Below are 144179 nucleotides of genomic sequence, written 5' to 3'. Positions count from 1 at the left end.
TATATAGGAATAAGCTTCCGTCCTTTCTTAGCCAAAGTTACGAATTAGTTAAGCAATTATTTGTCCATACATTGAGCCAGTTTGCTCTGGTAAGAAGTGAACCGTTCTCCAATAAGGGCTGACTGCATTGATCGGCACAGATGTTAATTTAACGGCAATTTCTGGGGAATACAGCGGAGGTGGCAAGATTTTCCAATTCAGTTCAACTAAATATTTCTGGACCGATTTAGCAACGTGTACTCTGGCGTTGTCATGCAGAAAAATCAGTTTGTCATGTCTACCGTCCCATTTCGGCCGTTATTCTTTGAGAGCTCGATTCAAATGCATTAGCAGCAGTCGGTAACAATCGCCAGAACGCCAGTGATGGTTTCAGATGGTTTAAGGAGTTCATAATAGATGACACCCTTCTGATCCCAACAGATGCACAACATAGCCTTTGAAGAGTGAATATTTTTTTCGTTGCCGATGGACCTGGTTCACTAAGTAGGCTGTAACATTTACGACGCTTAGGGTTATCATAATAGATTAATTTTTCATCGTTAGTGACGACGCGATGCAGAAACCCTTTTCTTTTCTGCCGTTCGAGAAGCATCTCACACGTTACCAAACGTCTCCTTCAATTGATGTGGCACCCAGTTACCTGCTTTCTGAACCATTCCCATCGTGTGCAAACGTTTACCGGCGTGTTATCTGTCAACATTCAATAAGATGAAACTCTTTAGATATATCATCTAGGGTTCGACATGCCTTATCATCCAACAACTGTTGTAGTTTATTATCTTCGAATTTTTTCGGTGCCACTTCGAAGCGTCGAAACCACTCTTTACAAGTTATATTTGATGGAGTGTGATCACCGTAAATGTTGATCAATATACGACACGTTTTAGCTGCACCTTTCTTTAAAAGGTAATAATGATGCATGACTTCCCGCAAATGTTGTTTCTTGGGTTGAACGTAAACATTTTTGACGTCAGATAAAAAGGGATCTTTAGGCTTCAAACGAATTTCAACTACAGCGAGTGAGACCTCATATACACACCTTCAAATCAACAAAATATTACTAGAGCTAACACAAAAATAGTATCAGCAGTGAAACCTCTTTTACGAGGGCGGAAACTTATACCCATACCCAATATTAATTTAAATATTTCATCTTATTGATTATACAAAAGTTTTATTTCGATCTTTCAGTTTGTTCTTAGCTTACAAGTCTTTTGAAGTTGGCGTGTGAGAAAATATCGTGGAAGGCTTATAAGGCTTAGAAATTAAAAAAAAAAATAGGTAAAGTGTTAAAGGTATTTCCGCTGAATGACATTGCAACAATCATTAACAATGCAACAAAAAATGGATGAAAAAAATTTTGCAGAGTTTTCCGAAAATCACTGCTGAGATGGTATAAAATTAATGCAGGATCATAGGAATAAGTGTATTTTATTGTAATATAGAGAAATTATATTGATTAAAAAACAACAGTAGGGAAAATCTACTACACCATTTTTAAAAGTTTCGTCATGCCCCGATGCCATGTTTAATAAAAACATTAGTTCACGACCAAGCAAAGCAGTGCATGGGAAATACATACAGATCTTATTATGTTGCAGAAGTCACCGCTGATCCTATAGGTAGCATCAGGTCTTTCACTAAAATATAATTGTATAGAATAGTTCAACGACTGTTCAGACTATGTCGGCTACTCAGAGTAATAATGAGCCTCGTGTGCAAGAAGGGCACGTAGGGTTAAGGAAGCGTCTTCAATTCTATCGCCAAACTTACAACGCCTTCAAATGTGATCCATCTTTAGCTTAATGATTTGCACATAAATGTGCAAAGTGCTATTCATTTTAATTACCTGTGACTTAAATTGTGCTAAATAAATACAAGATGTATACAGATTTCAGGACAACTTGAGAGTAAAACTACAATAATTAGTTCTTACTTTGAACAAAATTTAATTAATTGTAAAAAAAAAAAAATTTATTGTATATCTACATATCAAACAATTCAAAAAAATTTCCTTAGGTGCAATAATCTTTTCGATCAGAGTCTGTAAACGATTGCATGCCCGAATCAAATGCTCCTTATGTTGTTATGAGAATGTTGTCGACAATGCCCCATACGTAGTAATCCAGAGGATTAAGGTCAGGGGCCACAAGTTAAGTTAAGCGGCCATAAGTTCAGTGTTTTGTGGTCATGGAATTTTTCAACCATCCAATGTTGTGTCGCTATCGCTTTGTGTGAAGGAGCAGAGTCTTGCTGAAAGATGTGTGGGATGCCACCGCATACACTATTAATCCAGGGTTCCACTACTGTAGCACCTCGATATATGCAGCAGAATTTGGTAGAAATCCTGCGGACGTATGACACGTCCCTTGCACATACATATAGCGACGATAACTGCATGTCTCTTCGATTCTTGTGTTATTCTTGCCTTATTGAAAAAAAGCAAAAATAAAAATAATCGTTTCGGAAAGTCATAGCCGCTTATATGCATGCCCTACACTATCGTATGTATCTTGTATTATGTATGCGCCTTTTTCGGGTTTTTGTAAGCGGGTTTTTTTGGAAGCATTAAAATCCCGTGACTGAAGCCGTGGTGTGGGACTTAAACCCACTTCAATCCACACCCTTTCTCCTTCTTCTGGGAAGTGTGAACAATAAGGATCGTCTTCGATTTTAAACCTGTGCAGGTAATCTTTGAACCATCGATGACCAGTAAGAAGCTGCTTTGTATTGTGATCAACTTCTCCGTGTTTTTTGTTTAACCACGTCACATTCTCGTAAAAGTTTGAAAGTACAGCGAGCCCTCTCGGATTGTACCCATCGCCGTTGCCATGCAGCATTTGTTTTTGCTCTTTCTTCCTGTTTTTGTGCACTCGATGGCCTATGCGCACTGTCGCTATACAACTGCCTGCGGGCAAGGTTAATACCAAGTCAATCTATTGCCTAGTTTCTAACACATAATTCTATATCCATAAGGCAAAAAAAGGCGCCAATACAAAAAATCTTTAAAAATATTTTCTGTGTAAGAATCGTGAGATAAATTCGTTTGTCTGTGAAGTACGCTCCATTCGATGAAAGAGATTTTTTGTCAAGTAACAGCGTAGACCTGCAACCGTTTATCATTTCATATCTGTCACAAAAAGAATCAAAAATATTACATTTATGTGGTGAGTAAATGCAAGCCAAAGGGTTAAAGCTTTTTTTTTAATTTTGGTGACCACTTTTTTTTTAATTTACCCAAATTTAATACCCAAAAATTTCTAACACAAATTAAAAAGCATATTTTATTCTAAAAAATAAAAGAAATTTCAAATATTATTATAAAATAAAAATAAAAAACTCAATACCAACTCAACATTGAATAAATCTCAAAATTATAAATTTTTTTAAAATTGTTTCAGTTCTCTTTTCTTTTTATACTCAAGCCTCCATATAAATATGTTTTTAGAAGAATTGACAAAAATGTCCAAACTACTTGGAACGCTTGACATGAAATCGCTTATATGATTATTCTGCAGATATGCCCCATTCGCCTTTATAACCTTCTCCAATTTTTTTACCATATTCTACCATATGGCATCTGCAAAAGAAAAAAATATTTTTCCGGGACCCAAAAAAACTTAGCTGAGATAATTTCAGCCTTTTCTTCTTCACGTTATCTAACATTTATCGCTTTCGATTCACAACTTCTCTGCTCGCTAGAGAATTCTGTTGCTCGCCAAGCGAAAAATTTGTGTGTGTGCCGACATCAGTTTAGCGATGTTCAAGCGACTTTGTTTATAGTGGCTTATCTCACACGTCATTACTAATAGTACCTAGTTACATTTTTTAATAGATTTTGCATACATTAGGCGCAATGCTCTGAAAATTATAGGAATTACATAACAGTTTTCATGCTTTTAGGTGTGATGCTTTGAAAAGAGTCAGCTTGTCACGTTTTCCCTTAAATTGTAGTCCATTTTTGCCATTGATTGACTTCATTCCTTTATAAGCGGCTTTGTGGCCCATAAATTAACATATTGAAGTATTCGATTAGCTTTCATAGGATTTTCGATGCTGACGTTTTCTACAAACCCACTCCAAAATCTAGCCGAGACAGTTCGCTCTTCAAAACAGCTTGTCCTTCTATGGTTCCTTAAGAGATATTCGATGGTGAGTTTACATATTTCTCGTAAAAATTCTACAAATTATTCTCTTTTATACTTTACGAGCCAGTTGGGGATTGTAGGCATGTATGTTAAATGAATGAAAACACTATCAAATAATGATAGTCCCTTTAAATCTGAGAAGATGCCAACATACTATTTTGTTCTGTAGACTGAAACTGTACAAATCTAAAGCTTAATGCGATATTTTTTTTGAAAATATCATAACAATCCATTAGTTTATATAAGTGATTCCGTAACCCTTAAGCAAATACTTGCCTATTTTAATTGCTTGTTAACGTATTTTTCTTTAATTTTTACAGACTGAGGCAGAATACGATAAGGAACAGCTGCGAAGTAAGCTCGTTTTACGAACTTTGTTCATTACATTTGCCTGATGGAATTTTCATTTGTATTATTTTTTCACGGACAGTTATGCGCAACGCTTTCAAGGCGTTCGATCATGATGAGCGAGGCTATATTGAGTACAACGATGTGCAAACCATACTGGAGATACTCGGGCAAAAGTTGGATGATAAAGCGATCAAAGCGCTAATCAAGGAGGTCGATAAATCGAATTCTGGAAAGTTAGATTTTACACAGTTCTGCAAATTGGCCTCGCGCTTTGTTGAGGTCGAGGATGATGCACCCGCATTGGTTAGCGAATTGAAGGAAGCGTTCCGCGTCTACGATAAAGAGGGTAAAGGTTATCTGACGGTACAAGTACTTCGTGACATTCTACGTGAATTGGATGATAAATTATCGGCCAGCGACTTGGACATGATCATCGAGGAAATTGATGCGGACGGCTCAGGAACTGTTGATTTCGATGGTGAGTTGAAGCGTGATTTAATAAACTTAGTTGTTTATTTCTCTAAACCACTTTTTATTCGATTTCATTGCAGAGTTCATGCAAGTGATGACAGGTAAAAACTTTTACGATTTGACACTTAATCGCCGTTTTGTGTTCGCATCCGATGCCATACCCCACCATTGCTGGACACCTGCATGCAAAGCTCGCATTTGTCCCACTCGTCGCTTGCGTCTACACCGTCGAATCGAATGGCATTTCGAGCGTTTGTTCGAGCAAATGTGGCGTCCATTGGACGTATGGCATAGACCACTTATCTCGTTTGCATGCCCCACTGCTGCTTGTTCGGCTGCTCCCACCACGGAGCCCTCCTCTTCCTCATCCCAGCCAATGGATGATAATAAGCATAAAACAAACAAACTAGAAACTAAAGTGAATGTTCAAAATAAAACAACAACTCTCATCAACAACAGACACACAAAATTCACCCAAACAACCAGCATTCAAGAAACCGAAACATATCCAACCAGACCCGTTAGCTGTTCAGGCTGTTATCATTCCTCATTTCGTCCACGCTTCCCCAAATGGGTGCCTATCTTCACTTTGTATCGGGAATTATTGCAGAATCCCTTTCGCCGACGTGCCCGTCTCATGATTGCCCATAATTGAATGACTTGCCAATGATTTGCTTTACCTACTGTAGCGGCCTTCCTCGCTTTCTTTTTATGTTAGACTAAAATGTGTTCATTTTCGAGTTTTGCTAATTGTTGCTCGTTTTCCGCATTCCTCACCGTTTTCACTGTCATTTCTATTAAGTAATAGTATGAAATGTTGATTAAATAAAATCATGTTATTTCTTCTAATCTATAGGTTAAGCTACGAGTCTAGTTATTGAAGTACAAAACGTCGTGTCACCGTTGTGTTGCAGCAATGAAGGAAATTTTCGTATTCTAATTAATTTATCACTAATTTTTTTGTTAATGCTTAATTTGTTGTTGGATTTGAGTTGAACACTTTTGCCCTCATCATTGAAATAAAACAAAAAAAAAAAAAAGAAATAAATGCTACCGTGATAAAATAATTGTTTTTCTTAAGGATTCCAAAATGAACCAGCGATCGCTAGCTGTTTACCTTGAAACCTTCTCTTTCAAATGCAGTAGGTCTCGCTTCTCTTGCTTCGCTGTAAAAATTTTTGGTATAAAGAAAAAGGTTTAAAGCAAAGTACAAAGTAATATAGAGCGCGACCGCCGTTCGAATCGTTGCGCATGAAACACTAAATGATAGACAAAGTCTTTTCTAACAGTAGTCGTCCCTCGGTAGGCATTTACAAACCTCCGAGTGTATTTTGGCCATGAAAAAGTTCATCATAAAAAACTATCTGCTGTTTCGGGCTGGCTTAAAACTGTAAGTCCCTCCATTTGTGGAACAACATCCAGGCGCACACCACAAATGGGAGGAAGAGCTCAGCTAAATACCCAATAAAGGGTGTAAGTGCCAATAGATGTTGTTGTAAAATTTGACTTGCAATTAGAAAAAACCGCAACTCATATAATATTAAACTGAATGGTTATTGTGGCAAGATGATTCAGAAGACTTTGAAGATCAAACAATTCTGGGTTGCCTTATCAATTGGCAACTGGATGAAATATCAAAAACAAACAAAAAATGTATCAACTGGTTTGATCTGTCACTCTCATTGGGTTCCAGAAATTCAAACCATTATTCAACATTATCGTCGGCACGTGAAATAATCAAGAAAAACGATCAGAATTTTAGAAGTATCATACAAGCCTTGGATTATTCGCCAAGGGAATGTGCCGGCTCATTTTGTATTGTTTGTCGATGGGTCTCGAAGAGGGCCAATTATTGGATCTTTATGTCTCTGCCTTAAAGGCAGAAAAAAACATGCTCTGACAGACGTGCAGCTGGCGGAAGAGGACGTCCAGCAAAGTTTGAAGCAATGAAAGATTTGGACGGAACATTGTAGTGATAGAGCAGGGATGTATCGTGACTCAACTTTTCTATCGAATAGAAAATAAAAACTTAATTTTTGAAGCACATTTTTTAAATTTTAATTTGATATAATATTTTTCTTCCCACAAAATAGAGGAAGTAAAATATTATATCAAATATTAACCACATTTGAAGCCAGAATACAAATAAAATTACAGTTTTTTATTGAATATTTTAATGTGATGGAACTTCAAATATACGATCAACTGGTCGACTTTCACTAGTTTTTGCTTTTAATATTAAGTGTGCCCTTTTGCAGATTGTTTTCCAGCATACCTTTTGTTTGGCACTGACTCTACGTTTTTAATGTTTCCACGAAAATATTTTGCTAAGCATACTGAGAAGGTTGCCATGGTATGCTTAAATCAGAATAAAATTTTGTGTGGCGGAAGTTGCGCATCTGACCTCTACCAAGCCCAAGTGTTCAGAAAATTCTGGTGACCAATCAAGAACTTTGTTGTCTACGGTTGTTTCGAAACTAAGTTTTTTTCATGGCAGAAATACACTGGTAATTTTTGCATTGTATTTTGGGACAGTGTCCGATACACTCTTTCCCCATTGGTTTATACTTCCTTGGAGAATGGTAACATATTGATTTGCTCGCATAAGCCCTTGCATTTTCACACATTTTCCAACCCCTTGCATAGGCGTACATGACCAAGTCATCAAATCAGTTTTGGTCACAATTTTAACTCTCACTTCACAGAGAAAATTATAATCTTTACAGGCGATTCAAGAAGAGATATAGAAATAGTATCTGTCTCTTCACCAAAAGTTCGTAGTAAGAGCAACTTACAAACTACCGAGCTTCATTTTCTCTCATTTTGTAAGGTAGATATTCTCTCCCGAAAGTTAGGTTGCGCCTTGAACTAACTCAAGAATATCTAAAAATCTAACTTAAGGTCACTGTAGCAGTGGCTATAAAGATAATGCTCAAAAAAAAAAAAAAAATATGTATATATATACATATAAATGAGTAAAAAATTTGCAACTCTGACGCAGCATATTTTTCAATGTGTTTCCAGCCATTTTAGAATGTGAACGAGAAGCCTTTTCTGAACGATTCATAAGTTATACGCAACCCGAGCAACCTAACATTTTTGACGTGCGAAGATTCATGCAATGTTGATTGTGTGTACCCAAGCTCAATTATCGACACTTTCAGGAAAAGACTTGCAAAGCAAGGTTTGTTGAGAAGGTCATTCATACTATTGTCCATTAGTCGACGTTAGAAGTCATAGAAAATCGGATTTTTGAAAATTTTCATGATTTCATTTTATTTTTTGACCATAGAACTTCAAGCACCTAAACAACACAAATACATAGTACATATTTGTATGACAAAACAAAAAGACTAAATTCAATGGCGTGCTATTGGCTCCAGTTTCAGAGATACCGTTAGTTGAAAATGGGCCTCGGAGCACTAAAAGCTCATTTAGAAACAACCTTAGATCATATGGTAGAGGAATTCCGTCTTGATGGTTTCCCTAAATTACAGATATTATATTGGAAGGCAATCCTATGCAAGATTTTAGCAAATTAATTTTCAAAATTTGGGAGTTCTGTTCGAATCTACAGAACTTGGAATGAACTATTTTTATACAATGCAAACTTAAAACTAACTACAAAATCTTATTATTTATATTTAACTGTAAATGGAATGCAATGTAACTGAAATTAAAATAAACTTCGAGAAAAATATAGGGATAGTCAGAAACATGCAAGACGAAGATGAATAGTAGAAATTAGGGAGATAGAGTTTAGTCACAGCCACATTCATTATATAGTACTAAATTAATCGTGTATTACCCCTTTGTAGTTACTCCTACCGATCACTTCCTTGATAGATTCAGGAATTGAATTCCTCACAGAATTAATGAGGAACAATCTTGATGAAGGCAAGCAGGAATATTTGGGTGCAATTAGAGTTTAATGCCTATTTCATCAATCTTAACCTTAACTTAATCACTAAAGGGCAATGCATACGACTTGACCGCATTTAGGGTAAGACAATTATCATGGGCCAACTGTGCAATTGCATTTTGTTAATTTTAGAATACAAAGGCAAACTTAATTTTAAAACCAAATCCTTAACAAGACCAACTCTATTGGACAAATATAATTGAATACCATCAGCATAAGCATGGACATTGACATACTGACAAACAGAGAATATATCATGCACAAAAAGATTAAACAAAAGGCAGCCTTGCGGCACATCAGCCTAAGCTCAACAATATATGACATAAACTTTACAGAACTAGCAGAAAATCCGAAAAAGTGCTTAAGCTTTTTGCAACAAAGATCATTTTCCGAATCAAATGCCTTAGAGAAATCTAGAGTTCAAAGAAATTGCATCCTGCTTTGCCAAGCTGCATCCTTATGCCATCAAGTAAACTATAACCGCTTTGCATTCCTTATATTTTTTTTTTAATTTTCAATTTTATTGCAATTTGTTTTAAATTTAAGCAATAAGCCATTTTTATAACTTAAGCTAATATGACGATCTTGAAGAGCGCGAGATAGGTGAAGTCCAAGTTCATCTACAGAATTTGCTCTCCATATGCTCTAGAAATAACATACTCAAGCATGAAGTAAGGGCCGTGACATTTTATTATTATTATTTGTTTCTTTTTTTCGTTTTTGTTTATATGGTTTGAAGAATGTTTATGGCCCTGGCAAGTGCGTTGAGGTGGCTCGACAAAGGACTGCTGGAGTAAATCGAGACTGCAGTGATTAATCGCAGTGTTTTCGCCTGAAACCTCTCTATGATGCCAATGTTCGTTTTCGTTCGTTTTCGCTCCCCATAGTTGGATGCCGTAAGTCAAATGGGCTTAATTACGGCTTTGTACAGAAGAAGTTTGTTTTCTAGAGACAGCACTGAGTTTCTTCCCACAAGCCATTGCAGAGAGGTGAGTTTAAGACCGAGCTGTTTGCGTTTGGTCATTATGCGTTTTTGCCACGTTAGGTATTTGCCCAGGTGCATACCCAAATATTTATTATAATGGCGGTTACTTTATTTCTTGTATTCTTATATTGTTATGAAGCATAGTCAGTGTTGGCTCTTCTCCATTTTGTGTACATAAAGCTAAACGAACTTTTTATTGTATCACGGACAAGAGCCATTCATATGCATGAAGATTTTACTTGCTTTCTATTTTAAACCTTACGATGAAAATCAGTTTCTAAATGAGCTCTCAGTAGCCTCAAGGGTAGATACACTTATGAAAACTAGAGCTAATCGCATAAACTTAATTAAGAAGGCCTAAATTTAGTGAGATTGCATAACAAATTCCTTAACCAAATTTTGAGCCTATACAGTGTTATTACAACAAATACCAGAATTTACGATGACAATGTAAGTTTTGACATATTCACACTCTTACTGCCACATTTCAGAACTTAACACTTCTTTTTAATTCTGAGGCAAGAGTAAAAAACAGGTTAAATTTTTTGGCCAAACACTTTTTTATTTTTATTTTCCAATAGAATCGTGCCAAACTCCAATACCCAGCAGAAGTGTTCCAGAGGTAAAAGTGAGAGTTTTAGTTTATATAGGAGTTGCTTCTTTTCTTATTATTTCTATCTAAGAGACGAAAATTACTTCCGAAATGGCATGCAAAGTTTTAAGGGAAATTGAGTAAACGAAATATGTTAAAATAGGACATTAAGTTTTTGGGCGTGATATATCTGTATGTTTCTATGTATGTACGTATGTATGTTTGCATAAATAACTCAAATTTTCCATATAATTAATTTACTAAAAAATTCTATGCATTAACCGATAATGTGAATGAACACGGCATACAAAAACACAAATACTTAAATGCATACAACCGCGATTTTCAAAATTCAATTAAAATTGTGACCAGTTCAAACAATGTCATTGAATATTGTTCATTAGCCAATGGATTTAGCGATTAGCGTAAAAAGTTCACCAATCGACCGACATTGCATTCAATTGTCGCGCATATGTACATATATATGTATGTATATATATATATATTATCGTGCATATATATTTTGTAAAGGGTTTTCTAATAAGAGGTGTTATTTTGATATTCAAAGAAAAAAGATATTTTTTAATATAAATGATCGAATGTTTATTTCATTATAAAGAGGAAGGTATGCCGTTAATAGCGGAAATTAACATCAGGCAAATGACCACCACGACCACGCTTACAGGACAATATACTTTTCATGAAATTTTCCACAACCGAATTGCAAAATGATTGCCCTATGTCCTCGATAGCCTCACGAGTTCCATCTTTGAGCTCTTGAATCAACTCAGAGCTGTTGGCGTAGACCTTCTTTTTCACGTGGCCTCAAAGAAAAAAAGTCACAAGGTGTTAAATCACAAGATCTCGGTGGCCAATTGTGATCACTTCTTCGAGAGATAACACGGCCCGGAAACTTTTCCCGTAAAAGATCAATGGTTTCGTTGCTTGTGTGGCACGTAGCGCCGTCTTGTTGAAAATAAACGTTGTCCAGGGCAATACCATCCAATTTCGGCCATAAAAAATCGTTAATAATCTCTCGATAACGCAATCTTATTCAAAATAGCACCTGTTATTGGAAAACCCTTTACTAAGCATAGTATTTGTACGCCTTACTTATAGTTCTTAGCACCACTATTTAATATCTGCAGCAGGACAAAAAATGTGAATGTGAAAAAATAAATTAAAAAATAAATGAAAGCAACAACAATTGCAGAAATAGATATTGTTTTTTTTTTGTTTGGTTTAATTTTGTACACATAGGTAAAAACATTTGTATGTGTTAGTGTTTGATGTGTACTTGTGCAGCAAGACACGCGCTACATGTGCAGGTAATTAAAAATCTATTTTATCTGAATGGAACCAAATTTGTATTTAATTGTAAGAGTACCTTTGGTACATATTCAAAGGGTAGTTCATTAAGGGTGATTCCTTGCATTTATTTATTTCTCAATAAAGCAAGTGCTTTAGGTGGTGTAACTACTTTGGAGTAATCTGTTCCCAAGTAATGCTGAACGTTTTTATTTATTTTTACAAGCCACTATAAAACTTGCGAATGCATTCTGTGCTACTTCTGATTTGTACAATTAATTCAATTATACATATATAATCAGCGGCCGTCGATTAATAAAATTATGTAGAGAAAAAGCGTAAATTGTGGTTTTTCTGACGTCATTGTCGTCATAGCTGCTCGAGAGGAGTAAACTTGTGCGAGAGCCAGCAAGTTCTAGTCTTAATTCTTCGAAGAAAAATATATGTTTTCCATATATTTTTTCAACAATGAATATTCCTAAAATTAAAAATCTCGCGGTATATTTGTTTAATAGTATTTTTATTTCTTATTATACTGTACAGAGATAAGCCCCGAAAAAAATTTTTAAGTTCCAAAGAAAAAAAAAAACAACTATTAAATGCTAAAAAATAGATTTGTGGACTTTAAATGTTAAAATATCGTTGCTAAATTAACATATAACATATATAAACACACCACTACTTTTTTATAAAAATATCGTTCATACTATAAAATTATATTATATGTAGTATGAAATACAAAACATAGCAAAGTTTCTAAGTTTGTACAAAACTCTCCAAAATGTATTCAAAACTTTCAGCTGTTTAGCCAAAATATTTTTTAGATATAAAGTTGTATAGCCCAGTAAATTTTAGTTGAATTTAAGTAATTTTTATTTCTTGGGTGACTAGGCTTTTTCTTACATATAAGAAAAATCGAGCATGACTTTGTATGGAAGAAAATGTGAGACACCTCAGCGAAAAAAAAATGTAAAAAATCAACGTATTTTGCAGTCACTTGTAACTTGCACTTGAACCTGTACTAAAACTCAATGGGCTATAAAACTGCCCTAAAATTCTAAAACTTGTGGTGTAAAAGTTGAAATTTATAATGGAATTTTGAAAAATTTTGTTCAAAGTTAAAAACTTTGCGTTACCTGAGTATGCGTTTTGTTTTAGTACGAACTACATTTTCATAAATAAAAAAGAGTGGAGTGTTTATAATTTTTAAAAGGAGTGAATACCACATGGGCTGAGAAGTCCCGGGCCTAACAAAGAAAACACGTTTTTTTTTGTTCAAAATTATTCATCAACATAATTTTCATCAAGAACAAGGTAACCATTCCAGCGGTGCTGTAACATTTCAATACCATTTGCATAAAACGATTTATCTTTTGCCTCAAAATAGGGCTTAGTGTCAGCGATAACATTTTCATACAGCCGAAATTTATTACCGGCAGGCTTTTTTATAGGTCTGCGAACAGCTAGTAGTCGCTGTGAGCCAAATCTGGCGCTTATGGTGGACGTGGGAGCAATTCGGAGTTTAATTCATGTAGTTTTGCCATTGTTCTGATTGACTTGTGACTTTTTTAATGTTTTCTGGTGTTACCGCCTCATTTGGACGTCCATTGCCTTGTTCCTCATCGCTGTCTCTACGACCTCGTTTGAAGCTGGCAAACCATTGTTTTATTGTTTTGTTATTTGTTGTTTCTGATAGAGCGGAGTCTTCATAACCCTTTTCAAGCCATTGCTTTGCTTGAACGGGTTTATGTCCCATCAAAAACCAGTGTAAAATGAAAGCACGAAATTATTTTTGATCCATTCTTTTGAAAACAATGAAAGTGGCGTCACTCTTAGTAAATTAACTAACGAACTAATGAATAGAATATCATGGAATTCAATGGCTGTCTTTTTAGGGTTAGTACTAATTGAAACAGAGGTAAATGCAAAAAAATTAGTGTCATCTATGTCTTAGGCCCGGGACTTTTCAGTCCGTGTGTTATAAGGTTACCCACAGAATTCGAAAGCTGAAATTTTTTTTACCTCAGAATATTCCTTGACCGCCTCCGATCCACATGTGGCCTGATTGATCCTTTCGCGAGGAAGCTACCTGTCCCTTTCTGGCTCATCCGCCTCCCAGTTTTCAAGTACATCGACCAATTTCTGGTACACCTTCATTGAGCAAAAGGTCCTGATTGCCGATTGGCTTTAGTAATGAGACGTATTTATGCGCCAATATCTAGGAGCAGTTTGTGTATTGACTCGGAGCACTTTATTTTTTTCTTGTTCACCGCTACACCAAATTTCTTTGCCTTCTGCTCCAATCCGCGGAAAGTCGTACAGATGTGTCTAGTCGTGCGGCTAATATTACACCGTGCTATAAATTTGAACTATTTTCGTTGCAACTTTTCGCTGTTTACAAAACTTTTCCGGCTAGATTGTCTGTTACAAGCTACGACTAGTATCCATCGAACAGTACTGATATTACATTTGATTAAAAGTCTTATAGTCTCATTTTTGTTTGGACTATTGGCACTATTCTCAGCAGATATTACACTGCCTAGGCAGGTAAAATCTTGAATTGTTTAATTTCTTTGACATGAAGCAAAAATTCATTTTTATTGATTTCGTCGATTTTAAGGCCAAATTTATCCGACTTGGCGCGCAGAGCGTCGAGGTTTGTCGGAGTGCTTTACTGATAATAAGCAAATGTCATCCACACAAGCGAGATCTTCTAGATGTTTGGTGAAGTTTCAGTAGATGCCTCTTCTCTTATCAACTACGGGATTTTAAGGATGTCATCAATAACAAAAAGAAAGAGGATCGGCGAAAGTAAACATTCTTGTCGAACATGTACGCTGGTTGTGATGCTGTGTGAGAGCTCGCCATTCTGGAGTACTCTGCACTTGAAATCCGCATATTGGGATATGTTGATCAAAGCTGTCAACTTCTCAGGAATATCTGTAGATCTGAGCGTCTCCTAAATGCTTCCGATGTGTACGCGTCAAACGTCGTGCTATAATCAACGAAAACAAGTTGAAGGGTCGACGCCCATTCGTTCATTAGCTCAACTATGATGCGTAGGGTGTTAATCTGGTCAGTACACCAACGGCTTGGACGAAAAATAGTTTGCTGCTTTCTCAGAGTACCAGTTTAGTATTAAGTATTTAGTATTTAATGATCCAGCATATACAACAGCAGCACCTGTTGGGCTTTGACGTAGTCAACATGGGTAGTATCAGAGAACTTTTAACGGAGTTATTTTCAAGAAACCCTCAAAAGTTCTCTGGCAACACGGACTAGTGGTGAATAAAATAACACCAACTGTTCCGCTCTGCATTCACTTTGCACTACTTTGGAAGTATCTAGTAACTTTATTAAAACCGCCCTATTTTTTAAAGCAGGAATCTTATTTGAACTCGTGGTCGGCATTGGCCCAATTTTATACAAACCCTCAACATTCCACGGCATTGTTCTGCACTTGCATACCTATTATAAGACCCATTACATATGTATGGCATGCATGGAGTAGGTAATGCAGTGCAACTTCATATATGACCGCTCGTGTGCATAAATGAATATAATAGCATACCTTTTACATGACTTGCAATTTTCATTGCTTTCTTTGAGGTTTTCGCTTTATTCAAATGCTCGAATATATTTTATTTAGATACAATATGGTTTTGTGGTGCACAGTGGGTATGTAAATATGCAACAAATGTGTTACATCTACACACATACATACCAACAATGTACATGTACATGCACATAGTCATTCTCATTCACACATCCATTAGACCCCAATCATTTAGCTAAATCAAATAACTTTGCTTTTATTTTGGTACGAAGAACGGCCTTGAAATGGCTACAAAATACCAACGGAGCGTAAAATTTTCATTATCTACTATTACAGTGTTTGTGATATACTGAAATAACGGTTGTTCGATTTTTTATCGCCTATTGACTTGTTTCACCAATTTATTATTTAACCGTAGACCCATTTTGTTTCCATTTCTTGTGCGTAACCAGACACTTGGGCGATTGTTGTTACAGTAATTAAATGTATCTGCAACATGTCGCAATATGTTGATTCATTAATGATGTTGTTCTAACTCATACACAGGTCATAGGGTATTAAATTTTAAAGACACATTGAAATGACAAGCTCAAGTGACGGCTACTGTTGCTCACAGTAGCATTAACCCACGTCTGTCTAAGTCAATGAAGCTAAATCTATATAATTCTTTAGCCGATGTAATATTTTATATTGCGCTTTTCAATAACAATCATAATAATATCTGTTATTTACGCTCTTTTACTCTTTTTTTACCCAAACTGTTACAGGTCTGTAAACATTTGCAGGTACAAATATTCTGGTCGTTAGCACATACTTGAATATCTGAGCGTTTCCGACAAATTATACTAATTTATTTAGTTACTGATTTTAGTGACCGCAATTTTATAACGCTTCCGAACGGTAGATGGTTTTTATGTGAAGCTTTTTTATGACAGAAACGAATTCGATTAGTTGTCGAAGATTACGGGTATTAGAAAAAAATGTCTGTGGTTTGATTTTTGTATGACTGGCTATTGTTTCTAGGATATAGTTTCGTTTTTATCTTGAGACGACAACACATCTGAGCACATTTTGTGTAGGATACAATATAATTCAGGCCTTGACCGAATACAGTTTGAAACACTTACACTCCTGAATGATCCAACCCTTTAGAGTTGGGAATTTATCTACCATGGACATTTTAATATTCAGTAGGGTGGTATTTTCCATAACCTGTGTTCAGAACCTATTGCTGCCATACAAAATATCTTATTTACTCAATGAAGTTGTTTGTCTTCAAAACAGAATAGTGCTTGCAAACTCTAGTATGTAGATCTTAGATCAACAAAATGGTGCGGAAGCGCTAGTTGGATTCTGGAAGAATCACCACTTTAACCAAGATCTTAGATCGAAGCAAGACGAGCAGGTTGTACTATGTAGATACGACTTGTATCCTATTAATGGGTTGCTCATGTTGAGAAACACAGAATATTGCGTACATACAAATGAATAGTTACCATGTTACTGTCCAATGGATTGATTAACGTTTGATATATCGCCGGTTAAATAAGTCAATCGGGAAGAAAACATCAACTATGAGGAAAATTAAGTATAACTGGTGTTTACACCTATTTGTGGTATGCTTCTTGATGTTTTCACACAAATGGAGGGACCTTTAGTTTTATGTCAGTTTCGGATGGCAGATGGTTTTTGTGTTTTGAGGAAGTTTTTTATGGCAGAAATGCACTCGGAGGCTTGCCATTGACTTTAGAGTGGCGACGGCTATAAAAAACATTTTGGTGTTTCGTGCTCCCAGCAGGTTTCAAACCCAGGCACTGCCCAATGGTAGTATAGCACCAATCCATTCGGCTACACCAGCCGCCGTCTTTCCACTATTAATGCCTTAATAAGCGCAGAAAATTATGAACGACTCTCCTTTATTTATGGGACCCTTACCCAGAAAAACACGGATTTATAAAATACATCGAATCCAACTTTTATGGCGGCCGATTAAGGCGAACTTCACAGACATTGTTGAAAATCCAAAAAACTTATTCTGAAAGCTGAACATTTGGAAAATAAATAAATGGTTAGTGTATCATCTGTGTCTATTTTCAACAGCGTAGGTCAGCGCAAAAGTAACAACAGATCGCGGAATATTAAGTCAGTTTTTGAATCTGTGTAGCAACGACAAAAATGAATTTATGAGCCAGACTACTGAACTGGAGATGGAACTTGGGTTAATATTCTATAAAATTGAATCGAAACAAAAGTGCAGCCCTTCGTAAAATGTTAAAGGTCTTACAATCGACTGGAAATGTGATGACTATTGGTTTTTGGAATACAGAAGGCAACACGTCGTATTAGAAAATAAAAAAATATACTCCGAACAAATGATAAACTTTAAAAAGAAGTAAAATGTTTCATCAACATAAATAAAAGGAAATGAAATCAAGTTGCGTTTCCTTTGTCTAGCTACTTTCTCTTTAGCAGAAATTTTGTAATTTTAGATTGAAATATTTTTACAAAAATGAAAATAAGAACCTGGAAAGAGAATGTACTGATGACGATGAGGTGAAGCAGCTAATTCTATCTCTTTTATAGATATTGATAATAAGAATTTTATGAATAAACTATTTGAGAAGTGTAAGCGAAGAAAAGAGGGCATAGTAGTTTAGAAGAGATCATGTCGAAGAGGAAAAAATGGTCTCATATTTCATTTCAAAATTCACTCCCCCTTATTTCTTCACATCATTTATTAAATTCATTAAATTTAATTATTCATAAAAAAATTTAAAAACTTAGTTGCCTTACCTGACCTACCCAAGTTTCAAACTCTGTGGAAACTAAAAAAAAAAAAAAAATAAAAAACGTGTTCATCAAATTTCACTTTTTGTAACCAGATTTTATACAAAATCTTGTGAGATTTTTAACATATTGAAATTTTCGTGTAGTGTAGCGCAAGTTTCAAGTGACTCAAAAATTCCATTAACTTTTGACAACTACAGGTATAGTTTTGTGGCGGTCTTATGATTTTCTCCTGTTAACGAATACTCGACATTTTCTATGTATTGGGTTGGGGAATAAGTTCGTAGCGTTTTTTTCGAAGACTTTTATTTAAACAAAAACAATAATTATATCAATAAGTTAATCAGTTATGCCGTTCCGTCAAAAATCGCCTGGACTGGTTGTTGAGCCAGTTTTTAAGAACCGTTATTGCTTATCGAAGCTTCTTGTTGACCGTGACATTCTTTCGAGCACTTCCCAGTGCACAATGCCCGTCCAGTTCCACCAAACACATAAAGGGTTTTCCAATAACAGTTGTTACAGGTGAGTGGATTGCGCTATTGAGAGTTAATTAACGATTTTTTATTGCCGGAATTGGAAGGTACTGATCTAGACAACGTTTATTTTCAACAAGACGGCACTACGTGCCACACAAGCAGCGAACCCATTCATCTTTTACGGGAAAAGTTTCCCGACTGTGTTACCTCTCAAAGAGGTGATCACAATTGGTCACCGAGATCTTATGATTTAACACTTGTGACGTTTTTCTTTGGGGCCACGTGATAAAGAAGATCTTCCCCAACAGCTCTGTCTTGATTCAAGACCTCAAAGAGGGAATTCGTGAGGCTATCGAGGACATAGGGCAGCAAATTTGCAATTCGGTTATGGAAAATTTCTTGAAAAGGATATTGTCCTGTAAGCGTGGTCGTGGTGGTCATTTGCCTGACGTTATTTTCCCCTATTAACGGCATACCTTCCTGTTTATAATGAAATAAACATCCGATCATTTATATTAAAAAATGGCATATTTCTTTGAATATCAAAATAACACCTCTTATTAAAAAACCCTTTATCATGATCTTCTTTGCCTGAAGATCCGGCTTGACTCTTGGCTGTGGCCTCGCCGATGACACCTTCTCCATACACGTCGCAAATGTCTTCGTTTGCTTCAGCAGCTTTTTGATCTCGATGAACAGCGAAGAAGAGCAGGTGTCGAAAATGTTGATTTTTGCCTTCTGGATATTCCATTTACAAGCCACAAAACTAATAAAAAGTAATATAACTCAAAAATACAATTAACATAGTTTTGTAAAGTAGAAAGAATTTTATCGAATGAATGCTCACCCTTTGCCAAACAGCAAACAAATCGTTGTAAAGTAAAAGAAAATATAAAAACGCTGCGAACTCATTCCCCATCCCAATAGAAGAAACCACCAAACACCGTCTGCAAAAAAAAAAAAATGGCAAAAATCAACGCGATTACTTGAATACTTATTCGAAACTTGCACTTCACTTTACAAAAATTTCAGTGGGTTAGAAATCTTCATACCTGAAAGGTTTCTACAAAATCTCATTCCAAATATTTCTTTAGTAACGATTTTAGCAACTTTATAATAATGTTGTACATTCAATTTATGTCATACGAGTATGCATATTATAATGATTTTTCTCTACAAAAGGAAGTCTCCAAATTTTTGTGTACTCTCAAATCCGGAAATAATTTTTAGGAATTCTTTTTTGGACCAAATGGCACACTTAGAACTGGAATGTCAGCCAGTAGCGGGTTAAGAGTGAACTACGTTATGTTGATTTTAGATTTCTGATTTTACAACTTCTGCTCACAAAGTATTCCGAAGTGTTGCTTCTCACAACAAATACCCGCTGAGTTTATTCATTTTTGCACTCGTAAAGTTGCGCTTTTATGTTAAAATAATTGTAGTTTTCTCACAATATATTTATACCCCGTTATTACTATTTCCATTTTATGGGATGTGTGTACGTTGTGCCCCCAACTGTGATAACAATTATCTTTAATTCAATAATATTGTGAAGGAAAAAGATATCAAATCGAGTTGTGGATTAACTAGTGTTTAACTGGTGAAAGTAAATTATTCTAGAAAAAATACTAAAATCGGCTTCTAGACTAATAAAAAAGCAGCACCTACTTAAAAAAATTCAGTTCACGCCTTTTTAAGAAGTTGATAAAGGAAAACGTGTGGGTTGTAAAATTCTGTCTTAGGTTTTGAAAATGGTTACGCTATTATATACTTGTATTGATTTAAGATTCTAAGCGTGGAAGTAGTTCAATTATGAGGCCACTCGATCATACACTTGGTGATGTACGAAATGTGTTAAAAAAATAAAGCGAATTTTCAAATTTCGCGAGCTACGTACATTCGACTTTCGATTATTTTTTCTTTTATGTTGGTTAGTTCGTCTCGAACATATGTTCACGAGGCATAAATAAGACAAGTGTTTTGTGCGTTCGGTGATTTTCTGCCATCGACACTTGGCTCTCCTGGGCTCTTCCATTGGAACGATTGGGTTTTGGTTTCGATGTCATAACCACATACCCATGATTCGTCACCAGTTATGACCCCTTTAAGCAAATCTGGATCATTCTTGACGCCATTCAACAATACCTGAGCGATGCGCATGCAATTTTGGTTTTGGTCAAAATTCGGCAATTTTGGAACGAACTTCGCCGGCACACGCTTCATGCCCAAAATTTTCGAAAAGATTGCCTGGCGTGAGCCAACCGATGTGCCGATATCCTTAAAAACTTCTCTAATTGTGATTCGACGATTCTCCATAACAATTTTCTTCATTTCCTCAAAATTTTCATTGGTTGCTGATGTGCTGCGGCGTCCTGCACGAGCGTCGTCATTCACATTTTCTCAACCTTCTGTGAAAAGCTTATACTCGTATCACTTGTAAACATATTTTTGACTCAGAGTACTCTCAGAGTACAACTCAAAGTACTTAATTCCATTTTTTACACAAAATTTGTTGCAACTTCTTTGATCCATTTTTTTCGAATCTTGGGAGGTCTGAAAGAAAACGTTTTAAGTTCTTCACTACGCAAATTTTTTACTTAATACAGACAATCACTCGCTGTAATGAAAGATTCATTTCCTAAAGTTAAACTTAAACATAGAATTCATGTCCTTCATTTACGGGGTTGGAGATCTAATCGGTCTTTGAACAAAAACCAATGCTTTAAGATGACCCTCTCAATATGGAGACCCCATGATCCGCTTTCTATAAGAAAAATAGGAATATGCCTTGTATTTGCTTACTAATGTACTTGGCGACGCCTCGACCAATTTTTAAACAGACGCAGTAACGGGTAATATTCTAGCGCTTCGCTAGAGCAATGTTTTGCACTGATTTTCCCGACTTGTGTGTGTATGGGAATCTCTATTAACGAAAAAAAAAACTATTAGAAGATAATCCTTATTTGTTTTGTTTTGTCGGGACAACTAGCAAGTACAGCACTCAGACACAATTAAGTCCATTGTATTGCACTCGGATTCCCTTTTAATTTTGTTTTTAAATCTACCCGTCCTCCGAAGAAATCCGAGTAGATCTTGTGGTGCCAAGGAGTGAAGGTGGTCGCTTCTTAACACATTAATGCCAAAGACCTCAAACTTGATTCGAGCGAAGGGGAGGGCAGGCGCACAGAAAGTGATCCGCCGTCTCCTCCTCCTCTTCTCAAGCTGGTGCTTCGTCCACAGAAAGTGGCCCGTCATCAGTCTAACCAGCTGTCTACAGTCCCTTCTGCTTAATGACAGTAGGATTTGCGACATTTGAGAGAATTGTTGGATCGAAGTCCATGCCTTCTCTATTTTCCAATGCCGGACAGGGGTCGTACCAGTACCTATTGTGTTTCACCCTGCAGATGGCCTTCAAGGCCCTTCTTTGGATGAAAGCATCAAGGGATGGTAGACCAACCAGTGCATTGTAGTCTTCATAAGGTCATCCTGACTCCCACGAGAGAGAGAGTCTGCTCATCTAGACCACTGATACATAGGTGATTATAAGTCTTATCATAGTCGTGTAGATCCATAGGATCTTGCTGGAAGAAAGACCCCGCGTTTTCCCAAAGACACCTTTGCACTTCTTTGATTAGCTGGATTGTGACTCCTATTAGCTTAGGCAGAAGGAGTCCATCAAGCTTCCTCCTTCTGGTAAAGAGGACAATACCAGGATTGGTGGGGAATATAATCTTAGGATGGATACTTTTCAAAAAATAAAAATAAAAAACCCAAAAATTTTGAACAAAGAAATTTATTTTAAAATATTTTGAAAAAAAAAAAGAATTTAATTAAGATATATTATTTAAAATTTTAATTTGATAATATTTAATTCTATATCAAAATTTTGAACACTGAATAAATCTCGAAATAATTTTTTTTTTCAATTTGTTCAGCTACTTCTTATTATATTCAAGTTTACAAAGAAACCAATTTGTAGAAGAATTGGCCACAATGCCCAAAATACTTCCATCGCTTGGCATACCACACTGATCAAAAAGTTCCCGGAATATATTCAAAAAATTCAAAATACAAGTTTATTCCTCAAAAGTGATTATACCGTCTTCAAATTACTCTCTTTAACTGCATCGCACATATGCCAGTGTTTGATCCTGTTTTTGAAAAATTTCTGAAACTTTATTTGCAGGCTCTTCGATTTTTCCATTACTTCCTTTCGACTGTTAAAACGCATTCCCCGTAGTGACTTTCAGAAAAAATTGCATAGAGCCATATCACGTGAATTCGATGGCTGTTAGATAGTAATCGTTTCGTTCTTGGTTAAAAATCCACGGATTATGATGGTACTGTGCGACGGTGCGTTATCACAGTGCAAAATCGACGAGTTGTTTTTCCACAAATCCTTTCTTTTTTGGCGCATTCCTTCATTAACAATCTGACCTTCTGGCAAAAATTCGTTATGTACAATACCGTTGTAATCCATAAAAACCGTGAGCATCACTTTCTTCTTTGACAGAAAATGATGTGGTGTTTTTGGCTTTGGTTCATTGGGAGCTCTCTACTCACTCGCCTGATGTCTGAATTGCGTGCCATACTCATAAACCCACGTCCCTTCTCCCATAATGATGTGTCGTATTCATCATTGGAAATCATGTTATTGGCGATATCAACGCGGTCCCTTTTTTGCATGAAATTCAGGTCCTTTGGGACCAACTTTGCAGCAACACGGCGGAAAGCAAAATCTTTAACTACAATCTCCTGAACGGATCCATAAGCATTGTTCAAGTCTTCAGCCAGCTCTCTAATGGCTTATAAGGCGTTATTGATGAACTTTTTTTTTCACTTTATAGATGTTTTCATCAGTTTCCGTTGTCGACGACATGCTGCTACGACGCCATCCTCGATGGACTCCAGATCTCTTCTGTAGCGTCCATGCCACTCGTAAACGGTTGTTTTCTTTAGAGTATTATTACCGAAATAATTTCTCAATATTTCTAAAGATTTCGCACTATTAAATTCATTTTTAATTCAAAATTTAATGGTGATAAAATTTCGGTAAGAGGGTTAATCACAGATGCGGCAACCTAACAAAAAACAAAAACTGAGCTCAAATGAGTTAACGGAGAGCTTCACCTGGCATTTATTCCGCAAACTTTTTCATCAAGGTACAATAAAGTACAAGTTAGCGCAAAACTAATCAGCCTAACGGAAGGCTTATAATGTTTAGAAAGGACGTCACACGTCATTCATATTTCACACTTGTGAACTAGCCAGCTGCAGTATATAAACGGACTAGCAATGGAGCGCGTAAAGGTGAAAATAAATATTTAATTTTTGTTTTTATTTCTTAAAAATTTATTCAAAAATATAATTGAATGATAAATTTTGCACCACCGTGTATATAAGCTTCAATTTGTTTGTATGTGTTCAGACTGGACTGAAAGTCAGTAGTTGGTTTCAATGATAAAACCAAAAAATTCGGTCAAAATAGCGCAAAAAAAAAACAGCTGAGTTATTTTTGTGGAAAGAAATTCTATGAATTAGTTTCAGAAAGACAAAGCGCTTAACTTCTTACTTCTTCTCACAGTCTTTTCTGCAGTCTCTGATTATTTTTTATACGTTGAGATTTTCTATTACTAACGTAGAAACTTCTACTTTAAATTAAGTAATTTTCTCTGCAACTTTATTAGTTCTTGTCTATCGCAATTCAGTTAATGCAACTTCTTTGTGGAATCTTCGGAATTGCAAAAATTATCTAATTATCTATGGTAACTAGGAAATCTGGGAAATAGAGTTATTTCATAAAATCAATGCTGACTACATTTGCCCTTAAGTACTGTCACATAAACGGACTCACTAAGCAAAGGAGCAACGAATTGTTGCAAACAAAAAAACGAAGAACAACAGCAAATTTCAAAATATAACCAAATAAAAAAAGTATTCCCATTACCGCTCGCTGACCTCCAGCAGATTTGCCCGCGCCTAAAATCCAATCAGCGCCCATCACCATGATTTTGCAAGCGCCTGACCTAAGTGAGCCAATAAATGAATGAGTGACTGATTTGATCGAATGGAGAAGCGTGGAATAGGCAAGTTTACTCACAGTGGATTTCGGCAGCGAACAACGGACAGGGAACTCGTGCTGGCCGCAGGCATCTTCCAGCAAATGAATGTGGAACATGGACGTTGCCGTGCGATTCTTGTGGTTTATTTATGTAGTTGACCATGCGAGGGAGTAAGCAACTAAATCAGTTAGCAAGTCAACGAATTTTGTGAAACGAGTTCATTAGCAAATTGCCCGCGACCCATAAACGACCGTTAAACCATGAATATCAAGAGCTATAAAATTTTTAATAATTTACAAAAAGCAAAAAAAAAAAATGGTTTTAATGAAGACCAAAATGTTAGCAAATAACTGTAAATTTGAAATAATGTTAAAAAGCTAAAGAAAAAATTGAAAAAAACTCTTTGCCAAACTTGCTTTGCATGCGCTTCTTGCAACAAGCATCCCAGTAGAGTATCTCAGAAGTACTCTTTTGCGAATATAGAAATACTCCGAATACTACTATGTGTAAGTATGCTATTTTGTATACTCCCTTTTACATTGGAGATAGTGAAAAGTTTTTCCTATCATATCATAAAAGAAAAATGTGGGAGTAGGCAAAAATTATTATTATTATTATTATTTATAGGAGATATATACAATATAGCCCTAACTTAATTAGCACACTGGCTACTAGGGCCTTCAGTGCTTTGACAAAAATATAAATAAATGATAGAAATAGAAAATTAATTTTCTTGGTTTAAAATTTTTAGGGGAAAATTTTTGTTTCAACTTTTATGAAAATCACTATCCCTAAGATTTCTCTCCCATTTTTTTTTTAATAGCTGAGACTAGGAGAAAAGAAATTTAATAATTTTGAAACTTATTCAATGCTAAAAATTTGGTAGGTAAATATTTGAATATAAGTCGAGCAGGAATGGACTCCCATTATAAAACTTCCTAGGATTTTTTTACAAAAACTTGAAAAGGCGATACTCGATTGGTGCTAGGGCTGGCTCATACAGTTGATGTGAGGTCTGACGTTATCATACTGGAACACAAAACTCTTCATATTCTCCAATTATGGCTGCTGCTAATCAATTGTCTGCTCCAATCTGTTCATTTGTTGTGGGTAGATGACTAAGTCTTAGTTGATGATTCGGTTTCAATATCACCAAACACACAACTAAATCTTCCTGGCCGTTAATCAGAGCCTAACGATCACTTGAGATGGCGCAATGCAATTTGACCCCGATCTTCGATGTTTTTCAATAGTTGATAGTATTTTCAAAAATGGGTCGACTTCGATACGTTTCAGTAAAGAATAGTCGATGCAAATTCTCCACGAACTCCAAGATTTTATTGACATTTTCGTCATTTGGCTTCCGTACGACATCACCGGCGTTCATATTACCAGAAGGAAATAATTAGAACTGCCACTATGCTACTGCAATCGATATTTTATTGGGTCTATAATCACTGAAGGATGAATACTGGAGAATGTATTGATTTAACGTTTTTTTCAGCATTCAGTTTTCCCAACATGGATATTCAATTTTTATTTTATTTTATCAACATCCCCATTTTTGGATGCTTGCGTCTTGATGCTTTTCCACATTTATACTCCGCACCCGAACGGCATATGTTTTTTTTTTTTTTTGAAGAGCGTTTTCATGGCAGAAATTCACTCGGAGGTTTGTCATTGTCTGCCGCGGGGCGACCACTAGTAAAAAAACGTTTTCTATCAATTGGTGTTTCGTGCCCGGGGTTTCGAACCTGTTTAGATACGCACTAACCCATCCGGCTGGGGTGGGCGCCAAAAGTTACTCCTATTAAAACACAATTAATATGGCGTCTCAAGTTTGGAAAATAAAAAATAGTTATTAGTAAAGTTGGAATCCAAAAACAAAAAAAAAAATCGAAACCATTCTACATTTTTACTGTAATAAGAATTTGCACTTTTTGAAAAATTTATTTGTTCAAATTTTTTTAGTACTAATACCTTAAGTAGCCGTATAGTATAATATATTTTGCTGCAATGAATACAACCCAAAACCATGTGTCGATAAATAGTCAGACCAATGTACTTACCCAATTAGTTAGTCGTTTATCACACTGCATATGGCGTAGAACAAACAGAAAATCACCCTTTTATTTTCCACAGAATATAATACACCTATATCTTAATTTTGGTAAGATTTAGCTTATTAGTTTTATATTCGATCGGGGACGCAGCAGCAGAATTCTGTCTGCTCATTTTACACCCATTCAAACACTCGTCCAATCATTCGTTGTTTAGACGGCAGCGAAGCAACATGAGTGTAGGCTGTTTGATTTTTTTTTTCGTAAAGAAAATGCTGTCATTACCCCTGTTACGTCAACCAATCAGCTGATTATTTCACGTCCGCTGACGGCTAACGGTCTGATCTTGGATATACCTCTAAAAGTTATTTCCCCATGATCATCGTTGATAATCCTACCTAGCAGCTTAGGGTATTTTACTATGGTGTGTACAAAAGAGCAGAGTATATTGAGGTGAGTCCTCAACACCAAGCTTTTTCTCCATCTCAATTCCCCAATGAATAACCACGGAGTGTAAAAATCAAGAGGCCTCAGCATATGAACTAAAGTCATGTCAAAAGTACACTTTTTTCGCTTTGGCAAAATTCACGTCTCTACTGGGAATGTATACAAATACATACATATTTACAATCGCATGCGACAATTCATAGTAGTAAAAAAACAGTAAAGTTGGTAAAATAAAATCAAAATTTTAGTGAGTTACTCATTCGTTGCCCTCCTGCAACGGATCGTTTGCTTGTGATAGCAGCATTTGCGCAAATTTGCGTTAAATACTTACTTACCAAAAACAATTACAGGCCATAAAAGCGCAAACTCAACTGGCAATTCACATAGAATCTGGTCAACAATCTGAACAGTCCTGTGGCATTTTTTTAATTTATTACTGCTTTGCATACACTTTTTTCTCTCCCCAGAATTTTGCATAAAGTCGTGATTGTTACAAATTTGGGTGTTCCACTGCCACGATTTATATGCCATTTGTTGACGTCTATCGCACATTGCAGTTTTTGGTAATTCTTTTTTTATACATTTTTTTTTCTTTATAGTAATGGAGTTCATTTCTGGTGTTTGTGTGAATTTATAGATTTTAGACATTTTTTTATGTAGTCACAGGTAATACATACAAAGAAAAAATAATCGAAATTTGCTTAACAGTTTCACTAAGCCTTCCTATATTAATGGACAGCAATCTACATATTGCTCTACAATACCTACCACAAACATATATGTGTATGTATGTATGCATATGGCTATATGGCTATATGGCTATATGGCAATATGTGGCCTTTTGTTGCTTTGTGGGCGTGTATACCTATACAGACTGGGAGTGAATGTGATAAAAATACACAACTGGCTAATGCGCACCACATTCGAAAGTATCCGGTAATATGACAATGAGCACAAAAGATTTAAGAGTAGATTTCCATACATACATACATACCTACATACGGTACAATAATGAAATTTTATGATGATGATAAAAGCAAATTATAATTTGACTTTAAAAACTCCAGTTACTATATAGCGAGGTCAGCTTACTTGCACAGTAATATGATACTAAGCATAGGTGAGAAAATATATTTTGATTTTTCGCATATTAGGGCAGATTCAAATAATATGTTTTAATGTTACTAAATACTCAAAGAGAGGGATTAGCTTAGACTAGGTTATATGGTTGCCTATGAGTGAGCTGAGCCGAAGATATATCAAATTCGACATATGTGTTGCTATTGCAAGGGGAAAGGGAGAATAAAAAGCAAAAGGGAAAATGGTGAATGGAGGGGTGAGGGTTGAAGACATAATAAACCATTATTCTACTCTGAGAGAGTTTGACAGAATCAATTGGCTGACAACACTGGAGATGTGTATCGAAAAAAAACTGGGATTCTGTTGGTGTTAAAGGGAAAAAATAATAAAACGTATGTCACCTCGTTGCCATCTGACCAACGTGTGATTGGACTAATGTGTGAATAAGTATTTGCACGCGTGTGTGAATATGTGTGCAATTATCTTACAAATTTCGATTGGCGATAAGATTGTGTTAGTGATATACCAACAAAAATTAACACAACCTCCCCTTATATTGCCTCGTTGCTATTTGAACTACGACTGACTGAACGAGTGTGTGAATACATGTGAAATTATTGTGCAGAATTCGGCTGCCGCATCGTGTGTGTCGTGGCAGCCGAATTTTCTCTCATAATTTTCTTTTTCTCCATAGTAAATAACAAACCTTGTAAATTTATCATCCTTAAGTTATGACCACTTACGGTTGCTGGGCTTAGGTGGGCAATATTTAAACTTGCTATATCCGCAGAGTGAAAAAGTGAAAGCCAAGATCCTTTATTCTTAAACCCGTGAGAGCAAGACAGCTGAGGAGAAGGTGCTGAGATGATTTGTTACCACCTCATCATCCGAAAGAGGGAATTAGAGATTTAAGTAAACTAGAGAATCACTACACACCAGTGTGGAACCACTGTTAGAAAGCATTTTTTTAGATAAAACAAATTTGATTTCTGTAAATTTAAAATAAAAGTGCAATCTTTAGAACTCTTCTTTTTTGTCATACGCCTGCATATTAAACGAAAAATCCAAAATCAAACTCAAAAGTGAAAAACATTTGTTAAAACTATAAATGGCTAAAAACTTGAAATGATTGTGAAGAATTGCACAAAGAGTGGGCAGCAAGCAGCACTCAAAAGCGGAAGCCGCTGCCAGCAACAGCACCTTGAAACGCCAACGCGCAACTGGTAGCCGACAGTCAGAAATCAAAAAATCAATTTACAGCATGCAACGTGCAACATAAGTATATATTATATTTAATATTTGTAAATATGTATGAATGCATATACGCATATACAGTAACGGATAAAGTGAACAATATTCACATTGGATTATGCTGAGACCTCTGATCGCAAAATGTTAAATCGAGCTGCCAGATATTATGTATAGTATTTGGACGAGCCCTTGGATACGAGGCTACGAGACATAAGCTGACACCAAACTGAGGTACTACGCCAGACGAAGTCCTTTTTTTGGGGGGTACAATCGATAGAGATTCAAGCAACTCTTAACTGTTCTTAAGGACAAACTGAGAATGATCACGGGTATTCTCATAGGTCACTGCAAATTGCATGGCTATGTGCATAGACTTGGGATATGATCCACTGACCCCAAACACATCGAATGTGATCGTATAGACAGAAGGAGGATTAGACTTCTCAGCCGGAAGAAATTCACATATGCTCAGCCCAACCCAGTTCCATTTTAGTTTTATTAAGAGGGCTGGGTTTAAATTAAATTGTGTGATGAGTACAGAGCTCATTGGATACAAAAAACTACGAAAGATGGTAAAAATTATTATAGCCCGTCCTCAAGCTGATATCGCTCTTTGTCTCAGCTTTAGTACATACATATGTATGTACAATATAAAACAAAAAATAGCGACATTCACAAAAGTCCGTATATAAATTAAGAAAAATAATGCGAAAAATGCTCATTATCATCTGAAGTCTCATACGCGTATATACCGCAAATTATTCGGTAATAGAGAGGGATCTTTAAAACTTCTCGCTGCTTCACTAATGATAGTCTTACACTTCCTTTTCTAAAATCTAAAAATTTCGACGAGGAAGACCGAGCTGTAATGCACGGACTGAAACTAACCTGAGAATTTTAGAGGCCATTTGCGACCGACTGCTCTCTCTCACACACAACCGCCATGTTAACGAAAATGTAAAGCAGTAACAAAGTTCTCAAATCGCAAACCGGCAGCACTTGAAGCAAAGACAGCAGCGACGTTATTGCCAGCATAGGGTGCCATAATCCGCACAAGTTAGCTTGTCGAGGTCAAACAGGATACAGTGGGCGAAGTTAAAAAGTGTTTCTGGAAGTTTACCTTTTCGTAATCGCGACGTTGTCGGGACAAAGGCGACAGTTCTTCTCCCTTCCCATGCTTTATCTGGGAGCAGCGAGTAAACAGTGAACTTTTCCAAGTGTAGAGGAACAACTCTTCCTTTTGGGTATAGTCATACTAAAATATTTTGAAGACCTCCAATTTAACTGGTTAAGTATAACCTACAAATCATTAGAGTCGTTGACGGGTTATTTCGGTCGTAAGATCACCTACTATTAATTACATGAATTGCTTTCCAAGCTCCATATTGAGTAGCCTTGTTTTGCTAAATTCTATATACGCGCATAGTAAAAGCTTTCGGAGGCAGGCATTCATGATTCCACTAGCTCTGTCTGAATATAAGAAATGGTCGCGTATACAGGATCCTCGCAAACAGATCTTTTACTGTATATGAAAGCCTTGGGACCAGATAGAGAATCCTCTTTAAGCAAAGAAAACTTAAAAATATCAAGTAATTGAAGTTAACCCTTTCAGGCACAATTTTGTTTTTAATGAACAATTTTCTTTAGACATTGATTCTTAAAGCTCTTAGGGCCGCTGTGATTTTGAATTATTTTAAAACATTTGGGCAAAGCTGTAAATTTAGGGTTACATATATTAGTTTTTGTTATATTATAAAAAAAGCAGTGGGGGTTCCTAATTTTGCACCAGGGTGTACGAGTATATGAGAAGAAACCGTAGGGGTACACATCAATTGATTAGGCCAAGTAAAATTGTGTCTAGAAAAATGCTAAGCATTACACATTTTAAGTATTTTTTTATGTTTTTTGCACGCTACTGTATTATGTGTATATGTAAGTACTTGCAAATATGTACGTAAGAAAAACTAATGTAAAGCAATGCAGCTGTCACGCGCTTACTCGATCACATCAAAAATGCTTGGCGTAGCTTACATACATACACCACATGCACACATCTAAACACGCATCCATATACACATAGTTATGTGCGCTTACGAAGGCTGCTTAATTAGGCATAGTTGGATGTTTTCAACAGGTTGCGTACCTCTTTTGGGTGTTGACGCTTTTAACTAAGACGCTTTTCATTTCCGTCGATTTATTTTTCGTTTTCCAATTGTTCACATCGCAAAAGAATCGCATGCATTCCAATTGAAATTCACTACAAATTATGCCTATTTAGAGCTAACAACTATGTTGAGGCACAAGCAGACGTTGAGTTATTCATTGCCTTTGGGGGTTTATGTACCTATTTCATATTTTCCATTTTTTTCATCACCCAGATTCGGGGGAAATTTTTCTTGGATTATTTTTATGGCTCATTGTGGCGTTTGTGAAAATATTCAGGGAGAATGTTAGCGTCTGCACGCTTATAGTTATATTAATGAAAAATATCTAATATCTATCTAATTGACCCTATTGAAATACATTATTAAAAAAATCGTAGTTTTATGAAATACTCGTAATAACCAAATAAGGAGAGTAAGAAATGAAAGTCGAAAATGTATAGATTTTCCGAAATTATTGATTGCCAATTAATATTAGCTGAAATGGGAGCAATTTGCTGATGTAAAATGTAAACATGAAATATTACACTTTTAGGAAGGCAATGAAGTGGTGAATTATATTAATGCCAGTTTAATAAATAGCATAGGCCGCTTGTGGTCGCTCCAGGTCAGTTACAAACTATTAAGCTATGCCAGTTTGGTTACGAGACTGTTGGCAAGGCTGTTGTACTATGTAGCTATAATTTTCATTGATGAGTCTAGAAAATCCGAAAGCCGGAAATTTTACAAGTACTCTGCCAGTATTGCTCATTACACTGAAGGTCAATCGAGAGGATTTAAAGGTTAGACGGACCAATAGGGTGGGGATTCATTGCCTATCTGCTAACTTTCCAGATTTTTCCAGTTTGCCAATTTATTGGCCAGTTTGCTGCTTTGAATGCCTCGGTACCCAGAACGGTAGCAGGGCCTTGGCCTCGATGAGGGGTCACTAGAACAGGTTGGGAAAAGCCTCACTTCACTTTTGATTGCGTCCGAATTCCTCTATATACTTGTAAGGCTCATCTGGGTACTTGGTTAAACAAACTTTTCAGGAAATTGCGAGGCGGATGATTAGAAAGGGAACCAATGAGGTAGTTTCCTCGCACATTGAGAGGATTGGAATCCCGTTGACTACCTGCGGTATGCTCCTGGAGAGGTGGGCTTCGCATCAACTCAGCGGGCGCTGGGTAAGTACATAACTTGCAAGGTCACGAAATCTTCCTGCCCACGAGTGGATCAGAAGCCCTCGAGGAATCTCCTGAGAATAACAAAATCTCAGCTCTTGAATTTTGTGGGTGCATTGACCGCGAGGCATACATACTGTGAGAGTCGGCATCACTTCGAATACCCTTGGCGGTGAATGAATGATGAGGGGGAATCGTCTCAGCACCTTCTCCTCAGCTGCCTTGTTTTCGCGGGGTTAAGATTGAAGTACATATTTTAGTTCTCACCTCTCTGCTACGCTTGCTGATATAGCAGGTCTTGATATTAAAAACTTGATAAATATCAGCAGTACGAAGTAGCCAACACTACTACAACTCTGTCACCCTTCGGTCGTCATCAACAAACATGCATCCACAATCCACATCCTGCTCCTTATTCCCCTCCTTATTCTTATCTCCTTTACAATGGTATCACAAAGGATGCATTTTTGATATTTTCCCAGTTTGACTCGCTCTTTGGGTAACAACTGCTCTTTGAGAGCTATCAATAGAATCGAGCGTGCGCACAAAATTCGTATGAAGTATGTCCTACCAAACATTTGGGCAATATCGCTATTCTTTCGGATAGCCAAGCTGCAATCCAAGTACTGGATTCGGTTACAACCACCTCTAAACTGGTGGAATTAAGTAGGAATAGCCTTACCACCTTGAGTGAAAACCATAACGGAACGCCTGGAGACTAACACCAGTTATAACTGGCTTTTTGTCTGTCGGAGAACAAGCAGCCAAAATGGGCTTGTGAGGGATGCCCACATACTGTCATAGTTGTAAACAACCGCAGAAAAAGGAAACATTCTTCCACTTCCTCTATGAATCCCCTGACCCATGGAAGGACAGAATGTTGATCCTGGGCAAACCGCTGTTCGAAAGTTTCGAATGACTGTCTGACTTAAATGTCAACAACCTAATAAGGTTCATAAACCGCACAGACTGGATACAGTCTTGCTGTAAATAACTGTTAAACAAGTTGGTGGCATGGATGTGGCAACAAAATGGTGCGGAAGCGCTAGTTGGGTTCTGGATGAATCATCACTTTAACCTACTAACCCACCATACCCTACGGCCTCTGAACTACATTGATCCCATACCATTATATTCTGTTCGCCTCATGCTTATAAGCCTGAAGTCCTTAGAAATGCCTAATAAATAAGAAAAAAGCATGTTGATGCTCGGTGCTTGATGTTGTTCTATACATCCATAGAGATATACTTATATCCAGTTTAATATTGACTCCGGAAGATACAAGTTTACCATGGCCTGTCAAGTGGCGACTACTATTAGAACAAATTTGTTCCATAATTTAATATGTAATGGCTGTAATAGGTTTCGAACCTGGATCTTACCGAAATCCCTGGCATCATCTACTCTGCTTCTGGGTAGTAAAGCTAAATTGTGTAAATCGGAAGCTTCTTGCAACTCCGAGCTACGGAATGTGGCACTCCACAAAGTTTTCTTCATCGTGTACAGAGACAATTTTCCATCTTTCTGGTAGATCTCATATACCTTCGCGGTAAAACTGTTCCTCTTTTGAGGCTATCCACGGATCAAGCTATTTTTTGATGCCTTCATATGAATAGAACTGCTGGTCAGCTAGACCATGTGCCATCGATTGGAACAGGTGATAATCGGACGGCGCAATATCTGAAGAATATGGCGGGTGGGGTAGGATTTCCCATTTCAGTGTTTCCAGGTAGGTTTCAACGCGTTTAGCAACGTGAGGCGGAGCCCTGTCATGCTGTAGAATCACTTTTTCATGCCTATCCGGGTATTGCGGCCGCTTCTCGTGCAGTGCTCGGCTCAATCGCATCAATTGAAGTTGATACTGATCCCCAGTGTTGGTTTCGCTTGGTTTCATCAATTCATAATAGGTAACACCAACTTGGTCCCACCAAATACATAGCATAACCTTGGCAGCGTGAATATTTGACCGGGGCGACGACGTAGAAGCATGACAGGGCAGTCCCCATGACTTTCTTTTCTTTGGATTGCAGTAATGAATCGATTTTTCATCACCCGTCACGATGCGATGAAGCAAACTCTTCCTTTTTTGCCGTTGGAGCAGTTGTTCACAGGCGAAAAAAGACGTTCAACATCCCTTGGTTTTAACTCATAAGGAACCCAAGTCCCCTGTTTCTAAATTTGGTGGGTAACTCTTTTTGCATTTGACACGAATCCTCATTGAGCAATGCCTCCAAATCAGCATCTTCGAAGGTTTTTGGCCTTCCTTCACGCGGACTGTCGTCAACATTAAAATCGCCGTCTTTGAAGCGACGAAACCAATCTCGGCACGTTGTTTCACTTAAAGCCACATCACCATAAACTGTTTGTAGCCTTTGCATTTTCTCTATAAAAGTATATTTTTTTTTGTATACAGAGAAAATGCAAAATATCAATCCAGCAAGGAATAATAGGTATTATAAAAAATCAACGCAGTTTTATAGCAAGTTTTAACTTTCACTTTATTATACAAAATTTGTATGTGCTATAAAATCACGTAGCGGCTGTCGAAGCCGAATGAATTGCTGCGGGACTACCATTCCAAGTGTCCCGGGCTCGAATCCGAGTACTTTTCTAACATAAAAAAACTCCTTACAAAAACCATTTGCTGTTTGGTTCGTTTGCATTTGTTCAAAACTATAGGTCTCTCCATTTGAGAAATATTATACCATCAATATGTGTACCACAAATAGGAGACGGCCCGTTTTTGATAAAAATGTTGATGTACATTTTTTGAATTTTTATAAATCTTTTACAAAGTTGGAAACTTGGATTATTGTGGTCTCTGTTATAGAATCAGCAATATTTTTATAAAAGAATAATTTAAATAAAAAAATATCGAAAAGGCCAGTCACATATCCTAGGGCTCAGATATCGTATTCCTTTTACTGTTTATCATAAAGAAATAATACATCGCCCAATCGGCGGCTTAGTGTCACTTCAATGTAACGGTCAAGTACAACTATACTTACATATGTAAATATAAGTATATGTATACTACACACCAATGCATTTAACACAAATTATGCAAATTAAAATATTAACTTATGCTGAAATAAAAACAAATTATTTTTACACAAATTTAACTAATTTTGACAGCACTTAATATTTTGATTTACGAGTGATTTTTGGTGTGAGCGTAATTATGCGCACCAGAGCGCACTTAAACAAATTATTGGCTGCATTGACAAACAGAAATATATCTCTGCAAGCTGAATTTAAGGTTTTAATTAGAAAAAGAATGCAAATGCATATGCAAATGCAGAGCCATGAAAGCGCCTCTGAAGTGTGGCTAAAAAGTGCAAACGTATTAGAATAATTTGCATTAGAGTGGCCGTAAAAAATTTTAAATGTCGCGTGATGGTTAATAAAAAGATTTAAGTAAATTTAGAATGCAATACCATAAATTGCATATTATTATTTGCCATTAATTCATTTTTCATACTCGTTAACATTTTACTGGTTAACCATTCGATCGTGATTTCGCTTTCTTGATTCGACTAAAATCTCGCGTAAAGATCAACAAATATCGAAAACATGCAATTTTTAACTGCGTTTGCAGAAATTAATTGAAAACAAAAACACGTAAAATATTTTTTTTTTAATTTTTTTAGTTACTTATACAGGGTGATTCAATACGATCGCAGATTTTCTTTTATACATAAAACCCCAAGAAATTTTTCGTAATGATTTGATTCTTATTTCGATATGTTTTTTAGTCTATGACATTTCTGTTTGCAAATTGGGTGAAGAAAAATAGCTGAAAGCCTATAATTAAAGACTAGGGCGAAGAAGAAGAAGTGTAAGAAAAAATGTATGCATGAAACACAATATCCGTTAAGTGCCCAGCGCATTTCCTCTGGCAACGCAGCATTAGCATAACAAAATTTTACATGCTTCCTCCGAACTTTGTTCGCAATAGGGCCGTTGTTGCATGCGACGTGTGGCAAGTGGCACCGTCCTGTTAAAACTACATATTTTCAGAGACTATGTCATTTAATTCAGGTCATAAAAAGGCCATGTCAGGATGATCATTTTTGAAGAAGTACGGTTCGTTGACACCGTCAGCTCGAAAACCGCAACAAACAGAAACCAACTGCATCCAAATGTTGCATATCCATTTAAGTGAAAATGTGATTCATCGCTTCGGGTGAAAATATCGCACAATGCGCGAAGTGCATTTCTAGCAGAACGACCATTTTCATAAAAAATTTGGATCACTTTTGCGGGCTAAACTGTCTGATTGAGTTTTTCAAAGCCTGTAGTACAAACTGTCTGAAAAATAAAACTTACATATCCCAAAAATAATTGCTATCAATCAATAATTGTCTTGAATCATCCTATAAATGCAAATTTGTTAATTTATATCAATGCTAAGAATGTGGCAAGAGACGTCAACAAAAAGTAAATAATTTATGAAATATGCATCAAGATAAGTTGCCGTACAATATTATTTATGTGCTTTAGCTGAGATCTATTAACGGCCCGCACTACCTAGGTGGGGAAATCTACATCTTATGTATTCACAATTCATAATTAATTCATCTATAGCCAGATTCCTGAGTTGGGATTATCGATATTTTGTCTATCAGAGAATTCGATTGCCCTTGAAATGACCAGCCATATTTCAAATTTTCAAATTCGAGTTATTCGGTATCCTCAGAGAAGCTACGAGCACATCTAGGCTCATTGGGCTGAGAATAAGTTCGTAGTGTTTTTAAATTTTCTTTTATTTTACAACGATTTGTTTGCTGTTTGGCAAAGGGTAAGTATTCATTCGATATAACTCTTTCTGCTTTACAAAACTATGTTAATTGTATTTTTGAGTTATTTAATTTTTTACTAATTTTAAGGTTTAGAAATAAAATACTCAGGAGGCAAAATCCAACATTTTTGACTCTCTTCTTTGCTTTTCATCAAGGTCAAAAAGCTGCCGAAGCAGCCCAAGACAATTGCGACGTGTAGGTGCGACGAGAAGGTGTCACAAGCGAGTCTACAGGACGAAAATGTGTAGGCTTGCAAAGTTCAGGAATGAAGACTTTGATGTCGATGACACGTCCCGCAGCGGAAGGCCTTCTGAAACGGTCGCCAAACCAGTCGTGAATTGGCAGAAGAAAATGAACTGTGATCATAAAACGATTCTCCATTACCTCATTCAATGGGATTTTTCCAAAAATTGGGAGCCTGAGTGCCTCACGAGCTCAACGAAAAAAGCAAAAAAAGTAGCCTTAAAATTGTTTCTCAGCATTTCGTCCGTCATCGAGCGCACCGGTTATAAGCAGCGGATATACATCAATATGAAGCAATGAAAGGAGTCGGGAGCTCAGGAGAGTCACGCCGAATCTCCATCCAAAGAAGATTATTATATGTGTTTGGTGGGGCTGGGAGGCCATAGTCCACTGGGAAATGCTCGGCCAACAAGGATCTCTACATTGCCAAGCCACTTCGCGTGAATGAGACTATGCGGCTAAAAAGATCTGATCGACATGGTCAAACCCTACTTTTTCACGAAAACGCCAGTTAGTTCGGCGTTACTGCAATGATTCGGAATTATATCCGGCCAGGGATTGTCACTTCATCAGAATTTAACATAAATTTTCGAAAATATTATATGCTGTTACAATAATAGGAAAAACGAGAAAGAGCTTCTGATCTAAACTCTGTTCTTACTTCGGGAGATGAAGCATAGATTGATGAATATGAAATTGAACTGGTTCGAGAACCTTCATCATCTAAGATTCATAAGCAATAGCAGTGATATTTTTGATCAAAGGAGTCGATACAGTTTCCCTGAGACGTTCGGTCAAATTCTTAATTCTCCGCGGTTCAAGACGACTATGAAAACAAACAAAATTTTTTATTCTGATAGTTTTGGGTGTTTTGTTTCGAAAATATCGAACATTTGCTAAATGGAGACAAGAAAACAAAATTTTCAAATATTAACGCGATTTTTGGGACACAACCAACTTGCAATTAATGAAATTTATATGGGTTTGTCAAAAGAACTAACCATATTTTTATAAAAAAATTATTAAAATTAATTAAGAAACAAATAAAGTGTCAAAACTTGTTAATAAGTCCCAGTGCTATAGTTACTTAACGCAGTGTATTACTTTATTCTTAAAATTTGAAACTTTGAGCTATTTTAATTTAATGTAATTTGCTTATTATTTTATATAATATATATATAAATAATATGAAAAACATTTATCACCAATATATTTAAAAATACTAAAAAATAATAATATGTTACATAAAAATAGTAAAGCAATATATTATCATAGGCGATACAATACTTACAACTTCAACGATGAAAATTTAGCTTATAACATTGATCAATTTATAGCCAAATAAATTATAGAAGTTTAATATACGTTATCTCCTTTTTAAGCCCCTTTTTGGGCGAATATAAATAAGTTTTAAAATTATGCCAAAGACATTCCAAATAATAATGATAACCTATTGTATAATCAAAAGAAAAATAAGTTTTAAACTCCTAGATAAATACAAATGTATGTTAGGATAATGCTAAATAATCTAATTTTATCATAACTTTGTAAACTCTTATGTTAAAATGATTTTGGGCAATAAATGAAATGAAATAAAATGTAATTTGCTTTATAAAAAATAAAAAAAAACTTACAATTAGTCCAAACTTTACAATATGTAGCGCTTCTATTATTATGAACGCAGGTGTAAGTGTACATGTAATAGTGCCGCACAATAATTCAAAACAAATAATGCCCGAGGGAGGTGTGCAAGAAAAATGGCAAAGAAAGGTGCGATAAGTGGAAGGAATGCAAGGAAAAAGTGCACTTAGTGAAGACATGAAATGACTTGCCGCTCAATTATCATTTCGAGTAATGTGCATGGATGCTATTACGTGCATACATATACATTCCTATGCCTATGCGGTTGCGGTTGTTGTTGCATTGTTGCGATGAATTGTGGCAACAAATTGGCATCACAAATGACAAACATTTGCCCTCATCTTTTATGCCTCTAACCAGCCGTGTAGAGTAATATGAGTACTAACTACAGATGTGCATACATACATACTTTACATACATATGCAGGTACGAACGTTAATACCAAATTGATGACTTCCTACATCGCACCAAAGGCTTCGTACAATTGCTGACATAAGAGTTTGGACTCGCGAAACTATGCAGTGAAAACTTACACGTTTTATATTTTTTACTTAGTAGAGAAGTAACTTATTAATAAATGTAATGGAATATATGTATGTACATGCTTATATGCAATTATTTTTATTTATTATTATATTTACAAAATTATTACTACAAAATAATAAATTATAATAAAAGCTCCAAAAACATATTTCTTCAAAATTTCAAGATTAGTGAATAAATTGAGATTTCCGATAACAATGCCCAACAATGGTAACTCAATACGAAGACATTAATAGTCCAAATGGTTACCGAAGCTTAAAATGAATTTAATTTGTTGAAAATATTATGTATTAAACGAGGAATTTTTTTGTATTTTTTTACGAGGAGGAAGCATCGAAAGCCTAACTCCGTCAGTGACATTAACTTTAAGGGGCTTTAACCCGAACTAAACCTCCTACCGGCAAAGTACTACCGTTAAGTATTTCGTCGGGATGCGGTTTGTGCACTAGGCTTAACGGCCGTTACTGTTCTGATGCAATCAGCCAAAAGTAGCATCTGCTTGATATTATTCACTCTTCAGGTCTTTTGAGGAGAGAGCCACCCCTGTCGTATAGAGGTAAGTTTCTATGTTTGGTCTCGTCGGTTTGCCTGTACTTTCGCTTCTACGCTTTCTTGCCGTTCGCGTCTTTGTCTTGCCTGCTTATTGTTCCGAAGTTACTGCATTACTTCGGCAGACGCATGCTATACGCTTCTCCATGCGTCGTTTCTTTTCAGCACTAAATTCTCGGGCGTGGCGTTACAGCTGAGTTTATCTTCTAGTGTTTTCCTAAGCCTTCTGAAACGACGACATACGAATATGTTCTGTATCTTCGCTGATACCTGGCTTGCAATGCTCGCAATATGGGGTATCTTTACGCCCACTGCGATGAAGGTATTCTTTAAAACATCCATGACCATTAGGGATTTGGGTATGGTAGTAATCGCCCTCCTCCTGGTTTCTTCCAAGCTGTTCTCTCGCTCTAGGGATGAGGCGGCGGGTCCACCTGCCTTTTGTTGAACTATCCCACCGTGTCTGCCACTGGTGTACGCTGCGCGGTTTTACCATTTTTAAGTGTTCATTAGGATCGCATTGCTTTTTGTTTTTAGCTTGTCTTTAGCTGTATACATCTCATACTAGGTTAAATGGCCGACAGCGTTCTGAAGGTAGACCAGACTCACAAACGGCACGTGGAATTTATGCTGCGCGCATATGTAGCGCGTTTAAGTGCACCACATCAAACTGTCGTGCCATAGAGGAGCATTCACCTTACCACTCCTACCAGGGCCTGTCTTGTGCGTTGCTTTGGTCCGCCGATATTTGCCCTTACTCTGGCCAGTGATACCATTGCCATCGCAGCTTTAGCGTACTCCAAGTAGTAACGGGAGCAAAGTCGATGATCTACCAGTATGCCTAAGTACTTCACATATGGTTTGGACTCAATAATGTTGTTGCCAACTCTAAGCTGCACCTTTTCTACCCTCTTACGGATGAGTACTGTCTCTGTCTTATGGGTAGGCAGTATAAAATTTTTCGCGCCAAGCCATTCTTGAGTCGCTGGTATAGCATGCTGCGCTATGTTAATTACCTCCGTGAACGTTTTTGCGGCCACAACTATTGATACATCGTCAGCAAAACCGATAAGGAATTCCCCTTGTTTACTTTGAACCACAAAATGACATCGTACATGATATTCCACAGTAGTGGCCCCTTATGGCACACCAACTGTAACTTTGAAGCCGAAGTATCGCTGTCGTAATGCAAAACTCTATCGGATAAATAGCTAGAGATATTCTCTATGATTAAATATTTAGCACAGATATATTGCGAACACCTATACTTATGAGCATTAGGACGGATCGATTTAAATGGAATGCAACTTTGAGACCTTCTGAAGATACCCTCTTTGTCCATTATTAGCGTTTATTCGGTTTGAGACTACCAGTGTTTAGTCAGTGCTATCAATTAAAATTAGAATGACTTTTCGATCATGTTTTTTAGAGTGCGAACGTCAGTATCGGGTTTTGGTGAGTATCTGGTATTTAATAAAATGCTTCCGTTATTGTCATAGTTAATCAAGGGTGCAAAAATATATTCGATTGCAGCCGAGTACCTTCCTAGCTCCCCCATAGTTTTGCTATTGGTTTGAGGTTTGGAGACTGCGGTTGCCAGTCTTGAACTTTGATTAGCTCTTCTGGAAACCAAGGCTTCCTTAAGCTTACTCGTCCTTATAAACCATTTTTGAGAACCGTATTTCATTTAGTTCTTGTCTGACCATTTTTCTTCGATTCGTATAGCAAGACGACACAATCTTAACCACCATCAGAAAGGACGCGTCCAAAAAGTTCAAAAACACGTTTTCGAATAATTTTCGAAAATGTTTCTTTGAAAAGAATGACATCATCTTCATCATCATCATTTAGCGATACATCATTAACCCTGGTTTATAATATTTATTTGTGGTGGATAATTGTGTAAGCTTGCGCGAATCGAATGGCATTTTCATCACAATGATTAAATCTGTTCGCAGGCGAGTATGAAATCACGTGAAAACTGAAAAATTTAAAGAGCAAACATAACGGCACTTAACACTTTGTTGACCGATCATGAGCTAACTCATGCACTTGTATTGGTTATTTCAATTAAAAATTAAAGGGGTTTTTAATAAGAGGTGTTAAATGCAATTTTTTAATATAAATGATTGGATGTTTATTTCATTATAAAGAGTAAGGTATGCCGTTAATAGTGGAAAATAACATCAGGCAAATGACCACCACGACCACGCTTACAGGACAATATCCTTTTCAAGAAATTTTCCATAACTGAATTGCAAATTGGCTGCTCTATGTCCTCGATAGCCTCACGAGTTCCATCTTTGAGGTCTTGAATCGACCCTGGGCTGTTGGCGTAGACCTTCTCTTTCAGGTGGCCTCAAAGAAAAAAGTCACAAGGTGTTAAATCACAAGATCTCGGTGGCGAATTGTGATCACTTCTTCGAGAGATAACACAGTCCGAGAACTTTTTGTGTAAAAGATGACTGGTTTCGTTGCTTGTTTGGCACATAGCTCCATCTTATTGAAAATAAACGTTGTCAAGATCAATACCATCCAATCCCGGCCATAAAAAATCGTTAATCATCTCTCGATAGCACAATCCATTCACCTGTAACACCTGGTATTGGAAAGCCCAGATATGTCCAAAATTTCAGTTCAATTCATTATGTATAAATAAATTTATATTGCTTCACTTCCACATTGAATTACGAAATAATAGCCGGTGACATGATGTAGATTCAGCGTAAAATTGCCGGTCAACAATGTGTTAATGGCGGTGCATTTTTCGCAGCAGCATATTTATTACGGCGGTACGCGTAGCATTTTAAAAATAATGTGTACATTCGATCACACTTTGAGCAACTGTATGCAATAGGGTGGTTGGCAAATATGCGAAAATTATAATCCCCATCTTTAACTTTTTTATTAAAACTGTAAGTTAAAAGTAACAAATTGGGCCATTTATGGGCCTTTCGAGTGAACGATCACACTGATGGCTTTTGGGTAATCACTGATCTCCGCTGAAATTTTCTGACAAATATTTTCGTAGAATGCTTAAGTACTCAGATTTACTACTTCAACTTACTTTTTGAAATTAAAAAAAAAAATGGGTAAAATGAGGCCATATAAATCGAAGCTGAAAGTTAAAATGTTCTAAAAAACAGATTATCATGAAATTTTATCATAGAATTAATATATATATCAAAAAGCGGTTTAAACCATGGACTGAAAAGACCCGAGTCTAACACATAGATGCCACTAGTTTTATTGCATTCACCCCTTTTTCAGTTAGTACTAACCTTGAGAAGACAGCTGTTAAAATTTCGTGATATTATATTAATTAGTTCGTAAGTTAATTTGCTAAGAGTGACGCTACTTTTATTATTTTCAAATCAAAAAGAATTTCGTGCTTTAATTTTAACCTGCTTCTTGATGGGCAGAATACTGTTCAAGCGAAGCAATCGCTTGAAAGGTGTTACGAGAACACCGGCTCCATCAGAAGCAACAATAAAGCAATATTTTGCTGACTTCAGACGTGCTCGTAGAGGCACCGATGATGCGCATTGGACGTCCAAATGAGGATCTAATACCAGAAAACATCAGAAAAATCCACAAAACAGTTTTGAATGATCGAAAAGTGAAGTGTCATGAGTCAGCTTACATTATGAAGATATCAAAAGAACGTGTTGGCTATATATTGCATAAGCAGTTTACTATAAGAAACCTCTGTTGAAAGCGGGTGCCGCGTTTGCCCACTGTTGATTATCATCAACACAATCCACCGTGTAACAAGTCAATCAGAATAATAGCAAAACTTATTCGTATTCGCCAGATTTGGATCTCAGTGATATGCACTATTCTTGATAGAAATTACGTTGATGAATGAACCTAATAGTACGGGATCCGGCTGCAGATTTGGTGTAGTCATCGAGTACATGCTGAAATCCACATTTTTACCCACATTTATGATTAGGAGAATAAAAATTCACCAAGTTGCCAGTAGAAATGTGGCCGAAAGTATTTTTAATTAAATTATTGTTAATTGATTTTGCGGGAAAAATTTCATTAACCAAGTTTTAAGATAAAATATCGTTCGGTTTACTGCAATAGGTGTAAAGACTTAAAAAAACCGTAGTTGCCGTTGCGCGCTTGGCCGCACCTCTTCGCAGCCAGGTATAAACAGGTATGATTTCGATATATTTATACATCCATAACGTATATTGATCTGTTATAGATCAAAATATAGCTAATTTTTTTCTCATTATTATGATATATGGCAACCTAATTAAATCTGGCCGCAAGTTAGGGTTGCCAGCAGTTAAAGATGGGAAAAATTGAAGGTTGAGTGAGAGGAAGCTAGCGCGTAACATCACTAGTCTAACAAGGATAGCGACATTTTAAGGCTATTGCGCATGCGTCAGATGTTGGTGTTCTCAACTAAGCAGCTGCGACATTTTTATCCTAACCTACAAACCACGTTGTTTTGGAGTTCGTAATATATAACGTCTCATATATTTCCTGTTTATTCCCTTTGTGTGTCTAAAACTATCAAATAAATTAATCTAAATTAAATTTGATAAAGATGAAGTCGTGTATTCTGTGCAAAGAAAAAGGCAATGTACTGGATTTTGAAGATGCCTCATTCAAAAAGTGCTTACAAATGTTATTGTTTCGTCATAAGAAAAACTATAAGTATCACGACACTTTATTAACAATTGAATCTACCGAGGATTTTGGATGTCATACAGAGTGCCCTAAAAAAATACAGTTTTAAAACAAAAATATAAAGAAGAATTTGAAAATTTTTGCAAAACACTTACAGTAAGTAAAATTTCCATTTAATACAAAAAAATACAGGTTATAGTTATAATATAAATTATACAGTGCTAATTTCGAAGTATTTGTCGTTAAAAACTATTATTCTTATTTTCTTATTGTTTCGGAAATACATTGTAACGCTATACCATCTACTAATGCCGTAAATATTACATTTCTCGGACAGGTAGAATTTTTGAGGTACTTGGATTTTCTTGAATCTTTCTACAAGCCAACAATAGAATTATTCACAATTCTTATATGGAGAAATAAATACTATTACTTACTTTTACCTTCAAAAAAAAAATATCAAACTGTCTATGTTTGAAAAATTAAAAAAAAAATAAAGATTGCACGCATTTATATTCTTTTAGATTGACGCGATATTTTAATTTATTTATTTTCGAAAACACAAAAAATATTAAAAAATTATTGCATCATAGATTATATTTTATCAGTAATACTAATTTTTTAAAATACAACGCAAATAATACTAATAATAGCGTTAAAAAAATTAAAAATGTGGATGTGTGGATGTGTGTATGGGTCAACCTCTTTTCTAATTTTTTTTACATAGTAACCTTGGCTTTACTTTTGATCAATATTAATTTTTTGTTGTATTTATAAAATTTGTAGTTTTGAAAGAATGATTATTCTTTTGGAGTATTTATTTCTTTGGTCGATCTTGCTATTGTTTGAACTGGTGATTGAGAACACCAGCATCTGACGCATGCGCAATAGCCTTAAAATGTCGCTATCCTTGTTAGACTAGTGATGTTACGCGCTAGCTTCCTCTCACTCAACCTTCAATTTTTCCCATCTTTAACTGCTGGCAACCCTAACTTGCGGCCAGATTTAATTAGGTTGCCATATATCATAATAATGAGAAAAAAATTAGCTATATTTTGATCTATAACAGATCAATATACGTTATGGATGTATAAATATATCGAAATCATACCTGTTTATACCTGGCTGCGGAGAGGTGCGGCCAAGCGCGCAACGGCAACTACGGTTTTTTTAAGTCTTTACACCTATTGCAGTAAACCGAACGATATTTTATCTCAAAACTTGGTTAATGAAATTTTTCCCGCAAAATCAATTAACAATAATTTAATTAAAAATACTTTCGGCCACATTTCTACTGGCAACTTGGTGAATTTTTATTCTCCTAATCATAAATGTGGGTAAAAATGTGGATTTCAGCATGTACTCGATGACTACACCAAATCTGCAGCCGGATCTTAGACTATAATTTAGAATTAAAAAAAATGGGATTTCGTTGTTAGGGCCGACACTTTTCAGCCCATGTGTTATAAGACCAACATTTGGAAACGTTACTAAGTGAGACGTTAGATTAGTGAGACGTACTAGATTATAACTTTGCTCTGCAAAAATGATGGGTATGGGAATACGTTTTCATGTCGCTGCTGATACTATTTTTGTGTTCGCTCTAGTAATAAATTGGTGATTTTAAAGTGTACATATGAGGTCTGGATCGCAGTAGTTGACGTGCGTTTGAAGCGTAAAAATCCTTTTTTATCTGACGTGAAAAATATCTACGTTCGTCATGAAAAAAACAGCATTTACTTCGTTATTACCTTTTAAAGAAAAGTGCAGCTGAAACGGGTCATATATTAATCAATATTTATGGTAATCACACTCCATCAAATACAACTTGTAAAGAGTGGTTTCGACGCTTCCAAAGTGACAATTTGGACGTGAGTGATGAACATCGCGAAGGAGCACCAAAAAAAATACTCAACTGCAACAATTATTGGTTCAACACGCAAGTCGAACCCTTGATTATATCTCTAAAGAGTTGCATATTGACAGATCAACCGTCAATTGAAGGAGAGGGATATCGAGAGACGTTTGGTGACGTGTGAGATGCTTCTTGAGCGGCAGAAAAGAAAAGGTTTTCTCCATCGCATCATCACTGGCGATGAAAAGCGGAGCTATTATGATAACCATAAGAGTCGAAAATGTTGGAGTCTGCCAGGTACAACCAGGTCCATCGACAGCGCAAAAGATATTCACTCTTCAAAGGTTATGTTGTGCATCTGGTGGGATCAGAAGGGTGTCATCTATTATGAACTCATTAAACCATCTGAAGCCGTCACTGGAGATCTGGCGATCGTTACCGACTGCAGCTAATGCGTTTGAATCGAAGTCCCAAAGAAAAGCGGCTGGAATGGGACGGTAGACATGACAACCTGATTTTGCTGCATGACAATCCCAAGCCACACGTTGCTAAATCGGGTCAGAAATATTTAGAGGGACTGAATTGGGAAATCTTGCCCCACTCGCCGTATTTCCCAGACATTGCACCTTCGGACTGCCATCTGTTCGCATCAATGCAGACAGTCCTTATTAGGAGAGAGCAGTTCACGTCTTACGAGAGTATCGCAAAATGGCTCAATGAATGGATCAAGTCAAAAGAACTCGAAGTTTTCTTCTGAGGAATCCGTATGCTGCGTGAAAGATGGAGTACAGGGTTTGATTGAAAAGTAATGAACCTTCCCGCGCGGAGTGTCTGCCAAGCGATCAACCGAATCGGCTGGTGGGGGAAAATTATCGTTGGACCTTCCCCATCCACTAGAAACCGGTCCCAGTTCTCTGGCAACAGCGGTGCAGTCAATATCGCTCCGCGCGTGAAAGCTGTTTTAAAAGTGCGTTAGGATTTTGCAGTGGCGAAAATGCAGCGATCGTTGGAGCTACGTTACTCGATCAAATTTTGTGTAAAGCTAAACAAAACGAGTACCGAAACCATTGGGCTACTCAAGGAGGCTTACGGGGACCAATCTCTGTCCAGTGCCCAGGTAAAACGGTGGCACAAGTCGTTCAAGGAAGGCCGGAAGGACGTCGAAGACGAAGAGCGATCTGGAAGGCCTTCAACGACGCAAACAGACGAAGACCTCTGCATTGGCCAAGATGGGGGTTCTGGTGCTTCGCCACCTTCCCTACAGCCCAGACCTGTCCCCTCCGGACTTCTTCTTGTTCCTGCGCCTGAAAAGAAAGCTGAAGAGGAGGCGTTTCGACTCCATCGAGGCGATCCAAAAAACTGTGACAGCCGAATTGAATGCGATTCCAGGGGATGAGTTTAAAAAATGTTTCCTGCAGTGGAAGGACCGCTACCAGTGGTGTATTGACGCTCAAGGGTCCTATTTTAAAGAATATTAATAGGTCTATGAATAAGTTCGTGCGGTTTTTTTCGAAATTTGAATTTCGGATCATTCCCATGGCTTTTAAACGTTTGGAAATGGTTGATTGATTAACTCCCAAAGTTTTTGCAACCTCTTCTTGCGTTTGAGCCGGATCTTGATCGAGCAATTCCTCCAATTCGGTATCCATGAACTTTGGCGGCGCGGCCAAAATCACCACTTTTAAAGCGTGCAAACCACTTCTGGCACGTTCGCTCAGCTAGAGCATGCTCACCATAAACTTCCACCAAGATACGATGACTTTCGGCTGCTTTTTTCTTCATATTAAAGAATTCCCCGCAAAAACACATTATTTGGCACGAAATTCGACATTTTCAAGTGTGGTAAAAATATTGTTGTTTACGCTTCAAATAAAAAACTTATACTGACGTTTGTGCCTTACGACAGTAGCTCTCCAATGAATGTTTGGAAATGTGGATCGATGGAATAATAATCAAGTTACGCCATCTGTTGTAAAAACGCACGAACTTATCCATAGACCGTTGTAAAGGGTTTTTCAATAAGGGCGGATAGATGTTGAAATGGAATAAAATGGCGTTTGCTGTGTCCGTCGTTTGCTAGCGCCGTCCTGCTGGAACCACATGTCGTTTAGGTCCATATGGTTCCATATGGGCCATAAGAAATTGGAAGGGCAACCACGTCTACCGAAAAATGGACGCAATACGCGCAACGTTTGCGTTAATGAACACTCATTTTGATAATAAAATTTTATCATTTGAACGTGCTGTTCAATCGTGTAACTTGCCATTATGATTTGGCATAAACAACTGAATAATAAACAAAAGATTTGACAGATGTCACCAAAACAAAATGGCTGCCACAGGGCGCCAAAATCGACCCGCGCCAATTGAAAAACTCTATATAAGCCAAAAGGTTTAATAAAACTGCTTAAAAAAAATAAGGTTCATTACTTTTCAATCAAGCCCTGTAAAGTTGAAGTTTCCAATGCCACATACTTCACATAATAGCATGTATTATGGAATTGTTTAAATAATTCGTAACTTTGGCTAAGAAAAGATGGAAACTTATACCCATACCCAATAGTTTTAGAATTAAATAGTCGCTTTTTTTGTTACACACCTAAAAGTCTAAGTTTGTTGTACGATGTTGTTAAGATTACAGGTCATCGCAATAAATATTCAGTATTTCGACTTTTTTTTGAACCACCTTAGCATACATATCCAAGTATGATTCCATACTCCTACTATTATCTCAGTTTTTATTGTACCGCTCTTATCGAGTTTAGCTTGAAGGTTTCTCACCCACAGCTGCAACACTATTTTCCACAATGCCAAGTTGAAAGTTGTAGTTTTTCTTATAATCAGAAACAAAAAAGTCAACAAAACAGCCTGCAACAACTTTATTTATATACCAGCAATTGTCGAAAATTATATGTTGCAAATGACTGGGCAAGTAAGTATTAAGCAGTGCAACATTTGTGGCATATGACCATTTATTCCGAAACTAAAAATATTCATGTGTATTTATACATACATACATATATAGAAGACATACAAACATTTTCTCGTACATGCCAATGTTTATTTAGTCGTATGGCCGCATTTATCTTTTTCCAAACAATATAAATTAACTATTTATAAAAAACAAAAGCGGGAAACGAAATCGCGCATAAATCAAAAAGAATGCTCTAAATGGTAAATGCAGCACAGCTAAGGTGGCTATGCAACGGATAGGAACAGTTGAAGCAGCTGTGGTAACAACAGCAGCCTTCTGCTGCAACATGTTGCAACTAACTATACAATTAGTTCACGTTTCTTTTCGTATGATAAATGCGCGTGGAATTGGTGGCATGTATATTTCTGATATTGTCGTTGTTGTTGTTGGTTTTTAATGCTGTTTTTGTGCGCGCTGCTATATTTAGTCAAGTCAAGTGAAGTCAGCTCCGCCATGTCCTTCTCCGCTTCCGCGCGTCACGCACCTCATAGTTCAATTTTTGCACAACTTTGCTATTCTCACATTTTATTTTAGTTTTATATTTCTATACTCGCATATACATACATATATAACTCTTGTTTAATTTCTTAATTTGCGCACAACACCGATTGACGTAATGAATAGTTGCTGCCATTTTCGTTGAAGTGTTGTTGATTTTCCTTTTGTTCTTGCTCACTTCAGTTGCTTTTGTTGTTGTACCTGTTGACTACTTCAACAAACTTGGCACATTGTTGGCTTCAAGAACTTTTATTAATTTATCTGCTCGATTAAAAGAGACAAATATCCAAATGGAAATACGTACAGAGGCAAACGAAATTTTTTTTGTTTTAATTTATTTATTTGTGGTTTTTCGATTTATTGTTGAAATTTAACCCTCCCGCATAGTTAAGAAAAACTTACACATATTTTTAAAGTATTCGAATTAAAAATGTCGATAATTAAAAGAAAAAAAGCCAAATTTTTTAACCTTCTGTTGAGCACCCGCAGACCTTTTTTCGACTTTGGACATGAATTTAACATATTTCTACAGCTAACGACTTGAACCTCCAGGTAGCTTCCTAAAATGTAGTTTTCTATCGATTTATGGATATAACCTCCTTCGAAAAGGACGAAAAAAACGATTTAAAAAGTTACACCTTCGGTTGGGCACCCGGGTCTGGCCAGACCTCTATGTAGTTACATACATTTGTATGGGAATACTATATGTAGTAAATGCGCTTGCATTTCATATTTTAGCGTAAATTTCATTTTGATGAACTTTTTTCCTTCAACCTTCTTCGAAATAAGAACAAAGAACATAACAAAAAATCATTTTTTTTTCATAAACCAAAATATTATTTTTGGTTCTATGTTGAGGGAACATTGCAATTTAACATACCCCACCGTGCTCGACATTGTTTTTTTGGATTTCTAGTAAAGCACAAAGATGATAAATTCCGAAAAAAATTTTGAGAGTCACTTCGTCTGCCCCCACTTACTGGAATTGGCAGCAGAATTGTGCCCGCTCACTTTATAAGTATTCTTGCGGTCTTTCAATAAGACGTGTCTCAGTCAGCAACGAAGTAACATGAGCAAAGGCTGCATTGATTTTTCCTTATACATAACAGCAACACAGTCTCAGTTGTGTCGTAAACAAATGGCTGTTATGACCCATGAGACGTCGGCCAATCAGCTGATTCTTTCAAATTCGCTGATAGCCCGTTAACGGTCTGACCTTGACCATACCTCAGTAAATATTTTCACCATAATTCTGAAGGCTCTGATTTGAGTCTACTATCGAGTATGTAAACTTATACTTGTTGTTGAAGTGGTTGAGTATTTCCACTGAAATAATCCGAATTAGTGACCAGCACCATTTTACTACCACTGTCCTCGTGTGATGTCCACCACTGTCTCTCGATGTCTTTTATTTTGTTTTGTTTTCCAAGTCAGACCCATTTAGTGAGGTCCAAGAGAGATCTCATTAATTTGCTGTAAGAAGGGCTTACCGAAGGAGCGGTGTCATACCCTAGCTAACCCTGGACATTCACAAAAGTAGTGAAAAAGACTTTCTTTCAGCACTTCCGCTTGACAGCTTCTGCAAATGGGATTGAAGGAGAGGTTGAGTCTAACTGCATGATCTCCTACTTTTCAATGACCTGTAATGGTTGCAGTGATGCATCAGATGTTTGGCCGAGAACATCCTAACAAGTGATTCGTCCTTTGGATTTTTTACGACGGCCATGTGTTTTTTGTTGTAATACATGTAGTTAATTGCTTCCATCTTCTTTCGGCTAAAGCGTGATAGTGTGAAGCAATGGATGCTTTTATTGTGTTGAGTGGGGTGGAGACTGCCAACGCTGGGAACCCATATCAGAGTACTTGTACTTGTACTTTTATTGCTTTTCACACTATAAAAAGCATACCACAACGTTTTCTCGAAATTCTTATTAAAAATAGTGGAATTGGGATGAAAAGCTTGTGGAATATAGCTAATTTTTGTATAAAATTTGTTTGACAATGAACTATACCTTTATAAAAAAATATTGAATATTAAAAAAAAAATTATCAAAATTAGTGAAAATGTTGATGTGCTATCGTAGACCACCAAAGGTAGGCCAAGTTAAGTAGAAAAAACCGCCTATTGCGAATTTTGAATTGACTTTCAAAATCTTGACTTACAGCCGAAAAACCATTTTTTTATAGACCTACATATATTTCCCCGCAACTTTATATTTATTTCAGAAATCTAAAATTCAACTGCTTTGTATTAAGAATCTTCGGCTATGACAGAAAAGCTAATGGGCGCAATGGCCAAAGGCAGACCGATGAACCGATGGATAGATCAATTGCTTTGGAGGAGCAATCTGAAGGAAACTTAGAACACAGGGCCTCAACAAATATATTTAATTTGTTTAAAGACAGAAATTTAAATTATCTGTTAGTATGCTTCAGCGCAGAGCTTCTGCTTTAACCTGGCGTCTAAAAGTGTTGGCTGGTCTCCCGTGCCTACGGCTCGCAACTCTTGTAATATACTCCAGGGGTTTACGCAAGGTATGACCGATCCAATGCAATTTGCGATGCCGTACTTCGAGCTGGATAGGTATTTGTTTAGTTGCAGCCCAAAGGTCAGTGTTGCTTATGACGTTGGGCCAGAATATTCGCATGATATTGCGAAAACAACGTGTGAAGAAGAATTGCAACACTTGCTGGACATTAGCAGTCTACTGATTTAAGGTGGCGTCAAAAATCCTTAACTTCAACCTGTGTTGATCGCCAAACTTAATCCAGCATACCAAAGGCGGCAAGTCCCTTTACTATGAGATTGTGTCTGTCTATTGCTGACCCGCCATTTTTTGTAATGATACTGCCAATTTAACAGAACTTGTCTACATCACCTAGGGGAGTGCCGGGAATATAAATAGCTTGCGTTTCGGTAGTGCTAATGCACCGTTATGATTATGATTAGTGCTGATGCACCATTATGATTATGATCAGCCCCATCTGTGTTGCAAAATGACTAACCGAACGTATCTTCACTGATATATGCGAGTGTTTGTGCGTCATCAAACAGATATCGCCCGGAATAGCACCGGTTATAACACACATACCAGCCTGGCACCGGTTTCACACCTCAGCTAGCACACGAATACAAGTCTTTTATGACCCTCTGAACAGAATTATAGCGGACAGCGTGTAACGCGTTGACGGGTACTCGATGTCAATATTAGAACACATTTAATAGAATGTGCGGTGGGGACAGATTTCTTGCCGTCGGTTATAATAACGAGGCAAAATAATTAGGTTTAGGTTTAGGTTTAAGTTTATTTTTATTTTTTCCACCCAAGGGTTGCTTTTCTGATCACTTGATGACAGTTTGTTTGTTTACAAGCAACAGCAGGCAAATAATAATATTTATGCGATTTGCACAAGAAAACCCGCAAAATATCAATAATTTAGAAGTAAGTCGTTTTTTTGTAACAATGAACTTCGACGGGTTGCTTGACAAATTTAGCAAACGGAAAGAGTTCACTACAAAATAAAATTTTATTGTAATCACAGAAGTCAGCTGAAAACCGTCCCGTCGCAATTGCGATTAAACGACCGACCGAATTTTCCGACGAAAATGAAACAGCTGTTCTTCTTCTGCCTCCTTCTGTTTCAGAGGCTCTCCTTAAGATGCCTTTTCGAAATCGAAGAAGCAGAGGTAGTGAGGAGTGCAGCACTCAACCGCCTACTCCACAATCACTCTTAGGTTGTCAATGTGATTGCCGTATGAGCAGCTCGGGCTAACTGGTTTATTGCTTAGCCCCTGCATCAACGAATTGAAAAGTTTTTGTTGAATTATATGGTCTATGATTTGATTAGCCATACTTAACAGCGTTATAACTTTCAAGTTTTAGAACTCTGATAGAATGTCTTTTTTCGAGAAAAGAGTACAAGACTTCTTTCTTTTAACTCAGATGCCATGTTTCCGCACTATATAATAATGAAGTAATATAAAAACACGTCTTCTTCTGTCAAAGAACTTTATTTAACTTCCGCTTTTACAAAGAATCTTCTTAGCTTAAAGCTTAACTAATATTTTACATTTAATGAGATTGGGAGAAAGTAAAACTAGCAATGAATGTAGGAATGCATGTTGTGTGTATGTTGAGTGCGTGAGTAAGAGTGTGGGTGTAGAGCAGGGGTGGGCAAATACTTTAAAGCGCGGGCCAAAATGAAATTTTCAAAATGTCTCCCGGGCCGGAGGACTATACCGCATATGCTTTGCACAAGCGGATGTTTTGGATGGAGTTTTTTCCCTGCCAATTTTTTTTTGACAAAAACACTAAGTATCATTTCAATTTGAATAAAATATGTCACGTAATTTTTAAAGAAATATTTTTATAAATAAATGCCTATTAGATAAACCAGTCAATGAAACATTTTATTTTGTTACTTATTTATGTCTTAATGATACAAATTATTTTATATTGAAACATAGTTATTACAATTTAACATTTATATTGCATTTCGTAAATATAATAGTAAATAGAATTCAAAAAAGAAAAGAAAAACATCAAACGGTAAAATAAATATTTAAAGTTAATGCGAAACGTGAAATCTCGAATGTTCATCTGACATTATTTCTTCAAAATTGGGTTCCAAATCACTTGCAGCAATCCTTAATACCGAGTGTAGATTTTCGTCAGTAATTTGTGATCGATATTTATTTTTCGTGGAAACCATTAAAGAAAAAGTTATTTCACAAATATATATCGAACCAAATAAAACAAGGTATTTTTGAACATAGTTCAAAAAATGTTTGAAATGTTCATCATTCAAAGCGCCATAGAAAGCACTCAATTCGTTTGAGTGAAAATTTTCTTTTAGTAAAATATTTGATTGTAAGTCAATTAGTTGTAGTTGAATTTCAACAGGGGCTTCTTGCACATCGAAATTGAAAGGTTGGCTAATTAATGATAAAGGTTTTTCAATAGCTTTGAAATCTTGAAATCTTCTTTGGAATTCAGAATGCAGGTCTTGTGTTATTGTACTATATTTATAAAAATCTGTATTTTTCAATGATTCTCGCCGTGCTTGCAATGAGGGGAAATGATTTAATAATTTATTATTAAAGTTTTCAGCAAATAAACTTAGTTTTGTCATAAATGCTTTGACGTTTGAGTGCATATTGAAAGCGAATTGTTTTTTCCCTTGTAGATTTATATTTAGTTCATTCAAATATTTTACGATATCTACTAAAAATGAGAAATCGTTTAGCCAAGCTCTATTTTGCAATTCAGGAAAATCATGTAGTTTTTCTTTTATCGACAAGAAGGATACTATTTCATCAAGCAAATATTGAAATCTGTCCAAAACTTTACCAATGCTAAGCCATCTCACTTCAGTGTAATAAGGAATTTCATAGAAGTCACTTTCGTACGCACACTAATAATGCTGATGTCAACAAAATCTCATAAAAGAGTTTAAAAAAATTTATGTGCGGAATTTTTCAACGGGCCGAATAAAATTAGCAAGAGGGCCGGATCCGGCCCGCGGGCCGGCTTTTGCCCACCCCTGGTGTAGAGTGTGAGAAAGTATGTTGTTGGTTTACATAAGAGTTAGCATAAGTAATTAAATATAAGAGTAAGATTAAGTTAGAATTAAGAGTAGGTATAATATAGGAATAGGGTGATCATGTAACTAAGTATAGTAGTATGTAACATTATAATATAACTATATCAATTGTTTTACCCGCGTTGTGTTCCCAGGCAGTGATGATTGTGAAGTTAATATCAAACCAATATCGAAATGGATTTCCCATCAAATTTTCTAGTCAGTTCTGTCTCTTTTATTTATTTAGTTTTTATTTATTTTCCACGCCTCTCATATTTTCACGAAAAGTTAGCCATTTGCATTTTAGACAATGTTGCAGCGCACATCCATACATATTAGCGCACCTGAAAACAAAACTTTGGATTTTCAGATTTCATTGCTAAGCACTGACCCGGAACATGGCCGACCAAGGCATAGCCCTAACTACCGGCCTCCAGCTACGGTCGACGGAAGCTCTTGCGCTAAATATGTAGTAGCACCAGTTGGTCAGCGTAGGTGGTGCATGCAACTTTACAATTTTACTCTTCGCTTTTGACATTGCTGCTGTCTGCTGCACGGGTGCAGCAATGCATTAAATTGTGCTATTGCACTTTTACTTTAACGCTCCAAATCGCCTGCACTTGCGCGGGATGGGAATACATACATATGCACATAAATAATTTACATTTGGACGCTTTCGGTTGAACTGTCTTTTGCGGCACTAAGGCGTTATTGATATACGAGTACTAGCATGTAAGTGCGAGTACAACGAGGTAAAGCGGCAAGTGTTGGCTGCAACAGTTACAGCATTCATACTTGCACGTATGTACACCTGTGTGCACAATAAGAGCAGCGCGATGCATTGCAATGGTTTGACTAATTATCTATTTTTTATTTAAATTTTTGACTAATTTAATAAAAATACAGTTCACAATATAAAATGATATGCCACAAATTTTCCAAGAAATTAAAAAAAAATTAAAACTTTCCAACAAAATTTCAAACTTTGTAGTCATAACGTTGAGAAAAATTCTAGGTATGCAGTTATGTAGTTCATTCAATTTTGATATAATGAAGTGCAAGTTTCAAATGGCTCAAAAGTCGGGTTGATTTTGAATATTTTTTTATTGACAGTGTTATACATTTATTTATTTATTTATTTAATTCAATTAATAGTCTAAAAAATACAGTATTTCTTACAGACTATGAAAACAGATTAATGCTAAATCATTAATCAAAGTAAAATTAAACTTATAAATAACTAGCTTCAATTGTAATGAGTAAAAGAAAAAGATAAAATTTCTTATAACTTAAAGAGGAGGATTATTCATTTTAGTAAGACAAGAAATACAAAGTTTCTTACAGACTACATAGAACTGAGAGTATTTATATATATATAGAAGTAATTAACAAATAAAAGCTTAGGAAACTAAATTAACAAAATATACTTGATAATTATTTAGAATTCTTACGAAGGAAGAAATTTTTTAATTGGGTATTAAATACATGTTTCGCCCTGGAAAAGTCTAGATCCAAAAGGGAGGCGAGATAGTTAATGTCAGACAGCGTTCTAACAAGAGGCGCTTTGGAACTATATAATGTCCTCCTAACGCCAACATGAAAAATTTTTACACGGCGAAAGTTCCTGCAAGGAACATTAAAATGTATTCTTTCTAGAAGAAACGGGCAGTCAATTAGTCCATTAACGAGATCGAAGATAAAAGAAACTACCTGAAACGTACCTCTGTCACTTAATGGACAGAGACTAATCAAACGACAGCGTGAGATGTATGACGGTTTGGGGTCTGAGAAATTGAGTGAATGTAGCGCGAAACGCACAAAAATTTTTGAACCCTCTCCACTCGATTTATATGAACTGCATGATAAGGTCTCCAAATAAAAGAGGCATAATCTAATTTGGACCGCACAAACGCAGAGTATAAAACCTTAAGAGTATATGGATCAGTGAGGTGCGATGAGTGACGTCTAACAAATGCGAGCATAGCAAGAGAATTGGAAACGGCATAATTTAGGTGCGTGATAAAATTAAGCTTTGAATCAAAGAAAACCCCTAAATCTTTTATCACATCAGACGAAGCAAGATATGTATAATTAATATGATAAGAGGTGTTGAGGGGGGTTTGAAGCTTAGAAAATGTGATTTTATGACATTTTTCAATATTAAGAAATAGACGATTAATAAGGCACCAGGAAAATAAATTATTCAACTTAGACTGTAGGGCGGCTGAATCACTAGAATTTCTTAAAGTGCAAGCATTCGTTATAAATTTTGTTCCATATAACGAATGCTTGTACTTTTCTTAAATCCAGAAATTCAAAATACCGCCAGCAAACGATAAAAAAATTGCCAAAAATTTAGTGTAGGTATTCTAAAAATGCATACTCCAAATTTTCTAAAAATTGCATTAAAAAATTTTGAAAATTTTATGAGTATTTGCTAACATTTTTAACAATTTATGGAAGTTTTGAAACTTCGAGTTATTTGTTCTTTATTGTATTGTAGTTTTAGCTATATTTTAGAACCGAAATAAACGAATATATAAAAGAGATTAAATAAATAATCAAAACTCTGCAATATGTCGCGCTGCTATTATTGTCACACGGGTGTATATATGTGTGTATGTGTAGAAACATGATTGCACTGCTTGAACGCATTTAGTTTGGTACAGCAGCGGCCACAGCAGCTGAAATTATTCACACATGACAACCATATAACAATAACAACAACAAAAGCAGGCGCAGTACATAGCAATTTCACTTGTTGGTTCACTATCCTTTCTGCTTGCCACAAAATTACCATCGCCATGAACACCGTGTTCATGGTTGAATGTGTGCCGCTACGCTGCAATTGTGTGTCGAATTTGCCATTTTTTGCGGTTAATAACAATGCTTGTCTTGTTCGTCGCGAAAGTATTAGGCGCCGCTACCACAGTGGCATGGGTATGTGGTATGTGGCATGTGGCTAGGAAATGTTAGGCGGTGGTGCTCTGCACACAAATATCATAACGTACTTTGTGTATATACATTTGTACTCAAATAAATATGTTTGTACATTTACTTAAATTTGTCTGCATTTGCTCTGGCAATTTGAATGTTTGCGCTGCCGCTTTAATCTTTTGCAGGTTTTACAGTATTTTTTTTTCTTTTGTAAACTTTGCATACTTTGTATGTAATTTCTACCTTGTCGCGCGCCAGGTTTTACATCATAATTGCACCTGATTGCGCACTGCATCGATTACACTTCAATTACTACATACGTACACACATACATGCATGTTTATGCAGATGCTTTTCGCCGTCAGTCTTTCACTCCTGGCCTTTCTTTTGCATTGATTTGAGTATAGCGGTTTTGAGGTTTTACCGACTTCCTATATGTGAAGACAGCTGGAGTTGATTGAAAATCAATAAACACTTAATAAATCGGCACTCAGAAGTAGGCGTGGAAAATCTGGCACAACATTTTAAATCTCTCGTTCTATAGAAATACACAGCTTTTAACGGTAATGATCTTCTACGAGGGTAGGTCATATGTTCCTTCCAAGTGGTATTGCATTCCAAACTAATGTACAGCCCGCGCCAAATGATGGAGTATCAATATTTTGACCACATTTAATTATTATTTCTCTTTTGTTTTTTGAGTGTTTATTATTTTATGTAGTTTGAAACTATAGTTTATTGTCTAACGAAAATCATATAAATCCAATTTTCAGGATTAATATAAAATAAGAAAAAAGATGAAAGATGCTACTTTAAATAGCATAGAGTCACTTAATGTGCAAGCCGCGATTTATATATGGATAAGGCAGCTATTAGCTAGCAGAAAGGTAAGAGCGGAGTGGAACGATGCGAGCGTCACCAAATATGCATGCAGAGGCACTCCGCAAGGTGGGGTTCTCTCGCCGCTATTATGGTTGCTTGTAGCAAATGAACTGCTCAAGAAATTTGACGGAGGGGCACCAAAACTAGTGGCATATGCAGATGACATAACTATAGTAGTTACGAGAAAGTACCTGGACACCATCAGTAATGTGATGAATAACACACTAAAACCGATACACCAACTCTAAAAAATAATATTCACAATCAGAAATATTAGGTGGGGAAATATATATACGTATATTACGTAGCCTTAGAAGGGATAACGTTATAGGATTCAGTCTTTTGGATCCATTTATTCTTAAATACCCCGGAACAACTATGATAAAAAATAAAGTATAATACGTGAACATGACTATTCAAATTTGAATTACTAATTGGCGGCGACCGTAGCCGAAAGGGTTGTTGAGTGACGAGTTCGAAACTCCGGAAGCGAAGTGAAATAAATTTATGATTTAGGAGTAATATTTGATTCCACTTTTCAGTTTCTTGGTCATTTGAATTTTGTCATCGCCAAATCGTATTCTATACTTGTTTTCCTTCGGAGTTTTGCTTCTGATTTTACGGATCTTTGGACTTTAAAGTCACTATTTACCTCGCTCGTAAGGTCTAAGCTGAGGTATACCCACTTTATTTGATGATATCAGTGACATTGATCTCTGGACGTGAACGTTTTACACTTAGATCTTTAAACTTCGCCATTACTTTAGAAGCGCCATTCTTCGGAGCAATGATTTATTCTTCCTATTGTAGGTTGGAACTGTTTTTGGCTTGTATGCACCTTTGATGAGGACATTAAGTGAGTTCAACACTAAATTTTTTAAGTAGTTGCAAAACTATTGTATTTCTAGGTTTACTAAATAAATAAATAAAATAAGACTAAAATTAAGGTGATAACGCTGGTAACTAGTGGCATTTTATCACTTTTGGAATTTTAACTATTTATATTAGTTAGTAAAAAAGATTAAGTTTCGCCATGCCTTTATCCAGCTCTTCTTGAGATGGGAGAATTTTTTTTTGACAAGTCGAGAATAATTTATACCTTTCGAAAAGGTCAATCAATTTAGCTGAAATTCTGATAAGGTGACTTCTACCACCATTGAAGAAGTTATAATTTCAAATGCTACAATGCCTACAGTATAATGCCTATGTGGTATGTCCGCGAATTTTAGAGGCTTTATATTTCACAAGGGTGAAGAACGAATTATTCAAACCATATTTTTTTTTAATTTTTCTAAATATAACCAAATAACAATATCGAGCATGGGTTATGCCAACAAATTATACTAATTAGTTTAAGTGCAAGTTTCAAATAGCTCAAAAATTTATGAATGTTTTTTTGCTGACGATGTTTAGAAAAAAGGACGGAAGAAATACGCAAGACCAGCAAAAAAAATATATACATATATAAAAAATTAGCTCGATTTTCAGCGGCTTGGGACTTGCACTTTATTATACCAATATTCAATGGACTATAAAATTGCATACTCGGAATTTATCTAAAAACTCCCTTAAAAAGTGTGATAGGTAGGTAGGTGAAATAGCACTTCCCCGAGTAGCACGAAAGCGCCGTTTTGATATCATTGTGAGGCCTCCAACAAGCAGGCGGCCGCCGTAGCCGAATAGAATGGTGCGCGACTACCTCGGCGAAATATCAAAATAAAGAAAAAGGGTTTTCTAATTGCGGGCTCTCCTCGGCAGACAATGGAAAGTACTCGAGTGTATTTCTGGCATGAAAAAGCTCCTCATAAACAAAATATCTGCCGTTCGGAGTCGGATTAAAATTGTAGGGCCATCCATTTGTGGAACAGCATCACGACTCACGCCACAAATAGGAGGAGGAACTCGGCCAAACACGCAAAAAGGGTGTACGTGCCAATTATTTATGTATATACTTGTATAGAATAGGCAGATATCTACAGCCAGCAGTGCTGTTGATGTAATGGAGAAGATTGATTGAATTTAAGTTGGCGCACTGCCCCTGGCTTTTGAAAAAGTGTTGTATTTTTGTGAAAGTTTATTTAATACATTTTTTTGTTTGTTCGCACAAATAAGCCATAGTTATTTCACGCACTGTATGTACTTGGATGTTCAACAAAGTTCAAGAATAATAATCATGAACAAATATATTTTCAAGCTAAAGCAGGTGTGGAAAATATTTACCTGAACAGAGGGCGGTGCGCTGGAGCGAGCCTAACAATTGTTTAAGTTTTTTTTTTTTTTTTTTTTCCAAATAACAATATTATACAACGCTTATTTTATATTATATATTGTAATGGTAATGTATAATAAATTTTTAAATTCGAATTTTTTTTTTAATTTTAAAAAATGCGGAAGCAGTCTCGTGCATTTTATGTGACTCATTTACTTATTTTTGATTGATGTGCATTTTCTGTTGCATTCCCCTTCTACGAGTGTCCGTACGTGCATTTATATTGCAACTAAAGCTGATGGCTATTGGCAGTTTTATCAGTAGTGTTGTTGCTGCTTGTCGACTGCTAAGCTCATTTTTGTTGCACACTTTACTCTCTCCAAACAAATAAATTAAATTTATGTGTTTTTCGTGAAATTTATAACCCTAGTTTGGCGAGCGAATTGGCGTTCGGTGGCACGTTCCTACGTACGTTCGTACATATGTTAACGCAACATTGTTCTGCTAAATTCCTGTAAATTTTTGAATGATGTGTATGCCCATTTTGATTTGTGAAGGTATTTCACGTACCAGCCTCCCGGAAGTGTTTAGTTTTGGTACGCTTTAATTTTATTTTTATGAACGAGACGTTATCAATAAAACGGTCCGCGGATGACATATGGCAAAAATAAATTTTTTGTTTTTGGTAGGACTGTTATAAGCTTACATGGCAAATTTCAGCGTGATATGTCACATAGTTTGCTTTCTGTGCTACTGAAAACAAGTCAAGCTCGAGTGTGTTCTTCGAATTTAACGATGGAGATTCAAGTTGAACAAAGAATTTGTTTGAAATTTTGTTATTCCAACAAAATTTCGGTTTCAGACTCCTTAAAAATATTGCAAACAACCTATGGGGACTCTGCTTTATCGCGTGCACATGTTTTCCAGTGGTACAAATCGTTCAAAGAGGGCCGTACATCGGTTGAAAACTTGCCTCGTGAACGTCGTCCAGCAACATCAGTAAACGACGAAAACATCGGAAAAGTAAAGGAAATTGTGCTTGAAAATCGCACAAATCACAAAATCGGTTAACGCTGAATATTATTTAGACGTTTTAAAGCGTTTGCGCGAGAACATTCGTCTTAAAAGGAAGGAATTGTGGGACAACAAGTCATGGTTCTTGCATCACGATAATGCACCAGCTCATACATCACGTCTTGTTCGCGATTATTTGAACAAAAATAATGTTAATATCGTTCCGCAAGCTCCGTATTCGCCTGATATGGCTCCATGTGACTTTGTCCTGTTTCCCAAGCTCAAGTTGCCGCTCCGTGGAAAACATTTTGAGACAATTGAAGTCATAAAAGAGAATTCGAAGAACACACTCGAGCTTGACTTGTTTACAGTAGCACAGAAAACAAACTATGTGACATATCACGCTGAAATTTGCCATGTAAGCTTATGACAGTCCTACCAAAAACAAACAAATTTATTTTTGCCATGCGTCATCCGCGGACCGTTTTATTGATAACGTCTCGTTCATATTTGGGCAGAAGCTATGTATAATAAATTAGTGATTCCAATTTTTTTTCGTCACACGAAAGTTTATAAGGCAAACCGTTCTTTTATTTGTGTATACTTTTTTCATATGCAATTTAATTATATTTTAATGATATCTACAACCTCTGTTTTAAACAAAAATTCAATTTAATATTTTTTTCTAACCAGCTTGTAGTGCTGAGATATCATTTTTTAGGTAGTGGTGTATTGATATTCCTAATATTTATTACTCTCTTGCACTTGGTGGGTTAAATACCTATTGTTGTGAAATTATAAAACCTCGAGACCTTAAAAACAGGTTTTGTTTATTTGAATGCAAACAAAAACATAGCAGCACATATTATAATGATATCGTTATCTTCAAGAGCGATGAGAGCATGAATGAAAAGAACATCATAACTCAAAAATCGTGTTCTAGTTAATCTACTTCAATTAAGCAGAAATATTATATATGTTGAAAAATTTCTTAGTAGGAAACAAAACATTGATTTATAGTTTGAACCGGGTTCGAATTCTCTGCAGCAGAAGAAAGCGCTTTTGAGCTTTTTGGTGATTTTTTGCACTTGCATATTTTTAAGATAAGCCATTCTTGTAGCAAAGAGCGTTAGGTGTACCCACATAAATTAAAAATCATAGGCGGCGAATTTTGTTATTTTAAAGGGAGGTTGTTTTTATTTTGATTAAAAACTTTTAGAACTTTTGAAAATTTAATTTTTTTGAGGCAAACCGTTCCGGTGTGTGTTGTGACGGTTTAAATTTTTGTTCTTGAATAAGTCAAATTCGTTTTTGCTTCTCAAAAAAATGGAAACGGCACAGCCAGTCAATTTGAAGAAGAGGTTTATACTAGAAGCTTATAAAAGTAGTCAAATTTTAAGTAGCACCGCCAGTGCCTTGCACCAATGTATGCCATCATTATGGGTCACTCAGTAATAAGCTGGCTGTGTTCAAGAAGTAAGGTGGCTTTTCAAATTTTGTGGGCAACATACATTCGATTTCCGATTGCATGATGTTTTGTTGTGTTGGTACAATGTTCTGAATATTTTTGTACAATTTCAAGTATATGACAAATTTAGTTTGATTTTGACATATAGACTCATTTTGGTGTGCTCGATGCTTTCATGCTGTCGGAAAAAATTCATCAACAAATCGAATTTTTTTAGCCAAAAATTATGCCTATGAAGGCATGAAAGTGGGACCCACTTCTAGAAATAAAGCCCGCATCGTATGGAGATCTCAGACCATAACAAGCGCTTTTTGGTCAGAGGCGGTTCGAGGATTGAAAAAAGCGTTATCAGAAGTGGATCATATCGGTTGCTATATATCAGGTGATTAATAAGTGGATATATTTTTCGAAAAAATATATATTTACTTTACTTCTTAAAAACACCTCATATTTTATGGACTTGAAGCAAAATGAAATTTCGAAATATGTATCTCGACCCTCTTAATTGGAAGATTTTTACCAAAAATATACAGCCTGCGATAAGTCAAAGAGTACTTTTTTTAATACCCATTATTTTTGTATAAAAACATTTCGCGCATTTGTTATAAGAGAAAATGTGCAATACATTCTAAGAATTAAATTATAAAAAATGAAATGAAATTTTTAAGCAACTTCACATTTCACTTCAATTTCATTACTAAAATGTAATAAGCTTTTAAGCGGCATAAAAAATCTTTCCAGAAATCATATTTATTTTTATTATATTTATATTATATAAATTATGTGATGAAAAATTTTGTGGAATTTTTTTAATGTTTTTTTTTTATAAAATGGTGAGCTTGTATTTATATGTGTCTTGTTAGACAATGAGTTATACTTTTATAGAAAGCATTTTTAAACAATATTGAAAAAAAGAAACAAAAAAAAGGAAAGAAAGAGAAACTTTTTCATAACAAAAAACAGAAAAAGTCGTCAAAACTGGTGAAAATGTTAATGTGCTATTGTTTTGTTGTGCAGTAGTTATTTTTTCATGTAAAAGATAGCACTAAGTTCGCGTTCCACTTGAAATGACTGTCAAAATACATACAAATTTCTCTTCTTTTTCTTAATTGGCGCGATAACCGCTTACGTAATTTTGGCCGAGTTTAACAAAGCGCGCCATTAGTTTCTTTCTCGTGCTAACCGGCGCCAATTGGACACACCAAGTGAAGCCAAGTCCTTCTCCACCTGATCTTTCCAACGCAGAGGAGGTCTTCCTCTTCCTCTACTACCACCAGCTGGTACCGCATCGAATACTTTCAAAGCCGGAGCGCTTGTATCCATTCGAACGACATGACCCATTCAATGTAGTCGCTGCATCTTTATTCGCTGCGCTATGTCTATGTCTTCGTAAAGCTCATACAGCTCATCGTTCCATCGCCTGCGATATTCGCCTTTGCCAACGTGCAAAGGTCCAAAAATCTTACACCGAACAAATTTCATTGCTGTGAAATATGCATGAAATTTCGTGGGTATCTCACGGCAAAGTTGTTCTTAGTTCACGCCGTGAAAACACCGCGTAACATGCCATCAACATTTTTATACACCAATTTAAAATGCTTATGCCCTTTAAAATTTAACGAAAACTTACAGTTCGTTTGCGAGTGAACTGCTTGAGTTCGAATATTCCGAAATATTTTGGCGAAACGTCATCGCAAAGAGAGTAAGTAAATCTTCTATATATTTTTTTCTATACGTATGTATTATTTATATGTTTGAGAATTAATTTTTGTAAAACACTTTTATTACAAACATTACCAACTGTGTCTGGGCCTTGCTCATAAATTTGATGTTTCTTCTCATTTGACAATCAATGTTGCTAGTAACATTTCACTTTAAGTCGAATGCATGTTGCTGGCGAAATTGCATGGATGTGAAGTTAGTACTAGACATAAGTAACATACATATGTTTCGAATATCAAATAAAACGAGCTTAAAATTAGCTAAATTGAATCTTAACTGGGAGTTTTGAAGTATTTCGACGGTTAAGTCAATTGAAGAGTAGTAGTTTTCATAGCTAATATCAGCAAATTTCTCAACCCAAGAATGAAAATCTCATCAAATGCCATATATCTATTCCAAAGCTTAGCGTGTGAGGTAAAGTTAAAAAAAAAATACATCACTATATTCCATTGCATTCCTTGCATCATTCGCAAGTATGCCGGTTTCGTCTTCCGCAGCCATTTCAACCTACCGTAACACAACCTATTGGTCCGTTCTCTTGATTGTCGATGTGGATGTAGGATTTTTTCCGAGTTTTCGTAAGTACTGTTTTACATTTACATTTACATATGTACACACCATATACTTCGAGTGGCACATCAAAGATCTCGCAGAAGTCAACCCATGAGCTTTCAATGTTTTTTTTTAATTACAATATAATTAAAAAAATTCACCTATTTGAACTTTATTATTAAATAATTACGAATTTTATTATTTTGAAATAGTTTTGAAAAGAAGTTACCGAAATGTGGTTTTAAACCCCGAAGCTAACCCACTTTGATGACACCACTGCACTGATAAATTTGCACGCCCCAAATCAACTCAAAACATTGTTGCATTTCAATAAAAACTGCATCGTCTACGTTGACATCGTGCATTAGTCCCGTGAAATTCGCATGGATGAATTGTTGATATCCTACAATTTATATATTTAGTTAAATTTGGTTGCTCCAAGCGCGAACACATAAGATAATAGTACTGTGATAAGAGATTTTGTTGCATCTGTGACTACTTGTATTTACATATTATTTACGAGAATTTTGGTTTACATATCAACTGCAAACCGAACTTTACTTGCCAGCCAACTTGAAAATGTTATCAATTCGAAGTGCACGCAATGCCGGAGTCGTACGAGTAATAGCGTCAAGGTGCATTAACGTACGCAAACAACAACATCAAGTACCACGAATGCAAGTTGCGTTACAATCGACTGTTGTCAATGTCAAGGTGAATTATTGGTTTTTTTTTTGTGTTTTACTGACAATGGTTATACGAGCGTAGCTCAATAGGACTTTAGAAAACCCAATAAATGACGCTCATTGCAACGTAAATGGTTACTAGATATTTAATAAATGATAAAATGTTTGGTTTAATTTATTAATTTTTATTATCGATGATACAAATGTGGTGATCAAATATTTATACCTATTTTAAAGATCTGAAATCGAAAGAGATCAAAGCTGAGTTGCATGAAGTTTGTGGCATATCTGTGGCCCGTTTTTGAAACTTTTATCGATCAAGTTCTCGGTTGGAATAGTCACTGTCACTTGTTAAGTTTTTGTAAAAAAATTAGTCGAATTGATCAAAAACCGTGGCAGTCAATTGACGCAGTCCATTCCATTCCAGTACGAATAATCGATCGAAAGGGTTTTTGTAACAAAGAAAACTAAATTTTATCGCTCATTACTCTCAGTGGACTTTGAAGTGGTGTCAATGCACATTTGGTTTGTCGTATACTATACACACAGTGTGTCAAGAAAATGTTTGGACATATGAAGATAATTGATAAGATGGATTTGGAGAGCCTTTCAAAAGGATTCCATTAACTTGCATCCAAGGAAAGAAAAAAAATATAAAATCAAAACGAATGTATCTCTTAGCTGTCAAGAAAGTGTTTTTACGCATCATTTGCGGCATCGTTCGCTAAGGTAATGTGATTTACCGTTATCTCTCTGAGTTTTTACATACGCATTAGTCACCAATCAGTCATAAAATGATGGTAAGAGTGCTTTGTTGATCAATGCCTTGTTGATGCCTGGGCAACGGACATCGTTTGAGCTATCGGTCAGTCTACTATAATTATTCAATAGGAAAAAGTATGCAACAGCTATCAGAAACATTTTATTAAACCTGGCAAGTTATTTATAACATAATAAATCGTGCATAAAATGAAAATAGGCTGGAGTCAAAACCTGCAAGTGGAAGGTTGCGGAAAATATCTGCGGACGAATGTATTTTGTTGAGAAAAGCAGCGCAAACCCTCAGATTTCGATGAGAGTGGGGCCGAATTTTGTATGAAACAGTCCGACGAGTTTCACAAAAGTACAATTATACCTCACGAGTTGCTCGAAAGAAACTTTTGTCCTCTCTACAGCTTATTGAAAAGCGGTTATCTTTTGCTAGAATGCACCTATGTACCTAGTTCAACCAGATAGCTACTGCAATGATGTGATATTCTGCGATGAGACTAAAATCATGCTGTATTACAACCCCGGACCCAATAGGGTGTAGAGGCAGCCATTAAAAGCAGTGGGAATGAAGAATATTATTTATACCAATAGTGAAATTTGGCAAACTTTCAGTCATGGTATGAGGAAGAGGATGGATGATTTGATGTTTCATTGTTTACAACAAACCTCAATTTAAATTCTACCAGGATAATGATCCAGAACATACACTACTTACTTTTATATTGCAGTAAAATATTGGACACACTAGCTCAAGGCCCAAATATTAATCCAATATAAAATGTGTGGACATATTTAAAAAAACGGCCAAAAAACAAAAACACTCAAAAGCCAAGCAGAGCGGAAAGGCCTTATTTGCGAATGGCACAAGGTACTTCAGGACTATAACGTTTAAGAATTTATAACTTCCATTTCTACTATTCGCTTATAAATTATTTGAGTTAGTCAAAAAAAAAAGAAAAAAATTAAAACAGACCATGAAAGATGCATATTTTTTTAAGCTATTTGCTTGAATTTAAGTGGACATAAAATGGACATACAATTAATTAATTAAATTTTATATGTGAATTAAAAATATGTAAAATAATTAAATACTGGAATTCTGAATAAAGACATTAGCAACGGCTGCAACACATAGATGTTCCAACAACCATACTTTAGAGCCATTGGCAGTGTACTCATTTAGCAAATGGGACTTTAATGAGCTGCTTTCCCAAACGCAAATGTCGGGCATACTTTGATGTATTTAGCACAACACAAAATGACTGCACATTTTTGCAGATGTATAGATAGTTATTTTTCAATATTAAAATTTCTGTATACACATTTTGGTTTTCAGGCTTACTCTTCTCAATGTTGCCACAAAAAATTGTTGATTCAATTTTAAGTATTCTATGTCCATTTCTCTCACTAAACGACACTTTTTCTCGAGCAATTTTGTCGATTTCTTACAGAAAGGGGTTACTGCTCTTACGCATGCAACTCTTTGCAATTAGGTAAGTGAGTTTTTGCGAAAGATGAACATCATTCGAGGTGTGTTAGAGAAATAAGAAAAGGAAATTAAATAACAAAGATTTGTAAACAATATGGAAAATTAGGCTAAGTTAATGTAAACAGAAACGGTAGTACAAAGTAAAAGTCGTTTATAAACAAAAAAACTAAAACGAAAACCTCAACGCAACAGGTATTAGTGCAGCCTTCCCCAATCTAGAGAAAGAAGTGAGTCGAGTACGTCAGCTATATTGGCAGTTATAAATTTGGAAAGGTAGACGACTTCATCGGGAACCAACGTCAATACAATAGCGAAGTCAGCTTTGAAGCCCAACGGAGAATCTCACTTGCCAAAAAGTACTACATTCGACTGAGTAGACAATTAAACAGTCTAGTCGAAAAAACCTCATTCTGTAGTTCTCGTCATCTCTATCATGCGGGTCCATTTGTAGGCGCAGCTGTATGAACGATAACAACACCTAACGCGACGGCGAGAGAAAAATTCCGGGGCTCGGCGAATATCTTAGGCGATAGAGCATTGAGCTGCATGACATAAGAGTTAAGACATAATACAGCGAATAAAGATTCAGCGCCTACGCTGGTTAGGTCATGTCGTACGAAGGGCTACAAACGCTCCAGCACTGAATGTATTCAATGTGATGCTGAAGGGTAGTGGCAGAGGAAAAGTAAATACTCCACTGCGTTGAAACGATCAATTAGAGAAGGTACTTGGCATTTCTAATTGGTATCGGTTAGCACAATTGTCTAAAAGGAAAGTACTGGCGCGCTTTGTTGAGCTCGGCCAAAACCGCTTAGACGGATATTGCGCCAGTAAAGAAGAATAAGAAGAAGAATAGGGATTATCAAATTCACTTAGAGAAAACTCAGTAGCTGATAACGGAATACTTAAGTGTCTGTATTCTCTCAAAAGCTATAGAGTACAGTTTTAAATTTTGCATGAAAAATTGGACGTCAGATAAATTTGGTTACAAAGCCACTCAACTTTTATGAACAAAATGGTGAAAGGTATTGAAAATTTAGCGAGTGACAGTGAATCTCTTGATGCGTCTCAAAAGGAGTAGTTTTCTGGTGTACATCATAAATAACAACAGACAGGGATGTATACACTTATACCTAGAGTTTCTTTAGTTATTTTCGAGTCAGAATCGAAAAAGATCAAAAATGTTGCCTTTTCTACATTTGTCCAACTTTAGAGATTATTTATTGCTGATTTCTTTAATAGTTACTATGAATTTAAGAAAAAGTTTAAAGTTTAAATACCTCCCCTTAATTACTAAGGCATTCACCATGTTCACCAATTGTTAAGAATAAAAAGAGGTATTGAGGGCTTTCCGATATCCCTTTTTTACGTTGAAAATAAGTGTATAGGCCTAAACAAATTTAATGAACTATTTTCCTTTATTTTTCTTATATTTTTCCGTATTAACTGACCTCAGTACTTGAACGTATTTTGGTCTATTATTTTTTAACTAATTTTAATTTAAATTTTTTGTTTTACGTTTACTTTTCAATAGACTCACAATATAGACAGCAAATCATTTGTGGATTCTTTGGATGCTGAATGGCAACAGGCGCTACCCTACAAAACCATACCAGGCCTCACCAAATACCAAATGGTGCGTGGCTTTATGAAAGGCGGTAAGTTTAGAATTTAATAACTTTTGTTCTTCTCATAACGAACTCTGTGATGCTTTTCATTTTTTAGGCGACTTTGTTGATATGTCGCTGAATGATTTGCTCCTAAAATGTCGCGAACGTTTCGGTGACATTTTTCGCATGGCTGGCGTTTTTGGACAGCCAACCACAGTAGTACTTTTTAATTTAACCGATTTTCAAAAAATATTTCGCACTGAGGGTGTTTGGCCTATACGACCCGGCGGCGAAGTGGTGGAACATTATCGTCTTGAGCGAAAGGACGGATTTTTTAGTACAATGCTTGGCCTAACCGGACAGTAAGTTAAATACGGATAATGAACGAAATCGTTGATATATAAATCATTACGCTTTTTAAATTGTTTCTCACTTGGATAGCGGCGAAGAATGGGGCAAATTCCGACATGCTGTGAATCCCGTTTTAATGCAACCGAAAAATGCTAAGCTCTACTTGAAACCCATGCAAAAGGTTAGCTTGGAATTTATACAGAGGTAATTACAAAATATCTGCACACGGGATTTGATTGAGAAAAATATGTCCGTACTTAACATATTATTAGGTTTAAGTTTCTCTTGAGGCTCGTTTGGGCTAAAAAAAAAATCCTATAAATCTAAAATTGTACAAGGTGTGGAAATATAGGGATCAAATGGAAGGCTACATTGCATATAAAACGAAGAATGACAAGACAACAACTTAAAGGAAATTTTTCATGGGTTTTCTATAGAATAACTACGAAAAAATTAATGTTTCATTTGATATGCTTATTTCTGTACCTTAGGACTTTTTTGTGACACCACTATCTTTATTCAAACTTTAAGGTACCTTAAATTCGTAACGTTTTACAAAAAAACTAAAAACTTAATTTTGCAGCATATGAACTGTAACCTGAAACCCAGCCTTACATATACTTGAAAAAGAATTGTAGTTTTTACTCCGACCTAATCGTAGTGAGTAAGTATGTATGTTTATTCTTCCACAGAATTCGTGACATACGTGATCCGCAAACCCTAGAGGTGCCAGACAACTTTGTGAAGGACATCAATCGACTCGCCTTCGAGTCAGTCGCAGTGGTGGCTCTGGATCATGAATTTGGTTTGATTCGCAAGAATCCCGACTCAAAAGAAGCCGCAATGCTCTTCGATAATTTAAACGCTTTTATGAAATCATTCTACGATTTAGGTGTGAAACCATCACTTTACAAATACATAAAAACACCCACATATCGACGCTTCGAAAAATCGATGGACTCAATATTCGATATAACAAGTAGATTTGTCAATGATGCTTTAGTACGCTTGGAACAGAATCCTTCAAAAGAGGGAGAAGAACGCAGTGTGTTGGAGAAGCTTCTGAAAATTGATCGCAAAATTGCTATCATAATGGCAATGGATATGCTAATGGCTGGTGTGGATACGGTAAGTCATAGTTGTGCCAACAATTATAGTACAGAAGCTCATTCTTCTCAATTTTACAAATTCTCACAGACATCTTCCGTACTAGCAGCCGTCTTTTTGTGCATTGCTAAGAATCCAGAGAAACAGCAAAAGTTACGTGAAGAGCTTTTGAATGTGCTGCCGCACAAGGATGACCACTTCACCATAGAGAACATGAAAAACTTGCCTTATCTTCGAGCCTGCATCAAGGAGGCGTTACGTATCTACCCACTTGCTTTTGGTAATATACGTGAAACCGGCTCTGACTTGGTATTGGGTGGTTATCAAGTGCCAAAGGGTACACGTGTTTTTATGCCTTCCAATATGCTATTAAATGAAGAACAGTTTTTTCCACGAGCGCAGAAATTTTTACCCGAACGTTGGTTACGCCATCCGGATGAATCGACGACGACCGAAAGCGAAAAATTAGTTGCTGATAATTTGAACAAATTTATTTATTTGCCATTTGGTTTCGGACCACGTAGTTGTGTGGGCAAGCGAATTGTGGAACTGGAGTTGGAAATGTCATTAGGCAATGTGGTGCGACACTTCCAAATCGAATTCAATCACCCATCGGATAAGCCTTTTGTAAACCATTTTCTTAGTACGCCACGCATTCCAATGAAATTTAAGTTTATTGATTTGAATTATTGAGAGATTTACTTGTATGTATAAGATTATGTGTATGTAGTGAACTGATTGAATGTTATTAGATGCACAACTAAGTTTTCGCTATTTTTTTTAAGAAAATACAACCTTATTCTGAAAAAATGGTTACAAGTGAATCATTGAAAGTATTGCCCATCGCTGGCTAGTACTTTTTCCCATCTTTCTGGTAGATCTCATATACCGTCGCGGTAAAACTGTTCATCTTTTGCATCCACGCATCAAGCCATTTTTAGATGTCTTCATATGAATCGAACTGCTGGTCAGCTAGGATTGGAACAGGTGATAATCGGACGGCGCAATATCTGGAGAATATAGCGGGTGGGGTAGAATTTCCCATTTCAGTGTTTACAGGTAGGTTTTAACGGGTTTGGCAACGTGAGACCGAGCGTTGTCTTGCTGTAGAATCACTTTTCCATGCCTCTCCGCGTATTGCGGGCGCTTCTCTCGCAGTGCTCGGCTCCATCGCATCAATTGAAGGCGATACGTTTACAGTGAGGTAAAAAATTTATCTCGCCCAAAAGTTGACGGGCGCTTGCTTTTTGGTCTTCTTCTTCTTCTTGATTGGCGCGATAACCGTTAGAACAATAGAAAAGTAAGTCACTTTGTCATTGAAACTCACAGATCGCAAAAAAAAACAAAAATCAGCTTTTCTCCTGCTGTCAGCAAATTTGGACGCGCCACGGTTTTATGTGGTTTTCCAGCAGTTTGACGTTAGCTGGAACTCCCTAAGTACTTTTCCGAGACCCATTCACACCAGTTCCTTCTTTACTTTACTTCAGGTCGTTAACCGTTTATATCAACTCATGTAGGATATTTTGTGTGGTTACATTCCACGTAATTCAAGAAAGTTATAAAAAAATGTCTAGCCTTCTTTTAGAGGTCGGATGCAAAAGGAATATACATAGGTAATATTAAATTAAAAAATAAATAAAATTAATGATTTTTATTCACTTTTTCATATTGATTTTGAAGATCATACGCAATTCAAAATACAGGTATTATTATTTCAAAGAAAAGAAAAAAAAGGAAATCTACCCAGCATTGAACTCAGTTCTGTTTACAGATGACCAATAACAACAATTTTATTATATTACTTAGCAAGAAATTTTATCAAATATACATACATACATATATACAAATATATATAATACTGCATGCACTCGTATACTTACATACGTATGTATATATGAGGTGATTTGATATGCAGACCAAAATATAAAAACACAGCTCAATACGACTGCACTTTTTGATTGGAACAGCTAAATAAAAAAGGCGTGTGTTCATTACATGGAGAAAATGCGCAACACCGTCAAAAAATCAACGGAATCTTTTAGCAACACCAAGTTCTCATTTTATTGATTTTGTTTTGCAATAAATGAATATTATACACAAATAATGAACGCCCGAAAAAAATAATCAAAAAAATTCACAATTGTCAAAATTGGTCCTCATGCTGATCTGCTACCCATTATCGCGCGGGGTATGTACATACTATATACTCATAGTATGTACATCTTTTGAAATAAAAAAAAATGTTATTGGCTTATGCAACAAACAGAGTCACCCGATATATTTGCACACAAAAAAGCTAATTGCGTTTAAACTGTTGTCAGGGGAGGCGAACAAACCAGTTTCCAAGGGGGTTGATGTACTAAAATTTTGGCCCTTCTATCGTTTGGGCCACCTGCGAGTGGCATTACGTTTATTATTGCGACAGTGTTGAGATCAAATAATAGACAAATTTGCCACAATGCAAGCAAAAGCGAAATGTTTAGTTCTTGAGTGGATTTATTTATTTTATTTATTTATTTAATTTAACTCAAACACACAACCATGGGTTATTTTTATAAAGATTTACCTTAAGAATAGCTTACATATTTAAATCCTAGACTACAAAAAATCTTCTTTATATAAAAAATGAATGTTTGTCTGTCCTCGATGAACTCAATAACTACTGGACCGATTATTATAAAAATAGGTATATACCCATGTATATGTATTTTTTCACGAAGAAGGTTTGTAGAATATGCTCATTGCTGCCACTTGACACCAGGTGGCGCTGCAGAGTAGCAACTTCGAAATAAACAAAATCAATAAAATGGTTTAGAATGAATTGAATATTTGTGTACTGATTTTTCTTTAAACTTATTTTTCTTAAATTTAGTTTAGTTGTTGGCGTTGCAACGCGCGCCGGGTACAGCTGGTTAAAAATAAAATTTAGATAAAAAATGAAATTACAGTTAGTAGTAAAAAAGTTGAAACTGTAGAAGGTATTAAAGAAAAAACGAAACATAATATAGTAGTAGTAAAGGTAAGGATTGAAGGGAGTTAATGAATTAGAAATTATTTGCCGCCGTAAAAAATCGCGCAAACCAACTAGATTTTTTTATTAAAACAAAAACGGCTTTTGAGGAATATTTTCGCCTTAAATTTGAAAAATGTAAGATAAAAACTTCAAAATGCGTCTGAGCTTAGTCTGTGCTCTGTTTCGTTGCTTCCACCTGCTGATTCTATTCTAACTTTAAGTCTTTCTATTGGAAATTTTGTGCCTCCACAGAATTCTATTTGACACGTGCGCTGTGCCTTTGCTGAAGTTTGAGCTAAGGGGTCTCCAGTTACTAAGTCGGTTTGCTAGGAGATCAAAATGGGCCTAGGTTTCTTTAGATAGGTTGAAAATGGGGTGGATTCAGTTTATTTGATGAAATTTTTAAGGTAGAGGGATATATTTATTGGATTGTGGTGTTTTAAGTAAATAAAGAATACATAAAATTTGTATTTAGTGGGTAATTTTTTTGATCGATAAAGGATTGATTTTTATAAATACAGTAGGTTCTGTTTTTATGCGGCTTTTTTTTATGCGATTTTGAAATAGTGCGGTTTTTTTTTTAATTACAAAATGCATGTCGACCTATCGGGAATTGTACATATAAACAAGATTCTTGATCAGACGTGTACATTTCCTCAAGTGACGAAAGTGATTTTACGCCAAATCCTAAACGAACGCGCAACATGCGGGAATGGTCTGATTCTATTTCTGACGATGTAAATTTATTTTTCGATTCTGACGTTTCTTAAATAAAGATATCATTTTCAAAAATACGATATTTTGTTTATGCGATTTTATTTAATTATTTCAGATTCATGCGGTCTATGGAACGTATCTATTTATAATATGGGACTAGTGCCCTTTTTTATGCGATTTTATTACATTATTTCAGATTTATGCGGTTTTAGCACTTTTGAAACGTATCCATAGTTTTACTATACAACTAGTAGCTTTTTTTATGCTGTTTTTTTTATGCTGTTTCTTGCGGAACGTATCTACCGCATAAAAACAGAACCTACTGTATAACCAAAAACCAATATCCAGCATATGTTATGCCAACAAATTATACTAATTAGTTTAAGTGCAAGTTTCAAATAGCTCAAAAATTGATGCATTTTTTTTGATGACGATGTTTAGAAAAAAGGACGGTAAAAATGCGCAAGATCAGCAAAAAAAAAATATATATATCAAAAATTAGCACGATTTTCAGCAGCTTGGGACTTGCATTTATTACACCAATATTCAATGGACTACAAAACTGCATACTCGGAATTTTTCTACAAACTTCCTTAAAAAGTGTGATAGGTGGGTAGGTAAAATATTTGAAGTACCACTCTAGCATTTCCCAAGTAGCACGAAAGTGTCGTTTTGATATCATTGTAAGGCCTTCAATAGGTCGTCGTAGCCAAATGGATTGGTGCGTGACTACCATTCGGAATTTAAAGAGAACGTAGACTCGAATCTCGGTGAAACACCAAAATCAAGAAAAAGTTTTTTCTAATAGCGGTCGTCCCTCGACAGGCAATGGCAAACCTCCGAGAGTATTTTTGCCATGAGTAAGCTCCTCAAAAACAAAATATCTGCCGTTTGGAGTCGGCTTAAAACTGTAGGGTCCTCCATTTGTGGAACAACATCAAGACTCACGCCACAAATAGGAGGAGGAGCTCGACCAAACACCCAGAAAGGGTGTACGCCAATATGTATTAGTGGAGCGTCTGGAGCGTTAAAAACACTAAAACCTAGGATGTCTTAGGGACTAGATGAAATTAAATTATCTTTGCGAAAATGTGTTGTGAATAACATAAATAATAATCTCTACCTATTTAAAAGTTGTGTATTTGATTTTTAAATAACAAAAATTTATGATTGTAACAACTTATGTGCTATAATGCAAATAACATTGTAGAATTTATTTGTTTTGTAACAGAAGTGCAAGCAACTGAAAAAATAAATAGATTATGGATAATTAAATGTTAAAAAAAAAATATTATGCAAACTATTTGTTTATTTAAATAATTAGCATACAAAAAGAATAAAAAGTTCTTTTCTGTTATTATAGCATAAAAGTAAAATCGAATTAATTATTAAAAACAAAAAAATTATGACTATTTAAAAGAAAAAAATTAATTAACAAAAAAATTTGTCTATTGAAAAATTTAAATTTGTTCAAATATCATCTTCAATTTCACTGATGTTAATCATAGTCGTTACATTTAGACAGCTGTCGTCGTTGCACTGTAGGCATGCTACACTGCAGTATAATCCACTTTTTCGGCATCCGCATGCAGCTCCACATCCTTTTTTGCAATTGCAAAATAACATTTTTAATAAATTTTCCGGAGCAGGTAATTGATTGGTAAATATTGGATGATAGGTATTATTGGAATAGTTCCATCCCCAATTTTCGATGATTAAATCATTCCCTAACCACATCTGGATTTGAAGGTAAGCCCGTTTTAAGTGTTCAAATGCTGCATCCGATTTGGGAGGTAACGAAGATAAAAGAACACTTGTGTCTTTGACAGTTGCTTTGATGAAAGAATTGAACCTGAATGTATTCAAATCTGTCATTTTTGCCGAAGCACCATACAGTCCCAAAATACATGTAATACCAGCTTGAAATATATTATTTGCATCTTCATGTACATTTTTAAATACTGCTGCTTAGTCATGTAGATCATTCCGCTTCTCAAAATTTTTGATAAACTTAATTCTCCCTTTATTGTAAAACGCAGAAGTAGTATCACAGCCCGTGAAAGCATGTAAAAATAGAACATGTTCTTTACATGCTGGTAGAGATTTTTCTAAACTTTTCGATGAAAATATTTGTTGGTTAACTTTGTAAATTCCAATCCCCCATACGAACGGCAGCAATGAAGTCTTTCAATATTGTTACCATTCGAAAATACGTAATCCATAGCTTTGATGTTTTATTTTTATTTTCAAGCTCAACTAACTTATCTTCAAAAATTCTACTCAGCATTTGAAATCCTTGGTTTTCTGTAATTTCATTGTAATTGAACATTTCAAAAATCATCGATATTTCTTCGTCATTCAATACATTTAAAAAATCCGCATTATTCTTCTTCAGATCTTCAAAATTTAATTGTGATAAAGCTTGCTGCAATAAGGTATGAGCACGTACTGCTCTAGCATAGGCACATCCTGACATTATGTGATCAAACGTATTTTCTGCATAAATGGTAGAAAGAACTTCTTTTATGAAACTTGCGTCAGAAATATGCGAGGTTTTCAAGTTGCTCCGATAACTAAACACTTTTGCAAAATTTTGGAAGTTTTAAATAAAATCACAAAATTTTCACTATAACGTATTCACAACATTCACTCAACACGTGTCACTTATAACTGAACTAGGCAGAACAAATTTATAGTACGCCGCAGCTGCCGTTCCCCTCTTCAAGTTTGACTACCTGCTCAAGGTCTCTTCGACCCTTCAAATAAAATGGAACTTTAGGAAGATGTTTGTCTTTATCTATTTAAGTAAAATTTAAAGTAGAACTAATAAAAAATTATTTCAAACTAAATATTATGCTCCCATATATATGAATTTTTCATATTTTTTTTTTTAAACAATGAAAAAATTAATTGCACAATATAATATTGGTAGAAGTTACAATTTAGAGCATACAAAAGAAAATCCTGTTGGTTACATGGCAATTCATTCAGTCCCTATGAGATCCGAGGTCAAAACCCCCGGGCGGTCCACTATATAGAACAGGCAGATATCTACAGCCAGTCAGTGCTGTTGATGTAATGGAGAAGATTGATTGAATTTAAGTTGGTGCACTGCCCCTGGCTGTCGAAAAAGAAGTGTTGTATTTTTGTGAAAGTTTATTTAATTAATTTTTTTGTTTGCTCGCACAAATAAGCCATAGTTATTAAGCTCACTGTATGTACTTGGATGTTTAACAAAGTTCAAGAATAATAATTATAAACAAATATATTTTCAAGCTAAAGCAGGTGTCGAAAATATTTACCTGAATAGAGGGAGGTGAGCCTAACAATTGTTTCTTGTTTTTTTTGTTTCAAATAACAAAATTATACAACCCTTACTTTATATAATTTAATGTAATTTAAATGTATAATAAATTTTTAAAATATTTATTTCTTGTTCGTATTTTCTTTTAAAATGTAAAAAATCCGGAAGCAGTCTCGTGCATTTTATGTGTCTCATTTACTTATTTTTGATTGATGGGCCTTTTCTGTTGCATTCCCCTTCTACGAGTGTCCGTACGTCCATTTATATTGCAACTAAAGCTGATGGCTATTGGCAGTTTTATCAGTAGTGTTGTTGCTGCTTGTCGACTGCTAAGCTGATTTTTGTTGCACACTTTACTCTCTCCAAACAAATAAATTAAATTTATGTGTTTTTTGTGAAATTTATAACCCTAGTTTGGCGAACGAATTGGCATTCGGTGGCACGTTCCTACGTACGTTCGTACATAAGTATGATAACGCAACATTGTTCTGCTAAATTCCTGTAAATTTTTGAATGATTCGCATGCCAATTTTGATTTGTGAAGGTATTTCACGTACCAGCCTCCCCGAAGTGTTTAATTTTATTTTTATGTATGTATATGTAAAAACATGATACGATACACAACGTAAGCAATAAAATTTTTACTTTCCACATTTTTATCGATATATTTTTCACGGAAGTCATATAGCGAGAAACCCCCATTAAGGGGCCAATTTTTGTATCGTTCATGAATTAAAATGTACGCATATTAAGTAATATCGAAATATTTAGAAGCCTATTTAGAGAAGTTCCATTACAAGCATTTCTGACGTAAAAGAACTTTTGATTTCGATTTTCATATGAATATTTTTACTTTATTTGCTTTTGTATTTAAAAAAAAGTTATAAATACATTTCACTTACAAATTCTATATAAAAATTTTCCACCTTGAATAAATCTCAATTATTTTCAGTTTACTTCTTTTTATACTCAAGCCCATAAATAAATCAATTTTCATTTACGAAAAAGGCAAAAATACTTGGTAGGTAGCCGCTCACACACACACTTATATGCTTTATACATACGAGTACATATACTCGTATAGTTAGAGCAAGCATCATCGATATTTTCCATTAACTTTCACTGAATACGTACAGCAATATTTGGTGTACATAACTCGAAAAGTTAATGCAATACCGCTATGAAAAGTAGAGAAATTACTGAGCATAGTCTTAACAATTATTAAGAAAACAAAGGTCTAAGTCTGTGCGTGTTTATGAAAGATGACCAAAAAATTATTTAATAGAATTTTTTAGCAAAAAATTAAAATATTTCATAAGCATATTTTATCCTGAAAACTGAAAAAGAACAATTAAAAATTTATTTCACTTAAAGAATTTTCAACATATTAATGTTGAATATTTTATTAATATTGAAAATATATTAATTTTAATATATTTCTTATAATACCCAAGCCTGCAAATACTAAACTACTTTTCCCAAAAATTTAAGGTAAGGTCCAAAATACTTGGACTACTTAACATGAAATCGCTCATGTTTAGGAAGGACGTATCGTACTATCGCGACCTAAGGCACTTAGCGATGACTCGTCGACTCGTTACTCACAGTTATTGTTAGTATGAAAAACACACCCTTTAAGTTAACAGGCGTGGGACTGTTTCTGTAAGACAACACACATCGCTAGAGTTACGAAAGATGCTTTAAAAGCTAAAAAATATCCAAATATAGGACAAATATCCCATCCCATAGACTAAACCGGCTTCCTAGTGCCTTTTTTTCTTTTTAAAGTAAAAAAATTAAGGTGGCCGTAGAAAAACTTTCTGAAGATAAACTTATGTAAAATTGTTTCAGTTGCATAAAGGCGGTATATAAACAATGTGAAAAGTGTGTTGAACTTGCGTGGGATTACATTAAAAATAGAAATAATAAAGCCATACTTTTCACTCATTAAATGCCTTAGGCTGCGAACTTATCAGCCGTATCTCGCATAATGCTCTTCTCATGTAGTGCGACACTTTTGCGCTTCGTATCATACAAAGAAATGAAATTTTAGAAACGAATAAAATGAAATGAAAATATTCTCCGTTTCTCTTTGTTGACTTCCATTGTAATCACTCTGTTACTCACAACTGAATGGGACAAACAAAAAACAGCAAACGATTTTTTTAGTGTGGAATGTTGATAAAGAGTAAATAAAAAAAAAAAAAAAAATAATTGGCGCGTACACTTCTGTTAGGTGTTTGGCCGAGCTCCTCCTCCTATTTGTGGTGTGCGTCTTGATGTTGTTCCACAAATGGAGGGACCTACAGTTTCAAGCCGACTCCGAACGGCAGATATTTTTATGAGGAGCTTTTTCATGGCAGAAATACACTCGGAGGTTTGCCATTGCCTGCCGAGGGGCGACCGCTATTAGAAAAATGTTTTTTTTTATTAATTTTGCTTTCACCGAGATTCGAACCAACGACCTCTCTGTGAATTCCGAATGGTAATCACGCACCAACCCATTCGGCTACGGCGGCCGCTGATAAAGAGTATAAACTTTAAATTGCTTGATTGATACCGCAAAAATAATGGATTTCTTTTTCCTCAACCTAATATGTATAATAAATTAGTGATTCCAATTTGGTTTTGTCACACGAAAGTTTGCCTCATATGGCCTTTTTTATTTGGTACAGTTTTTGTGTACATTTTTTTAATATGCAATTTAATTATATTTTAATGACAAATATCTACAATCTCTGCTTTAAACAAAAATACAATTTTTTACTTCTAAGCAGTTTCTGGGATTGAGATATAATTTTTCCATATTAATATTCCTAAAATTTATTACTCTCTTGCACTTGGTGGATTAAATACATGTTTGTGTCAAATTATAAAATCTTGAGCGCTTAAAAACAGGTTTTGTTTCCTATATAATTCCCAATATAATAATATTGTTATATTCAATAGCGGCGAGAGCTTGAATGAAGAGAACATCATAACTAAGTAATCGTGCTTTAATTAATCTATTTCAATTAAGCAGAAATATTATATATGTTGAAAAATTTCTTAGTAGGAAACTAAACATTGATGTATAGTTTAAACCGGGTTCGTCTTCTCTACAGCATAAGAAAGCGCTTTTGAGCGTTTTTGGTGATTTTTTGCACTTGCATGTTTTTAAGATAAGCCATTCTTGTAGCAAAGAGCGTTAGGTGTGTCCACATAAATTAAGAAACATAGGCGGAGAAATATTTTATTTTAAAGGAAGGATGAAAGTGATCTGTTTTATTTAGCATAAAAACTAGTAAAATATTTGGGAATTTAATTTGTGTGCGACAAACCGTTCCGATGTGTGTTGTGACGGTTGAAATTTTTGTTGTTGAATAGCTCAAAATTGCTTTTGCTTTTCAAACAAAAAAATGGAAACTAACAGTCAATTTAAAGGACAGGTTTATACTAGAAACTTATAGATGTAGTCAAATTTGTAGTAACACCACCAGTACGTTGTACCAATGTGTGTCATCATTATGGGTCATTCAGTAATATACGAGGAGTGTTACAGAAGAAAGGTGGCTTTTAGTACATAAGAGTATGTACACACCATATGGTTCGAATAATATATTACCAAATAATTAAATTAATTCACCAATTTAACCTTTATTATTATACTAGCTTTACCCCGCGGCCCCGCTCGCGTAGTAGTTTTGAGGGATTTAGGCTATGTATGTATATAAAAGAATTACAAAACAATAATTTCATAGAAAATAATTTTTTATTAATAACACCAATCAGAAAAATATCAAGCAAAATTATTTTTATTAATTTTCTATCTTTTTGAACTTTGCATTTGGGTCATAGTTGAACAGCTTATGCGGATTATGAAGTCGAGAGTGTGCTATAAATAGTGGGAAATAGGAAAAACTAAGATTTTTTAGATTAAATTTAAGCAAATATTCGATTATTAGTGACGAATGAGAGTGGTAACGCGGCCTGGGGGCTGTGGGAAGGGAGTTCCATCATAAAAACATGCCTATAACCTTCATTGGGTGAAAATACGAATGTATAAAAATGTTTACGTCATTTGGTGTTGTCGTTTCGTAGTGATGCGCGGACAACGTACACACATTCACCTTTATAGTAACGATAATAGGTATATAATAGGTTGGGTCGATTTGTTGGGAGACAAAAAATCGCCCATTGCTCTGTGAAAATCATATTCTAGGTATCAAAATAAGAAACTTTGCCGAAGGAACCATACCTCTAAAACGAATTCTGATGTCCCCCAATTTGGGTCGAACTTTTTAGTTTCTTTTCTATAACTCACTTAAATTAATTTTTCCATTTACATATGTTCTGACTAAATAAATTTCTTAAGAGAAAAAATAGATATTATTATAAATAAATAAAAATAAAGAAAAAACATAGCCATTTAGCTGATTTTTTCATGTAAAGGCCAAAAATGGTGATATTTTTAAATTGGGGGACATCAGAATTCGTTTTAGAGGTACGGCAAAGTTTCTTATTTTGATCCCTAGAATACGATTTTCACAGAGCAATGAGCGATTTTTAAATCGACCCGCCCTAGTATATAAATACTGCTACGGTGAACGAGAACAAAACGAAGTACCTCCTGCCATCAAACAAACAGTCGGCGCACTCGCGTATCGGCACCCACGTCACTGTTGACAGCTATGTTTTCGCGGTTGTAAAATACTTCGGCCTTGAAATCCAACATAGAATCTCTCTTGCCAACAAGTGCTACTGTGGACTAAGTAGGCAATTGAGTAGTAAAGTCCTCTCACGACGAACAAAACTAACACCCTACAAGACTCTCGTCATGCCCGTATGGCGCAGAAACGTGGACTATGGCAACATCCGATGAAGCGACGCTTGGAGTGTTTGAGAGAAAGATTATGCGTACGATTTTTGGACCTTTGTACGTTGGCAACGGCGAATATCGCAGGCGATGGAACGATGAGCTTAATGACGGCATAGACATAGCGCAGCGAATAAAGATCCAGCGGCTACGTGGGCTGAGTCATGTCGTCCGAATGGATACAAACGCTCCGGTTTTGAAAGTATTCGATACATTACCAGCTGGTGGTAGTAGAGGAAGAGGAAGGCCTCCTATGCGTTGGAGAGATCAGGTGGAGAAGACTTGGCTTCACTTGGAGTGTCCAACTGGCGCCGGTTAGCATGAGAAAGCACCGACTGGCATGCTTTGTTAATCTCGGCCAAAATCGCTTAAGCGGTTATCGCGCCAATCAAGAAGAAGAAGATATAAATACTACGAATTTTAAAGTTTTGAAATAGTTTTCAAAAACAGTTGCTGAAATGTTGTTTTGAACCTCGAAGCTAACCCACTTTGATGACACCACTGCACTGATAACTTTGTACGCCCCAAATCAACTCAAAACATTGTTACATTTCAATAAAAACTGCATCGTCTACATTGCTATCGTGCAATACTCCCGTGAAATTCGCATCGATGAATTGTTGTTATCCTACAATGTATATATTTAGTTAAATTTGGTTGCTCCAAGCGCGAACACATAAGACAATTGTACTCCGATAAAAGATTTTGTTGCATCTGTGAATACGGGTATTCATTATTTACGAGAATTTTGGTTTTGATATACGCATACGTGCACACACACAGATACATACGTACATACATACATGCATATCAACTGCAAGCGGAACTTTACTTGCCAGCCAACTTGAAAATGTTATCCATTCGAACTACACGCAATGCCGGCGTCGTACGAGTAATAGCGTCGAGGTGCACAAACGTACGAAAACAACAACAGCAAATACCACGAATGCAAGTTGCGTTGCAATCGACTGCTGTCAATGTCAAGGTGAATTATTGGTTTTTTATTGTGTTTTACTTACAATGGTCGTACAAGTTTAGATCAATAGGACTTTAGAAAACGCAATAGATGGCAACGTAAATGGTTACTATATAATAAGTGTTCAGATTTTTAGCTATATTTCTTTTATTAATTTTTGTTATCGATGATACAAATGTGGTGATCAAATATTTATATTTTAAAGATCTGAAATCGAAAGAGATCAAAGCTGAGTTTCATGAAGTTCGTGGCAATGTGGCCCGTTTCAGTGCGAATACTCGATCGAAAGGGTTTTTGTAACAAAGAAAACTAAATTTTATCGCTCATTACTCTCACTGGACTTTGAAGTGGTGTCAATGCACATTTGGTTTGTCGTATACTATACATACAGTGTGTCAAGAAAATGTAATTGATAAGATGGATTTGGAGAGCCTTTCAAAAGGATGTCATTAACTTGCATAGGTACCACCAAGGCAAGAAAAACAAAAAATACAAAATCAAAACGAATGTATCTCTCAGCTGTCAAGAAAGTGTTTTTACGCATCATTTGCGGCATCGTTCGCTAAGGCAATGTGATTTACCGTTATCTCTCTGAGTTTTTACACATGCGTTAGTCACCAATCAGTCATAAAATGATCGTAAGAGTGCTTTGTTGATCAATGCCTTATTGATCAAAAATGACTGGAAAAGGGATATCGTTTGAGCTAACTCGGTCGGTCTACTATAATTATACAATAGGAAAAAGTATGCAACAGCTATCAGAAACATTCTATTAAACCTGACAAATTATTTATAACATAATAAATCCTGCAAAAAATAAAAATAGGCTGGAGTCAAAACCTGCAAGTGGAAGTGGAAATTGCTTGAAGTGTATATTGTTTGTGCTTTTTAAGCGAAATAACTTCCATTTCTACTATCTACTATTCGCTTATAAATTATTTAAGGTAGTGAAATAAAAACAAACATTTAAAGCAGATCATGAAAGATGCATATTTTTTCAAGCTATTTGCTTGAATTTCGCTACTTAGTAGATATCCAAACACTTTCTTGACCAACTCTATATAGTTGAATACTTTATAGTTGAATACTTATAACTCTTTGTCTCTTTGTTTAAGTCAGCAGGTGTTATCAGTCCAGTTACCATGTCCTACTGCGTTATTGTTTTCAAGTTTGATAGAAAAATCATTTTCTACTTGGTTTTTAATATCATTATACAATTTCTGATAATTGACCACACCTGTTATCATTATTGGTGGTGGTCGACGTTCCTTTGGTGCCGAATTTACATGCAAAGATTTTATTTCGTTTTGATGTGCCGTTTGGGAGATTGGTAAAGATGGCAGAATTTCGGGTGATGTTTCTGCTTTGCGCTTCTTGCTTGGACGCCTTTTCTTAAGAATCCAATCAGTTTCACGTGCTAATTCCTCTTCGTCGGTATGAAATTCCGACAATTATTTAAGTGAGCAACTACGGCTAAATCGATTGATAGAATCCAGCCTATGGTTTTAAGTAATGGAACAACCAAAGTGGGCGCAAAATTTGAAGCCATAGGTATGAGCATTACAGTATACCAAGACTGACGAAATCCTAGATGAGGTGTGCGAGAGAACTAAGAGAAGGAAATTAAAATAGCAAATATTTGTAAACAATATGGAAAGTTAGGCTAAGTTAATGTAAACAGAGACGGTAATACAAAGTAAAAAGTCGTTTATAAACAAAAAAATTAAAACGAAAACCTGAAGACAGCAGCTATTAGTACAGCCTTTCCCAATCTAGATAAAGAAGTGAGTCGAGTGTGTCAGCCATATTGCACCTCAGTAACACCGACACTCTTGGCAGTTATAAATTTGGAAAGGTAGAAATACAATAACAACGTCAGCTTTGAAGCTCAACGGAGAATCTCACTTGCCAAAAAGTACTACATTAGACTGAGTAGACAATTGAACAGTAAACTCATAAAGTCCTCTCTTGTCGAACTAAAACCACAGTTCCACTTGTCGAACTAAAACCTCTAGTTCCCGTCATCTCCCTCGTGCACGCCCTATTATAAGGCGCAGCTGTTTGAACGATAAAAGCACCTGACGCGACGACGTTTAGGGTGCTCGAGAGAAAAATTTCGCGGATGAAATCCGGGGCTCGGCGAATATCTTAGGCGATAGAGCATTGAGCTGCATGACATATGAGTTAAGACATAATACAGAGAATTAAGATTCAGCGGCTACGCTGGTTAGGTCATGTCTTACGAAGAGCTACAAATGCTCCAGCACTGAACGTATTCAATGTGATGCTGAAGGGTAGTAGGAGAGGAAAAGCAAATACTCCACTGCGTTGGAAGGATCAATTAGAGAAGGGACTTGGCATTTCTAATTGGTATCGGTTAGCACGATTGTCTGAAAAGAAAGTACTGGCGCGCTTTGTTGAGCTCGGCCAAAACCGCTTAGACGGATATTGCGCCAGTAGCGAAGAATAAGAAGAAGAACAGGGATTATCAAATTCACTGAGAGAGAACTGAGAAGCTGATAGCGGAATTCTTAAGTTTCTGTATTCTCTCAAAAGCTATAGATTACAGTTTTAAATTTTGCATGAAAAATTGGACGTCAGATAAATTTGGTTACAAAGACACTCAACTTTTATGAACAAAATTGTGGAAGGTATTGAAAATTTAGTGGGTGACAGTGAATCTCTGGAGGCGTCTCAAAGAAGTAGTTTTCTGGCGTACATCATAAATAACAACAGACAGGGATGTACACTAATACCTAGAGTTTCTTTAGTTATTTTCGAGTCAGAATCGAGAAAGATCAAAAATGTTGCCAAATCTACATTTGTCCAACTTTAGAGATTGTTTATTGCTGATTTCTTTAATAGTTACTATGAATTTAAGAAAAAGTTTAAAGTTTAAATACCTCCCCTTAATTGTTAAGGCATTCACCATGTTCACCAATTTGGCCGCCATGTAATTTTTTTATTTAAGAATAAAAAAAGGAGCACTGGAAAACTGTTCACGTCGAATCAAGACGATATATGCCTTTTCATTTTGATGGCTTTACGATATCCCTTTTGTTTACGTTCAAAATAAGTGTATAGGCCTAATCAAATTTAATGAACTATTTTTCTATATTTTCTCATATTTTTCTTATATTTTACCGTATTAACTGACCCAAGTACTTAAACGAATTTTGGTCTATTATTTTTAAACTAATTTTAATTTCAATTTTTTGTTTTACGTTTACTTTTCAATAGACTCATAATATAGACAGCAAATCATTCGTGGATTCTTTGGATGCTGAATGGCAACAGGCGCTACCCTACAAAGCCATACCAGGTCTCACCAAATACCAAATGGTGCGTGGCTTTATGAAAGGCGGTAAGTTTAGAATTTAATAAGTTTTGTTCTTTTCATAACGAACTTTCTGATGCTTCTCATTTTTAGGCGACTTTGCTAATATGTCGCTGAATGATATGCTCCTAAAATGTCGCGAACGTTTCGGTGACACTTTTCGCATGGCTGGCGTTTTTGGACAGCCAACCACAGTGGTACTTTTTAATTTAACCGATTTTCAAAAAATATTTCGCACTGAGGGTGTTTGGCCTATACGACCCGGCGGTGAAGTGGTGAAACATTATCGTCTTGAGCGAAAGGACGGGTTTTTTAGTGAAACGGTTGGCCTGGCCGCGCAGTAAGTTGAATACGGATAATGAATGGATTTTTTGATCTATAAAGCATTATGCTTTTTAAATTATTTCTTACTTGAATAGCGGCGAAGAATGGGGCAAATTCCGACATGCTGTGAATCCCGTTTTAATGCAACCGAAAAATGCTAAGCTCTACTTGAAACCCATGCAAAAGGTTAATTTGGAGTTTATACAGAGGTAATTGTAAAATATCTGTACATGGGATTTTAGTAAGAAAATTATGCCCATACTTAACATATTATTAGGTTTAAGTTTCTCTTGAGGTTCGTTTGGTTTCAAAAAATCATATAAATCTAAAATTGTACAAGGTATGGAAATATAGATATCAAATAGAAGGCTACATTGCATATAAAACTAAGAATGACAAGCCAACAACTTTAAAGGAAATTTGTCATGGGTTTTCTACAGAATATCTACGAAATTAATATCTCATTTGATATGCCGATTTCTGTAACTTAGGATTTTTTGTTTGTTGGAGGATGGTTCCATGTTTAGAAGTCCACGCAAGTGGGGAAAGTTACTTACCGCCATTCACTTGGGAGTGGTCTGGACGATTCTTCTGCATAAGGTTCAAGCAGCTCACAACATCCGAGATTAGCCCACGTATCCTCTGGGTAGCTTCCGAACAGCCGTTCGGGAGTGAGCTAACGTGAGAAGGCGAAGCATCCCAGGATAGCTGGTTGTGCGCTGGGTTTGGGACCCGCCACTTAAAGATTCCTTCTATGAGCGCTTGCAACGTTCCTACGAGCGCTGCCACGATATAAAACATAATACATAAAAATCGTGCTTGGCGACTTCAACGCCAGGGTGGGCGAGGAGGGAATTTTTGGTCCTACAGTCGGAAAATTCAGCCTGCACAACGTAACATCTGGTAATGGACAGAGGCTGATCGACTTCGCCGGGGCCCGAAACATGGTAGTCTGCAGCACCAGATTCCAACATAAAAAGATACACCTGACTATCTCCTGATTGAAAAACGCGAAGCCAGAGCGATCATGTTGTGATAGATGGAAGACACGCTTCTAGTGTTTTATATGTGCGTAAGATCCGAGGACCCAACATGGACTCGGATCATTACCTTGTTGCAGCCAAACTGCGCACACGCCTCTGTGCAGCAAAAAACGTACATCTACCTACGCAAAGAATGTTCGACATTGAAAAGCTGCAATCACAACAGATAGCCGGAAGATTCGCCACTCTACTCTCACTCCTGCTCTCAAAGAGTACTGCCTAACAAACCGGCATGCACGAGCGAACCGGCAAGCCCGAAAAAACAGTTGGTACGACGAGGAATGCCATGCTGCCACAGGAAGAAAAGATGCTGCCTAGCCGCTAGCCGACCATGACGAGGAGAGAATAGCGATAACGCGGCTAAAGAACAATAAAGCCGCGGGCACTAACGGACCGCCAGCTGAGCTATTCAAGCACGGCGGGACGGAGCTGGTAAAGTGCATGCATCAGATCCTATGCAAAATATGGTCGGATGAAAGTATGCCTGCCGATTGGAATTTAAGTGTGCTTTGCCCAATCCATAAGAAGGGCGGTCTTGCAATCTGTGCCAATTACTGCGGGATTAGTCTTCTAAATAGCGCATATAAGGTTCTAGCAAGCGTATTGTGTGACAGGCTGAAGCCCACCGTCAACCAACTGATTGGATCTTATCAGTGTGGCTTTAGACCTGGAAAGTCTACCATCGACCAAACATTTACAATACGCCAAACCTTGGAAAATACCCACGAAGGGAGAATCGACTCAAGCCATATTTTCTTCGATTTCAAAGCTGCATTCGACAGTACGGAAAGGAGTTACTTGTATGCCGAGATGTCTGAATTTGTTATCTCCACAAAACTAATACGGCTATGTAAGATGACGTTGCTCAACACCAGCAGCGCCGTCAGAATTGGGAAAGACCTCTCCGAGCCGTTTGATACCAAACGAGGTTTCAGACAGGGTGACTCGCTGTCGTGTGACTTTTTTAACCTGATGTCGGAGAGCATCGTAAGAGCCGCAGAACTTAATCGCTCAGGCACAATATTTTATAAGAGCGTACAATTGTTGGCGTGTGCCGATTGTATTGATATCATCGGCCTTAACAACCGCGCTGTTAGTTCTGCCTTCTCCAAACTGGATAAAGAGGCAAAGCGAATGGGTCTAGTGGTGAACGAGGACAAAACGAAGTACCTCCTGACTTGAAACAAACAGTCGGCGCACTCGCGTATCGGCACCCACGTCACTGTTGACAGTTGTAATTTCAAGGTTGTAAAGGACGTCGTTTATTTAGGAACCAGCATTAACACCGATAGCAATATCAGCCTTGAAATCCAACGTAGGATCTCTCTTGCCAACAAGTGCTACTTTGGACTAAGTAGGCAAATGAGTAGTAAAGTCCCTTCTAGGCAAACAAAACTAATAGTCTACTAGACTCTCATCATGCCCGTCCTAACGTATGCCGCAGAAGCGTGGACGATGACAACATCCGATGAAGTGACGCTTGGAATGTTTGAGAGAAAGATTCTGAGTAAAATTTTTGGACCTTTGTACGGTGGTAACGGCGAATATTGCAGGCATTGGAACGATGAGCTGTATGAGCTTTACGACGACATAGACATAGTGCAGCGAATAAAGATCCAGCGGCTACGTTGGCTGAGCCTTGTCGTCCGAATGGATACAAACGCTCCGGCTTTGAAAGTATTCGATGCGGTACCAGCTGGTGGTAGAAGAGGGAGAGGAAGGCCTCCTCTGCGTGTGAAATATCAGGTAGAGAAGGACTTGGCTTCACTTGGTGTGTCCAATAAACGACTGGTGCGCTTTGTTAAACTCGTCCAAAATTGCGTAAGCGGTTATCGCGCCAATTAAGAAGGAGAAGAAGGACTTTTTGTTTTTGTAACCAAACTAAAAAACAAGCCAAGTCTCCCAGAATTCCAAGTTCTACTCCGACCTAATTGTGGTCACTTGAGAAAACGTTATTAGACAAATAAGAAAATGAAAGTAGTTAAAGGTGACTTTAAAGTTAGGATTAATTTAGCTGCTCGGTTAGTTAAGCTCACTACTTTTATTCGTTAGACGTGCCTTAATGGAAAGTAAGTATGTATGTTTATTCCTTCACAGAATTCGTGACATACGTGATCCACAAACCCTAGAGGTGCCAGACAACTTTGTGAATGACATGAATCGACTCGCCTTCGAGTCAGTCGCAGTGGTGGCTCTGGATCATGAATTTGGTTTGATTCGCAAGAACCCCGACTCAAAAGAAGCCGGAATGCTCTTCGATAATTTAAACGTTTTTATGAAATCATTCTACGATTTAGGTGTGAAACCATCACTTTACAAATACATAAAAACACCCACATATCGACGCTTCGAAAAATCGATGGACTCAATATTCGATATAACAAGTAGATTTGTCAATGATGCTTTAGCACGCTTGGAACAGAATCCTTCAAAAGAGGGAGAAGAACGCAGTGTGTTGGAGAAGCTTCTGAAAATTGATCGCAAAATTGCTATCATAATGGCAATGGATATGCTAATGGCTGCTGTGGATACGGTAAGTCATAGTAGTGCCAACAATTATAGTACACAACCTCATTCTTCTCAATTTTACAAATTCTCACAGACATCTTCCGTACTAGCAGCCGTCTTTTTGTGCATTGCTAAGAATCCAGAGAAACAGCAAAAGTTACGTGAAGAACTTTTGAATGTGCTGCCACACAAGGATGACCACTTCACCATGGAGAACATGAAAAATTTGCCTTATCTGCGTGCCTGCATCAAGGAGGCGCTACGTATCTACCCACTTGCTTTTGGTAATTTACGTGAAACCGGCGCTGACTTGGTATTGGGTGGTTATCAAGTGCCAAAGGGTACACGTGTTTTTATGACTTCCATTATGCTATTAAATGAAGAACAGTTTTTTCCACGAGCACATGAATTTTTACCCGAACGTTGGTTACGCCATCCGGATGAATCAACGACAACCGAAAGCGAAAAATTAGTTGCTGAAAATTTGAACAAATTTATTTATTTGCCATTTGGTTTCGGACCACGTAGTTGTGCGGGCAAACGAATTGTGGAACTGGAGTTGGAAATGTCATTAGGCAATGTGGTGCGACACTTCCAAATCGAATTCAATCACCCATCGGATAAGCCTTTTGTAAACCATTTTCTTAGTACGCCACGCATTCCACTGAAATTTAAGTTTATTGATTTGAATTATTGAGAGATTTACTTGTATAGTATGTATGTATAAGATTATGTGTATGTAGTTAACTGATTGAATGTTAAAAGTATTATATATATGTATATTATATATATTGTATGTTATTACAAAAAAAAAAAAATATACAAAAATACAGAAAGAAAAAACACATCGGAAAAGTGATGATGAAAAATGTATTTTCTTTATATTTTCAGCGTCAATATCTTCTGCCAAAACAAGCTCAGACATACATACATAGATGTTGTTTAATTTTTCTAGCTTGCAAATAGAGTCCTGATTCAGAGTCTGAGGCACATTTGGATACGTACACATTCGGGCTATTTTGGCACTTATAGCTCCTGCATGTCCAGCAGGCTTATATGTGTGCGCGTCGGGTGACACTCGTACTTGCTTCGTGTCACGCATACTTGTTGTCGGCTTTTGCATGATGAAAATCAAAAATTTAAGATATTAAGCTAAATACACACCAGGCAACCGTTGAAGCAACGGTTGCAGCAACGTGTTGCCTTTGTTTAAGAAACACGTTGCGACCGTTGCTTCAATCTCAGTATTGTGTATAACTGTGGTGCAGGAAAGGTATGTACAAGCGGAAGATACGTAAAATTAAATTTTTTAAATGATCGACGAAATGCGTAAAATTACTTCTCTTATTATAATTGACGAACTTTTGTACGAAAATGCGGAAGAAAAAAAATCTGGTCCAAAAATTGGCTTTTAAAAAAATCGAATTTTCGAACGAGAGGCTGCTGAAAAAACTGAAGGAAAATGAACCAGCGGACTATAAAAATTACATGAGGATGGACGAAGCCCTGTTTAGAAAATTGTTGGACTTCGTAAAGGCCAAAATAACGAAACAAGATACCATAATGGGAGAGGCAATATCAGCAGAAATTAGACTGGCAATAACTTCGCGGTATCTTGCAACAGGAAACGCTTTTGCGGACTTGAAATTTTTATCAATTTTATTGTATTCATTTTTTAATTGTTCGTATGCTTTTTTTCTAAAATTTTTATTTTTATATTTTTCACTACTTATATCCTACAGCTCTCTCAAATTTTATATTCGTTAATAAAATTAACATAATTTTTATTATTTTCAATTGCCATTTTTTCCTTTTTCACTTTATTTTACTCCGCACGAACCTTCTTCTTTGCTTGTGTTCAACGAACTGAACGAGTAAAAGCAGTAAACAATGATACACACGAAGCAACGGTTGCAGCAACCTATCCCAAAAATCAAATTTATTTGATATTTCAGGCAACGGTTGCAGCAACACGAAAATCATTTGGCAACACAGCTACACACGAGGCAACGGTTGCTTCAACATGGCCGAGTTGCTGCAACGGTTGCCTGGTGTGTATTTAGCTTTAGCGTCATGCACCCGACACGCACCCATAGTAGGTATAAGCTGCAGCACATGCATGCTTGAGCGTCACCAGGAGCTATTAGACATATGACATATGTTTTATACGTTTTGCGTTTTAGACGCTGCCTAATTCGTTTGGCATAGACGCATATCTTCACTTAGAGGAAAAGGTTGAAAATCAATTCTGGCTTATTCGCAAGCTAAAAGTCATTGAACTATGCGGAAAAAATACACTGCCGAATATGATAATTTATTAACTTTCCTCCCGTAAGAACTTGCGAAAATAAGATATGAGATCTACGATTTCACAAGAGAGGTTGAATGGAGCAGCACGTTTTTAAATCTATACCGACTGAACTCAAAGAGTTTTAATAAAATTTGCTGCAGACCAGCGATGAGACGAAATCAAATTACAGTTTTTTTTTGTATTTTCATTCCAGCAAATGTTGGTAATTGCGATTTGGGTTCAGCTTTTTTTTTAATGCGTTTTTTTGTTTGTTTTATTATTAATATTAGGTATAGTTTTTTTAGAACAGTGCACTTAGTATGCTGTTATGCATCTGAATAAGTATGCCTATTTTTAAGGGGTTCCTCACTTTTTATAAATAAATTATTCTAAAATAAACTACAATATAAATATTTAATTTTGTATATATTACGAGGGCTGCCTGTTTTATTTTGCGTTCAACAATGAAAACACAGTAAAGTAATAATGAAAATGGCTTTATTGTTTTACAAAATAATCTTCGTGGAAGTCAATACAATTCTGCATTCGCTTGAACCAATTTTCAAAACAATTTTTCCACTTCGAAGTGGATACCTCCAGAAATAGCTGTTTAAAGGCAAGCTGTTCAAGTGCTAAAAAACCTTGACTTCGCAATTTATTTTTTATGATCGAAAGCAAAAAGAAATCATTAAATACTAAATAAGGGGCGTAAGGTGAATGAACCATTAATTTGATCTATTGAGTGCTCAAAAACTATCTTGAGTGATCTGACATTATTTTGGTGAAGGATTATTGGCTTTCGGCGTCTGGTTTTCCTTAATTATCCGAAAACTTCTGCCAAACAAGTGATTGTGTACGACTCACAAGTGAGTATTTTAAGTTTCTCTAGTGGTACAGTTGCTTTATGATCAGAAAACAGGCGACCATTTCAGTTCGATTTGGAATACCCACATGGAACCAAGATTTGTCACCTGTTACGATGCTATAGACATGCTTTGAAGCACCGCGACTGAATTTTTTCTACATTTCTTTAACCCAATCGACTAGACCCTTTTTGGTCAATTGTCAAATAATGCGAGAACCAACCTTCTTGCCAACGAAATGTTTATGCAATAAACTTTTTCCTATACCACGCGATGTCTCACATGTAGATCTTTCGTCACCAATTGATGAACATCATCGATTGTTACTAGAACAACAATCGTTTTTAGACAGCCTTTACGAAATTCATCCAGCAAGTATCGACGGCCCTGTTCAAACATTGGAACTCGTTGTACCATCGTTTCACGGTGGCTAAGTGTAGTGCTTCAAAACTATATAAATTCATCATTTCACTCCTGTCTCGATAATCCATGTCGAAAATCGTACTAGATGATCGCATGAAAATTGCCCCGAGTTAATTCCATCTATTGGGCGATATGAATTTTTTATCTCATTGTTTATTGGTATTACATAAACTTACATGTAACATTTTCACATGCGAGTCTTACTTGTTCTTTTTTCAGTGAGATAAAAAATTGATATCGCCAAAACGTTGGAATTGTCCGATGATTTAGAGAAAAATACCAAGTAAATAGTAAACGAAAACGTAGCATGTAAGTTTATCCTAAAAAATAGCAAACTTTTCGATATACATATGTATGTGAGTATCAAATTACAGCTGATCACACAATGTGTTGTAAATGCGCAAATATAGAGGGCAACCCTTTTTATACATACATATGTACATATATATATGGGATTATTTTACACAGAATTCCTCCGAAGAAAATCCTGGATGCTCGCTTGTTTCTTCTTCTTCTTTTTGATTGGCGCGATACCCGTTAGAACAATAGAAAAGCATAGTGACTTTTGTCTTTCAAACTACCAGATCACAAAAACAAAAAGAAAAAAAAACAAATTAGCTTTTCCACTGTATGAATCCACATACATACATATGTACATATGATTATTTGAAAGAAAAGAAAAAATAAACAACAAGAAATCTACGCAGCATTGAACTCAGTTTTGTTTACAGATAAAAATTACGAACAAGAACAACATTTTATTATATTACAATACTTAGAAAGCAATCTTATCAAATATACATACATACATACATGTGCCGCTGGCAAATTGTGATCTGTCAGAATACCTACGATAGTTCTGCTTTCTTTTCTAAACAGAGCTAGTACGAGTCGGACGTATTTATCTGCACTCTGTGTACACATGATTTTCGCGGTTTTGCAAGTGGCTAGATTATTCCTTATCAGAGTCTAGATATAATATAATTTTGAAGTGCAGAAAGTATACCACTGATTAAATAATATCAATATTCAACTTATACATTTTTCCAATTAATTCCACATACATACATGTGATTATCTAATCTTCTCCATTGTCCTCTCCGTGCAGTTCTGCTCGTGCAAAGATAATTCAGCTATGGGAATTCGAACTCACTGGTTGTGGTTAATGGAGCGCGGAATACAGAAAACAAAATAAATAATTTACCTATCAGTTCAATTTCATAACTCTAACGAAACACTTCTAAAGCGAGGCTATTCTATATATTAACACAAAAACGATTTAAATTGCTAAACAGATATATATACATACATACACACATACGTACAGCCAAATACATTGTCCTATAGTATATTTCTTTGTTTATATTTTGAGTATTTATGTGAGTTTACTGAAAATGTCAATAATTTGTCGCAATGCCGGCATATCTCTCGCGCGAATGTGTGTACTCGGTGAGAAGCAACAAAAATTACAGCAATACCAAATTGTGCTGCAGTCGACAGTCAGCGATGTCAAGGTAAAGTAAACCAACAAACCTCTTTGTTTGATATCAACCTCAGATACATTTGATATGAAATAGCTTTCTCAAATCTAAAACAGCATTTCAGCAAACGGATTATAGGGTTCTCAACTTATAAGGGACTTATTTTACATGGAGATTTTACTAGTTATCAAGTTGAGAAATTATTAACCCTAATTCCATGTCGATGGTCGTTCGTGTCCGGCCCGTTTTTTATGAAACTACTGCACGGTGCATGTTTCATACCATTTGTTTATGATAAAATATTATTAAAATAAACAATTTTGAAAAAATCTCTTGTTAGATTGTTTAGTTAAAGCTTAGAAGATACCTTCTGAAATTTTTTACAATTTTTTGTTGACGTTATATAATAGAAATAAGCGCCGACCCATCGACATGGGATTGAGGTGCCATGGGATTAGGGTTAATTCTCCACTTAAACACAAAGGGATTTCTCCAACTGGTATAAAATGAAATAATCTGCTTTATTTTGTAATTTTAACTAACCACCCGCACTTTGTTTGACACAGGTTTAACATAAAATAACCCCGGGTTGGGTTCAGTGTAACGACGTATGAGCAATTTTAGGCAAAGTATAATGATTATTTAATGAAACTTGGTGTAGATGTTATGGAATAGTGCCTGAACAGCCTTTATAATTCCTGGCATTCTGGAAATAATATCTTTGCATTTATTTGACTTCAGCAACTTCACTATAATTTGGCACATTATAGCACTTGGGCTGAAAAGTCTCGGGCCTAACAAAGGTCGAAATTAGTTTTATTAATCAAGGTAATTTCTGTCAAGAACAACGCAATTATTCCAGCGCCGCTCTAGCCACAACAAAAAAGGAGTGTGAAACCCTCATTTGAATAGTCTGTTAAGAAAATATCCGTTAATAGCTTTATAGCAATCAATTATGTGTGATTTTTTGTATTCTAGATTGAAAATGTTGAGAACAAATCAGCACAAAACACATTCGATTTGGAGTGGCAGCAAGCGCTACCTTATAAATCCATGCCCAGACTGACAAGATACCAAATGTTTCGGGGTTTTGTGAAAGGAGGTAAGTGGAAATTGAAGTTTAAGAGAACTAGAGATGTTTTCTAAAATTAGTAATTCTTGATAACAGGAATTTTAGTCCCATTAAAAAAAAAGAAAATATAGACGTTTAGTGTTAGTGAAAAAGGTTCAGTGAACTTTGTAAAATAGCTGTACGATTTTCATATTAAGTATGCCGTCAGCGGTATGTATGTGGTGTACATTGATAAGTTTTGACTATTTATTTTGTAATTTCAATTATTTTTCATACATCATACAATTATTTAGTCTATAATACAACAAGAAGCATATAAATTCGGCAAAATATCATAAAAATTTCAATCGATTTTTATTCAGAATTTTTAGAAAAATTTCGGGTATGCAGTTTTATAGATCGTTGAATTTTTTCATTACAAAGAACAAGTTTTAAGTAGATCAAAATTTAAAACTGATTTTAAGAAATTTTTTAGACGCGGTCTTGTGCATTTTCTTCATTTAACGCCCTTTTTTTTATATAGAAGAAATTTCCCATTACCATGAGTGGAAAAAATTGGCGAAAATCAACGCATTCAACGTGTTTTACTAAAATTCATTTATTTACAAAACTGCGTACCCAAAATTTATAGGGTAATTCAGATTAAAAAGTTTGAAATCTTGAAGAAACTTTTACGAATTCCTACAAATTTTGTACAACGTTCGAAACTTCGCTTTATATGGCTCCTCTTGTAGTATGAACTATATTTTTATAGAAAAATAATTCAACTTGCAAAATAAATAAATAAATAGTCAAAACTTATCAATATGGGATGTACACTTCATTTTGACGCTGACAGTATATACACAACTAATTGTTTTTAAATATCTAAAATCTTTACTTTTCAATTATTGATGTATCTGATTGCTTCCTATATTTCTTTACTCTTTAGGGGAATTCGTTGATCTCTCCGTAAACGATTTTCTTCTTAAATGTCGTGAACGATTTGGTGATATTTATCGCATGGCCGGCGTTATTGGGCAACCAGATTCGGTAGTGCTCTTTAATGTAGATGACTTCGCGACGGTCTGTCGCACCGAAGGTATTTGGCCAACTCGGCCAGGCACAGATGCCGTCAGATATTACCGTAAATCGCGAAAGGATGGATTTTTCAAGGAAACCATGGGTCTGAATGATAAGTACGAAAAAATATGTCAAATTTGAGTTTTCAGTTCTTATATTTGTCAAAATATTATATGATTTTTCAAATATCTGTCCCAAAATCTAGAAAAAATTAAACTTTCCAAAGACAAATTCGATAGCTTCTAATTAAAGAAAGAGGTAATATATTTCTCGTTAGAAATAGCGCGTATCTGAATTGAATACAACAAAATATACTTTTATAAACTTTCATAATTTAAAGTAACCTTTGTCTAGTCAAGATAGAGCTTCTCAAACTCTGTTTCAGATAGCTGAGCTGAATTTGGATTTATATGTAGCATTTACTTATGCAATTAAAATATCAGCTGATTGTAAAAACTTTCCACAGTTCATGTCACCACGCTACGCGGATATGTGGCGCTATTTGCATATTATTTATTTATTCTCGAAATGCGAGCTAATTAGAATAATCTGACTTAGCAACTATTACACATAACGGATAATGAAAACGCAGGACTCTGTAAGGAATATTAAAGTTGATCAGTTCCAGAAGAACAAGTAACAAGACCACAGGTGAAGTTGCACACATGTGAATTGTGAATTTGGAAGAAGGTAACTTCAAGACATGCGCATACTCCAAGAATCTCTACCGACTTAGATTATATGTATATATATATATAATTGGCGCGTACACCCTTCTTGGGTGTTTGGCCGAGCTCCTCCTCCTATTTGTGGTGTGCGTCTCGATATTGTTCCACAAATGGAGGGGCCTACAGTTTCAAGCCGACTCCGAACGGCAGATATTTTTTATGAGGAGCTTTTTCATGGCAGAAATACACTCGGAGGTTTGCCATTGCCTGCCGAGGGGCGACCGCTATTAGAAAAATGTTTTTATAAATTTTGGTTTCACCGAGATTCGAACCAATGTTCTCTCTGTGAATTCCGAATGGTAATCACGCACCAACCCATTCGGCTACGGCGGCCGACTTAGATTATATATAGAAAATTAAGCGGTTGGATAGCGAAACCAATGCATCTTTGTTAAAATCCTTCGATTCTGTGGGAGTGGGTGAAATAAATCGGATTCTAAACTATTGTTGCATATTCCAGCTTTGAACTAACTAGGGAGATTCCTGGTACAGGGTCTCTTTGAAAGACGCTGACTTCAATAAAATAAAGCTGATAAGGCTAGCAATGGAAAAACCTTAATCAATTTCAAACCTTAATTGATTGGCAAAGGAACACAGAGCGGTTGAAAGAAGCGAATGATATTGAGTTTATTATTTTAGAAAATGCCTTATGAAAGCATTTATTGATATTACGAGATAATTTATTTATAATACTCCAGTCATATAATTTGTTTAAATCACTTTGTAAAGATTAAATTTCCACTAACTAGAGATTCCACTAAAAACTTTTAAGTTATCGGCATAAAGAAAAAACGTTGCATGATGAAAATAAACCCCAATGATATTAATGAAAATATCAAATAAAAGGGCGCACGGTTTAGTTTAATATAAGGTTGTCAAAAAAGTCTTGCGGTATTTTGATTGAATTTTCGATTGTTCATAAAATTGGTTATAATAATGCGATTTAAGTCAAATATGCGCCGTTTTGTTCGATGACGAGTTCCCAACGAGATGCCAACTTCATAATGCCCCTCTTATAGAAGCTCGCTTCCCTATTGTCAAAAAACTCGGAGAGCCAATTTTCACAGGACTCTCTTGTGGACAATTCCGACTACCAAGCTCGTTCGCCATGGACAGAAATAGGTGGTAATCACTTGGTGCGAGATCCGGACTATACGGTGGATGCAAAAGAACCTCCCATCCGAGCTCCCGGATCTTCTGGCGCGTCACCAAAGATGTGTGTGGCCTGGCGTTGTCCTGATGGAAGACAATTCGGCCTCTGTTGATCAAAGATGGCCGCTTCTGCATGAGTGCTGCATTCAAGCGGTCCAGTTGTTGGCAGTACAGGTCCGAATTGAGCGTTTGGCCATAGGGGAGCAGCTCATAGTGGATGATTCCCTGCCAATCACACCAAACACACAGAAGAACCTTTCTGGCCGTCAATCCAGGCTTGGCCACCGTCTGGGCAGCTTCACCGCTTTTCGACCACGACCGTTTGCGCTTCACGTTGTCGTAAGTGACCCACTTTTCATCGCCCGTCACCATCCGCTTCAAAAACGGGTCGATTTTGTTGCGATTCAGAAGCGATTCGCATGCATCCATACGGGCAAAAATGTTTTTTTGCGTCAAGTCGTGTGGTACCCATACATCGAGCTTCTTTTTGAATTCAAGCTTCTTCAAATGGTTTATAACGGTTTGATGACTCATGCCCAGCTCTTGGCCGATGCTACGGCTGCTACTATGCCGGTCTCTTTCGATCAATTCAGCGATTTTATCGCAATTTTCGACGACAGGCCTTCGGGACCGTGACGCATCTTCGATCACCTCTGCACCAGAACGAAAACGTTGAAACCATCGCTGTGCGGTGGAAATGGAAACTGTATCGGGTCCATAAACTGCACAAATTTTATTGGCAGCATGAGATGCATTTTTGCCTTTATCGTAGTAGTACTGTAAAATATGCCGTATTTTCTCTTTATTTTGCTCCATGTTTGCGACGCTAATCAAACACGTGTTAGCACGTGAAAAGAGCTTTCCAAAAAGCTCTAGCGTGAACCGATGCGACGAATACAAGTAGAACTACGCGCTTGCAAAGACAAGCTTGCGGAAATACCGCAAGACTTTTTTGACAACTTATATTATTAACCGGCCCAATCCTAGAATGAGCAATGAAAGCGTATATGTTGTTCCAAGTTTCCACTAAATAAGTAGAATATTTTTCCCTTTGAAAAATTTATTTTACTAAAGTCCTTCGGAAATCCAGCTTTAAAAGGCGAAATTCAAGATTCTGAAGAAGCTGTTAGATTGTTTACTAGGTTATTAGAATGAGAATATGGAATGCCCCCCATTCTGATGTGGTTCAATTATACCCTTGATAAATAGCATAAAATAATATTGCTCTCAGCACTTTCTTTACAATTTATGACCAGGAAATAAGCTTAGATACGGGTCTGTAGTTTTTCATGGCGTTCAGATTACCAGGCTTGAATATCGGAGTGATGAAAGAAGTTTTCCATCGACTAATGAAACTTGAAATGCATAATATTTTTTTTTATTTAAAATATTTTTATTTTAATAATTTTTTTATTATTTTATTTAAAAATTTCTTTTTTAAGAAAAAATATTGAATGTTGTCTATTATTTAGCTTGTACCCAAATATTGCGCTGAGTATTTTCTTACCTTGTTACTCAGCTCAAAGTGTATTATTTTAACTTAGAGAAAAGGCTTATCGAAAGCCGTGTCTCTGTTTTGACCTACTCTTATTATTAAGTATTCACCATTTACTACACATAAGCTTTTATACCTTTTAGCTCGTTTATTTAAATATATAAACATTTGCTTTTCCTTCCAAAATAGCGATGAAAAATGGGGCAAATTCCGACATTTGGTAAATCCTATTTTGATGCAGTCGAAAAATGCAAAACTCTATTTGGAGCCACTACAAAAGGTGAATTTGGAGTTTATAGAAAGGTAATTTGAGATATTTGTATATATACAGTTTTAAGCCCACTCCGAACGGCACATATTTTTTTATGAGGTGCTTTTTCATGGCAGAAATACACTCGGAGGCTTGCCATTATTGCCGAGGAGTGACCGTTGCTAGAAAAGCACCTTTTTTTTATCATTTTGGTGTTTCATGGACGGAGAATCGAACCTAGGCACTTCCGAATTGTATTTCAGAATGGTATATATATATGTATATACTAATAATTGGCGGGTCCACCCTTTTTGGGTGTTTGGCCGAATCCCTCCTCCTATTTGTGATGTGCGTCTTGATGTTGTTCCACAAATGGCGCATCCAAACTCTCCTAAAACCTGTTTGAGATTATCAATATGCTAAGAAGATCTCTCATTTCCACGTACCTAAAGCATAAAAACTGATTACGAATATTTCGGCTACAGGCATTGGCCATTCCAATAGGACTCAGCGCTAGTTCTTAACTTTATTTCCTTGGCAAATTCTTTTAATCCAATCCCGGAGTTTGTTTCGCTTTGTGTTTGAGTTACGAGTGTTTTAAAGAAATTGTCAACCATCTCAAGCAAGCGCTGCATTGGAAAAAACTAAAATACCGTAAAACCACTTGCGAGTAGCTTGCGATGGCTTCAGGACCGGTTTGACAGCTATAAGTCAAACCAAATTTGGCCAAATCGAAAACAGTTGAATTTGAGACTCTTGTAGTCCTAAAGCTAATACACGAGTATATACCAAGTTTTTTGTAAGTATCTAAACTTTGCGATTAGAAATATGCTTCAGAAAGTTAAACTTATGGCGCTCGTAGAACCACACCCTCAGATGCTCTGAATACTCTTTTCTTCTTACCTGCCCTAAACTTGGTTGGTTAAAATAATACAGGTAACACTGCTCCTCGGCTTGCGTCAACTAATCAATGGCGTGGTTTAGGGGTTGGACACTCGGCCATAATACTAGGTCTGTGTCCAATAAATCCTGTTGACTATTGTTTATATGAATCATATTTTGATAAGTTATTTAGTTTAAGAATTCCAGCTAGAAGTAAGTGGGTTAACTATACTACTAGTTTTACTAAAGACCGGTCTTTACTAAAGACCGACTCCTACATACCTGCCATCTAAATATTCGCTATAATTAACAAATGTACGGGCGAAAAGGTAAACTTTAATGTCATGGCAAAATCGATTCCTCTCGTATTTATTTTTATTCCGTTGTGATCATAAAAAAATATATTTTCATAAGTCAAAGAGGTGTAAAAACTTTGATCCAACTATTTTTTACTTGACTGCTTTATTTCCTCAAAAAACAAAAAAAAAAACAATTTGTTTTTTTCTCACTTTGACTTTTCAAATTCTGTTCAGAATTCGCGATATACGTGATCCACAGACCCTGGAAGTGCCGGAAAACTTTCTGGAAGACATCAATCATCTCACCTTTGATTCGGTTGCTGTAGTCGCATTGGATCATGAATTCGGTTTGATACGCAAGAATCCCGACTCAAAAGAGGCCAAGATACTTTGCGAAAATATGAGCGCATTTTTAGAGTCCATCTTTGATTTAGGACTCAAACCATCATTCTACAAATACATAAAGACACCTACATATAGACGCTTCGAAAAGTCAATGGATCTTATGTTTGATGTGACAAATCGTTATGTCAACGCAGCGTTGGACCGTTTAGAAAAAAATCCCGCCAAGGAGGGGGAAGAACGAAGTGTATTGGAAAAGTTATTAAAAATCAATCGGCAGACTGCTATCGTAATGGCTATGGATATGCTAATGGCAGGTGTTGATTCGGTAAGGGCACTACGTGTATACAAACATATAATAGTTTATAAAGTAAAACAATTTAAATATATTTTCTTATTCAACAGTCATCTAGTGCGATCGCTACCATTCTGCTATGCATAGCTAAAAATCCAGAAAAACAGCTCAAACTACGCCAAGAGCTCTGTGCTGTGTTGCCACACAAAGACGACCATTTCACTATTGAGAATATGAAACAATTGCCATATCTGCGCGCCTGCATCAAGGAAGCTTTACGCCTATATCCCATTGGCTTCGGCAGTTTGCGTGAAACTGGTGCTGATCTAGTATTGAGTGGCTATCAGGTGCCCAAGGGGACGCCCGCGCTTATTATTTCGAATATGCTGCCAAATGAGGAGCGTTTCTTTCCGCATGCACGTGAATTCATACCGGAACGTTGGTTACGCAAACAGGATGCAGCGACGAGTGATAGCAAGCGCCTCACTGCAGATAGTTTGAATAAATTTATTAATCTGCCCTTTGGGTTTGGTCCGCGTAGTTGTGTTGGCAAACGTATTGTTGATATGGAAATGGAATTGACGTTGGGCAATTTGGTCCGCCAATTTCATATCGAATACAACTATCCGACTGATAAACCTTTCAAATATCATCTTATTAGCACGCCGGCGATTCCTTTGAAATTTAAATTTGTCGATTTAAAATAAAGACGTAAACGATGTTTTTTTTTGTTTGATTACCCTAATCCAAGGTATGTGAAATAAAGTACTTTACAAAAAGGAATTCCAGTTTTCTCATCAGGATCATCAAATATAGTATATTTTAAGGGTTCTGCTGTTCGCGTGTTGATGCTAGCATGGTTTTTACAAGCTCCAACAGGAATTGATGTACTAAAATTTTGGCCCTTCTATCGTATGGGCCACCTGCGAGTGGCATTACGTTCATCATTACGACAGTGTTGAGATCAAATAAGAGAAAAATTTGCCACAATGCAAGCAAAAGCGAAATGTTTAATCCTTGAGTGGATCTATTTATTTATTTAATTTAAGTCAAACATACAACCATGGGTTATTTATATAAAGATTTACCTTTTTAAAAATTTTGACAACTTCAAAATGCGTCTGAGCTTAGTCTGTACATTGTTTTTGGGGCGACCATGATAAATCTGCTTCGTTGCTTCGACCTGCTGATTCTGTTCTAACTTTAAGTATTCAATTGGAAATTTTGTGCCTCCACAGAATTCTATTTGATGGTAGCATGTATGTAACCAAATGACGCAGGAAGAACTTACCCAACTAGGTGGATAAATGCCACGACGCCTTCAAGCGATAATTGATAACGGTGCTGTGCCTACTAAATACTAGAAGTATTCAAAAAAGCTAGCCTTAAAATGAATACATTTTTTGTACATGTTTGTACATGTCATCAACATACTAGTGTATGTATGCATTTATGTGGATATTTAATTTATTTTATTTTATTTATTTGTTTATATAAATAGTACATAGTAAGACCAAGGTCTTTTAATAGTACTTCAACCATATTATAAACAACTGGAATATTTTTAACATACAAGTTTCTTATTCTAAATTTTACACCAGTTCACCAGTTTATTTGTCAATTTCGCGGGATTAAAATTTCGCTCTAGTTATTTTTTCATGAGTTGGCAGCACTGTTAATAACATCTGGGACAACTTTCATGTGAATGTCATTATCAGTAATATATTTACGCTTGTGTTTACCAAACGACTAAGAGTGCATTTTTCGATTTTTACAATGTCTGATTTGATTGAGCAGAGAAGTGCCATCAAATTTTGTTTGCGGAATGAAATTTCGGCTGCGGAAACGTTTAGCATGTTGCAGAAGGCATTTGGTGATTCGACCATGTCGCAGAAAATTGTATATAAGTGGGACAAAGACTTCAAAGAGGGTCGAGAACGTGTTGACTTGGAGCCCTCCGGACGATCATCGACGTCAACAGATGACCAACACGTCAATAAAGTAAAGGAGTTAGTGCTCGAAAATCGTCGGTTGGCTGTTAAAGACCTTACTGATATGATCGGAATATCAGAAGGATCTGTAAAAACCATTTCGAAAGACCATTTGGGCCTACGAAAAGTCAAATCTCGTTTGGTACCGAAAACTCTCAATTTCTTGGAAAAAAGTCGTCGCGTTGATGTGTGTGAAACAATGTTTTCAGACTATCAGGACACGCACAAATGCATCATTACGGGAGATGAGACTTGGATTTATACTTACGACCCTGAAACAACCGACCAATCAAGCGAATATCGTGCTAGAGGCGAGGCCAGAACGAAAAGAGCACGTCAAAGTCGTTCAAAAATAAAGGTCATGATGACAGTTGGTGCATTATGAATTCCTTCCACCTGGCCAAACTGTTAATAAGGAATATTATTTGAGCGTTATGCGTCGTTTACGGGAAGCAATTCGTCTAAAAAGACCAGAAATATGGGCCAACAACTCTTGGTTTTTGCATCACGATAATGCACCGTCTCACACTGCACTCGTTCTTCGTGACCATTTCGCCAAAAATTCCACGCATATCATTCCACAACCACAGTATTCGCCTGATTTGGCTCCGTGTGACTTCTGGCTATTCCCAAAACTCAAGAGACCACTCCGAGGAATGCGTTTCGAGTCGATTGAGGAGACAAAAGCTGAATCGAAGAAGGTGCTGATGGCTATACCGGAAATGGACTATTTGGCATGTTTCGGGGATTGGAAAAATCGTTGGCATAAGTGTATTTCATCGAGAGGGGATTATTTTGAAGGGGATGCAATTGATTTATAGTACAAGAATAAATAAAGATTTTTCATTTAAAACCAAATTCACCTTACTTTTTGCCCACAGTAGTAACTTAACTATAGTAATAAGAAGGATTTAGAAAAGAAACAACAGGATTTAGAAAAGAAACAACGAAAGTAGTAATTAGAAAATGTAGAGAGAAATTTAATGCGCTAATTTAATGCAATCAAACACTTTTAAAGTAATTATAGACTTGTGCCCTGAAGTTAAATCTGTTAAGTCCAGCCTTCACAGTGTCGGGTAATGAGTTCCACACTTTAACAGCGTTAATGAAAAATAATCTAGATGATGCTAGGTAATTAAATTTTGGAACGATGAATTTGTTGTGTCTGCGAGACCTTACTGGTATCAACTTCTCTGTCAGATAGGGAGGAGATCTGAATAATGTAAAGACAAATAACTATCGAGGCAACAGTCCAGTAACCTTGAGCGGAAGGCAGAGATATGGCCATATCGCCAATCTCATATACATACATACCGCGTGGCGTTATTAAATGCCACATTAAGTTTATGGCAAGATGTGGAGTCGAGTTTGCTGTATACCACCTCAGAGTAGATAATTAGAGGCATAATTAGCTGGAGAACTAATTTGCGGCTCGTTTTCTCTGGTGTGAATGTTGCAGAGACCCCCATTCCCTATTTATATGGTCAGCAGTGATAAGTTTTGTGTTAAGAATAAACCCCAAATTTTTTACCTTATCCATAAAGGTAAGGGAACTTGTACCTATCCACAATTTAGGGATATTGTCAACATGCACAACACTATTACATATAGGTAATACATATGACTTTGACGCGTTCAGACATAAAGAGTTTTCATTAGTCCATACAGAAATAGCAGACAAATCACTGTTTATTTTGAAACATAAATCTTCAACGAGACCAATACGACTGGATAAGTACAATTGTATATCATCACAAACGGTAAAAACATCATTGACAAAAAGACTGAACAAAAGTGGAACAAGGATAGACCCTCGCGGAACACTATTGTGTACGTATCTAGACTGAGATGTTAATTTACTGGTTTTAACCTTCTGCGTTCTGTCACCAAGGTAGCTGGCCATGAGCTTCACCGCACTGTCTTTGAAGCCGAAATAGTGTTTAAGTTTCAAACATAACAATTTGTGATTCACTAAGTCAAATGCTGTATGAGCTGTATGTATACTTTTGTCATACCGATTTTTTCTTTTTTTTCTAGAAATATGTCAACGTCAAATGCAACTATAGAGTAATATTTTCAAGATAAAAGTAGCTTTTAGCATGCTCAAAAAACTCCTCTACTCTTTAGTGAAAGTTACATAAAATTCGATTTACAAGTTCCGGAGATCAGCAAGATGAAGTTGACAATGTTTTTAAAAATGGTTTTATTGCATCTCGTTTCACTCTACATCATACGTAATAATTCTTTTGTTAATAGCTATTTTCGATTCACCTCTTCTTTGCTCACTAGAGAATTCCGCTGCTCGTCAAGCGAAAATTTTGTATTTGAAAGCAACAACAGTTTCTCCATTAAGTGTAACTACGAGTAAATAATCGATAATTTGTTACACTATTGATTAATTTTCATACTCATGCAAACACTGAGGCGAGTATACACGAGGATACTCGAGTACCAGGTTAGGAATTCACTTGCATTAAAAATGCAATACATGAATCATGATGTAGTGGTTTGGCAATACTGGTATATCGAAGCTGGAAAAACGATTCGGCCATGTATGTAGAGCCCCATAGAAACATCGCTGCAAATGCAAACGTATCTATTGGTTTATTCAAAAACAGTTCATCAAATTCGGGAGCTTTTACTACATTCAGGTCTCGTGTTTAGGCGCAAAAAGACGAGAAATGATTTTAACGAATTTTTGAAACATATACTACCTACTATACTATGTATACTATATACTATATACCCTCTTAAAAAGTAAACCACCAGAAGAATGGAAAGATCTTAAAGGCACATTCTTGGTGTGAATTTTGGAATTAGTCTGATGCCAGTAATTAATGAGTACTTCTATTAGATATTTTTGTAGAATCGATATTTTTCTTCGATACCTTTAATGAGTTCGAAAATCGAGTACTTGTTCACATATGGCAGATTACCTGCAAAATCGACAATCAGCTGTCAATACTGTTGTCAAAGGTTTTTCTTCATAGAAATTATTTGGATGGAATATTTCGGTGTTTTTGGTTTTTTTAATTATTATTAACGATCTGAAGAAAAGGCAAGAAAAGGAATAGTTAATTTAATCGCGCGATTGGCTGCTAAAACAGTTGGAGGAAATACGTAAACGACGTCTACTGGGTTGCAAAAAATTATGGCAGCAATACGCATGCGAAATTCGATGTTACATTTTATAATAACTCAGCTGATAACTAGAATAATTTAAAGCTATGCACATACCTACACTTGTAAACTCACACAAAAACTTAACCCAAATGTAATATTGATAATGATTAATGTTATAAAATCCAAGCTGCAGAAAGAATTACTTAGTGTCATACGACAGGTGTAATTAATAAAGGAGGCAAAAAAAAAAAAAAAAAAATTATAATAACTGATAAGAGGACACATGTTTATGGACACTTGCTTTTTTTATGTTATATGAATGCATAGTTAATAATACCTAACAAACATTTTATTAGAATTATCTCTACAAACCTGTTTTCTTTGCCGGAATTCATTTTATTTAGTTTTAATTTTGACGTTTTTCTTTCCACGCGTAAATATAATGATCTATTACACAAGAAATACAGGGTTGTATGCTTAAAAGTGTGATTATTATCTAGGATTATTTTATAATCTCAAATTCTGGGAGAGAAATTTTGTATCGGAAATCTTGGTTTTTAATTACGGATTGGGAGTTAAGCACGAAAAAGTAGATCATCTACCTATAGGTGAACGTTTTATAACTATGTTTTCAGCCTCGTAACCCACACACGCAAGTATTTTTTGCCAAATTTAATACTTCACTGCTTATTTGTATATGTTTGAATGCATTGATTGACATTTTTTCTTTGTGAACAGTCAAAACAAAAACAATCCGATTATGCCAAATCATATGCCCATTGAATTCAAGGGAATTTCTTTGTTTTATTCATTACTCGCTGAGGGGTAGAAGAATCAAAATCAGCTAATATTTCCAATGTGCAAATAACGGGTGATTTTTTAGCTATTATCTTTTTAAACAGTTGGTTTAACAGCTGGCGCACGTTTCGTGTTTTGGTTCACTGTCAAACATCTTCGTCTTACAAACGAACAACGCTTGCAAATCATTGAATTTTGTTATAAAATGCGTGTTCTGTTAAGAAAGTTTAAAGTCGAAAAATTGTGTTCAGCGACGATGCTCAGTTTTGGATCAATAGGTACGTAAATAAACAGAATTGTCGCTTTTGGAGGGAAGATCAGCCAGAAGAATTGCAAGAGCTACCAGTGTATCCAGAAAAGGTCACAGTTTGGTGCGGTTTATGGGCTGGAGGTATCATTGGACCGTACTTCTTCAAAGATGCTGCGAATCGTAACGAAACTGTGACTTTTTTTTGCCCAAAATGCAAGAGCTTGACTTGCATGACATGTGGTTTCAGCAAGACGGTGCCACATGCGACACGAGTTCAGTGAACATTTCATTTCACGTTCGGGACCTGTCAATTCCACCCAGATCGTGCGACATAACGCCTTTAGATTATTTTTTGAGGGGCTATGTTAAAGCTCATGGCTATTCAGACAAGCTTGAAGCAGGCAAGACAACATTAAAGCATTTATATGTAAGATACCGGCCGAAACATTGGAAAGATTATGCCAAAATTGGACTAAGCGGATAGACCATTTGGAGCGCAGTCGCGGTCAACATTTGCGTGAAATAATCTTCAAACATTAAATTATATGGCCTGTGCTATCGATTTAAATAAAAATTTCAGGCAGTTTTCTGAATTTTACGTGTGTTTTTTTGAAAAACTTTCCTATAGCTCTTAAAAAAGCACCCTTTATAAGTACATATGTATGTATGTATGTATATGTACGAGTATGTGTATATCACCGATGGGCGTACATTTTTATCAGAGTCTAGATATAATATAATATTGAAGTGCAGCAAGTATGCCACTGGTAAAATAATATCAATTTTCAACTTATAACTTTTTCTAATTAATTCCATATACTTGTAATTATCTTATCTTGTTCATTGTCCCCTCCGTGCTGTTCTGCTACTGCAAAGATAATTGCTTGCATCAACTATTAAGTACTTGCATACATCAGCTATGGGAATTCGAGCTCACTGGTTGTGGTGAATGCAGCGCGCAATACAGAGAATAAAATAAATAATTTACCTATCAGTTCAATTTCATAACTCAAACGAAACACTTCCAAAGTGAGGCTATTCTATTAACACAAAAACAATTTAAATTGCTAAACAGATATATATACATACATACACACATACTTACAGCCAAATACATTGTCCTATAGTATAATTCTTTGTTTATATTTTGAGTATTTATGTGAATGTAGTGAAAATGTCAATAATTTGTCGCAATGCCGGCATATCTCTCGCTCGAATGTGTGTACTCGGTGAAAAGCTACAAAACTTACAGCAATACCAAATAGTGCTGCAGTCGACAGCCAGCAATGACAAGGTAAAGTAAACCAAAGGAGTGTGAAACCCTCATTAGAATAGAATAGAAAATCCATTAACAGCTTTAAAGCAACCAATTATTTTGTATTCTAGATTGAAAATGTTGAGAACAAATCAGCACAAAACATATTCGATTTGGAGTGGCAGCAAGCGCTACCTTACAAATCCATGCCCAGACTGACGAGATACCAAATGTTTCGGGGCTTTGTGAAAGGAGGTAAGTCGAAATTGAAGTTTATGAGAATTAGAGATGTTTTCCAAAATGAGTAATGCTGGGCAGCAGGAATTTTAGTCCCATGAAAAAAACATAGACGTTTAGTATTAGTCGAAAAGGTTCAGCGAACTTTGTAAAAAATAGTTGTAACGATTTTCATATTTACTCGTAGTATACCATCAGCGTCAAAATAAAATGTACACCATATATTGCTAAGTTTTGACTATTTATATAAATAAATGTAATTTCAATTATTTTTCATACTTCCTTCAATTATTTAGTTCATGCGAATATAAAATTTGTAAAAATTCGGCGATATTTAATTTAAATTTCAACCAATTTTTACTAAGAATTTTTAGAAAAATTTCGAGTATGCAGTTTAATAGATTGTTTTGGCATTAAAAAGTACAAGTTTCAAGTAGATAACAAATTACACTGATTTTTAAGAATTTTTTAGACGCAGTGCACTTTCTGATTAACAAGTTTGAAAACTTAATGAAAATTTTACGAATTTTTATAAATTGTGTACAACGTTCGAAACTTCGCTTTATATGGTTCCTCTTGTAGTATGAACTATATTTTTATAGAAAAATAATTCAAATTACAAAATCAATAAATAAATAGTCAAAACTTATCAATATGGGGTGCACACTTCATTTTGACGCTGACAGTATATACACAACTGTTTTTGTTTTAAATAATGAAATTCTTTACATTTCAATTATTGATGTATCTGATTGCTTTCTATATTTCTTTACTCTGTAGGGGAATTCGTTGATCTCTCCGTAAACGACTTTCTTCTTAAATGTCGTGAACGATTTGGTGATATTTATCGCATGGCTGGCGTTATTGGGCAACCAGATTCGGTAGTGCTCTTTAATGTGGATGACTTCGCGAAGGTCTATCGCACCGAAGGTATTTGGCCAACTCGGCCAGGCACAGACGCCGTCAGATATTACCGTGAATCGCGAAAGGATGGCTTTTTCAAGGAAACCATGGGTCTGAATGATAAGTACGGAAAAAATAAGTAAAATTTGTGTTTTCAGTTCTTATATTTGTCAAAATATTATATGATTTTTCAAATATCTGTCCGAAAACTTAGAAAAAAATAAGCTTTCCAAAGACAAATTCGGTAGCTTCTAATTAAAGAAAGACGTAATATATTTTTCGTTAGAAATAGTGCGTATCTGAATTGAATACAGCAAAATATACTTTTATAAACTTTCATAAATTTAAAGTACCCTTTGTCTAGTCAAGAAAGAGCTTCTCAAACTCTGTTTTAGATAGCTGAATTTAGATTTATACTGAATTTAGATTTAGATTTATGCACGGGCATCAGCTGTGTGTCAGTTGGCTAAATGACAGTCCAGAGTATTGTTTACAAGCGCGCGGAAGCATTTTTCCTAGAGTAAACGCGAAAAAAGAAAATCACTAATGGATTTGAAACGTAATAGTGCGATTTCATTATATATGGCTGGAAAATCGCAACCAGCTATTGTTCGTGAGCTCGATCACCTTGAAGTAAATAAAGGTGGTCATCAATAGACTCCAACGTCACGGCGAAGTGCCAATCAAATGGCGAAAGAACTAGAACTATCTGACCGTAGCATCTCAAAGTCAAGCCTTACAAGATCCAAAGGGAATGGGTGGAAAAACCTTAATCAATTTCAACTTTGAATTCATTGGCAGTAAAACGCTGAGCATTAAAAAGAAGCATTATTTACATGAGTTTATTATTTAAGAAAATGTGATACGAAAGCATTTATTGATACTAAGAGATTATTTATTTATAATACTCCAGTCAACTAAATTGTCAAAATTACATTGCAAAAATTAAATATCCGATAAGTTAGAGAAAACTTTTACGTCATTAAAAACTTTTAAGTCATCGACATAAAGAAAAAACTTTGCATGATGAAAACAAACCCTAATATAATATTATTAATGAAAAGAACAAATATACGTGGGTAGGATTTAGTACAATATTATTAACCGGCCGAATCCTAGAATGAGAAATGAAAGCATATATGTTGTTCCAAGTTTCCACTATATAAGTAGAATATTTTTCCAGCTACTACCGAAAGCTTTTGAAAAATCTATGTTGGTAAAGTCCTTCGGAAATCCAGCTTTAAAAGGCGAAATGCAAGATTCTGAAGAAGCTGTCAGATTGTTTACTAAGTTATTAGAATGAGAATATGGAATGCTCACAATGCTGATGTGGTTCCATTATACTATTGATAAATAGCATAAAATAATATTGCTCTCAGCACTTTCTTCACAATTTAGGAGCAGGAAGTAAGCTTAGATACGGGTCTGTACTTTTTCATAGCATTCAGATTACCAGGTTTGATTATCGGAGTGATGAAAGCAGTTTTCCAACGATTAATGAAACATGAAATGCATAATAAATTTTTTATTTTAAATATTTTTTTTTAATAATTTTTTTTATTATTATTTTATATAATAATTATTTTTTTAATCTTTTTTAATATTGAATGTTGTCTATTATTTAGCTAGTATCCAAATATTGCGCTGAGTATTTTCTTACCTTGTTACTCAGCTCAAAGTGTAATATTTTAGCTTAAAAAAAGGGTTATTGAAAACCGTGTCTCTATTTTGACCTATTTTCGTTATTAAGTATTTACTATTTGCTACACATAAGCTCTTATACTTATTAGATCATTTATTTATATATTCATACTTGCTATTCCTTCCAAAATAGCGGCGAAAAGTGGGGCAAATTCCGACATTTGGTAAATCCTGTTTTGATGCAACCGAAAAATGCAAAACTCTATTTGGAGCCACTACAAAAGGTGAATTTGGAGTTTATAGAAAGGTAATTTTGATATATATGTATATAAAATATAAGGTGCTTACACTCTTTTTGCGTGCTTGGTCGAGTTTCTCCTCCTATTTCTGGTGTGCGTTAATCCTTTTTTCACAAATGGAGGGACGTACAGTTTTAAGCAGACTTCGAACGGCAGATATTTTTATATGAGGTGCTTTTTCATAGCAGAAATACACCCGGAGACTTGCTATTGCCTGCTGAGGAGTGACCGCTGCTAGAAAAACATCTTTTTTTTAACATTTTGGTTTTTCATGAACGGAGAATCGAACCTACGCACTTCCGAATTGTATTTGAGAATGGTATAGTTTGAGATCATATAAATCAAGGCCATTACATAGGCCAACAGGGAAAATGAAATGGAAAACTTTTTCTTCTGATAGCATTCCATATAGCGGTTGTCTTGGAGCGACGTGTACTTAGACTGTTGCCTCGTTGCGTTGCCGCTCGGTGAAAAGCGCGTCCAAACTCTCCTAAAACCTGTGTGAGCTTAATAAAATGATAAGAAGGCCTCTTATTTCCGCGTATCTAAAGCATAACGACTGATGATAAATATTTCGGCTGCAGGCCTTGGCCATTCCAATAGGACTCATTGCTTGTTCTTAACTATATTTCCTTGACAAATTTTTTTAACGCAACCCCTGATCTAGTTTCGACTTCTATTTGAGTTACGAGTATTTTAAAGAAATTATCAAACATCTCGAGCAAGCGTTGCATTGGAAAAAACCAAAATACCGTAAAACCACTTGCTAGTATCTTGCGACGGCTTCAGGATCCGTTTGACAGCTATAAGTCAAACCAAATTTGGTCAATCACAGTTGAATTTGAGACGCTTATAGTCCTAAAGGTAATAGACGAGTATATACCAAGTTTCTTGTAGGTATCTAAATTTTGCGATTAGAAATCGGCTTCAGAAAGTTCAACGTATAGCCTCTTAGAATCACACTCTCTGCTGCTCTGAATGCCTTTTCCTCCTTACGTCCCCCAGACTTGATTGGGAAAAATAATGCAGGGAACACTGCTCCTCGGCTTGCCTCAACTAATCAATGGCGCGATTTAGATGCTGCACACTCGCCCATAATAGTCTGGGTTCAACAAATCCTGTTCGCTGTTGTTTGGATGGACCATATTTTAATAGCTTATTTAGTTGAAGAATTCCAGCTAGACGTAAGTGGGCTAACTATATACTTTCTTCTTTACTGATGGCTCGAAGCTTCACGATAAAGTTTACTCTGGCGTCTACTGCAAGAAACCAAAAGTAAGCATTTCGATTCATCTTCCTAATTAGTGTAGCTCATTTCTGAAATTCTAGTCTTTACTCACGTAGCCGTTTGGTTAGGCAAAAATGTGACTACCTTCAGAGAAATCTATATTTATTCTGGTAATTAAGCTTCGAATAAATTTCCTGGTAGGGCTGACACTAATTCAATCATTGCTAACAAATGCCAGCCATCTCTTAACAAGATGGCGGAATAGATGAATTAGCGAGGGAACAGTACCACTCGGCTCCATCTTGATATGGAGACTGTAGGTATACCTCTCTGAACCTACAAGCTGCGTTGTGCAAGTAGCATTGTCTCTTCAGCCAACATGAGATGGGTTTATAGTCTGGCATGTAACGCTATGACAAAATTTGGTCTTAATGGCAGTCCAGATGTACCTCATTTGAACTATTGTCTAAGCCCCAGTAATAAGGAGGAGGCAGAGTCTGCTAGACATCTTCTTTGTCGCTGCCTTGCGTGTCATGTCAGTAGATTTATAGTTCTTGAATGATACCGATGACCTTAGGGATGTAAGTTTCATCCAGATCAATAGGTTTGCACTTAAAACAAAATGGTTTAAATGGCAGGTAATCTGCCACTCTGGTATCACAAAGGATCGGTAACGGTCTAAATGAGTTGGCTTAAATACCGACTACTACTTCTGTCTACCTACCAGCTACACTTTCTTTCTAATTATTAAATGTATGGACGGAAAGGTAAGCAAAATAATGGAATATAATGGCTAAGTCGATTCCTCTCGTATTTATTTTCATTCCGTTATGACCTTAAATAAAAATATTTTCATAATTCAACAAGTTGATAAAACTTTTAACCAAAAAATATTATATTTTTTTCTCACTTTGACCTCTCAAATTCTGTTTAGAATTCGCGATATACGCGACCCACAGACCCTGGAAGTGCCGGAAAACTTTCTGGACGACATCAATCATCTCGCCTTTGATTCGGTTGCTGTAGTAGCATTGGATCATGAATTCGGTTTGATACGCAAGAATCCCGACTCAAAGGAGGCCAAGATACTTTGCGAAAATATGAGCGCATTTCTAGAGTCCATCTTTGATTTGGGAATCAAACCATCATTCTACAAATACATAAAAACACCTACATACAGACGTTTCGAAAAGTCAATGGATCTTATGTTTGATGTAACAAATCGTTATGTTAACGCAGCGTTGGACCGTTTAGAAAAAAATCCCGCCAAGGAGGGTGAAGAACGAAGTGTATTGGAAAAGTTATCAAAAATTAATCGGCAGACTGCTATCGTAATGGCTATGGATATGCTAATGGCAGGTGTTGACGGGGTAAGCGCACTTACATTCATACTTACATACATATGGTTATATTATAATATTTTTTTTATTCAACAGTCATCTAGTGCGATCGCTACCATTCTGCTATGCATCGCTAAAAATCCAGAAAAGCAGCTCAAACTACGCCAAGAGCTCTGTGCTGTGTTGCCACACAAAGACGACCATTTCACTATTGAGAATATGAAACAATTGCCATATCTGCGCGCCTGCATCAAGGAAGCATTACGCATATATCCCCTCGGCTTTGGCAGTGCCCGTGAAACTGGTGCTGATCTAGTATTGAGTGGCTATCAGGTGCCCAAGGGGACGCCCGCGTTTATTAGTTCGAATATGCTGCCAAATGAGGAGCGTTATTTTCCACGTGCACGTGAATTCATACCGGAACGTTGGTTACGCAAACAGGATGCAGCGACAAGTGATGGCAAGCGCCTCACTGCAGATAGTTTGAATAAATTTATTAATCTGCCTTTTGGGTTTGGTCCGCGTAGTTGTGTTGGCAAACGTATTGTGGATATGGAAATGGAATTGACATTGGGCAATTTGGTCCGCCAATTTCATATCGAATACAACTATCCGACTGATAAACCTTTCAAATATCATCTTATTAGCACGCCGGCGATTCCTTTGAAATTTAAATTTGTCGATTTAAAATAAAGACACAAACGATGCTTTTTAATAACCCTACTCAAAGATATGTGCATTAGAGTGCTTAAAAAATCTGATCTTCCTACTGGAATCATCAAATCTATTAGATTTTGAGGGTTCTGCCAAAATATTTCGGAAAAATATTAAGATTTATGTAAGCTGGACTTATTTCAAAATACTTTAAAAGTGTTTTGTAAAAGAAATTAATTTTTAAAATTACTTAATTATTAAATAATTCAATCAGATGATAAAAGAAATAAAGCTTACAAGGTTTGGATTAAAATATTGGAAAATTTCGACTATCTAATATATTTAATTCGGCCTCTGTAGCCGAATGGAGAGAAAAAAAGTGCGAATCTCGGTGAAACACCAAACTGAAGAAAAAGTTTTTCTAATAGCGGTGGCTCCTCGGCAGGAAATGGCAATCCTCCGAGAGTATTTTTGCCATGAGTAAGCTCCTCAAAAACAAAATATCTGCCGTTTGGAGTCGGCTTAAAACTGTAGGGTCCTCCATTTGTGGAACAACATCAAGACTCACGCCACAAATAGGAAGAGGAGCTCGGGCAAATAACCAGAAAGGGTGTACGCGCGTATATATATTATATATATATATATACACTCCTCACAAAAATTAAGGGAGCAAGAAAAAAATTCAAATTTTTTCAGGTTTTTTGACGGACTGTATCTATGTGAAAAATGATCGTACCAGAAATTTAAAAAAAGCATTTTGAAGCTCCAGGGCTCTACTTTTCGAATCCGTGGAGCAAAAATTTTGCCAGGCCACGGTTTCAACGCAATCTGAAAAAGTATGACGAAAAAAAATTTTCCAAATTTTTATCTTTCTTTCTTGGGCTCCACGGGCTCGAAAAAAATTTTTTCGATAAAGCGATCATATGGACCAGAAAGCCTGATTATTCAGCTTCATTTTCCTTTTTTTAAATTCTTCCTACGTCCATGTGTCACGGAGATATCCGGAATTGAACAAGAAAGGACCCTTTTGTCCTCAAGCAGCGATATCTCGACAACGAATGGTCGCATCGGAAATTGGAGGACGGTTTTGGAATCTGCAATAAATTCCCCATAAAATTCCGTGTAGACGTTTCACGGCGAAATTTTTTTTTTCTTTCAGTACTTCCCTGCAAAAAGTGGAAAAAATTGAATTTTTCTCTTGATTTGGAAAATCGGCTGTATCACCGCAAATATTGAGCATTGAGCAACGGTTTTCAGGGTTTTTTTCACCTTAATGTATCCCTAATAACCCTGTAAATTTTTAGATTGATCCACTGAACCGTTTTTCCGGGCCGATCAATCAAAATTTTAAAAAAAATTAAAGGAACAAGATGTTTACCCTTAAACATTTTGTAATTTTTTTGAAATGGAAAAATCTTTTTTTCTCTCACTTTTTTTCTCAATTCTGCACCAGATACTGCATTAGTTCAAAAAAAGAAACACAAAAAAAAATTTCGAAAATTTTCGAAAAAAAAATTTTTTTTTTGAAAAAATTTTTTTTTAAATTTGAGTCAAATACTGAAATTATTCCACATAAAAGTGGATTGGAACATCCACCGCCGGCATTTGCGTTACCCAAAGCGCACCACGTGGAGGTTGCTCGGTCGGATTCACGCTTCTTTTGTGCTTACGCACGTGTATGTGTGTGGTTTTCTCAGAGAATGAGACCCCGTGGCTCGTCACTTCCACAGTATTTTGAGACTCCAAACTCATTCTCTAAAGATTGTGTGTGTGTGTGTGTGTGTGTGTGTGTGTGTGTGTGTGTGTGTGTGGGCTAATACCGCGTATTGCCACCTCTGTTCCTCTTAACAGCCTGCAACCTTTGAGGCATATTCGAAATGCAGTTTCGAATCATTCTCTGCGGAATCCGTCGCCACGTTTCAACTAACGCCCGCTCTAATGCAGGTAAGGTTCTAATGTTGGGGTGAAACCGACGTAATCGACGCTTCAGGATATCCCAGACATGCTCGATTGGGTTAAGATCAGAGCTCATCGCTGGATGCCTCAACAACGTTATTTCGTGTCTTCCAAAAAACTGACGGGTGATGTTTGCTGTGTGAGGGCGAGCATTGTCTTGCATAAAAATGAATCCCCTAGTGTTTTGCCGTAGAGGCAAGACAACGGGTCGCAAGATGTCGTCAATGTAACGTCTAGCATTCAGATTTTGGCGGATAATAACCAAAGGAGTTCGCGTGAACCGTGAAACTCCTCCCCAAACCATTATTGATCCTCCATTATAAGCAGCTACGGACTGAGTGAAGTTTCGTGAAAATCGCTCTCCCCGACGACGCCAAACTCGGGATCTTCGGTCATTACCATACAAGCAAACTCGACACTCATCAGAAAACAGAACATTGTTCCATTGCCTCATGGTCCAATTAGCGTGTTGGCGAGCGTAAGCCAACCGGGCACGACAATGCGCGGTTGTCAACATCGGAACTCGGGCAGCCCTTCTTGTTCGCACTCCAGCCTCACGGAGACGATTTCGAATCGTTTGAACAGAAACGTTCCGCGGCTGTTGTCGTCGTTGCCGTTGCTGTTGTCGTTGTCGTTGTTGTTGACGGTTTGGAACATTCCGGGCGACAACGTTTGCAGGAATAAACGGTTCTTGACGAACACGTCGAACGATCGTTCGATCATCGCGAGGGGTGGTCACGCGACGACGACCTTGTCCAGCTCGTCGTTCATAGCCATCCGTTTCCAAATACCGATTATAAGCCCGAGATACGACAGAGGAGCTAACGTTCAGTTGTTGCCCAACTTCACGATAAGTGTGACCTTCTTCTACAAGAGTCACTAATCGAGCGACTTCTGGCGCGGATAAATGCCGGCGAGGCATGATGAAAAATTAAAAAAAAATTAAGTTTGCGAAAACTTTGAATTAATTTTTTTTTACCAAAAATTTAAAAATCTCGAGTTTTGACAAAAACTGTTGTTTGGTTTTTTTAACCAAGAAAGCAGGATAGTCTTAAAAAAACTGTTTTTTAGACACTTTGTGTAACGCAGAAAAATTAATTGCTCCAATATTCGTAAAACGAATATTCGACCTGCCTTGGGGGTATCAACTTTTAATTTGTTCGATAAATTTTTTAATACGAAAATTAAGGTGTAGACCTTTTTTTATGCTTTGTTGATAGGCTATAACTTTATGAAAAAAGAAAAAAAAAAAAAAAAATTCAAAAAATTTTTTCAAAAAAAAAAAAAATTTTCGAAATTTTTTTTTGTGTTTCTTTTTTTGAACTAATGCAGTATCTGGTGCAGAATTGAGAAAAAAAGTGAGAGAAAAAAAGATTTTTCCATTTCAAAAAAATTACAAAATGTTTAAGGGTAAACATCTTGTTCCTTTAATTTTTTTTAAAATTTTGATTGATCGGCCCGGAAAAACGGTTCAGTGGATCAATCTAAAAATTTACAGGGTTATTAGGGATACATTAAGGTGAAAAAAACCCTGAAAACCGTTGCTCAATGCTCAATATTTGCGGTGATACAGCCGATTTTCCAAATCAAGAGAAAAATTCAATTTTTTCCACTTTTTGCAGGGAAGTACTGAAAGAAAAAAAAATTTCGCCGTGAAACGTCTACACGGAATTTTATGGGGAATTTATTGCAGATTCCAAAACCGTCCTCCAATTTCCGATGCGACCATTCGTCGTCGAGATATCGCTGCTTGAGGACAAAAGGGTCCTTTCTTGTTCAATTCCGGATATCTCCGTGACACATGGACGTAGGAAGAATTTAAAAAAAGGAAAATGAAGCTGAATAATCAGGCTTTCTGGTCCATATGATCGCTTTATCGAAAAAATTTTTTTCGAGCCCGTGGAGCCCAAGAAAGAAAGATAAAAATTTGGAAAATTTTTTTTCGTCATACTTTTTCAGATTGCGTTGAAACCGTGGCCTGGCAAAATTTTTGCTCCACGGATTCGAAAAGTAGAGCCCTGGAGCTTCAAAATGCTTTTTTTAAATTTCTGGTACGATCATTTTTCACATAGATACAGTCCGTCAAAAAACCTGAAAAAATTTGAATTTTTTTCTTGCTCCCTTAATTTTTGTGAGGAGTGTATATAGTTTTAAATAATTTTTGTGTGCGACAAAAAATTATTTCATACTACAAAGAAACTATATATTTAACTCAAAGTTTGAAACTTTGCTCACAATTTAATAAAACATTAACAAATTTGAGTTAAAATTTGAAACTTTTTATTTAGAATTTCTGGGTACGCAATTTTTGGGCCGTTTAAGTTTAGTGAAGTATTGTGCCAGTTTTAAGCAGCTAAAAATTCCAGTTGAAAATTTCCAACGTCTTTTTGCAAAACTCTATGTCAGTTTTTTCAACTGGGTAGATCTCTTCATGTATGGAAATAAAGCATACGGAGAATGGTAAATCAATTCTAAAATTTGGCGGTTCATTGACGAATGCGTCAGAGTTGTGTCGTGCTGGAGCAGTAGTTTTTTTTTTACCATGGAGCTGCTTTTTTTCAAACACTCGAGTAATATAACTCAGGAGGCACCAGTTACGGTGCTTTCCAACCTATCCAATCTCATCCCAATATCAATCCCAAATAATCAATGAAAATTATTCCGTGCGCACTCTAAAAATTGGTAGTTGACTTTGAGCTTTTGAATAGCTTCTTCTTCTTCTTAGTTTCATAGTCTGTGGTGGACCATAGATTCATCAACAATCCTCCTGCAGTTCACTCCCTCTTTTACAACATTTTTCGAATTACGAGCGTTCATCTCTTTCAAGTCTGCTGCGACGTCATCAGTCCATTTCTTTCTTCGCCTCTTTCTTTCGGCCTCTGTTTCTTCCTCCTTTTGGACGTAAGGTAAACACTTTTCTTTGAATTTTTTTATTTGGCATTCTTATAATGTGGCCAATCCATCTATTATAATCTTTTATAAGACGTCTTGTATTCGCACACCCAAAAAGATGGCTCCTATTAGCTTCAGCTGTGTTTGTGTTTGATTCATACATCCATCTAAAAATGTCTATTGATTGAGGCGGAACAAGTTCAAACTACGCTCCGAATCAACAATATAATTTAGTTTTGGATCCACGGAGGCATAACCACGTTTGGTAACCACAACACAACTTCTACCGTTGGTGCGGATACGGTTATTGAAAAACATTTATTCAACTACTTGTTGGTCTGAATGTCGTTTCTCATCAGATAATCGTGTTTAATCCAGACGCAAAACTCGGATTTTTCCTCATTTCGTAAATAAAAAAAACTTCTCTAACAAAATCAGTTATAATACCAACACTAATGAATGAAATTCCTTTAAATTGCGAATGAAAATGTTTAAATAATAGTTGAGCTTTTATATATTTTTTTTACTTTTAGGATGAAATATACAATTTTTTGTGAAAACAATATAATTTTTTGGTCAACATTGTGAAGAAAAAATGTTCAGTTCTTGACGAGGACATACGAAATCATGTTGGAGGGCTAGTATTGTACTGGGTGGTTTAATAAGTTTTGCGATTCGATAAGAGAGGGCTTTGCTACCAGCCAATATTTTTTTTTGTAATGTTAAATCATTCTTTGTTCAAAAGTTTTCTACAAAGGAGGTATCGTGCGGTGATCGAATTTTTATTTTGGAAGGTTTAAAAGCAAACGAACTTTTTTAACGAATGTTGCAAGTAAATAACAAATTTTCGCCATCAATTAGTACAGTAGAAAGATGGGTTGACGAATTTGAACTTGGTTGTAAAAGCCTTGAAGACGAGCTACGTCAAAGACGTACAAAATCGCAATAACACCACAAATCGTAGAAAAAAAAATAGGATATCGTATTGGAAAATCGTCGAGTGACTGAAAGAGATTTAGTGGAAGCCCTAAGCATCTCTTTAGGAAATTTAAGCAATATTTTGACTGAAGTATTGGGTTTCAGAAATCTCTGTGCAAAATGGGTGCCGCATTCGCTAACAATGGAACAAAAACTCATACGAATGCGACTTTCTCAGCAAAATGTGTAGTGTTCTCGAAAGGATGAAGACAAATAATCATTACGGATGGGACTTGGTATATCACCATGTTCCTTAATCAAAAATGAGAAGCTAAAGATTGGTGTGAAACTGGTTTTTCGGTTCCGAAACGAATTCGTGTCCAGAAATCGACCAAGAAGGTGTTAGCATTATTTTTTTTTGGGATGCAAAAGGGATTTTGTTTGTGAATTAGTTGCAAACTAGTGAAACAATAAATTCGGAATATTGTTGTAACCTTTTAGATCAACTGAATGAACAATTCGTTGCAAAAGAAAAAAAATATTTTTCATTAGGACAATGCCACGTGTCACAAGATCATTTTGACAATGGCTAAAATCCATGAATTAGAGCTCGAATTGCTTGAGCATCCACCGTATTCACCAGAGTTGGCCCCTAGCCACTTTCATCTGTTTCCAGACCCAAATAAATACATGCGTGGAAAGCGTTTGTCATCAAATGATGAGATCATAACAGCTGTGGAAATGTATTTTGCAGTCCTTCCAGATTCTCACTTCAGGGATCGAATCCATAAATTGGAAGCGTGTTGATGTTCAGGGAGACTATACTGAATAATGAAGTGTATTTTGAACCATAAAATTTGCTTATCGCACGGCAAAACTTATTGATCAACCTGCTAATTAGAGGTCATGCATTGTTCCGAATATATTGTTTCTTCCTCATTTTTCCAAGTAGTTCAGCAAGAATTGGAGGTAATATGTCGTCTAATAGTATGAATGAATGTCGAAAAACATTTTTTCCGGGTAACGAACAACAAAAAAGGGACTGCAAAATTGAATGGAGGTTATGGCTATACTCATTTGCTTACAGTGACGGCCACTGATTTTTGGCGCATGCTTATTTCTTCTTCAATATCCATGTTTAGTAATCACCCTTTTTATATTTGCACGGTGTTTCTTTCACCAGATGTTTGACCAATTTGTAGTGTGCGTGTTAACACTGCCCTACAAATGGAGGGACCTGCAGTTTCTTGTCGCCCCTGAGCGGCAGCAGAATACGACATTCATACTTGTTGACAACTGTGAAACTCTTTTACTTCTCTCTAAGGTTGTTGTTGTTCTGTTACAACAGTACAAAATACTCCCCATACATTTTTAGGTAAAGTTGGGGAAGTAGCTGTTTCTGGGCGAATGTAAATTCGCGTTGTTACGTTAACGTTGAACCGAATGTCGTACGAACGCCTCCTACAGCTTGTGGTGGCTAGCAGAGCATGAACACTTAGTTTCATGGCCTCACATATATTTAAGAAATTTAATTAAGAATTCGTTTTAAATTATTCCATTTTCCCTAAAATAACAAAATAAAAATCTTTAAAAAAAAAATCAATATTTGACAAACTTCATATCGCGCAAATTAATTCCAAACAAACACTCAAGCGATGAAGTTGACGGGGAATTACCAAGAGACTAAATCACGTTTGATCAATATATGATCGGTGTGAAATGATTGATGTACAGTTGCTGCATTGAAAACTTAAGTGCTAGGCCCCTTAATGAAGGCATACAGTGACAGACGTTGGTTAAAATTGATTTGGCAGCTTGCCTGTCTAAATGTCAATACAACTAATCGCGTGGCAAACATTGTTGAGGTATTTGGCAATAAACGCACGAAATATCATTGTAATAAAAAAATGTGTAGCAGGTGGTGAATTTAAAAATTTGCAATAAATCCATAGTTTACTTTTCTGTGCTTTTCTTCCCAATCATTTCAGTTGATGGGCAACAAATTGTGATGCTATGTCTATGTAGTCAACTGTAATTCAAAATCACCTTCAACTGTCACTTGAGTTTTAGTTGAGCCGTAAACAATGGCTGCTGTCCCTTTTTCTGTGACATTGACTGCTGACTGACAGACTCGATAAAAGTTACATCAGTGATCACCTGGTGCCTTTTGCCCCGTGCGAAGATCGGTTTCTGATATGCATAAATCCGCTCAACGAACTGCAGGTAGTTTACTGTCAGTCTGTAGAAATAGCTAGGGATCTGTATATGCATCTATTTGTGCATGTGGGTAAAAGAAAGTCGTATAAAGAGGAAAATTGCATAAAGTCACCTTACAGACATTAAAGTTGAAGCACTTGCACTTGACACTTTGCATATTTGACACCTTTCGAACAATTGACGGTTCAGACGCTTTGTGGTGACTTATTTGCGATTTCAATGTTAAGGTAAAATAAAAGAAATTTCACAAAACACAAACTTTTTTCTTTTATTTTTCATTCTTACATATCGTCCCCTTAGTATTAAAATAGTCTATAAATTTTTTGATGTTTTGAGAAAATGAATTTCAAACTTTTTGTCGAAAGTAGCTCTCACTCAAATCTCGTTATGTCTGTAAATATTTATTATTTTTTGACTGACGTTTTGACCCACTTTGTGGAACTAGAATTTGACAAAATTTTGACGACATATAAAATCGACGATGGAGAATCCAAAAATTCAATAAAAAAAATAATAGCCTATGAGCACCTAGGCTATTGTTATACTAAGGGGACGATATACTTTGCAAATCATTTTGAGTGCAAGCAACCTGGTACCAATAGCATTTGAAAATTACAATGTAAACACAAACAAATTCTTAATTTGTCTTCATAATTTCCAAATTTACATTTAATTATGAATTGCCTTCCCTAAAAAGTGGGGTTTAGTAATAGTCGCTAGTCTCTAGTACTAGCAGTCATTTTCCAGTCACTAGTCCCTAGTAGTTGCAACAATCGCAACTCGTGACTTTTGTTAGAAAATGTATGCAGCAGTTTTGTGTTTGTTCAAAAAATCTATAAAATACATAAGGGATAAGCGGCAGAGGTGAATGCCGTTGAGGCGCATTTTAAGTGGACCCTCTAGAGAGAGGTCTGCTTTTTAAAATTTTTTTTAAATAATTTTTTCAACTAAAAATTAAAATAATTTTTTCATCAACCAAATGACTATATAATACAAGTACTGTGGCGTTTGTAGATAGTATTGATTGTCTTACTAATGGTGATTACATCAATTTCATCAGTCAAGCGACAACTATTTCAAAAATAAAAGATAGCTGATGACCGATTGAGTGAAATCTGAAAATAGAATAAGAGATGTAGTCGGTTGACTTGACGCAATAGTCAGAATTAGAACAATGCCTATGCCTTCATTACCACAACGACTTGGGTCGAGCTAACAGGTGGCGCAAAATTAATCAATTATGGAAAGATTTATAATATTTGCAAATATCGTCCTACGGCAATCATATTTGACACTTGTGAGCTAGACAGCTGCAGCATACAAACAGACAAGCAATGGAGCACGTAAGGGTCAAAATAAAGATTTTCGTCATTCAAAATAATTTTTTTTTGTAGTAAAAAGTTGAATGGTTAATTTTGCGCCACCCTTTATTGGCTGCCATTTCGAAATGTATTCTTTTTGGAAACTTCTTTTATCCATGAATGGTACTGTGGATGTAGATATATAAAAAGTGACTAATACAAGAAAAACAGAATTTCGACTTTTTTTACCCATCACATAAAAACTTATTCGCGGCAAAAATTGAAGTCGATTCCGGCAAAGGTTTTTGAAAAAAATTTTCATAATTTGATATTTCGTTATCATAAGATTAATAATGCGAAAGAAGACAAATTTTAAATCGATACGATATAATTAAATGAATTATATAATAAAAAAAAAATTGTATTATCAAATTCTTTTCCTCAATTTAGAGAATGTAGGAACACCTGGCGTTTTGTATATAATTAAATCAGATTACTTTAAATCGGCAATTCATGCACTATAGCAATACAAATATAAAGAATTAAAAAAACACTATATAGAACATCCTCTATCCGAAGCCTATTAGTAGGGTGATTTCGAATTGCTTAACATTTCCCGATTAGTGGTCAGTAATAGTGACTAAAGATTGTTGTTTAAATGCCAGTTTTATTTAAATGAATTGTAATCTCTGTATACAAGGTGCGCTGTACCAGTAACAATTCGTAAATTCTAATAACGTGAGAAGCTCTGCGAATTATTTTTTGGTAGCAAAATTGTGGCAGATGTACTCAAATTTATTACCAGTAGCTGATATCCGCACCGTAAACGAGTGGGTTGAATTGGTTTGGGTGAAAATTCCAGTTTTTTATATGTGCTAAAAATATCGGGATTACATGTCAACAATTCCGGGATTTTCGAGATTTGTAATTTGGAATACAGCATACGAAGTGCAGGCAGAAATTAAGTTAAAATACTTCGTAGCGATACTTGCTAGAACGATTGAACAAAGTACCTCATTTCAACTATTGCAGGAGCTGCAAGAATGAAAAGGATGAGGAGTCTGTCAAATATGTTCTCTGTTACTGTCCTGTGTAGCATGCCATTGGGTTTAAACACTTATCGTTATTGAATGATAGTGATGCCTTTTTAACTGCCTACCTAACATATATTTATATGTATACGAAATTGGACTCTGGACCGCATCTATCAATTTCTTAAAAAATAAGTAAATTCAAAAGGTCATCATGGGGTTTGCCAATGCTATTCTTTACTATGCATTATTTCTGTAATATAATCTCAGAAAATCGAATAAATTTACATCCTCTTCGATAACAACGGTGGACATGAGACTTCAAATTATAGCGAGTTGTTTTCTATAGTGGTCAATCCAGTCAATGGCAAATTGAGTCATTTATGCCATTCGGAGGTGCCTTAATAAGTAATTTTCGCGATTTATAGAACAACTGGGAGCATTTTTTTTAATTTTTAGTCTGGAATTGTATCTTAAGAGCTTCTGTATTGGAAGAGAAAAAGAAAATTTGCCTGCAGAGGCGACCAATTAATCCTTTCATGTCCACGTTGCTCTTCTTACAATCATTCCTGCCTTTATAGCCGCTTGTTTACTGCAACTACTCGTAGATATATGATGTGTGCAATTCGAAAGTAGATATGTATATACAGATCTACAAATATATCTATATATTTTTTTTTTTCAAAGTGGGTCACTTTACAAGTGGTTGCTTCAGTTGGCTATACTTTTGTTCAACCCATTCTGAACCCATCATTTATATGCTTAAGACCCCTTATGACTACCAGTTATTTACAAATAACTTAAAAATAAAGTCTTTTACTTTCATAGACACCATTTAGTATTTAAACAATTAGTTGCAAGCTAAAGCACAAAATGCCCATTCAACCTAAAAGGGGTGTGGCAAGAGGTGTATGCGTATTAATATGAATACCAAAAGTGAGATATGCGGAAAAAGTCAATCGCGGTGAAAGTATTTTCCGGCAGACTGCTTTAGTTTAGCTAAAGGCATAAACTAATTTGGTTTTTTACGATATACAAGCGTACATATATAAATTCAAAGAAATATTTATGTGTGTGTATAAGTCTGCATTTAGCTCAGCTGTAGTTAATGCATTAGCTAGCATTGGCTTACTTTGTTGGCTGCACGCGTAACCTGCTTAGAAAGTGCGAAAGTAAAAGTGCGTGCAGTAAAATCCAATCAATTTCCCCTTGCTTATTTTCTTTTCTGATTTCATTTTATAATAATAATAATAATAATAATACTCATAATAACCCCAACGGTTAATCTCCTCCCGGCCGGCCAACCGATGCAAGAGGCGTTGAGTCATGAGCAGAATGAGTTTTTGTGAAGCATCGATATGCAAACCTGCTTACTATAGCTACACAAAAATTCAGCAGCTGAATAAGGAATTAGACGTATAACAACGTCAATCGTTTATTGCGTGAGAAAATAATCTAGTTTTCGTTATATTGAAATGCTAGTCCTATATTCAAATTACTGAAGGGAAAGGTAAAGTAAAATTCGAAATATAATTTAATTTAATAACTTTTCTGCGGTTCAACCATAATCAGCCTAAAGTGCCTTGTTACTCCGAGTAAACATAAAGGTTAACATACGCCTGGAAAATTGACTATGAATTGATCCTGGGTATATCACAACCACACAAATATTGACTGGCATTCACACGGTTACTTCTCGTGGGTTGTTGAAGAACTAGAAAACTACAAAAATAAAAATTACTTAATTCTTTGGGGTAAACCTTCTTTACTTTTCGACATAGTTTCCTTTTACACTATTGCGCTCCGTCCAATGCGTTTTATCTAGTTTGTGGAGCCCTTCCGAATAATGGGATTTACCCAAGTCTGAAAATAGCTTTTGTTTCTGCAATCACCTGCTCGTTTCAATAAAAATTCTTTCCCACCAGCCGTTTCTTCAAATTGGGGAGCAAATAGTAGTGAAAGGATTCCGAGGGTGCCAAGTCTGAAGAATAGGGGGATGTGAAACGCTTATTTTCTATAATTTTGCGACCACAACTGCTGAGGTGTGAGCAGATGCGTTGTCGTGATGGAAAAGCACTCACTCACAAAGAAATAGAGGGATCTGGCTGAAACATTGTGTGTGTTCTTTCAGGAGATGCTACTAACTAAACATTACCTCGATACGTGCCGGTAGTGCGATCCCTTTTGGAGAAAAAAAAAAATTCCACAAATATATATACAAGTATATATAGTTGGCGGTTACACCCTTTTTGGATGTTTGGCCGAGCTCCTCTTCCTATTTGTGGCGTGCGTCTTGGACCTACGGTGTTAATCCGACTCTGAACAGCAGATAGAAGTGTACGCGCCAATTATTTATTTTTTTTATGTTTTTCATCTTAAATTTCCTAAATAAAAAAAATTAAAAATTATGCCATAAAAGTTTATATAAATTTTTATGGGATCTCATTTAAGGGTTAAGATAACGAAAGCAAACTATTTACTAATTCGCTTGGACTCAAGTCGAGGCACTTTCCATTTTTTTGTTTTTATACCTTTAATATTCTACTTGGGTACATGGGACTTCAACAAAACATTTATATCTTATTCCATTAACTGCTGTTCACTCTGCAACATTCCACGTTTGGTTAACTGCTTCTAAATCACGAAGGTTAGAATGCCTCTAGTACGCACATAAAAGAGGGTTGCAATTTTTTCCTATTTATTTGGTCTCTAAATTGCCAAATTTTGTTCATGTTACTCTAAAATGTCAATATTTGTTTATACATTTTGACATCCTAAAGGCCAAAAGCAAAGACAAAATACATTGCTATTGGCGGTTTTGCTCTACTGCTGCTACCTGTGCAATGTGCTTTGGCTTGTGCTTCATAAGCCTGCCGTAGAACCTCACATTTATCTTTTTATTCACCTTGATATGGATGAGCTAATTCATTTTGACATTTGAAATACACACATAGTCTAATACAATCCATGAAGTTGATTGCGTTACAGCTCACACTTATTTCAATATCCTCATATAAAACACACGGGCTGAAAAATCACTGGCCTAACAAAGAAACCACGTGACAGCTATCTCACGCAACTTCACTTTTCGATCACTCCAAGCGATTTTGTGGATTTTTTGATGTTTTCTGGGATTACCGCCTTATTTGGACGCCCACTGCGTTGTGTATCATCGGTGTCTCTACGACCGCGTTTGAAATCAGCAAACTATAATTTTAGTGTTATTTTTGACGGAGCAGAGCCCCCATAACACTTTTCAAGTCATTTGTTCGCTTGAACGGTATTTTTCTCATCAACAAGCAGTGTAAAATACAAACACGAAATTCTTTTTGATCCATGGTTTTGAAAATAACAACAGTGGCGTCACTTTTCGCACAATAACTCGCGAACTTATAAATAGAATATCATGAAATTTTAACAGCTGTCTTGTTAAGGTTTGTACTAACTGAGAAAGAGGTGAATTTTATAGAATTAGTGCCGCCTATGTAAAAGGTTTTCCAATAAGAGGTGTTATTCCCGTAAAAGATCAATTGTTTCGTTGCTTGTGTGGCACGTAACGCCGTTTTGTTGAATATAAACGTTGTCCAGATTCATACCATCTAATTCCGGCCATAAAAAACTGTTAATCATCTCTCGATAGCGCAATCCATTCACCGTAGCTGTTACTTCAGCTTTATTTTCGAAAAAGTAAGATTCAATGACTCCGCCGGACCATAAACCGCACCAAACAGACACACGATGAGGATAGAGAGGCTTTTCAACAATAACTCTTGGATTTTCTGAGCTCCAGATCCGACAATTTTACATGTTGGCGAAGCCACCGAGGTGGAAATGGGCCTCATCACTCAAGATGATTTTTCGATGGAATTCCGGATCATTTTTATGCATTTCAACGACCCAATCAGCAAAGACTTGACGTTGTTGATGATCGGCTGGCTTGAGTTCTTATGTTAACTGGACTTTATAAGTCTTAAGACGCAAATATTTATGCAAAATACGGTGTAATGATGTTTGTGGAATGCTTAAATCCAAAGAACGACGAGGAATGGACAAACCTGGGGTTTCTTAAACACTTTCGGCTATAACATATTTTCAGCTGTTCTTGAGCGACGTAGACGGGTTTTATTCTTCACATCACTAACTTGTCCCGGCAGCTCCAATTTTTTCACCAACTTCTGTATTGCGGTCCGACAAGGTGCTTCACGATGACCCAAAAATGTTCGAGAGACGGTTCGTAACGTTTCTGCCAAATTTTCACCATTTTTATAGTCAATTCTAATAATTTCAATGCGTTGTTTAAGCGTGCATCGTTCCATTTTTATTAATGGCGTAATTTCTACTTGCCAAATACCGAAAAACGACAGCTTCAAAAGTGACATCTATCGAAATAGCGGGCTATTCAAAATAACACCTGTTATTGGAAAACCCTTTATTAGCCGTGGGATTTTTCAGCCTATGTGTTACTACATATATGTGCCTATATGTAAGCTTTTAATTGTTTGAATTTCTAACATTTGCTAGTTATGCACTATCAGTTCTCACAGGAATGGAATTACATAAATAAATTAGTGAAAAAAAGAGCGAATCAGCTAGAATTTTTGAACAATAGCAGTTTTTTTGTGCAGGTATTGCAGAAAAATCTAAGATATGTTTTCACTAAATATGTTCACGGTCATTGTGTTTTAATTAGTTGCAAAAAATACCTCAAAATTCTCAGCACACCAACATCGGTCACTCTGAGAAATTTTTAAGTGTTAAATTGATTACTGGCTTGCAATGTGATGCAGATACTTTTACGCTTAACTAGCTAATTTGCACTCGCAAATCAAATTGCAACTACATACGTAAGTAAGGGGCACTCGAGCTATTAGCAGAAAAACACAAAAATTAAATAAGCAAAAATAACCAAAATGAGCAAGGATCCAAATTACAAATAAGAAATAAGAAACACTAATGGAAATAACCAAAAAAATAGCAGAAAAAAACGAAAGCGCGTTCAAGGCACACAAAATCGGTGGTCAGCAATGGCCGAGCAAATCATCGAGAGACCGAAGACACGAATTTGCGGCTGTGCCAACGTTTTAGCTGCTGCATGTATCCACTCAAAGACAATTACGTACATGCATGCATACATATATTAAGCCGGCGGATAATGTTTAATACGCATAGTAATCTACTTTGGCTAAAAGTGGTGCTTTACCAGCAACAGATTTAACTGTGGCGCTCGTTAGCCCACAAAATGTGGTGAGCGTAAAAAAAGTGGATAACTAATTATTGCCAATTGTGCGTCACATGTATGTGTATCTACGTATGTATTTATGCACAATACGATTGAAAACTCAAAGCATATTAAACCTACAGCTATACATATGCACGTATGTATGCACTCAGGCTCACAACCACACATGCCCATGTGCCTGTATTGACAAATATGTGGATATGCCATTTTGTCTGCTGCTGTTTTGGCCGGCTAACCTATTTCTCTGCTCAAGTCTGCCACGCTCAAGGGCGTCGGACAATAACTGTTGGACACTTGTAAAACACATATCATACATATTGATATACATACATACATATTGAGGCAGCTAGGCTCGCTCGCCCATGGCATTTGTGTATTGACAATCGCACTACTGTGCGCGGCGCGTTGAGGTCGCTGTTCGACAAGCTTTGATTGGAATTGTGATTGTGCTGTTTGTTGCACGCACCCTGGTTTGTATTGTGCGGGTTGCGTTTCCCTTGTCATTCTTTGAATTTAAGTATTTTTGCTTTTATTTTTTATTTTTCAATTCATTATTTTGCTTGTTTGTTACATACCCGCCTTTGGGGCGTGTAAACAATTTTGTTTAACACATACGTTTGCAGCATCACCGTTACGCACTCGCACGTGCCCCGTTCACCAGCAAGCACACTCGTCCAGCCTGTATTCGTTTGCATATTTAGATATTTGGCTGCCTTGGTGTTGTTGTTTATTGGTTCCATATGGTTTGCTCACTTCAATTTATATACTTGGGTACTCATACTCCTCTATGCATGAAGCATGTGCATATGTGCATACATACACAGCATTACATGCATTTTTTAAATACTCAATTGAACTTGGAGTTTGTTGTCAAGGTCACATGGAGTGGGGGAAATGTGATTGTTAATAAAACTGCTTGTATGTATTGCATGTAAATTTTGGGATGCAATTAAATAATTATTAAACGACACGAGTTTTTAGATTACTTTTATCTTTGAATCAGTTTAGACTATTTTTTTAAATTTATTTGGTTTATAAAAGTTGGGCTTTAATAATCATACCTGTGAGTTTTTGATAAAATCACTTAACTGAACTCAATTCAATTTTTAAATGCGAAATAACAGAGTAGAATTACCGAGTTTTAATGCAATATCCAAGATCTAATCCGACAGAATAAATAGTTGAATTAAAGATAGGCTTGCAATACACAGAAATTTGAGCTCACTTTATATCATGCTTTGCTATGTTTTAATATTGTATATTGTGTAATGCTATTTTAAGGTATGTTATGGTTGTTATGTTATGCTATGTTATGTTACCTTATGTGATGTTATTTTATGCTATATTATGTCATCTTATGTGACGTTATGTTATGCTTTGGTATGTTATGGTTGTTATGTTATGCTGTGTTAGGTTACCTAATTTGATTTTATGTCATCTTATGTGATGTTATTTTATGCTCTATTATGTCATCCTATGTGACGTTTTGTTATGTTTTGGTATGTTATCCTTGTTATGCCATGTCAACTTATGTGATGTTATGTTGTGTTATATTTTCTAATGTTATGTTCTGGTTGATACCTCATATTCTTTGGGGAAAAAGAAATCCATTATTTCTGCGTAAAATTTAAAACTGTTTTATGGTCGATCTTTAGCTTCTGGGTGATGCCACGACTACTAACACGCCGGTCACCTTCGATTATTTCCATGATTTTATCAACGTTTTTGACGACGGGCCTGCAAGGTGCATCTTTAACATTAAAAATGTCTGAATGGAATCGATGAAACCGAAATTGCACATAATTACCTATTACAGTATCGGCACCTACACACCATTCACAATTTCAGTGGACTGGCTTGCATTTTCGCTTTTATTAAAGGAAAACTGTTATATGTACCGAATTTTCTCTTTGTTTATTCCATTGCTAACACCCTGTAAGTCACACCTAAATGGAAAAAACAAAAACCCGGAAAATAATTTTTTAGCGTGAAATGTCACCTTAACAACGCGCACTAACTTTAAATTATTTGATCGATACTTAACGAGATATCTATCACTTTATCCATCTACCGAGAAAATAATGGATTCCTTTTTCCCCAAACTAATATTATTTATTATTTCGGCCGCCCTAGCCAAATGGGTTGGTGCGTGACTACCATTTGGAATTCAGAGAGAACATAGGTTCGAATCTCGATGAAAGACCAATATGAAGAAAACATTTTTCCAATAGCGGTCGCCCCTCGGCAGGCAATGGCAAACCTCCGAATGTATTTCTGCCATGAAAAAGCTCCTCATAAAAAATATCTGTTTTTCGGAGTCAGCATCAAGAGGCACGCCACAAATAGTAGGAGGAGCTCGGCCAAAACCCCAAAAAGGGTATACGTGCCAATTATTTATTTATTTTACTTGATATTAAGGGATAATACAAAAAAAAAAAACGCAAACAGGTACTATTCATTACCATAGTTTGTGATAACGGTAGTTAGATGCTGAAGAGTCAAAATCCTTCACAGACTCCAGGTACCTAAAACTTAGTGTGGGAGAATTCCTCACACGATTATTCTAACATAACTGACTGAAGTTGATAGGAAAATTCCGAATCCGAATTCCAGATGTGTTGCGTGAGGATGCCGAGCTTCATAATGGGTAAATTTAATCATCCAATTTTATTTTTGACTAACTTTCTTCCAAAATAAAAGGAAATGGTTTTGAGTGACGGAAATTTCTTATTTTGACCTTTATGTTCTTCATTGGTATCTATTTGTATACTGCTGCTGCCTAGTTCACGAGTGTCAAATATGATTGGCGATGAGACGATACGTAGCCATTAATTTTGCACCCCCCAAAAACAACTTGTTGCAAATATTTACGTCTATCAAGGCATTCGAGTTATACTAGTATACATACCCACCTTTACTAGGAATTAAGTAGATCAATGGAATCGAACATTTCATTTGTTGTAGGAACAATCTTACTTGGTTATGATGGGATATTTTCTATAGGACTAGAAAATTGACAGTCGCAATTAGGTAACAGATCTCGAGATGTCGAGAGCACCGACGTCAAAATTTTATATTTTTTTAAGAACTTATAGGATTTGATTTAAGCCATTGATATATGGGCTTTCAAGATTGCTGATAAAATATGTATTTCCTCATGACCGCACAGTAATGTTACAAAAGTTTTTGCTTTCAAACTTTAAAGCCCAATGTTCAGTCTTTCATTAAGCTATGTTTTAAATTTGTATCACTTTACGTTTTATTTCGATTACCAATGAACACCATATGGCACTTTTTAAGTCTTTTCCCCTATTATTCTAGAAATTGGGATGTAGTAAACAATAATTTACTTCCATATTCGCAACCTATGGAAGAAATCTTATTAGCGTCAGGTTAAGTTTTTTCTTTGTAACATATGAAAACTTCAATTTTATTGATTAGTTAATTTAATTCCTAGTTATGATAGGTACTCGTATAAGGTAGGCAAAATCAGTATAATACAGTAAGCCTTCTCTTTTCGTACAAAATTAAAAAAAAAATCCATCAAAAATTCTAAATTCCAAATTAAAAACTTTTTAATAAAAATCTTAAGAAAATGCTGGGTATGCAGTTTGTAACTCAAAAATTAATCGAAATTACAAATTTTTCACACAAAAATTTGAGAAAAATTTTAGGTAAGCAGCTTTGTAGCAATCTTGTGCCAGCTTAAAGGGACTCACAACTTGCGCTGATTTTTGATATTTGTTCTGTTTTTATTGACGGTCTTATGCATTTTGCTTCACAAAACGATTGGTCCAATTTTTTTTGTATTAGCGTAATGTTTGAGTTACATGAAATTCAATGGGCCATAAAACTTCGAACCGAATTTTTTTAAAATTCTGATTAAAAAGTGTGAGTTTTTATGAAAATTTTATAATTTTTTTGTAATTTTGTGCAATTGAATGAATACTAATTTGTGCGATATCTGTGTAGAATGAATTATATTTTTATCAAAAATGAATGAAAATTAAAAGAACAGGAAAAAAGTAGTCAAAACTGGTTGAAATATCGGGTAGCTAATTAGGCGCACGCAATTGTATGTATGTATAATATATATATTATATATATATATATATAATTGGCGCGTACACCCTTTTTGGGTGTTTGGCCGAGCTCCTATTCGTATTTGTGGTGTGCGCCTTGATATTGTTCCACAAATGGAGGAATCTACAGTTTTACGCCGCCTCCTGATGGCAGATTGTTTTTTATGAGTAGCTTTTTCATGGCAGAACACTCGGAGGTTTGCCATTGACTGCCGAGTAGCGATCACTGTGAGAAAAAGCTTTTTCTATCAAATGGTGTTTTGTGTTCGGGGTTGCGAACCTCTGTACTTTGAAATGGTAGTCACGCACCATCCATTCGGCTACAGCGGCTGTTGTTTACATATATCAAATAGTAATTAGATCCATCGATTGAAGTAAAACTTTAAATTTGACTTTTATCCCCAAAATATTAGTCCAAATTGGTTTCTCCGTATTTGCCTTATAAAGCACATCTAACTAAAGCTATTTTTTTATTTTGTTTGGTTCAAAACTTAATTCATGGTACAACTAATGTATCGCTTAAGAGCTCTCAAGTTCTCATTTAAATAATATTTTGGACAACCCGAACAACAGCCAGCCGCTGGCATCGCCTCCTAATGGCATTGCTTACCTAATAGCCTAGTATTAACTGCTACGGTGACTGCGATACAACAACTTTGTAAGCTGATATTTAAGCAAACGACTTAATAACAACTGCGAAACTGTTAATTGGACAGTTGATCGATCGTCAAATCGCCAGCAAGTTTAAGCTACGCGCAACACGCCAAAATCCAAAATGCATACGCATGCGCCAAAAGAAGAACAAACCAAAGCCAAAAGCAAAAGTAATAAGTAAAAACAAAATGTATGAAGAAAACAAAATTGATTATAAAAAGGTGGTTTTCAGTTAAAGCTCATAAAACCTATGAAAAATCGTTGCTAATTTAAGAAACGCAAGGAATGGAAAAAATGAGTTGCAATAAATGTGCCGGCTACCTTATTGGCGATCGAGTTGTGGTATGTGCGTGCGTGTGTTTGTGTGCACACTCTCATATGTACCTACACACGTTCATACCTACACAAATATTTGTGGATTGCTAGCATTTGCGTAATCATTTATATTTGCTGCTGCGGTTGCGGTCGCGGTTGTTGTTTTTGTTGTAGTGCTTGTCTTAATAAAATCTACACACCTGTCAATATTTTCCACTTCTTAACTTCTTTGCTCATAGTTGTGGCAAATTTCCGTCGCTGCAACATAAATCGCAAAAAGCGCTTACTTTTTGCCGCACCAGGGCTTCTGTTTTGTTGTTTTTTTTTTTCGTTGCAATGCTTCAGCACCACTTAGATTTGTATTAATGGTTTTTAATTTGTTATGCATTTTAGTTATTTTTATTAAATTTTTACATTTCAAATGTTTACGTTCTTAATGTCAAATTCACAGCAGGAAAACTGGATTAAACGATAATTCTCTTGTTGATAAAAAAATGGCTTGAATTCGATGCATTGTTAGGTATCAGATTGTAACTATTTTTTATTATTTTTTAACTAATTTTAAACGCTAAGTGACCACAGAAACATATACATATACATATATATAAATAGTAGGTGCCTACAATCTTTGTTGGTTATTTGGCCAATTTGTAGTGTACGCCTTGATGTTGTTCCATAAATGAAGGGAAATAAAGGGGCCTGCAGTTGTACGCTGCCTCCGAACGGCAGATGGTTTTAATGCTATTCTATCATCTCTTAGGAAATCCTCATGACAGACCATGACACCACGAGCCAAGAAAACTTTATTTTAATTCTTTTTTATCTACTTCTTTTAAGTTTCTGCACACCGGCGATTTAACAAACACACTGTCAATTTAACCGATAATATCTCAGAAGCAACTAAAACACGACTTTGTATGTCTAAAATCGGGTTAAGATATGGGAAAGTTGCACTTTGAGACACTGTTAAGTTAAAAAAAAACAGAATAGCATAACATTACATAATCTCAAATAAAGCCAAAAATCGCTTAGTTTGCACCTTCAACCCGGAATATCTAGAAAAACGGGCTGAAGCCATTCTCAGCAAAAATCCAATCTCTGCGAGTAAAAACTGTTGGGAAAAATTGGTTGAGTGCTTTGAATAAAATCTATGAAGGCCTGAAAAATCCTAGCTATGGCGAAGCAGACGCACAAAAAATGTGGACTTACCATGTAGCTGTTGTTAGCGTTTAAAGCACGCCAATTACCATTCAACAAACCAACAAGTCATTTGCACATCCATCTAATCAACGGGAGCACATACATATCCGACTAAATTCTGGGCTTGAGTCATGAGGTTTCCTTACCCCTGAATGCCTTTGAGGCAGTATTTCAACCATTTTCTAATCGAATTTGTATTGTTACTTGCTTTGGCACGCAGGATTTGAGTTTATTATCATGGGAATCCTTTCACACAGGCACAGACAAATTTTGTCTCTCCACATATATGTATACTACAATATATATATAATTGGCGCGTACACTCTCCTCCTATTTATGGTGTGCGTCTTGATGTTGTTCCACAAATGCAGGGACCTACAGTTTCAATCCGACTCGGAACGGCAGATATTTTTATGAGGAGCTTTTTCATGGCAGAAATACACTCGGAGGTTTGTCATTGCCTGCCGAGGGGCGACCGCTATTGGAAAAATTTTTTCTTAATTTTGGTGTTTTCACCGAGACTCAAACCGACGTTCTCTCTGTGAATTGCGAATGGTAGTCACGCACCAACCCATTCGGCTACGGCGGCCGCCGTATTTTTGCACCGTATTTATTTATACTCGTACGTTTTACACTTCCTTTACATACCTAGCCCACTCACGCAGACTTACTCTTATTTAATGTTGTGTTGTAACTAATTTACACCTAAATACTTCATTAATTTCCTTAGCCGCAGGATATTGTGCAAAATACCATTAAGTGGGTATGTATGTGTATTTATGTTTGTGATTTATGATTGCTGGAGTAATTAGTAGTGAATTGCATATTGCATACGCACAAATGTGGTTGTTATGGTGAGGCACGCAAATGTGACACCTAAAGGCAACTGGAATCTATACAAACTTACACAGTTGCACACATAAAAATCCGAATTCCTAAAAACTGCCATTTTTGCTGCATTACTTCTTTACATTCGCATGCGATTTTGTTTTTTTTTTGTTTGCTTTTTGTGAACAGCTACCGGGAAGTAATTATTATAATTGTTGTTTGAAAAAAATGTGCGTATATTTTTATTTCGTAAAAAGAAACCTCTATTTCGCATGTTTCGATTCTTTTAAAATATTTTTAGTATTTACTTACTTGGCATGCTTTGCCATTTCTTTGTAAAAAAATGTTTGAAAGATCCAAATTAATTCATATAAAATATACAAAAGCGGTGCCAAAGGATCTGTTTACCTATAGTCAATGAAATCAAACTTAGTCTCAAGTAGACCTCGATTCATAATAGCGTTCATTGTTCACTCTACTGGGATTGGGAGGTCAAAACATCTCAGGCTATCCATTCCCTATTAACTTGCCTATAAGCGGGTTGAAAACTCTTTTCACTGCACATATCACTCGTAAGATCTTCTCCTTACGGACGACACACCGTCGGAAATGAAAATATTATTATTATTATTTATTGGGGATATATGTATACAATATAACCCTAACTTAATTAGCACACTGACTACTGAGACAGAACTGAGAATATTGAATTTTGTGCTCTTCTGAGAAAATCTCTTACTTCGTATGAAGCTTATCTATGTTAGTTGACTATTAGTGCGCTTCTTGTGCAATTTGCCAATATTGGATTTTGGTAGTACACTACGAGGTTGAATCAGAGTCTTGAAGATGAACAGCTATCCAATAAATTTCTATGCCTTAGTTTTCTATTGGCGGCCGCCGTGGCTGAATGAGTTGGTGCGTGACTTCCATTTGGAATTCAAAGAGCGAACGTCGGTTCGAATCTCGGTGAAAGATCAAAATTAAGAAAACCATTTTATAATAGCGGTCGCCCCTCGTCAGGCAATGGCAAGCCTCCGAGGGTATTTCTGCCATAAAAAAGCTCCTCATAAAAATATCTGCCGTTCGGAGTCGGCTTGAAACTGTAGGTCTCTCGATTTGTGGAACAACGTCAAGACGCACGCCACAAATAGGAGGAGGAGCTCGGCCAAACACCCAAAGAGGGTATACGTGCTAATTACATATATATAGTCTTCTACTCTCTGCTAGGAAAGAAAAGCATTTTAAAAACAAAACATAAAATATGTAAAAACTTAAATTCTTTGAATTTTCATTATTTTCACTACGGCACTTAAAAATTATATGTAAAAAATGGCATTATTTATCATTAAGTTTTGATTTAAAATTGATTTTTTTGATTATTTGATTTGATTATTAAAATTTTGAAGGACACGCTCACACATTATCGCATTTACTTCGACAGTTTCGATACGAATATTGTGTTTCAGCTCTGGATTCATTGTTGACTTATTCACATAGACTTTTCTTTTCAAAAAATCCCACGGAAAGTAGTCTAGTGGAATTAGATCGCATGGTCTAAGTGGCTAGTTCATTTCAACATTACGTGAAATTAATCGACCGAGAAACTTAGTTCACGAAAATCTAATATTTTCCTGTGTTGTATGACTTCTGACTCCATCTTGTGAAAATAAAGACCGACTATGTTTATTCCACCAGCGCAAAAGCCACACCAAACAGTACATTTTAGTGGGTGTAATGACTTTTCTGAAATTACTCGAAGGTTTTCTTCTCCCCAGATGCGGCAATTTTGGTGTTGAGATCTTGTTGAGCTAGAGGCTAAAGATGATTTTGCATGAAAACCCAGCATGGTGTTTAAGGAACCAATTCATGAAATTTCTGCATTCAGAATAATCTGTTGGCTTCAACTCTTATGTTAATAGAATTTTGTAAGGATGCAAATGCAAATCCTTAAGTAAAATAGACCAAACATTCGATTCATGAATGCCTAATTGATGAGAATGTCAAGATATCGATGATGAAGGTTGTTCAGCACAAATATTCTCAAAAGAGCGTCCAGGTTTTGGTCCGCCAGTTCTTTTTCTCTCCTCAACAGAACCAGTTTCTTTAAATTTTTTCATCAACCTTTGAATTGTCGACTCTTTTGGATGATTATTTCCACCAAA

General features: G+C 36.0%; 3 protein-coding genes across 7 annotated transcripts in view; all 3 read left to right on the top strand.

The window, feature by feature from the left end:
• LOC129245033 (troponin C) overlaps positions 1 to 6015 on the top strand; it is a 12605-nt gene extending 6590 nt beyond the window's left edge. For all 5 annotated transcript variants that reach the window (XM_054882994.1, XM_054882992.1, XM_054882991.1 and 2 more), the window contains exons 3-6: positions 4469 to 4502; positions 4579 to 4977; positions 5051 to 5071; positions 5827 to 6015. In XM_054882994.1, coding sequence (XP_054738969.1) covers positions 4469 to 4502; positions 4579 to 4977; positions 5051 to 5071; positions 5827 to 5831 — 459 coding nt within the window. In that variant the 3' untranslated portion in view covers positions 5832 to 6015. The remainder of the gene's footprint in view (positions 1 to 4468; positions 4503 to 4578; positions 4978 to 5050; positions 5072 to 5826) is intronic.
• Positions 6016 to 67331: 61316 nt separating this feature from the next.
• On the top strand, positions 67332 to 93786 carry LOC129244146 (uncharacterized). Its single transcript, XM_054881762.1, has 12 exons — positions 67332 to 67654; positions 71421 to 71544; positions 71612 to 71858; positions 71938 to 72051; positions 72540 to 72975; positions 73045 to 73645; positions 85491 to 85828; positions 89060 to 89183; positions 89250 to 89496; positions 89576 to 89689; positions 92621 to 93056; positions 93126 to 93786. The coding sequence occupies exons 1-12, from the start codon at positions 67520 to 67522 to the stop codon at positions 93726 to 93728; spliced, it is 3519 nt and encodes a 1172-aa protein (XP_054737737.1). The 5' UTR covers positions 67332 to 67519; the 3' UTR covers positions 93729 to 93786.
• A 4033-nt stretch (positions 93787 to 97819) lies between these two features.
• On the top strand, positions 97820 to 119584 carry LOC129244145 (uncharacterized). Its single transcript, XM_054881761.1, has 12 exons — positions 97820 to 98121; positions 99067 to 99190; positions 100092 to 100338; positions 103787 to 103900; positions 105263 to 105698; positions 105776 to 106366; positions 112966 to 113121; positions 113214 to 113337; positions 114100 to 114346; positions 116057 to 116170; positions 118325 to 118760; positions 118827 to 119584. The coding sequence occupies exons 1-12, from the start codon at positions 98002 to 98004 to the stop codon at positions 119421 to 119423; spliced, it is 3306 nt and encodes a 1101-aa protein (XP_054737736.1). The 5' UTR covers positions 97820 to 98001; the 3' UTR covers positions 119424 to 119584.
• Positions 119585 to 144179: the final 24595 nt, after the last annotated feature.

Source organism: Anastrepha obliqua, chromosome 4, assembly GCF_027943255.1.
Source record: "Anastrepha obliqua isolate idAnaObli1 chromosome 4, idAnaObli1_1.0, whole genome shotgun sequence".
NCBI classification, from domain to species: Eukaryota; Metazoa; Arthropoda; class Insecta; order Diptera; family Tephritidae; genus Anastrepha; species Anastrepha obliqua.
This window is presented reverse-complemented; position numbering and strand designations above follow the sequence as displayed.

Coding starts and splice junctions, on each gene's coding strand:
- LOC129244146 (XM_054881762.1), top strand. CDS start 67,520: ATGTTATCAATTCGAAGTGCACGCAATGCCGGAGTCGTACGAGTAATA. Junction 71,545..71,611: donor GCGTGGCTTTATGAAAGGCG/GTAAGTTTAGAA, acceptor TTCATTTTTTAG/GCGACTTTGTTGATATGTCG. Junction 71,859..71,937: donor ATGCTTGGCCTAACCGGACA/GTAAGTTAAATA, acceptor TCACTTGGATAG/CGGCGAAGAATGGGGCAAAT.
- LOC129244145 (XM_054881761.1), top strand. CDS start 98,002: ATGTCAATAATTTGTCGCAATGCCGGCATATCTCTCGCGCGAATGTGT. Junction 98,122..99,066: donor CGACAGTCAGCGATGTCAAG/GTAAAGTAAACC, acceptor TTTGTATTCTAG/ATTGAAAATGTTGAGAACAA. Junction 113,338..114,099: donor TCGGGGCTTTGTGAAAGGAG/GTAAGTCGAAAT, acceptor TTTACTCTGTAG/GGGAATTCGTTGATCTCTCC.